Source organism: Astyanax mexicanus, chromosome 2 (genome assembly GCF_023375975.1).
Source record: "Astyanax mexicanus isolate ESR-SI-001 chromosome 2, AstMex3_surface, whole genome shotgun sequence".
Taxonomy (NCBI): domain Eukaryota; kingdom Metazoa; phylum Chordata; class Actinopteri; order Characiformes; family Acestrorhamphidae; genus Astyanax; species Astyanax mexicanus.
Genome location: NC_064409.1, coordinates 59,941,679 through 60,048,943, shown reverse-complemented (window position 1 = coordinate 60,048,943; position 107,265 = coordinate 59,941,679). Strand labels below are relative to the sequence as shown.

Genomic DNA, 107,265 nt, shown 5'->3' with positions numbered 1-107,265 from the left:
GGAATAAGAGACCACTTAAAAATGATAAGTTTCTTTGATTTTACCAAATTTAAAAACCTCTGGAATATAACCAAGAGAAAGATGGGTGATCACAAGCCATCAAACCAAGTTAAACTACCAGGAGTGGCATACAGTTATCCAAAAGCAGTGTGTAAGACTGGTGGAGGAGAATTAAAACTGTGATTAAAAACCAGGGTTATTCCACCAAATATTTATTTCGGAACTCTCTCTCTCTCTGTATATATATATATATATATATATATATATATATATATATATATATATATATATATATATATATATATAAAACAAAAATCAACTAAACTCAACTGAGGTGGTGATTTGGGATGAGCTGGAGCACAGTGTGAAGGAAAAGCAGAAAAAAAAACGAAAGACCAGAATTAGTTATGAATCAACATTTATTAGTTATCATAGTTGTATGTACACCAATGGTACAACACTTATTGATATGTATGAACATACTTTTATTCCACAGGTATTTACTTATTCATTTTTCTTCATTTCTTTGCTTATTTTTTTTACTCCCTCCTTTTTTTTTTACATCAAAAGAAAAGAAACATCATACAGGATGAGAGGAATTTAGGAACAGAACAGATGGGTCCAGAAGTGAGAGGTGATCGAGGTTATTCAATCTACTAATGATGTTTTAAACTTAATAAAATAAAAAATAAAAAAATAAATCACTAATGCTGAATAAAATAAATTGGATAATTGTGTAGCTAGTACTTACGAGACTGTTTGGATGTACAGTTGTGGTCAAAAGTTTACATACACTTGTAAAAAAACATAATGTTATGGCTGTCTTGAGTTTTCAATAAGTTCTACAACTCTTATTTTTCTGTGATAGAGTGATCGGAACACATACATGTTTGTCACAAAAAACAGTCATAAAATTTGGTTCTTTCATAAATTTATTATGGGTCTGCTGAAAATGTCACCAAATCTGCTGGGTCAAAAATATACATACAGCAACAAAATTTGTCAATTTTGGTGATGTAGCGAGTTGTGTCAATCAAATTAGCTTCATGTCATGGCCTCTTCACTTCTTGTAAGTGATTCTGATTGACTACAGCTGTTGACTTCTCATGAGCCCATTTAAATAGGGCTCATTTGCCCCAGTGATTAGACTCAGCTACAAAAGCTACAATGGGAAAGTCAAAGGAACTCAGTGTGGATCTGAAAAAGCGAATTATTGACTTGAACAAGTCAGGGAAGTCACTTGGAGCCATTTCAAAGCAGCTACAGGTCCCAAGAGCAACTGTGCAGACAATTATACGCAAGTATAAAGTGCATGGAACAGTTGTGTCACTGCCACGATCAGGAAGAAAACGCAAGCTATCACATGCTGCCGAGAGGAGATTGGTCAGGATGGTCAAGAGTCAACCAAGAATCACCAAGAAGCAGGTCTGCAAGGATTTGGAAGCTGATGGAACACAGGTGTCAGTCTCCACAGTCAAGCGTGTTTTACATCGCCATGGACTGAGAGGCTGCCGTGCAAGAAAGAAGCCCTTGCTCCAGAAAAGGCACCTTAAGACTCGGCTGAAGTTTGCTGCTGATCACATGGACAAAGATAAAACCTTCTGGAGGAAAGTTCTCTGGTCAGACGAAACAAAAATTGAGCTGTTTGGCCACAACACCCAGCAATATGTTTGGAGGAGAAAAGGTGAGGCCTTTAATCCCAGGAACACCATGCCTACTGTCAAGCATGGTGGTGGTAGTATTATGCTCTGGGGATGTTTTGCTGCCAGTGGAACTGGTTCTTTGCAGAAAGTAAATGGGATAATGAAGAAGGAGGATTACCTCCAAATTCTGCAGGAAAACTTAAAACCATCAGCCCGAAGGTTGGGTCTTGGGCGCAGTTGGGTGTTCCAACAAGACAATGACCCAAAACACACATCAAAAGTGGTAAAGGAATGGCTAAACCTGGCTAGAATTAAGGTTTTAGAATGGCCTTCCCAAAGTCCTGACTTAAACCCCATTGAGAACATGTGGACAGTGCTAAAGAAACGGGTTCATGCAAGAAAACCATCACATTTAGCTGAATTGCACCAATTCTGTCAAGAAGAGTGGTCAAACATTCGACCTGAAGCTTGCCAGGAGCTTGTGGATGGCTACCAAAAGCGCCTAGTTTCCGTGAAAATGGCCAAGGGACATGTAACCAAATACTAATGTTGCTGTATGTATATTTTTGACCCAGCAGATTTGGTGACATTTTCAGCAGACCCATAATAAATTTATGAAAGAACCAAATTTTATGACTGTTTTTTGTGACAAACATGTATGTGTTCCGATCACTCTATCACAGAAAAATAAGAGTTGTAGAACTTATTGAAAACTCAAGACAGCCATAACATTATGTTTTTTTACAAGTGTATGTAAACTTTTGACCACAACTGTACATATCTCTGAACTTGTACAAGAAACAAATGTAGAAAGGGGCCAGTTTGTCTATGTGCCTATGTCTATATCTGCATGAGAAAACAAGAGAGCAGAGAACTGAGGTTTGAGAAGTTTGGCTACATTTCGTTCATGGTTTCTGGAAGAAAAACAGTGTGTGGACTTATAGTACAGAATGTATTACGAGCAGCTCTCTAATGGATATGTGAGTTGCAGCTAATGCAGCAGAAATCACACAGAAAAGGAGAAAGTAGTAGAGCACATGACAGGGACACAGTCAGCTTGCTCAAAATGGCCATACTTAATACTTAATACTTAATTTGTTGATCAATTTTACACATGTAAGCAGATTTAGATCAAATTTCATACGAACATTTAATTTTATAACAATATCCACATATAGATCAGGGGCACTCCCAACCAAAAGCACGTTCCTACAGCATTAAAACTGCTCCCTGCCTCTGTCCCTTTCCACCCTTCCGTTTTAATTCCCCAAGTAAGAGTCGATGAAACATCTGGAACATTCCGCATTGCAATTTCACAGAGTAAATCATATATATATTTATATTTATGTACAATGAAAACGAATGCACACATGACTGACATGATTTTTTTTTTCTGTAGGGAATAAACATTCAAAAACTTGCATTAGATACAAAAAGGATATATATCAGATATGAAACATTTATGTGAGACAGCTAAATGCAGCTATTTAAGCTTAAAACCAAGCAATTTATTACACTCGTCTCTATACATTACCTACGCTACTTCCTTTTGTTTACGCATTACATAGAAGATACATTTCTATATGATTACAAAAGAGAAATGGTCACGCAATTAAACACTACATGTTTCCCCACTGAAAAATAAAAGAAAACAAGAAAAATCTGTTACCTACAATATGTACACAAAGTGCAGGGAGGCACTTTTTCAATTCATGCTGTTTAAGAAAAACTGGTGAAAAACAATGAAACATCCATGGTTCTGTAACAGTGAGCTCAAATCTGGCTTGTCAGTCCATTTGCAAACAGGGTGTCTGCTTCTGGATTAATATCCATCTCCATTCATAGCTGGTCACATTAGATACTTATAAAATTTTAATGTTTGGGGAATGTGGAAATATCCATTTTAAAGAAAAAAAAAAGAAAATAAAAATACAGTGCTGGGGTGCAGTGATGATTCCCAAGCAATACAGTGAAATATCAATACATAAATGAACTGTGCGTTTATGCTGGTGGTCTTCACAAAGCGGCTTTATATTTCATAAAAAATAAATTGTCGTAAAATAAAATGCCATACATTTTGGGGATTTAAAAATTAAAATAAAATAAAAATTATACATAAAAAGCAATAAACTATGAACTTTGTGCTATGAATGTGAGTGATACGCTTTCTAAGAACACATTAATGAGCTTTTGAGAATGGACACACTCACAATCAGATGTATGTATTTATGTATGTCTACTGGTTAATGCTTTAGAGGCAAGGCAGTGTTTAAAGGAGGTCAACAAGAAAATTCATAAGATCCATCCATCTATTCATCTGTCTATTCATCCATTCTTGCATCTTAAACAGGAATACACATGGCTATGGAATGTGCTTATGTATTATTTGTGTGTATGTTTTGTGTGTGTTTTCATTGCCGTAACTTTTGTCCACTAATTGAGCAATAGGTTCCATGCCAGCTCCTGTGATTCCTGGTGATGGTGACTATAACTCGTAGAGGTATATCCTGCCATTGGTCAGTCTTTGACAATATAGGTCAATATAGGTATAAGTATTGCAGCATATTTGGGCTGCCAGAACAGTCATGTGCTAGTAGTGTAGATATGGTGAGCAGCAGGTGGCACTAATACGCTAATACACACTGGGCTCTGGGACATTTCTTTTTTTTTTTTTAATCACTAGAGCAACTCACTTTTGCACTCCTGTCTGTTCTCTTCTGGGTTCACTTTCCTCCTTTCTGTCCTCATAAACAGATACGTTATATTACTTTTTATGATTGTTCTGTATTGTTTTGGATGTGTGCTTTTGAAAAAGGATACAAGCCAAGGTAATCTGAACTGGAATGTATTAAAAGCCTTAACCTTGTCCCTTAACATGTGTGCTTTTTCTTTTTCAAATGATTCAAATGTTTTGGGAAGATACGCTTGCTTTCTTAGGTAACAGGAAAAAAAAAAGTTTTATTTTTTTATGTGGATAAATGATAAACAGTGCGAGAAAGCCAATATAAAACAGTGCAAGCTTTTATACATAGAAAGGCAATAGGCATTTGGCAATCTGTAAACCCACTGTGAATTTGTAAACAGGTAAACAATTACTCTCCAGCATGTTCTGAGGGCTTCATATATAAAATACTTCAAACCGCCTGCATTAGGAATGTCTTCCCTGACGATAATGAGTGCATTTTTATTTATTTGCCTGAGTATCTAACATTCTACAGTCCACAGATTAGAGAAAAATGTGCTGATTCTGATTGAGAATTTCTCATGTGAGTATTTAGAGTAGTGAATTTTGGGCACATGAAATTGGAGATGTATCCTCATGCCAGAATAGTTGCAGTGTTTTCACCAAGGAAGCCAAATCCATAACTTAAAATGTGAATAATTAACCTTCAAACTAAGCAAATTGATTAAAATATGATCATCGCCTTTAAAAAATACTGAGATAATCACCATCGTTTTTCAGAATTATGCTCTAATTGTCAGTATTGAGTGGTCCTTCATTAGGCTCTGCTCTTGTGCTTTGAATTGGCTCAAAATAGAGTCGGCTAATCAACCAACAGGCTAATTTCAGTGAATGTCAATGAAGCTGTAGGCTGAGCTGCTGCTGCTTGTTTGGTCCGTACTCTGATGTGCATTTATGCCTTAGTCTCACCTACGCTACACTAAAACAATCCTAAACCCTGCCCATTAGTTCTCTTATTTATCAATAAAAATCAAAGAAGCCCACTAGGCCCCTTAGAGAAAAGGGAAAAAGTGGTTGAACGATTTCCGATTCAGAAGGGAGGGGGGAGGTCTTCAGTCTTTTAACATGGCTTGTGCTTTTACGACCTTTGATCATGTGCAGTTGCCTATATTACTGCCCTACGTGTGTAGCCAGATCCCCCAGCAGGTCACTGGGGACTGTAGATGCTCTCTGAGAGGACATGTGTTGTTAGCAGGCTGTGTCAGGTAGGTCAGAGGTCATGGAGAGTAAACCGTACAGTAAATTGCTAGACTATTGCTATAAAGAGGAGAATATGAACCGTAAGGGTATTGGCTTCTGCACAGACTTAGCATTTAGCATTCAGTTCACACTGAACTAACTGCTGGGTTATTTGTCTTCTCTCCCTACCTTCTCAAAGCTCTGCTCCTACGCCATTAAACGCATTCATCGTCCCCCCCAACCCCCCAAAACTCCAAAACTACATACCATAGTTTTGAAATAAACAGCATGCATATAGTATATATTACCATCAGAATAATTTAAGTTGCATTGTATATCATCTCTCCTTTTACCCTCCAAAGCCTTGCAATCCGCTGCGCAAGTGTTAGCTCATAGGCACATGTTAGTGCTCTATCAGACAGTGTGATTCTAACCCTTTTTTAGCATTAGTACAAGTTATTTCAGACAGTCAAACAGGTTGTTAAACAAACTGTAATGGGAATAATAGAAGACTAAACTACAAAACCCATCATTTGTTCTGTGTGCATGATTTTAGTGTTTTTTTTTCTTTCTCTCCCTCTCTTTTTCTTCCGCAAAATAAGAAAGCTTGGGGGCTTGAACACAGGGTGTCTGTGTGGTCACATTAATCACTTTTCCGTGGTTCCTCTTCAACAAGTGTGTACTCCGCAGTTGAGCCATTCGTGGCCGCCGAGGTTACCTGAAAGCAATTACCATCAATATCTGAACAAACAGGTTTTCACGACAGAAAAAAACAAGGTAATACATCCTGAGAGATACCTTGTTATTAAGCTAAGAAAGGATGACCAATACAATGCTATTAATACTAATACAGTCCAGTTTTCATCATCATTTTTGTATTATAGATGATTTATACACTGATATGCCAAAAGTCATGGGACATCTAAGATCCTTCTTTTACCATAACCATTTTCTAATTCTAGAGTGTGGGCTCTGTTTTAGTGATCTACAGGTTAGCCATCAACCGGACACTGCACAGCTTGATTTAGGGTGTGACAGTGTGTCTTTTGTATTGTGAGTGCGCTAATTCTCTTAATTAATCATTGGGTGTAACGTTAACAAACAAATGAGTATAAATAAACTAATCAGTGTGTCACTTGTCATTCCCTTTAAGAGCCAGGTGTGCTTTGACTTTGGCAAATTGCGTTTTTTTTTTACATTACATTACATTGTATTTAGCGGACACTTTTATTCAAACCAACTTACAAATAATGATGTGCATTAGCAACAGCGGACATAGAAGTCCAAAGCAAAAACATTTTTGACACGGCCAAAAGGAGGCCAAAGGGGAATTGTGGGCAGCACTGTTGCACTTCTCAGCTGAGGACACTGACCTGCACGTTCATCCAGTGAAGCTGCACGAGCAGATAATTTACAGGAACAGCAGTGGCATTTGATTTAGTGTTCTGTTTATTGTTGATGTAAAATTGTTGATGTATTGTTGTTGGTTTGTACATTGCTGCATGTCTATGTGTGTGTGTGTATAATGGGTTGAGCATGCATGGCATGCCTGTGTTGCCAAGATAGCAATGAATGTCTGACAGGTGACTGTTGTCAGGGTTTAAATCAGTCAGTCAACCTGTGGTTTCTGTCGCCCAGATAACAATACGCCAGCAATTAACCTGAAAATACCTCATTTCCAGACCACCATGCATATCAGTGGCGCAAGCACAAGGGGTGAAAATAGACTGTTGGTGGAGTGTAAGATAGCAATGAGCATCGTGATGTGCCTTGTGCAGAGTGTAAAATAATTGTAATTCTGTATGAACACCTGTATACTGGATGGAACTTCAGTATACAACATTATACAACATTATACAGTATACAACATTCCATCACTAATGGAACATCAGTATGTAAATTGGTCATGAAGTGTTACCTCAGAGGGTGGTACTGGGAATATGTCACAGGAGGCATTAACACCATGAGGGTACAGTGCAGTGAGTGGTAATGATCATGACCTGCAGCATCTGGCTAGAATTGTCCGTGTGAAATCACATCCACATGCAATGCAAGAGGCCACACTTACTTATCCCACAGGTCAGTGCAGCACTTCCATGGGACACAATACTAGTTCCTGTTCCATGACATGTGGCATGTCAGTGTATGATGTAGGACCACTGTTAAGTTTAAATTTATAAATATTTGTGACAGATTTGTCATTTTAATAAGAAAGATTCTGGAATGCACTGAGAGGATAAAGACACACTAAGCCTGTTTGTTGTTTGTGTGCACTCAATTTAGCCATAAATGGCAAATCTCTAATATCTGAGTTTATTTGAGTGCAAATATATAGGTGTTCAAACTATGTAACTAAGTTCATTTCATTTAAGACATTCGGAATATTTTAAAGAGTTTTTAAATGCATGCACACATAATATAAAGCCATGCACAGGCATAAATCAACATTTACAATTTGGTATACTTCATCATATACAGAATAAAATACAAAATAAAACAGCAAATATAAAACAATTCATACAAAAACATCAAAAAACATATTTTAAATAATTGTGAGTGGCAGGATTAGGCCTATACAATGTTATTTTGCAAAGCAGCTACAATGGTTTGCAAATTTGGTTAGTTTCAGTTAGTCATACATTATAATTTAACATAAAATTCATGCAAGCACAAAAGACAGCAGAACAGCAGTTTTTCTGTCATCCATGTAAGACTTCAGACCCTCAAAATGAGAGATAAAACCTATTTGTAATTGAAATTAAATATATATGTGCATTTATATATATATATATATATATATATATACATACTTTATATACAAACTAGAAATACTTGCTAAATAAAATAATATATTTAAAAATAAATATTACTTTAACTTGCTGTTCTCAAACAACAACTTTTTAAATGGCAAAGAAGTATACTAATGCCTAATGTGTGCTAAGGAACTATACAGTGATAACTAAGTGTGTTGGCACTGCATCTGAACAAAACTTGAATTACTAATAAGTCATTTTCAGCAAACCTATCATGTGTATCCCTTAAGGGAGAAGCATACAATTAAAATGAATTCAAAACTAACGCCTTATCCACTCAGGAGTGAAGTATCTTATTTATATAATTACCTTTTAGTTTTTTTTTTTTGCAATTTCTGTCCTTTATTCTGAATCTTTCAGGATGACATAAATGCTGCCTGAAGAAAATGCCCACTGAAATATATACACCATTATTTAAGCAGTTGTGTATGTATTTACATTGGCATACAGAGAATAAACATGCAGAAAATGAAAAAGAAAGAAATGCAGGGTGAGCATGCAGCAGGGATGCGCTATATACAAGTCTCTATGTCCGTAAGCGTGAGTTGTACCTTGCATTCATCTACCAAGACTGAATTGTGAGCGGCATAGACGCACTGGTTGGAGTTGTTTTCATGGTGGTTCTTGAGGTCATCGTAATAGGACTGCGTCTTGGTCATCATCTCAATGTCATCGGATTTCCCGTGCTGGGCATCCAGGGCTTCCAGCTCTGCCTTCGACAGGTGATAAACGATTCCAGCACCGTATGAATCGCCCACCACATTGACTGAGGTACGGAAACGATCCCTAAATACCAAAACAAGAAAACATATGCAGTCTGAATTCATGTGTACTTTGTGTAAGGAAAGAAACTTAAAGGTCCACAGGGACATATCCCAGCACTAAAAAACATGTATTTCTCTACAATGCTGACATATAGGTCTGGAAAAAATAAGAGACCACTTAAAAATTATACGTTTCTTTGATTTTACCAAATTGAAAACCGCTGAAGTATAATCAAGAGGAAGATGGATGACCAAAAGTCATCAAACCAAGCTGAACTGCTTGAATTTTTGCACCGGGAGTGGCATAAAGTTATCCAAAAGCAGTGTGTAAGACTGGTGGAGGAGCCAAGATGCATGGAAACTGTGATTAAAAACAAGCTTTATTCCACTAAATATTGATTTCTGAACTCTTAAAACTTTATGAATATCAACTTGTTTTCTTTGCATTATTTGAGGTCTAAAATCTCTGCATCTTTTTAGTTATTTCAGCCATTTCTCATTTTCTGCAAATAAATGACGTAAATGACAATATTTTTATTTGGAATTTGGGAGAAATGTTGTCTGTAGTTTATAGACTAAAAAGCAATGTTTATTTTACTCAAACATATACCTATAAATAGCAAAATTCAAGGATTCAAGGAGCTTTTATTGTCATTCGCATCACATGTGGTACAGGAGGTGGACCGAAATTGTGATCTCACAATCCAGTTTACACCCAAGAGCTGTTGTTAAAATAGATAATATAGATAAAGAGAAGATAAAGAGATAATATAGATCAGGGAAACTGATTCAGAAACTGAGGTGGTCTCTTAATTTTTTCCAGAGCTGTATACAGTAAAACTATGAACAAAGCACTTACAGAAGCCAGTCAACAGCTACCAGCAGACTGATGTCCTGAGTGGGCAGTCCCACTGCCGTCAGAATGAGCAACATGGTTACCAGTCCTGCACTGGGGATACTGGCTGCTCCAACACTGGCCAGTGTGGCTGTAAGACTAGAAAAGAGTAAACAGATTGATAAAACATGGTTTACCACAGATTTATTTATGCTTGTTTTATACAATAATATACATGCTAAAGTGCCTTTCTGCCCTACTGTAGATTTGGCCATTTTGCCATTGTAAAATTAAAAGTTACTTTTATCAAGTCAATGTGATTATAAAAATGCACTGATTGACATAATGTGACGTGAACAAAGCTCAGCAACATAAAGATGGCTATAATAACAGCAGTACAACTGCTAAACACAAGCAACAAAAATCACTTTGTCAATACAGCAGCATAACAGCACTGTAAAATGTCTTTATCACCCCATGTTTAAAGTAATTTCTGTACAGCTGCTCTTCTGGTTATGTAATGACGCTCTGTGCATCAACTAGCATTGTTATACAGCCATTTTATTATTTCTGTTTACTTTAATGACAGTGTACAAGTAAGCAGTGAGTAGCTTAAACAGCCAATTGCTACATCCTATAAATTGTTTTATACTGTATTTTCTTTGCGCTACAATGATGCTAAAATCATTTTACACCAGTAATAAAATAATTCCATGTTATAACTAAGTCCAGTATTTAAATAATAATAAGGATAAGGATACTTATTTTATGTTTCAGGTGCTACGGCATAAAACAGGGATAACCTTTTTACAAAGGTCATATTTTAATGCAGAATAATGCATGCTGTGTTTTTGTTTAATGCAAGGAAAATAAAATAATAAAAGGAAATAAAAGGACTTTTATTTTAATTATTTTAATTAAAAAAAAAACATTTTTTAAATAATTGATTAATTAGCAATCGCAAAATGAATCAACTGATTAAAAAGTAATTGTTACGTTAATTAATGAAAGTTTATTATTATTATTATTAGCTTTATTGTATATTTTTGCAATTTGTCGTTGATAGCGAATATATAGAACTAAAATAAATAAAAATATAAATGAAACTATTAGCATGCCTGTTAAATAAAACATTCATTGCAAGCACAATTACTAACACAAACATACCTGACTGTAACAATCTGGCCAGGGTCCAGCACAACTCCGTTCATCTGGGCAATGAAGATGGCAGCTACAGCTTCATAAAGAGCAGTTCCATCCATGTTGATTGTTGCACCGACAGGGAGTACAAAGCGAGTTACTCTTTTGTCAATGCCCAGGTTCTCCTCCAGACAACGGAAGGTGACAGGCAGAGTTCCAGCACTACAGGAAGAAAGGAATTAAAGTGAATTTTAATTGTTAAAATTATTTTAACAATAAGTCATGTCAGTTTTGGAAGTTAATGAGATCGGTGTTAATGAGACACCGATGAGCACAAAAGCTCATACACAGAGTCTAACACTGCATCTGATTTTATAAATCAATATCCATTGAAATATTTATAATCCACAGAAATATATTTCTCTTTCTTGTCTTAAAGGTGAGAATTATAACAATCAGACATCAGTTTTATAAACAAACAGAAATTTCAGAGATGTATTACATATTTATATATTTCACACCTTGAAGCTGTTCCCAGGGCAGTAATCCAGGCTTGGAAGATCCCCATGAAGAAGGTGAAGGGATTTTTCCTCACAATGGCAAAATATATGCAAGGTAGGAATATAGCCCCGTGAATGATGAGTCCGACAATGACTGTGATCATGTACATCCCCAGCTGTCTGGCCACCACCTCCAGATCTTTGATGGAGATAATCTTGCCACAGATGAGGCAGGCAATACCGAAGGGAGAATACCTATAAGCAGAGACATAGCTTGTTTAATTCACTTGACTGGGTACTCTCTAGTCTCTTGAGATCAATTATGCCTATAACAATTCTATCAGACACCAGACTGTAAAAATAATTGTTGTTGAGAAAACAGATTTCAAGGACAGTGAGCAGAGCCAACTGTAATATCATCACTTACCACATAATCATAATGACGAGCTTCATCACAATCTCGTTCAGGATGTTGAAGAACTCAATCATGAGCCTTGCCTTCTCTCCCATCTTCCCCATGCAGATACCGAAGGCAATAAAGAATCCAATCAGACCTGAAAGAGATTGCAAAGGCGTAGAGATTGAAATTTCAGAGACAAATAATTTACAATTTTACACGGCCTAAGAGATGTTTGAGATCCTACCCAGCACATTCATTCCACTCTTGAACTGCAGGGATTTCTTTTGCTTGAATATGGGAGGAGGCTTAGTGGCTCCAGAGAGGAACTCATCCATGGTGCTGTTGCTGTCATCAAAATCAGGCTGGACCTCAACCTTCTTCACAACAGTCTGGATCTATAAACACAGACAGCAGCCAAATCTGTTTAACTAATCATAACTGTAAGTGTAAAAGAAATTAAGAATAAAAACTTTAGTCCTGAAAAGAAATGGCTCACAAATTATTAAATATAAAATGCTAACCTGCTGGAAGCAAGCCTGCACCAGATTCTCAGGGAAGAGATTCCTGATGAGATCAAAGAAGGCATCAAGACTGGAGACGTCATCGTTTTGGAGTCCCTCGCCAAGGTTTTCCTTTAGTTTCGGGTTGCCAGGGTGAATGATCAACACCAGTATTACTCCCAGAATGGCAGCAATTATAGTAGTGGTCATGTAGTAAACCATTGCTCTTGTACCCAGACGGCCACTAGACTTGGCATCCAGACCCGCAAGACCTGGTTTGAGGAGGTACAGGGGATTAGTGTGTTTTATCTTTTATTAGATGTAAGGTGTGAAACTTCATTAACATGCACATCATAGGAATGATCTAGAGAGTTGCAAGCACACAGTGTGAACATATGCACATGTGACTTAATACATGCACGAAATTTATATAATCCTATAGTCCTCTTAAATTAGTCTACAGACTGAGATCTCAATAGAAAACTGGAAAGATATTTGTTCTGAATAACATTTAATGCTTGTTCTAAGAACTGGAGAGAATACAAATGGCGGGTAACTGCTAGATATTTTAGAATGCTACATATTACTATGCAGATCAGCTCATTTTTAGCTAGTAAAGAAGTACTGGGAAGATATCAGTGATGCCCTTCAGTCATTTGTTGGTGTTCCTTTTACTAAAGAGCCTTTGGTGTTGCTGTTAGGAACTTTTCCCCAGGGTTTTGGACCAGTGAACTCCCTCAAAACCACTGTCCCAACATAGAAATCCTGGATACAGCACATATGGGTGATACAAAATATGGAAGAAATAAAATATAGACTGAGACTACAGATGAAAAACATTGTTTGTCCAGTAATGTTATTTTTTATGCAATGTTCATCAATGTTGTATATTTAAATTAAATTTAATTGAAGTGTATGTGACTGTCAATGAGAATGTGAACTTAATCATACGTAAACCTCTATAAGGACTGTAAATTGGTGAATATTACTTGATCATCAATAAACAATATGGTAAAAAGGTGTCAATTGCTGTTGTAAAATAATAGTTAATTAAAATTACAAAGGTTTGATTCCAGAGTTTTAAATTCATCACCAGCACAAGATTTAAATCGCCTAATTAACAACTAGCTAAAATTTATTTTGGGTTTTGAATAGTTAACTAAGGCTTGGAAAGGTTAAAACATACACTGAAAACATGCATTGAAAAACTATTTACACTAATACTATATGCTTACTCTTACTCTGAATGTTAAGTTACATATAATTCAGATGCCTATTCTATTTCACAGTAGTTCAAAATACTGAGACATGTCTTTTTGTCTCTCTAGCTGTTGCTAAGGATTTGGGCTTTTATTGAATAGCTGAACCTAGTAAGCCACGTGAGATCATTCTTACCCACAGCAATAAGGCTCTACAATGATCTCCTGCTGACTGAACTGTGCTGAATTACACTGTACAGCTCAGTGTAAACAGATCCCTGACTGTGCTGGACTCCATAACCTTACTGTTATCACACTTTCACTGTTATGTGCTACATGCTGTTATGCAAATGTGATGTAACATATAATTATATCTTATTTACTTTTTAACCAAGTAACTGAGTATTGCCAAGAGAATAGGACTCATCTGTAGCAGATCAATGTAACATTATTAGTACCATGCCTAATATTAAACAAAAAAATTATACTAATTTGTGTAATGTAATCTATTTTCCTAATGGTGTGACATGTATTTAAAATATGTTTAAAATGAAAAAAACTCTAAATGAATTTTTTTGACAAAAGCTGTATTATACAATTTTTTTTGTATAAAATAAATTGTCAATGTTTTCCAACATTACAGCAGCAGCTATAAAGCAGTTTATGTGAGCGAAACATGGATTTTCCATGTTTTTTTTTCCCCAGACTGGATCAGTGGTTACCTGTGATTAAACTGGAGATGATGAGAGGAAGGATGAGCATCTTTAGCATCCGCATCAGAATGTCTCCAGGGAATGCAATAACCATGACAATGTTGTCATCAATAGGAGATGCTACACGCAGGAGCATACCAGACACTGCTCCTAATATCACACCTGTGAGAGATCGAGAGAGGTGGAGGTTGACAAAGCAGGATGAAGAGAGTCAAAAAAAGGGGAGAAGAAATTGATGCATTAATTTTCCTGAATAATTAATACATTATTCATTTTCATTAGCATTTAATTAGCCTAAATATTCCAGAAAGACAGAGAATGTAAAGCAGTTTTGTCTAAATCCAAAAATACAGGGTGTCTCAAAAATTAGGAAGTGCCCTAATTAAGAGAATTTTTTTGCAGAGAGTGATGCAACTTTATTTTTAACTGAGTTTAATATGTCATTGGGTTTCTTTGTGCGTTTGTTTACATATGAGTCAATTTTATCAATATTTTAGTCAGTCACACGACCACAGCATCAGTAACTGTGTCCGCAAAAGAGTGGACTGCTGCAGGTGAGAAAAGTAAACATTTACAAAAATATCATTAATTAAAATTCCTGAATTACTTCAATTGCATTATTATGCTATTATATTATCATTATAGCACTGCAATAAAATGGTTTAAAATGACAATATTATAATTTATCACAATTATTGCTAGGAAAATATATCATCTAAACAGAAATAGTTTTGTGACAGGCCTTCCCACAGAACAGAACTTGCTGTCTGTCCGTAAAATATATGCTTAGCCTCACCTTAATTTAGCATTATTCTTAACCTATTGAAATTCAGATCCTTTAACTCCTGAGAAGAAACAACCAAGATTGATCCAAGTTGGTGGCGTCATAACAGGCTAAGCCATGATGGCCCATAGCTTTTGTCTGAAATTGGATCACTCTCTGCCAAAACAGTCACCTTCATTTTATATGAGTGTTTGTTTTTGAGACATACTGCACATTTCCAGACTTTGGTAGTGCGTGTTTATGTGAGTTGCAGTGTTGCGTAGGCACTGAATCATGTGCGTGAAAAAAACAAAAAGAAGTGTGAAGCAAGAGAGAGAAAAAAGAAGAGGATAGAAAAAAGTGTCATCTCACCAGTGTTAGGGACAGACACTTGGAATGCATGAACAGATAACCATCTGTATTCCCCAGGGGAAGCAGGTTTTTTTTTAACAATCACTTTGATAGTGGGCAGGAATAAGGAATAAAGCCTGGTGCTGCAGGGCTCTGGTGCTAAATCAAAAGCCATGCTGAGAGCTTTGGCCTTCAAGAATAATTTCCCCAGAGAGAACTGACCACTTCTCTGTACGGATGGCCTCTCCGTTGTCCAGTGAACGGGCAGCCTGGAGCCCTTCGCAGCCAGACAATATAAGCCAGACAGTGACTTAGAACAGCGGAGCAGCCTCCTAGAAAAGATGTCTCCTATGTACTTGTGCCAAAGATTTACAATCCAAAGAATCTGTTAATAAAACAAAAAAAAAGAACTATGCCCCTCATCAATAAAGCCCTCTTCCAATCAGAAACACTGGCTCCTGAAGCCCAGGGAACAACCAATCAGGATCGCTGGCTTCTAAAGTCACAGAAAAAACATACTAGAAAGGCTTTTTTTTGTTGTTTTTGATTCATAAAAAACATATCTTCACTGCATTATAGAGCTCTGATGCACTCAAGCAGATTATCTGCTGGGGCGATAATCTCACATCAATGCGAGCAAACAGCTGAGTACCACATGCCTTTTATATATGCTCTAAAACACCCCAAACACACACACACACACACATAGAGCTGCATGTGTTAACAGTGTGTACTGAAGGCATAACTTCTTTATGTAATGTACACACCACACATGACTAGATCGTTTTTTTCTATAGTATTAACTTCACTGCACTCGCTCACCCTGTGTAACCCTGAGAGACAGCTGATTGCTTGTTCAGGGTCAGTAATAAAACTCCCACAGATGCTCCACAGGACAACAGGATAACATCAGTACTTCCTTTCTGACACAATGAAACTGTGTTTTATTATTATTGCCAAGATTTAACAGGTCAGAATGATTAATCAGTAACAATATCATGTGCTATAGACTTTTTTGTCAAGGATAGGACCTTGCATACTATTTGTATGTGTGTACAGACCAGGGAATCAGGGAAAAATCAGGCAAAATCCTATCCACATTCTAGTTGTTCAGTCAATTAACGTTCCTTGACCAACTGTGTCACGTCATAGAAGGCATTACCCCTCACAACGGACTGTGCAGTTGGTGGTAATGAGCGTAACTGGCAGCATCTGGCTAGAATTGTCCATGAAAACAAACAAGTGTTTTTTACACCCACATTCAGTGTGGGAAGCCCTGGGTGCATGTCTGGCAGCCTTACGATTTTTAGGCATGTCAGTGTAAATTAATTACAAAGCTTACTCTGCAATACATTTAAAAAACTGCAATAAATACATATTTAAACGTATTTAACAATGTTAAAATTTCTGTCCAAAAATATCACAATAATATGCTATTAATCAAAATAATACAATTCCAGTGTGAAGAAATGTGTCAGCATCAAGCCTGGATCTGGCAGTTACAGTGAACCATAAAAATAGGTGTGGTGCTGGAAGAGGAAAGCTAATACTCACCCAGAACAGTGAGTGTGAGGAGCAGGTTCTTGCGCATCTTCTGGCAGATGAGGGCACATTTTGAGCGTGGGGCAGCCTCGATGGGCTCCAGGTGGCTCTCGTGCATTCGCACCTCCACTTGCTTAGGCATGCTGTTGGCTCTGTAGGAACAGAAGGAGAGAGAGTGGGAAAGAGAGAAAGAGAGAGAGGAAATGAATAGGAGAAATCAGCAGGAAAAACAATAAAATGTGCAGGACAGGGTGCTTCCAGTAAAAGGTTTGAGATTCACTTTTCTCTAGAACACCCATGCCAAGAACAGTTGAGGAATCTCTGAATCTGAGAATGTTCTGCCCACACATGCTTTAAGTGGGAACATGAAATCTGACGTCATCAAAATATGCATGAGTAGAGACTGACATGCTGAAACACGCCGGTAAAAAAATTAGTAACCCCTTAAATGCACTAAACTATCCCGTCTCGACCTTTAAAGCACATAGCTTTAAGTTATTTATGATGCTTTTGGACACTGGAGTTAACATCCTCTTGATAGCTACGTCCAGGATAGAACAGATGGGAGACAACTGGAGAGTCACTGTCATCTGCTCATGATTAAAAGCAAAAATAGAAGGCAGATTTTGTCAGTAGCAGTCTCTGAAACAGACTACACTATTAAGGAGGAACAGATGTTGTGTTTTTGCTTAGCGCTGCTGTTGATGAGCTCCTGTCACAAAGACTAACACTTCAAAACTGAACTTGGGTGATTCCGCTTGTAGCTTTACAACTACGGTGTTTATTATTCGATCAACGAGTGAATAGGCAGAAGAATGTGTTCTCACAAATGGAAGCGAACAAGATGTTTCTGATGTGCAAACTTTGTGGAACACTGAAATCACAAAGATCACTCATACAGAACACAGAACACAGGGATCAGTGAGTCAAGGAATTTCAATGGTACATTTGTTCTAGATTAATTTGTAACTGCCAAATAACAAGTGGATGTCAAATTGTGGAAAAATGTTCAGGTGTGGTGGTTTTACAAGCCTATTTACAACCCTGTTATTTTATCTCAAATCGAATCACTAATTTAGTAGGGTGGGCACAGTAGCCACAGTAACATAGCATAGCTTAGCTTTGTTTTTGGCAGTGTAGTCTTACTGGATAGTGTTCTTGGCCTCTTTAGGTCTTTTTGATTGTAGACAGTTGGTTAGGTTAGCTTTAAGCCTAGCACCAGCTTTGTTTTCTCCAGTCACCCAGTCAGCAAGCATTAGCCTTTAGCCACTTTAGCTTTGGCTCCATTTTCTCTAGTTAGCCTCAAAAGTCTTCCGCTAAGGAACTTGATTCAGGTGAATATTTAGGGGCATGGCAAGATTGTTACATAAGAGTTTTGTTTTTTAAGTCATCCCAGAATGTACCGAATAAGAAGTATACAACTATATAAAACAACCCTACACTTTGACATTCTATGACTCCTTTTAATAATGGTTTTATGGTAAAACTTCAAGCAATAAAATCACTGTTTTGTGATAATGTGAAGACATAAAAAGTAAACAGCAAAAATAGATCCTCAAAGGCAAAATACACTGCATGTCCACATGTTTGTGGATATCCTTTCTATTAAATAAATTCAATAGAAAGCCTTCCATGCAGAATAGAGTAGTAGGGAAATTGGAAATATTCTTACAAAAACTCCTTTTTATTAGCCTTGATTTTAGAATACTCATATTGTATTTGTATTTTTAGGTCTCAAAATAAATAAACTTTTTTCTTTCATACATTTACCTGTAAACTTGAACACACAAATGAAGACCAAACGACAGAACATACACTGATTTTAGGAGTTGAACTGATTTTAGCAAGCAGCCGAAAAAGGCAGGTTAGGTAAGCTTTTACGCTTCTAACGTTACTCTCTTAATTTACACTAAATTAAGCATTCAGCATCACTTATAATGTTTAGTATGAGTTTGAGTACTGCTTGTTACTAATCTGGCTGTTTTCCTGCTGAAAGACACAAGCTTTAGCTAAAGCGCTAGCTAAGCTACCTTAGCCTTAGTGTTTGTTTGACTGGCTGACCTGCTTTGTGTAAATTTCAGTCACATGAAATTTAAGTAGCAAAGTAAGCAAAATGTAATTATATATTTTCAAAGTCTTTACTTATTTATTTTATTTAAGTAATCTAAGCTTTTGTTTATTTGCAGTTTACCTACATTTCTGATGTATTGCGTTAGTATGACGATAGAGAGGTGTGTTATGCGTTATGCTTGCTAGCACTGTTGCTAGCACTGAGGTAGCTGCTAAGGTAGCTAGCTAAGCTAGTATCACTAAAATAGTACTGCTTAAAAAAAGTGTTTATAATTAGAATAGCAGTACGGAGGTAGGTAGCAATAGGCAAGACAAAATACATTTAGGATATAAAATGTATTCAATGGTAAAACAAAAAAAATTCGGCCACACAACACTAATTTTGGTGCATCCCTGCATCCTATCCAAATCCTATCAAGAAACAGCTGCTCTCCACCCAAACCCATACAGCTCTAATAAAAATCTTTATTTAATATAGGGATTCTACTGAGATTTCCCTTGCATGCTGATTTACTCACACGTTTTCAGCAGCTCTGACAGCTGAGAAGTAGCTCTATTTCAGACTAGCTGTTAGGTTTGTTAATTAGCGACATGAGAGGCAGCTATGCTCTGTGCTCATGCCTGTGTGTGTGTGTGTGTGTGTTGTAGACAGGTGTGAAAGCAGAACAAGAGAACTTACTAGCTTCATCTCTCAGACAGATGACAGTATGCAGAAAACTCACGGGTGGGTTCTTGTTACAGCTACCATATGGATATCAAACTAGAAGGCATTTGTCCAGCGTATACTGAGTGAATGCAACGGGGGGAAAGAAAACAAGCTAATCACGACTCTCTCTGTGGCTATTCTTTATGTTCTAGGTACATTTCCAACCCTGATTTAATCCTAAATTGAACTAAGCCTCTGTGAATGGAGATTCTGGAGATAGCTTAATCTGACCTCCATCTCAATACCTGACACTTACTTCTAGGGAGATTGCAAGGAAATGGGTGTGTCAATCCAGTGTGCATAATGTGTTCATTGGGTTGGCTGGACAGGAGCCACTGTCTACCCAAAGCTTCTACTGCAAATTTAGCCCTTTTTTTTTATCATGTGTTTTTTTTTTACCTCAATTACTGTACTTGGGTAATATGTAAGGTGTTCTAATAAAACCAGGATAAACACAAGATAAGCATATGTTTCTGTCCTAATGAGCTACTCATATGGTCTTTATAGGTGAAGCAGCTGGTCAGTAATAGGGCACACAGATGGAGACTTTTACTTTTCTGTATATGAAAAGGTAATATTTGCATCTTATAGCATAAAACTGCCAGAAATTTTACCCAGATATCAGATCTCCATAATACTCTAATGTATATAACTCTAGACGTGGGAAAGAAATTAACAGCCCTTAATTAACATTAGGTTCAGATGCTGTATTATCAGTACATGGCCTAGTTAGTTCAGTTACAATGCAATACAAATGTTTTCACAGATATGAGACATCTGTAAATCAAACGTGAATAATAATAAGCACTAGTTAGCAGGAACTTGTCTTGTCTATGTTGTGGTGTTTAGCAAAGTTACCTGTGCTTAGCTGGTTAGCTAAGTGAAAAAAAAATCTGATCTCATTTAACCTGTCACTCTAAAAACCTGTCACTCCTGTTACTCAACTTCCTTCTTTCAATGTAGTTTTTCTTGTCAATACTTGTGTCAGTTAGTCTACAGCAGTTGCTCTGAGCTGTCTGAAAGTTGGTAGAACCAACATGCCACGAAAAAGATCTGTAATTTCAGCTTTCTGTCTACCCAAAAGCAGTCATTCATTTGTCAAGCAGTCATTCATAAGTGAAGTGTGTTCTGTGGTGAACAATTATCATGCTGCTAACTAAGCTAAAGCTAATGCTAATCTAACTAGCTCTTTTCTAGCCTGATCTGCAGCTTTTTATTATTTGAAATTGTGACACTGACAGTTTTAAACTCTATAAAAAAAATTACTTTTTTTTTTTTTTAAATAAAGCAGGGAAGTTTTTATGATGAGCCATGTAAGTGCAGGATTATCTATGCTACCAGCTCATGCTGCTCCTCATTTCTGGTAATACCCTGCATGTCTTGCAGTGATATTTTTCAGATGGTTAAAAGACGAATGTTCCCCAGCCCTAGCTTCTGCACTATGTAACTTTGATGGAGCTGCACAAAATCTTTCACATCAACTATGTAAAGCTTTACGATAAATACCAACAATTATGGGTTATCGCATTCAGTTGTAATAATAACAAAACACTAGCTCAGTGTTCTCAATATGAATATCATATTAAAATCGTTCAAGCGCTAAAATAACTAAATATAAACAATCAAAGACAAATCTCTTTTGCTCAGTATCTTGAGGTGATTTTTAAAAACTTGCTGGAAAGCATACTTGGAAATCAATACATGTATTGAGTATTGATAATCTAGTTCACTGGCTGTTATTTGTACATTAGTAACCCCTGACATGTTATAGTCAGGTGTTAGCACTATGTTGAACCTGGTTCCGGCTTTGTAAGCTTACACATGCTACTCTACCTTGTGCCGTATTTTTCAAACAATAAAGCGCAATTCAAATCTTTAATTTTTTTAAATTCCCAGAAATATGCCTTTTAATGCAGTGCATCTTATTTATGAATTTTACCAGTCAGGTTGTAAGGAGCAGTAAAGGCACTCCGCTAAAGTGCAGCATTATAAGAGAGTTTCAGATTAGTTTCTTCAGCACCAGGGCTGAAGTAGCATTAGCATTACCTGCTTACCGCGCTCTATATTTCCCTGTTGAGAGGGGTGTATTATCGGCCTGTAGCCTGCTGCTAACCCCGGCTAGCATTGCTGGAGCAGCATTAGCATTAGCTGCTAACCACACTAGCTCTTTCTTCATTCACAGGGGAGTATTATCAGCCTGTAGTCTGCTCCTAACCCTTGCTAGCACTGCTGGAGCAGTTAGTTGCTAAGGCTAATTCTCCAGCCTTAGTGCTGGAGAAAAATGTGGTAATCTAAGCTTACTGTAAATAAACGAAAGCACTTTACTTACCCAAATAAAATGTTTTCAGGAGAGAAATATGTTGCTGCTAATGAGGGGGCAAATTAATTTAGAAGAGTGGTGTCAAGGTAAACTTCAGTCTACTACTGTGCAACTTACTGTGCCTTGTTATAATAAGAGCACAGTTTGTCCTGTTTTATTGGATACAGTGCAGTGGGTAAAATACTTAACATTTATCATTGCAGACTACTTGGCACTGCTTATTATATTTATAAAAAAGCTAAATACTGTGACTTTTTTAACAGAACCTTCAAGCATGGTTATCCGTCATATCGCCTGCCTCTTGTGTACACATAATGTGGATTAGGGGTGCAATAACTAATCGACTTAAGAAACACATCTCTCCTTCTTTAATGTGACCTTCTTTATCCTTCGTAAGGGAGCTAAGACTATCCCCAGCCACAAAAGTAATTAAACTGTCCAGCAGTAGAGACTGACAACTCAAAAGCGGAAAATGAAAAACTAAGGCAGAGCTGTGGGACGTGAGCTTTCAGGGCTGTCTGGTGAAAAGGTTAACAAGTTTTACTCAAGGTGCCGATCATCTTGATGTTTCTACACCATCTGCTTTCATCAGGGGTTTAAATGTCAAACATCAAGGCCTAAAGCCTTTTTTTCTATCCCTTTCACTCTGACAGTCCTCTCCCAGTCCTTCATTCATCATTATCTGAGGCTAGGCTTAAATGAAGCGACTAAATAATACAGCGTTTTCATTTTTATACCATAATGATAAGGTCAGTGAAGTGTCAACCTCCCAAGAACTCTTAGTCATACTGACAACAATATGACTGGCTTTCTTAGTCCATTGCCACTGGACAGAAGGTTACGTAAGTTCAATGGACATAATGAGTCTTTGACAGTGTGTGGTAGCTTATTAGAGTGTTGGTGCATGTGCGTGTGGGGGGGGGGTTTGGTCATTGGCTATTCCAACCGCATATGGTGACCTTCCACCCAGCAGAAAAAAAGGTCAGACAAACAACAAGCCGGATTTGTCACCTGCAGTCTCAGTAACATTGGGCTAATGTGCAGCGAGGACAGCTCCAGGCCCTGTCTCACCCCAGCCAATAATAAGCAACATAGAGAACACACTGATTCATGATAATAAATATTCTGAGGCTGTTCCTCGCTCCCTCATTACATTCAGTCCAGCACATGGACCCACAAAAACAGGGCATGATCTCTAGACGACAAGCGCCTCCAGCGCTGAGCTTCTGAGGTCACGCTTCAGAACCACGGACAATGCAATGTAGTGACAGTTGCACTTTGTTTCAGCAACTGAGGAACACTTAATTGGGTCATAGAAACAGAGATGAAAGATGATTAAATCCCATAAAAATCCACAGACCTGACAAAGAATCTACATATTCCACATTTTTAAAGAAATTAATCATAGAAAATATAATTTTGCTTTGTTTTGCATCTAGATACTTAAGTATAAGCCTGATGTTGAGAATTAAATCTCCTCTATATATCTCTATATACCTCTATATACCTCTATAAATGAAAAATATACTTCCTAAAAAGTTATCACAATGTTAAAGCATTCTATTCAAAGGATAATGAGGTTACAAAATCTGACAGCGACAATCTAAATTACAAAGATCTTAAGAAACTTGTACTTGTAATAGTCATAAATGGACATGAACTTACGTCATCTCTGGCTAGTTGCTTGAATGATATACAGGCTGGCTTCAGTCTTCAGCCATGAGCATGAGCTGATTCAGCAAGACAGCAAAGAGCCTCCAAACACAGGACAGTCCTGCTGCTTTAAGTCCAGACTCACTTGCCCGAGATTACTTGATTGAGCCCACAGCCAAAGTGACTTCTTCTCGCTTTGAAGGCCGACAGCAAAGCCCTAAGTCCCGTTCCTCAGCAGCAAGTGCGAGTCAGTCCCGACGAGACAGAGCCAAGCTGAGATGGTCTGAAGCACTGAAGCAGCAACAGTGGAGGTAGCAGAGGGAGGAGTCTCTAACCCAGATTAAATGTAAGCACTGAAAATCCCCTGGGGACCCCTTTTCTCTCGCGCTCTCACTCTCTTCTTTCCTTAATCCCCCCCAGAAAGCATGTTCACCCGCTCAGGAAATCAGTCAGTCTCTATGCAAGGCGCAGCACTGCGATTTCAGATCAAACGGACTATCAGCAAAAAAAAATTCCACGGCCAGGCAGAGGCATGTTTCTGTTCTTGGCAACTTCCTGACATAGTCTATACATCTATTTACCTATCAAACAGGCTGCTGTCAAGTGGTTCAAACTTGCTGATAAAAGGTTGTCAGTGAAAGAAGACAAGGAGGAATGCAGTGTTGTAACAGTTTCCCACATTATTAGAGTTTTTAACACCTGAAGATCCAGACCAATTTAAGTTTTGTGTCTTTATTGTATACTTGTATAACTGTATACAATTGGTGTGGTTAAGGTTGGTTTCGCAGCTTTAAGGATATATTATTTCCTTACATTAATGGTTCGGGTTTGTAAATTAATTGCTAATTTGGCAAAATATCTTTCCAGGATTGTGTCATCTCATTGTCAGTAAAGGGGCAACAGAGCTCTGTATGTACTGTATCTACTGTGACTGTAGATTAAACCCATACAAAAATAAATAAAAGGAATCCAAGGTTAATGTCTTACGCTAATTCTGCTGTGACTGCACACAAACAAGAGTGGACTTTGCCACAGTCTTAATTATTTTTTCTTTTTCTAACATTTAATAGGTTACAATAGCCTGCCTGGACTTCCTGTAATTAGTCTAAACTAAACGTATAATTAGTCTAAACTACGTATAAAAGTGTTTTCACACTGCAGAGGAACCGGACCACATTTCAGTTGATCTCGATAGAGACCATCTCTTTTATTCTGACTATATTTTTGTACTTTGGCTAGGGCCATGATTTGTGGCACCTTTCACCTTAGCTAATTTTTTTTTGGACCAAACTGATAGGTCTGAAAAATCTAGTCCCAACAAGGTAGGTGTGGAGCGGCACCTTTTTCATTTTCACATGTATACTGTTTTTTTTTGTTTTTTTTTTTACAATTTGTTAAGCCAGGTGTGAATACAGAAATTGCACTTGGATTGAGACAGGAAAGCAACCTCACCTAGACCCTTGAGAAGATCTGATGTTGGTCTGATCCCAAAGGAACTTGGTCTGGTTTGTTTGGGGTGCAGGTGTGATATGACCTCAGTCCAACCTAACTACAGGTGTAATGTATAAGGTCAGGTAATTACTGTAAACTGTGAGCTATGAACAAATGCCATCTCTGCTGTTGCTCCATGTAAACTGGACAGAAATATACACTAATCCACAACACACAATCTTCTTCCTGTATTTACTTTCTTGCTTCCACCCCAGGCACCTCTGACCAATACGCAAAGAGAATGCCCTCACGTGGTTTACTTTGATGCATTTTTTGCATTTGTTTTTTTCCTTGTGCAAAACAAAGCAAACCAGGAGGAAAATGCTCCAAGTTCACAAAAGCATATTAACTGGTTCAGACCAGGGCCAACAAACTATAGGTGTGAAAAGAATTGGCTTGCTGCCATTGCTGCCATACTGATGTACAATATAAAAGAATGAGAAAAATGCCCACTGTAATAGCGATCCCAGGTTTTACGCTAAGCGCATGTTAACTCATTATTTTACAAGTGAGACATTTGGCAGTGAGCCTGTTATGCAACACTTCATAACAATGGCGAGTGTGTTCACACTGGGAAAGGAATGAATCTTGAAAGGCTTTTTTAACACTGTCGAGGAGCTACTAAAGCAAAAGGCCTGACAGAAACGGAGTGGAGGTACTGAACGTTTTCTCCTTTCGATCTGGATAAAAGGAAGAAAGTAACGGGTCTATTAAAAGTCTAGATGAAGAATGAACATTAAAAGCAGCAGTCACATTACAGCAAAGTGAAAGACAGCTCCACGGTAACAGCCATGGGAATCCCATCAGTCCCTACACAATTTGTCATGAGATCCTCTCTCTCTCTCTCTCTCTCTCTCTCTCCTGTTGAAATCGGACTGAGGCGCCCCGTCCTTTCAGCATGTGAAGGGAAGGTGGATGTATGGAGAATGTATAGGGAATGCAGAGATTTGTGTGGGTATGTGTGCATGTGTGAGCTTCACATTAGCAGGCCAAAAGGGGCCAGTGAAAGGCACCTTAAATCTCTCTCTCTCTCTTTTTCTCTCTCTCTCTCTCTTTCCCCCTCTCTCGCACTCTTGGCTAAGGCCATGTGAAGTTCCCCTGCAACCCCTCTCCTCATCTGAGGGCTCTTTGTCCCACACGCAAACAGTGGCAGTGGCCCCTTCTACCCCATAACCCCCACCAACCCCACAACCCCCCCCCACGCTGCCTCAGCTTCAGTGGCCAAGACCGGGCACCACATTTGCATGGGAGAGGGAAGGAGGGTGGGCATGAGTCGAATGCCAGCTCCATTCAGGCGGCTGATGTCATGCCTGTGCCCACCGTGGGAGAGCTGTGAAGGGGCTTGGAGTCCGATGGATAGCTCTTTCTCCCCGCCCCCCCTCCCCTCTCTCCAGCTCCCTCTTTTCCGGGATGAATGAATCTTTCAGAAACCGCAGCCCATTGTGCGGCATAATCGACAGCGATTATCCCGATTTTATGCTGCCTTCGTGGAGCGAGGGGTCACTCTCTTTCCCTCTTTCTCCCTCTCCCTCTACTTGTGCTTTCACAGAGGATGCAAGGCAATGACGGCCCTCACAGGTTGTCTTAGCAACCCGGGCACAGCTCAGAGAAAAGAAAAGGAAAGAAGAGAGAGAAGCAGAGGGAGAGAGAAAGAGGGAGTGCAAGAGAGAGACCTCCCTCCAATTCAGCTCAAATGAGTTTAACACCATTTCTAAAAAAGCCAGGCTTTTTACACTGTATTAACATGTACAGTTATGGTCCTCAGTGTAGATTTAAGTAGGATAATTTACAGGAATGTCAGGAAGTCAGGAATGTGTCTTGGGCCCATTTTTGAACTATTTTAGACTACAAGATCATTAGTTCAATAGTACAAGTTATTGGGAGATGAAGACACTTTGCCATGGTTTGTAAAAATACCAAAAACTGTCACCTACATCTACCTGAGAGGTCAATAAATACCCAGGTGCACCAAAACGCAGAGCTTCTGGAACAATAGTGCCACTGTTAACAACCAAGTTTTAAATCTCCATGAACTAACAGGCTTACATTTAAGAAACTCTGGAGAAGTAATAATCTAAGAATCTTATTTTATCTTATGTTAAGCATGGTGGAGGCAGCATCATGTTCTAGGATAATGTGGATGAAGAAGGGAACTACTTTGGTTTCATTTACTTTAATATCAAACCCATCTTTCAGATGGTTAACACTTAGACACAGGTGAATGCACTAAATGAGCAATGACCCCAAACATATGGATAAGCAGGCTAACATCATGTTTTTAGATAGATGAGATAAGATAATCCTTTATTAGTCCCACAGTGGGGAATTTCACAGTGTTACAATAGCAAAGGGATAGCAAGGCACTCATAAAGTACATAAAGTAGATACAATAAACAGTACAGTATATAAATAATAAAGAGTCAATAATACAGAACTAACTCTGCCATGAAAAGTGGTCAAGTATTTATCTAGTAGTATGTTGCTGGCTAGTGTTGCAACTGGTGACATTTAAGCAAATATTAGATGAGTCGTGTGTGTATATACTGTGTTAAATTGTTCTGCCACTACGCCTCAACAATGATATTTTTAGTTTTATATATATATATATGTTTTATATACAGATCTAGGTTATAAATCATTAAACAAAATGGTACTTTATATTATATATTATAACATGTTTTTATTCTATAAAACATGTGCTTAAATTATATTTTACCTCACATGTTTGACATGTTCTCCTCAATGAACCATCAAAGAACTTTACACTTAGTTGAGATCTTCCCAGTGCTATGTATAGGGGCTCATCCTTTTGGCCTGGGCATTGCCATGCAGATAGAGGACCAGCATGCTGGCTGCTCTCCAGCACTCCGGATACAGAGTGTCCCTCTGGGCCTCACACTCACAAATCCAAGGTTTTGGAGCTAGGCCAACAAATGTGATGAAAAGACACTCAACTATAGCAAATAGAGTACTTTAATAAACATTCCTATACCTCACGCTGTTGGATTACACTGCCTGAATGAATCTAGATTAGGTTATAGAGAGTAGAGATTAAACATTTTGATTAATATTGATTTTCAAGAATTCCCAGAAAAGAAAATAATCATAATGTGCTTGTCAACAATAACATAGAAAAATAACACATGAAACAATGTGACTTTATATTTTAACATCATATTTTTGCCCTGACCTAATGTTTCATGAAACATTAATTTCTTTTAAAAAGGGATGCCTAAAATAGTTCAGAGTATTCAAATCCCTGTGCACACCCCTAATCTGCATTTATGAGGGTCTTTTAGATAGTTGAGTCAACCCAGGGGCAATTATTCACAAGTAAAAAATCTAGTACAAAATTTGGCTATTACTGCTGTATAGTGCACTGCTCTCACAATTTCTTAAAGTGATTCAACACACTGATCTATATGACTGTGATGCTGTGAGACTCTTACTCAGACGAATAAAGGCAGTGACCTAAAGTCTGAATTAACATTTCCAACTACAGAAATGAGAAACAAAAAATTTGACTCTTTTACCAACACTGACTCTTTTTGGGCTCAACAGTGGCAGCTTGCCAAACCTCGCTATTAAACCCACAACCCTGTTATCAATAATCCAGTGCTCTAACCAGTGAGTCACTACTGCCCCCTTAGGTTGTGAAACTGGTTGTAGAAGGACTAACTGACATCAACAAATCTGAAAAAAAAATAAATAAATAAATAAATAAATAAATTACTTGTTCCACTGTAACCCACTGGACACACATACACACACAGTCTGACATCAGAGCCAGAGGAAAATCAGAATGTGTATATCCAGACAAAGGTCAAATTACTGCTGCAGGACAGACAACACACACATACTTAACAAAGCACCCACCCTCTACCACACACAAACCCAAAGCTCCTTTGTAGTGTAGCAAATTATATATCAAAATCATATAAATTGGCTTTGCTAAAAACATCTTCTCTTGTCCCCACTATCCCATTTAATCCCATAATCTGTTCATTGATCATTTGACACTTTAGGCTCTGAATCAAACATTTTATAACTAATAAAAGTAAACTACACCAATATATTAAAAGTCATGAGACTTGTATAAGTTGTGAGGTGAAATTGGAACAGCGGACAATACAATAGAGGTGTGCCATATCGTATCGTTCACAATAATATCGCCAACATTTTTAATTATCATGAACAATATTATTATAAAATATCTGTTAAATAGCCCTGAAATATCTTGCCATATCATCCACCCCTAATTATCACATCAGGGTACTACTTTTTTGCTGTTTTTAGCAAAAGAAAAAATCACAATGTTTTCATTTCTCATTTTATCTGATTATATCTGTCCAGAATCATTCGTTTTAATTTAATCCTGGATATATGGAGATATATGGAGTGAATTATTAGTATCATGGCAATCTGGATTATTGACTTCTGGTACAAATCTGATAAAATTCTTGTATTTTTTTTATGTTTCAGTTAGGGGTGTGCCATGTCATATCTAATTTTCATTTTGTTGCAGTAGTGTATTCTTGAAATATTTTTATGTTGTGTTTTGTCATATCACCAAGAGTATTGTTATAGCAAAAATACCATAAAAAATGTTGATATTATTTTAGGGCCATAACGCCCACCCCTACAGTACAGTATGTGGTAATAATTGTGACAAGTGGCATCTGCCAAAAATGTCCATGCAAACAAAAAATCAATGCAGAAGCATCCACACACATATTTCACAGGTCAGTGCTACATTGGCAAAAGTCCTGCGACATGATTAATTTCTATTCCATAACATGTGGAATGCCAGTGTATATCTGTAGGCAAGTACAAGCCTACAAGTTTGGTTTGGCTAATGCTGAATTCAGTGCAGTAAAGCCTAATTTTCCATTCTAGTACAAAATGATTACTGATAGGATATCGAGATACTTCCAAGAGCTCAATTTCTACCAGTGGCCTCCTGCCATCACTGGATAAAAAGTAAATAAAAAGCCTGTTTTTCCACACAATATTTCTGTACTCTTTCATCCGTGATCACTGTCGGTCTACCCGTTTTCACTGGGAGCAGCAGGGTCCACACAAAACGCATGACTGGCTCCTCCATGCAACTCCATCAGCCTGAGCGGAGCGATTTGCTTTGTTTGTGGCGACCTCATTCTTGCTGTAATGAGGTGGTGATTAGGGAATTATGGGAAATCGTGATGCCACTGTGTGCACAGGGCTCTCAGGTGTGACCAGATCCACTCCAATGATGTGCTAACAGAGCCATTATGCCAGCCGTGGTACTCAGGCCACACTGGATGATACTCATTCATCTGGTAAATAGTAGATGAGTGGGCTAGCATAAGAGTGGACCCTGGGGATGGAGGAGGGGAACACTTCAGTGTTGTGAATGATATTCTTTTTCGAATTATATTATTTTCTATTGATACAGCAATTGAGCTTTTCATTAATTTTGCCATTCAATTTTGACAAACGAATGTATGTCTTAGTTTACAAAGAGAAGGCAATTACAAAACGACAATTATTACTACAAATATTATTTAACACTTAACATTTTTACCAGATAACATTTCCCAGACATACCACAAAAAATTACATCAGCACTGCTATTTTAATCATTCATTTACCTCAGAACTGCTATTCGTATCATAACTGCACCTATTCAAGTCAATTGTAACTGAAATTTACAAATAGAAAGTCAGTATTTTGGTAAACAAACAACTGGTAAGGCGTGTAATTATTCTAGGCATGTAAAGCTTGTATTTATTGATAAAAACAGCTAGTTACAGATGCAGTACAAAACAGTTTCTGAAGAGACAATAAACTGATATCAATACTTTTGGGATTTGACTGAGTTGGGGAGTTGAGGTGGGGTGGTTAACATCTAACATCCTCTGTTGTTGCTGAATGCAATTAATGCCCCACAGCAATGCTCCAGGATCTAGTAAACAGCCATTCCTGGACAGTGCAGACAGTAATTTTAACAAAAGCAGGATGAACTGTTTTCGATACCCTCACCAGTGTATGGTTATGTAGCTAAACAGAAAACTTATTTTAATTATATTTGATACATTTGGCTAAACTCAACCAGATAAATTAACTCTCGTCTGTCTTTCAGGGATTTTCTATTTAACCTTTTTGATTAACGCACATTAAAGAAGAACTGGAATCTCCCCCTCACCTCTGGTCTTCTCCTGGTGTGTGAGATCAGACTTACGCTAAAAGAGAAATATGACTTCCTTATGTACAACAGCCTTGCTAGACCAGGCTTTATCATTAGTGTCAGTGTTTCTGTTTAAAGACTGCTTGTGGTGGTGCGCTGCGTTTGATCGGCTCAGCTAACCCCCCCGAGGATCTCATTAAATCAGCCTGGACCAAACCCACCCCCCCACCACCTGCTCCACTGCTCACCCATACGGAGAAAAGAGCACAGAGACACCAGGAGGAAGAATGAGGGTGAGAGAGAAGAGGACAGTGGATGTGTCAAGATAGCTGACTGCAGTGAAAATGGAATATGACAAGAATGGTAGAACATATGATAACACTTCCCACTCGCACATACACACACACACACCTGAAATCACTTCTCCACATGTGTGTATATATATATATATATATATATATATATATATATATATATAAAACAGGGCTAAAAGATATAAAGCAATGCAATTCTCATACACAGTGAAAACCTGCAGAAGAGAAATAGCAGGGCTGAATAACATTTTTCACTATGACAATATGAGTCCAATGCGTCACAGTTAGCCCACTGCTTCTGTCCTCAGTGTGTGCTTTACTAAAGACAACAGATTACACAGAACAAAGCTTGACCAACCAGGTGGAAAACGTTCCACTAAGCATGTCAATTTAGATCCGATTCATCTGTAATCTGAAAAACACTCAGTCAGATATAAACACTGTTGTGTTAAATCATTAAACAATACATTATTGCACCAAAATATTACTAGATTATTATTTATTTCCACCTGCATGATCAGACTAATTACAATTAATTAACTACAAATACTACATATTCATTACAACTGTTTTCGTTTTTTGTTTAGCTGATATTTAATGTTTTTATTGCATTACAGAGCAGAACTGATGCATGAGAATCTTTTAGACACCATATTAATTGCCTCTGACACTGTATTAATTGTCCTGATGACTCTATTAATTGTCCTAATGACTCTATTAAGTGTCACAGAAATTATGTATAACTGTCTCAACAACTGGACCAACTGTCTCAGTGACAGTATTAATAGACACAGAGCCTGTATTAATTGTACTACTAATTGCATTGTTATTGACTGCTATAGAGACTGTATTGTCCCAGAGACTGTAATAAAGTTTCCAATTCATGTAGTAATTGTCTCAAGCACTGCAGTTACTGTAATAATTATCCTATATACTTTTTTTTGTCCAAGCAATTGCATTTATGGTCAGAATTAATGTATTATTTGTCCAAATTACTGTATTAATTGTCCCTACAACTGTATTACTTATGCTGGAGACTGAATTAATTGGTCAAACAACTGCCTTACTTGTGCCAAAGGTTGTTTTTACTGTCCCAGAGATCGATTCTGGAGAGTTGCAATTAACCACTAGAAACTACTGAATCTTAGATATTATCACACAATGGCGTCCCCCAAGAATGTAATTGGCTAAACTCTCAAGGGAGGAAGAGAATTGCCCTTTCTCTCACTATCAGTCTTGGCCATAACTGGGTCTCAACATGACCACTGCCAGACCAGACCAAGTTCAGCCAATATTCACTTCAAAATGCCCTAGAGAAATAGCATAGCTGTAACTGGCCTAACCTTGCTCCACTCACAAATGAGCTCTTTCGCAGTTGCTGTTGCTAGGCTCTTATAGTTTAACACAAAAATCCCATTCAAGCCACTGAGAAACTGAAGTGATCTTTGTTTAACACTGAGTTTCTGTTTTATGCTAAAACTAACTATGATTTTTGCCAGTGTTCTGAAAAGCCTGCCCACCCAACCTTTCTGCTACCACTGCTATAAAAGAGGCGATTGTGGGCAGAACATGGAAAGGTCTATGCACTGGACAATAAAGGACAGTGTATATAAGCTCTCCTGCTGGGAACTGCTTAAGCTCTTCTGGGGGAAGAATGAAGCAAATCATGTTCAGTGTGTTTGTGACGGGTTTTAACTGAGCTCTGCTCTTCACTTTTCCCGGATTAGTGTCGATTCCATAATATACAATAGTCAAAAGAGCTATTACACTGGGAAATAAATGCTATTCAAGTTTACAAGTATTCATTGTGTCAGTCTATCTATTAAACCAAACTTTTGATGTATTCATGTAATCCTTTAAACCACTACTTCAGAATATATCATAAAATTGCAGTTGAGACATTCTTCAGAGACTTTTAATTTAAACGACAGATACCATCGCTGGCACAGATCAGAAATTTCCACAAAGAAAGGCAGCCAGCCATTGGACAAACAAAACATGCTTTGGCTAATTTATCTCAGCTATTGTTACTTTCCTAGCATTGTACAGCTTGTAGCTTTCAGCTCGAAAACAGCTAGATAGAGGTAAACTGGTACCAAGTGTGATAATGATGCTAAATTTCCTCCAATCCCTGCTGAGGCCGACTGCTGTGTCTGTTAGTACTGCTGCTCTGACCATGCTAATCTGCTCCAACACTGATGAGGCCAGCTGAGGCCAGCTGTTAGCATTGTGGCTTTAACCCTATCGAGCATTGATGTTAGTATCATGGAAAACTTGCTCCAAAACTATTGAAAAAATTCCTAGAGGAAATATTGATATGTACATTGAAATTGCAATTTATTTTATACACATAGCTGAAATTGATGACAAATATAGTTTTATCAATCTGATGACAAATACAACAAGAAATAATTGAAGAAGTGTATATTTAGTACAGAAAAGTGGAAAATAAAGATCTAATGTAGTCCATCATTTTTTTTTATACACTGATGAAATGAAAAGTCTGTGTATAGAATCTTGAGTGTTGCTGTATGTGGGAGGTGTTTTGTTCTGAGGGGATTTATGTACATGTGTAATGAGAAGGTCCCTTGCATGCTCTTTTGTATGTTTGCATGTCTAATGTGGATGGGAGGAACGCAATGGTACTTATAATTACATTACTGTGTGTGTATGTGTGTACATATACTTAAAAGAGGTGTAAAAATAGCGACATTCATTTGTAAAAATGAAGCTCCAAATGTTTAATTAACACAGAAATCACAGAAATGACGAAAAACCTTCCAGGGCAATGGGAAAGAAATATGGTTGACCCAAAATTCTATCAGAAAGAAATTATTCATGCTTTTTACATTATGCATAAATATTCCACAGCTATCCTTTCAGAATCACACAGCCCAACTCTAAATGCTACAGAGAGCTCTGTAACACACAGCTAATAAGTCTCAGCATAATCTCAGCACCTAATTAAACTGCAAAGACTTGGTCAAACATAAAATCAGTCATCTTTAGTAGTGCACAAAAGCAGGGATGATATCAAAAGGGAAAGATCATGACAGTAAAGATTTTCTTATATACGCTATCTGAGACAACTAAAGGAGTCTTTGTGGAATGGTGTGAATTCTCCTGGTCTGAGCCCTCTTGGGGGTGGCGTTTTCTTCCACATCATTATTTGATGTGCACTCTCTGAAACTATGCAAATATTTTGTCAGTAAATTAATTGGAATGCTATAGAGCGAGGCGCTATGAGGGCACATTTTATCTGTTTAATTAGGCAGCCATGCATTTCTTAATATTTATGAAGATTATGGCATTAATTTCTTGCAGATTTATTTAAGCAGTAATGTGCACACAGACATGATAATGCTCAGCTTTCCAAACTCTCAAGATCTTCATGGTGTACAGCAGTGTCAACAGTACAGATTAACTCTACAAATAAAGCACTTATTCTAAAGAAATTTATATAAAACCAATGTTTCCTCCAGGATTTTTCAGCCCTTCTTTTAATGGGCAAATGAACATCCATACCATAGCCCTGCAAATAAAAGTGCTGCTATATACAGTAGAATGTTGGTATAGAGGGCAGATAAAGACCAGATTCGCATTACTTTTCACACTGTACTTGCATATATTTAAAGAAATAAAGTGTACGTCATCATTTATCATGCTTAGTAGTAGTTTACTCAGTTTACAGCCTCTGTACTGACTGTTGTTGAGCTGAGAGATACGAGCTGTACAGGGTCATAGCTAGTTAGCCATAGCATTTGTTTGTTTTCCAATAGACTGGCTGCATTTTTCTTTGTAAATTTTAAGTCACATGTGGTTTTCTGTCCCTTTATATTCCTGGTACACACTTCGTTCTGTGCCCACACAACTTCAGCAATGGAATCCTGAATCTATCGGGCACACACTCAAACTTGATTTCTGTTAGTTCATGTTGCCTTGCCATAATAGTCAGGGTTCAGCTACACTTATAAGAAACCAAAAGTTCAAGGATCTATGTTTTTAATATTAATTGTTTGGCTGTAATCTAACAACCGTGGACTAAGGTGTCATGGCAAAAATCACAGATGTATCCTCAAATGTAAACACATGATCCCTGCCTCTTCTGCCACCACATACCGTGTGGTGAATGCCACGCTAAAGCAAATAATGTGGGGTAGCTATGGAACCCACTAGAGAGGCCATAGGTAGGTGGACAGACAGATGGGTGGATAGATAGATAAATGAATGCAATTCCTAATTAACCAGTGCATGGTGTGGTGAGCCAAGTCCCCCACAAAAAGCCCACTGTGCTGGGACGTCCATTGAGGCGAGCCGCTCTTGGAACACGCCAAGTGCAGTGGAATAATGGGGCAGTTTAGAGGGCTCAGCGCCCGTTCACAGGCTCCCTGCGCTGGGAAACTGTTAGCGCAAAGGTTCAGGAGGGGTTTTTAATTGTTTCCTCGTCTTTCTCTATGCCCTGCCTTTCAAAAGCGGGCCTGACAAACAGGCAGTGAAGGGGATTGTTTGGTGTTCCGCTGGCCGCGGCCGGAGGTAAACAGAGACGGTCCTGTGTGTGCGCCTCCACAGCTCAGGCAGGGGTTGCTGGGAAGGGGTGGGCGAAGCGCAAGCAGAGGAGGAGGAATAGGGGCCCTCCGGAAGAAGAAGGCGGTGGGCATAGGGTGCCGTGGTGCCCCCCTTGGGGAGCTACCATTGTGCGTGTGGCCCTGGGCTTCTCATGCGTTCCCGTTAAGAGCGCGTAAAAGTGATGAAGCGCTCTGAGATTAAGTGAGCAAGTGGCAGCTCGGCTCTCCGCTCCCACAGCTCCGGCTATTTACATACTCAAGAGTGGAATTAATGTCCCGCGATCACCCGGCCCTGGCACAAAGACGCACACAACGCTTCCTCAAAAGCCCATTAGAGACTTTAGCTGAAAATTAGGAGGAGTAGGGAAAGGATAGAGGAAAGAAAAGAGGAGAGTAATGCAGAGACAAAGTTTAAGGAGAAGCTGCTTCATCATTAAGACTTTTAGAAACTCACAAGTACTTCTCAGAGGCTTACAAATGTGCAGAAGATGAGCGTCAGATGAGCTTTAATGAATTACATACTTAACTAATTATTGGTTGTTTTTACACCTGCCTTACTTGGTCCTGAACTTCGGACACTGCAGTTTGGTTTAAACCAAAATAGCAGGTGTGAAAGGCGCCTGGACCAACTAAAGGAGCTGGTCTCAGTCCAGTTAAGGGGCTTTGAGTGGTCCAGTGGAGTAAGTGCTGCCACTATGATCAGTAGATTGCCGTTTATGGAGGAGATATCCTGTTTATGTATCTTGCCATTGGCTACCAGAGCCCTGAGAGAGCACAATTGGCCTTGCTCTCTCTGGGTGGGAAGATGGCGCTCTCTCCCCAGCACGAGGTGTCTGTGAGCTGATGTATCGGAACCGAGACGCTGCACTTTCCTCCGAGCTTGCTGGCTACTCGGCAATGCTGCATCAGCAGCAGTTAGGGGGACTCCTAATTAGTGGGTTGGATAATTGACCGTGTAAATTGGGGAGAAAATGGGGAAAATTGATAAGGCTATTGCCATCCATTTCACATCAGAGGAAAAAATAGAAAAGAAGAAAAATAAATGGCAGGTGCACATGGGGGTGATTATATCTGACAACTAGTCTCAATATGCACTTCTGTGCAGCCTTGGCAATGTTAACATATAATTTCGAATAAAATGCCCAGCGTGCTCATGGCAAGGCCTGATACTGGGTGCCAGATGGATGTGATGGTCCATTTCAAAAGATGTGCAAGCATTCCACATTGAACATTCCTCAATTCACAGTGTTGTGTGTGTAGCAGAAATACATAATTGAAGACCCACAGCGGACAGTGCAGTGGATGACATTAATCGTGACTGGTGGTATCTGTCAAGAATTGTCCATGAGAACAGGCAAGCAACTCTGGAAGAACCACAATCACATAATTGAGAGAGGCCTCACATGCATATTCCGCAGTCAGCGCAGTGTCCTTTAGTTTCCATGGGACCAGTCAATCAAAATCCCAGGACACAATAGCTCAGTGTTTATATAACTTGTATTAACACAGAACATTTTCTCACTTGTACAAAATATGGTTGTCTCTCTGAGCAAATATGGCTGTGATATATGCACACATTTCAGCATAACTTTCTAAATATGATTTTGAACTCTTAAAGAAGGTGTTTACAGCACTAATAGGTAGTCATACTGACCACAGTAATGTGCAAACACATGAAGCCGGGTATAATGTTTTATCATTATTTGTTATGCACTGGTGTCTGTGTTTGTGAGAGTGACAAAGGTCATTGTAGGTGACACTTGTTGTGGCCTCGTGTCTATCTCCCTAAATCGGACATATTGCGTATTAGGTTGGATTGTTCAGGTTTGCTCTTCCATTTTGTTTTAATTATTTCTTAATTCACTTTAATTATCATTACTTTCGCTTACAACAATGAGAGACTGTTAGCAGACTGCATCCTTTCTAGTGCCAACAAAGAGAACAAAAAGAAACTCCCCTCCTCATCCGATGTCCCATTGGAGAGCCTGTTCGTGCCTCCCCGATGCTGACCTTAATTTGGGACAGGCCACTGCCAAAGCAACCCTGGGTGGTTTGGAAGATCAGGCCTGTAGAACTGTCTCCAGCATGCACGATAACTGGAATTCTTATCATATCTAATTCTAACTGCATCTATAGAAAAGAGGATTTTTTACAGCTACCGAACAGCATGTACTTGCAATGAGTTTCTGGAAACCTCTATTATAACAGCCAGCCAACCAAATCATCACAGCACATTACAGGTTTATTATGGGTAAATCAGAACTACGGAACAAGAACACAAAAGCAAACACGTGATGATAAGATCAGATAATCCAAAACTTTGGCTTGAACCTGAACTAAAGCATTGCCTCAGTAATGTAACCTGAAACTCACAATGTATTTTACATTACATATACTTTTATTTTAGTAATATATCAAATTAGAACTCAAAAAAGTCACTACGTGTGAAAAAACTAGTTCGAAATACACTGTTTTAGGGGGAAGATGGGTATACTCTAAACCAAGAAGTCACTAGTCTTGATCCATATTTGCTGAGAGAAAGTTTGCTGTAGGCATTTAACTCAAATCTGATACTGGAATTTATAAACCAGTACAGACAGTATTGGAGCAGGAATAGCCTCAGCCTTTGCCTCAGCTTTTCATTCCAACATGCACTTGTTTCTTCTATTTTCTTGAAATAAAAAAAGCTTGCACCAACAGAGGCCCTCTGAGAATACTCATCTGCTCCACAGAATCTTATCATAGCCCAAAGGGACCTCCAACCAGTCTCCAATACACATAAGCCAGGTAAGCAAGGGCAGGACACTGATTACTTGGCTGGTTATCAGCTAGGAGCTAGAGAAGGATAAAAATAATGTGAATCTGACTTTGTGTTCCGATTTGTTTCATCCACATTTCCAAAAAAACAAGCTGTTCTTTCATTTTTTTAGCTATTTACAACCAAACTTGCTGTCTGATATAAAGTGTTTAGCATCACTTATTGCATTTGGTATAAGTTGGTATAGGTTTACTAACTACCTCTTCATAAAACTACTTTCTGATTTTCAGCCAAAAGATATGAACTGAAAGCCTAAGATTACGTAACAGTAGCCGAGCAAATGTAGCTTTAGCATTTTTTTTAAATAAACATCTCACTGCCTTACTCTGTGTGCATTTCACTCATGTGACTAGACTACCAGTGCTGTGGTAAAGTTATGATTAGAATAGCACCACTGACATAAATAGATGATTATCATTGCACTACTGAGGTAAATTTGCGATAAAAACAGAACTACTGCTGTAGAATTGTGATTAAAATAGTCCTACTAAGGTAAATGTATGACTAAAATAGCATTCCTAAAGTAAACCTATAATTAATTAAAAATACCACTGCTAAAGTAAGTGTACGATTAGAATATCATTCCTGAGGTAAATGTACCTAGTACATTTAGTAGTTGTTTTTTCTCTGAATAGGTTATTTATTTTACTTAATGGTGGAAAAAGTGGCAAAATGTACGAAAAACGTTCTGTTTCTGCTTTCAGTCCATCTTCTAGTTACAAAGTCATTTGGTATGACACTGGTACAAATGAATACAAACTGACTAATCTTCATACAGCTCTTGGTCTAACGCAGTTTCTTAGACTGACTGAAAAAAAAACTGTCTGACAATTATGTACTTGTAAATTTAATTAGTGCGCTGACTCTCTAACTACAAATATCACTACTAAAAATAACACTTGAACTCATTTCCTGATTTTTTTCCCTTTAGCAGTTCTGTGCTGGGATATTTTCTGGTGAATTTACCATTTAATAGCTGATCGCTCAACATTTCACAAAAACAGCTAGCAGAAGTGTCTGAATGAGTTTTATCTTGGCACAAGATACAATACAATACAATGGTCAAACGAGTATTACAGCAAACACTCCCTCACTGTACTAAAAATGGGATTTTGTTGGGATGTTTACATACACACCATTGGTTTAATGCTTGTCTGACTAAAATGATGAAGCTCTGCTTGAAACTGAGCCCTATTCAATATTCCTTATATGCCAATAAGCCTGTGGTCCCCTAAAGCATTTAGCCACAAAGAGGATTCTTAAATCATCGTGAGAGCATCACATTGAATGCTTTCTCTTTCTACCAGTTAAGGTTATATTAACCTTCCAATGCTTTTGAGAAACTAACCATGGTCCTACCCTAACCATTTACAATTTTCATACCTGATTTTACTAATTAGTTTAGTAACAAGCCCATTTTAAACTATATTACAAATAAAGCACACAAATGTGCAGGCCAGGTGGTACCAGGACACTGGCTGGAAAACCGCTTAATAAAAATGCTAATTCACTAATACTATAGAATGTTCTAGGTTTTAAAGTGTGTCTAAAGTTAACATGCTTTTTTTGACATTACAAAACTTTGCTTTTTTCACAAACTAATACTATGTAACAGAATAAAAGTATGTTTTACATTCAATTAAGTATTAGCATGGTTGGACATCTCCAAACTGCCCAAAAGTGTACTTCCACTTTGTGCATCTCATAGTGGTCTAGAGTAACACGTGGGCTAAACTAAACAGGCCTGAAGCCACAGATCTATCAGAGAGCAGCCCTGAACCTGTCTCTCACAGCTGAGTGTGTATGTTCTGCACACTGACTTCCTTTGTTAGCGCTGCTCATGGGAATACACTCGCTCGCAACTCGATTTTAGCACTTCAGACAGCGAGGGAGATGACAGCGGAAAGAGCAAGTGACTAACCCCTCCGCTGCCTTCCAATTCATTTGAAGTCTACACAGGCAGCCGAGGAGCCTGGACGAGGGAGAAGAGAGAGAAAAAGAAAGAGAGAGAGAGAGAGAAAGAGAGAGAGATATGGACCAAAACAGATGGACAGAGACAGAGACGTGATGAAGAGGAAAGAGAGTGAGGGGGAAAAGGGAGTTGGATGGCACTTTGGCAGTGCCCGCATGTTCCCAGGAGGATTACTCAAGCGCTACAGTAGATGCCGCCCAATGCCAGCCTGTCCACGATTCTGAATAGGTTGAATGGACATGAACACACACACACACATTCACACACAAACCTCTCATTCTTTCCTAATTTGATGCTCTCTATTCCATTTTCATTAGTTTATTCCCATTCTGTTTCTACTTCTTTTGCGTGTTCAGATGTATGGGTAATCCATTTTTTTTAAAGGGCTGCATGATTATATCATATTCACTTTTATAGTAGAATTACAGATCAAATTTCTGATAAATTAAGTCTGGTTATTTTTTTTTAAAGAAGGTTTAGGAAAATTCGGCCACACTAAATGATGTTTAAGCCACAGTAAAGGTTAAATAGGCCACACTAAGGGAATTAATCTAAAGCGTCTACATCTTTTTCATTATACATTTCTTCATATACATTTCTACTCCATACTCCAATCAGAAATAGGCATCAGCCAAGAATTCCCATATCGCTCCATCCTAATCCTCTCCATTCAAATGTTTTTACATCTTCAGCCCCTTAATTACTGATCCACACTTGAGCCTTCATAAGAAGTACTTTGCCAGGTTCAGATGCCCCGAGCACTGGGCACTGCCACAATCTATCGCCTGTCCACCCTCTCCCCTCGTTCTTCATCACCCCATCCACTAACCCCCACAGCTCCCTTCACAAACAGAGACCCACTGTCTCTCTCTCATCTTCCCCCTCCTCTTCCTCCATCCCCTTTCTCCCATAAAGACAGACCTAATGGGTAGACCACTGTTCCTTGCATCTCAAACGCTCTCTCCTCTACACTTCTGCCAGCACACCAGCAGGGTCTTTTGCCTCCACTTCATGCCGGTTTTTGTTGCTCTGTGAAAAGGCAAGCCTGCAATGACATCTGATCTCAGACAGCAGCAATAAGCCAACAAACTGCTGGATATGAAATAATAAATTAATCTGTTACAGCTCATTTTATGACACTGGATAGCTCCACACTGCCATGCATATTATCAAAGCACATCATTAAATGCCATCGTTGCTTGTGTTCTGTCAGTTTAGATAAGATTGTCCATTTTAAAGTCTTTTTTATCCTTTGTAATCCTTTATTTTAATTTCAATTGATTTCGCTAAAACTGTTAATTGTGTGGGGGCTCACACTCCTGGTCTAGGATTCTACAGCAATTAGGCAACAATAAATCACCACAGATCTACATTGCCTCCCCTCCACCTCCCCACCTCTCCCCCCCATCACACAAGGGAGATATTTTTCTTCACATGTTATCTATCAATCAGTGACTCAGAACGTGTTAACACCCCCTAATGAACAGGCTGCCTTACCCTCTTATCTTAACCCGTTCTTTGTTGTCTCGTGTTGTATGTACAGCATCTCTTTTTGTCTTCGCTGAATAGTCCACTCCCTGATGGTCAAAAATGGAAAAAAAATGGCAATCCAAAATTACGTAAAATGTGAGCTAAACTCCTCCCCCCTTTTCTGCAATCCTGGGTGACTGACATATACCCTAATTAAAGTAACAGACCTCCACTTATGTTAAAATGATGTTTTTAGCATGCTCCACTTCCATTAGAGAAGGAAAAACGACATGTGCATATGTATGTACATATTGCTGCTGTAACATAAAAAAAAACATTTTGCATAATTGTTTACATTTTTCGGTAGTTTAGTTTTGACGGTAGTTTATATTCTTTACAATTTCAGAATGAATGTATCAATAGAAAGGCTACAAAATTGGAAATAGAGTAAATTTATACTAAATTCCAAGGAAATATATGCATGACAGTGATGATATACAAAGACAAAGACAGAAAGATTATACTTCTTTTTCATTTGCTCAAGATAAAATATGCTCCTACTCTTACTGAAAATAGAACACCTTTACACCGTCACTCTAATTGCTTTATATAACCATAATCATCAACAGAAAAATATATAGAGCTGATAATGGCTTACATTTATGGAGGAGGACAAAACACTGTACTGCGATTAGGACTGCATTAAACTGTAAAAGATTGCCATTGATATATTTTGCTGTTCTGCAATATATACTGCAATATTAAAAAAATACTATGCTATTAATAATACCCTGGGCAGACATAGTATCTCTCTAGAAAATGTAAAGAAAAATGAGAACAGTGTGAATTTTTCTTTTGTATTGAGTTGCAGAATAACGTGTTTAATTTTATATGCTTTATCTGATATCGCAGGTCTTGCTATGTAAATACTGAGCATGTGCACATTGTGATGATGATGCTGAAAATATTAACCTTATACTGCCTAATACTAAATCTGAAATGAAAGGCTTGTGAATTAAAATGATTTATGAATGATGCTTGGTTAGATTATTTTAGACTAAAGTGATTGATAGTAGATGGATCATTTCAATGTCTTTATTCCCTCTCATACAATCACTAGTTCTAATCTGTGACTGGTTAAAACTGGTTTACAGAACAGAAAATATGTTTAATTGGATGAAATGCATCATATTTTGAATACAAATCAGTTTAGCCAAGTAAAAATGCAAACTTGTATGCAAGTAAAAATAACACAATAAATATTGTATATGTGAACATTTTCAATATAATTATTTTATATTTTTCCCATATCATCCACCCCTAGAGATTATTATTATGATCATTTTTTTGTCATGAAGTCTTCTAGGTTAATTACTCTGCAAATGTATTTAAGAACGTAATAATGATAAACAAATTTATATGTAACTAAATACTGTGCGGCTCTATTTACAGCACACATGCTTACCAGGCACCAATACACAAAGGACAGTGCATGACGGGGAAACATGCATGCATCCCTGCGTAATAATGCAGATTTGATCATTCACACAAACCCATAAATAACCACAGCTCATTCTGTGGTGTGAGGAGTGTAATTCATGTCTAGGAGAGGGGCCTCTGGGCACAGGGCAGAATCGATTATCTGCATGGATACTCCCCCTCTTTCAGATTTCCCCCACAATCACACACAGCAGGCATTCCATCAGTTATGAGCCAGAGGGCAGAATTTACCCTGGAATCACACCTCCCGCAGGGATTACCAGAACAAAACAGACCTGGCTCTCTTGAGCTATTTGGTGAGAAAAGCTTTCGCTTTGTGGACCGCAAGAAAATTGTTTATAATATACATATGCATTTTGGAATAATTATACAAATATGTATAAATGGTTAGTTATGTGCAGGTCATAAATGCAGCTTATTATCCAAATATTTGCCTGCATACACAATGCCCATACACAGTCTAGACATAATGCAACAAACAGACTGCTCTTTTTTTGGACACTCACATCACCTGCAGGTCAGGTGTCCTTTATTATGTATCAGTGCCTGTGTCAGAATGTGTGCTTGCTGTAAACAGGGCTGCACTGAATTTGTTAAAAATAGATTAGTTCATTGTTTTTACATATTTTAATACATTTGCAGTATAACAATTATCACAGAAGGCTGCAAAATAAAAATGGCAATCTAGGTGTGGGTGATATAGTAAAAATGATGTATCATGATAATGAAATATATATATTTTTACACAAAATATATGTATATACCATACACAACCCTGCTAAAAATCCACTGGTCATCCTAGTTAACAAGCTAGCATAGGCTAACCAGCATAGGCTATGTTTTCTTCGGTGGACCAGCTGGTATCGCGTTTTATTTTTTGGCAGGAAACATTGATTGTGATATTTTAGGCTTAGGATAAACAAGACTAATTAGACTCTCTGTGATGAGATGTGCAGTTGGTCAGTGTTCTCAAGACCAGCTGGTCATCCAGAGAAAACATACCCTATACTGGTCAAGAGCTAGTTAGTTAATGAGCTAGCCTACCAGCACAGGGTATGTTTTCTCTGGTTGACCAGCTGGTCTTGAGCTGGATTTTTAGCAGGGAATGTATATATAAGCTATACACACTGCCTGGCCAAAAAAACAAAAAAGTCGCCACCTGGATTTAACTAAGCAAACTATCTGGGGTTGCTGCAGCTGGTCAGATCTAGGTTCAGCAACAGTATGTGCTCAAAAAATGATGTCAGCTGACTACCTGAATATAATGAATATAGACCAGGTTATTCCATCAATGGATTTTTTCTTTATTGGATTTTTCTCTATTATTCCAAGATGACAATGTCAGGATTCATGGGGCTGGAATTGTGAAAGAGTGGTTCAGGGAGCATGAGATCATCATTTTCACACATGGATTGTTCAGATCTTAACCTCATTTAAAATCTTTGGGATGTGCTGGAGAAGACTTTGAGTAGTGGTCAGACTCTACTATCATCAATGTAAGATCTTGGTGAAAAATGAATGCAACACTGAAATGATATAAATCTTGTGACATTGCAGAAGCTTATCCAAACAAGTGAATGGGTGCTGCAATCAAAGCCTAAAGGCGGTCCAACCAAATATTAAATTGTGACCTTTTTTTTGGCCAGGCAGTGTATATATGTTTGTGTGTCTGTATAATTGCGTTTAGTTTTACCCAAGGAAAATAAACATGGACAGTCGCACAGGTGATAATAAAAACACACATGTGAGAAGTTTGGCTCAAAGGACTCCCTGCTCCCCAAACAGTGCACTCAACCGCGGATAAATTAGTAAATTAAGTTTGTTATTGTGTGTACCCTGTAGCCTCAGCTAAACTCTTGGTGTGTTTCAGACCACAGAAATATTCACCTACCGAATAAAACCGCTGCTGGAGTTTGGAGACGCTCTCGCTGCTGGTGACTGACAGTCTGGACTCAAAATAGACTCAGAATACACACACCCTGGCTGGTGTATCTAAGGTTTAAACTAACGCCACGTTCTGTCTGTGCTGTGTTTTGTGTTTCTGAAGTCTCGCGCTGAGGACGGAGCTCGTTAACGGCCGCTTCTCCCTCTCTCTCTCTCGCGCGCGCGTGGTCACCGTTCACTTGTTCACAGCTTCTTCACGCTCGCGGTCATTTACAGCCTCTCTCTCTCTCTCTCTCTCTCTCTCTCTCTCTCTCTCTCTCTCTCTCTCTCTCTCCCACACACACAAACCGTGTATAGTTAAATGCCAAGTACAAGGATTTACCTCAGACATAGGCAATACAATCCAATGGTTAGCTTAGTTAGCTAATAAGCTAGTAAGGTAATAGAACTTGGCACAGATGCTTACATATAATATTATTAGTGTATTTTTATACTAACTAACCCTGGTAGGCTACCTAACATCCCAGCTAACAATAATTCGGTCAGTAGAATGTTTTCTAAATGTTACAGTTGGTCATGGTTACTTGATATTTTTCTAATGTTTCAATTTTGTTTGTTTTTAAACGTTCTGGTACCATTGCTGCAATGTCACCTGTGCCAATGGTTTCTGTTTGTTTGTTGTTTTATTTTTGTTTTGGGAAAGAAAGCTACTTTAATGTTTTCATAATGTTAGCTGGTTGTGCAAGAAACATTCAAATAAGATTGTGATGTCAAACCCTTATTTTTTACATGTTTTCAGAATGTTTCTAGAACATTATTTCAGTAATGTTACAGGCTAACATTCCTGGAACTTTTTAAAAACGTTGATAGACATTCTTATAGCTTACGTTCTCTGTTCGCTAACGTTTTTTGTCTATCTAGATAACTGCACTCTAAAAGTGGCATAGTAGCATACCTGTGGCAAAAAGTTAGCTAGCTAGGTAACCTATATAGTTAGCTAAATAAACCTACTGTTGTAAACCAAAGGTGTATTGCTGTGTGAAGACAAACAAAAAGAGAGATTTATATAGCTGGAACTCAAGTTTGTGGGGCAGAATCTTGTGCAATATTGCAAGTTAGAAAGCATACAAATGTAAAGTATAATTGCTGTCATGCAGAATCGTGGATATTCTAATCTGGCAGGTTAGTTGTGTCAAAATTTCATTATGAACTGTCCAATAGAGATGCTCTAAAATGACCTGGAAAGAATAAAAAATGAACAGTCCAATAGAGATTCTCTATAATGACTTAATTAAAAAAAAGTACTTTCCAATAGAGATTATCTAAAATTACTTTGCAGAGCTGGACATTTGGAACATTGTCAGAAAATTAACATTTCTAAAATGTTAAATTGTTGGAACCGACGTGAATATTTTAAACATTCTCAGAACATTATAAATTACATTGCAAGCATCTTGCAAACTGCAAATTTTTACACTAACTTACATTGAAAGTTAATATGGTTTTGTTAAAATGGCAGATTTAAAGATAAAAGCTAGTGTTTTTGCGTAACAGCTATGATGTATTGAACGTATGCTAACTAGATAGTAATTCTCGTGTGCATTCCCACAGATTCTTCTTGTGTGCGCGCGCATATAAACAGACAGAGAGACTCACCTCGGTTATACACCTGTTAGGAGGAAAACCGGAGGAGTCAAGTTTGGTGTTGTTTGGTGGTCGGTGGTCGGTGGTGGTCTGGGCTCTCGCATCCACTACAGTAGAGGCAGGACTGAAGATGTGCAGGAGGCGCTCAGAGCACGCGGGCCCCTGTCTCTCTCTCTCTCTGTCTGTCTTTCTCTCTGAGGTAAAAATCCGCGGAGCTCCGCTCACTCAGCAGTCCCACACTGCACGGAGTACTACTGCACCGAGGAAGTCACTCCCTCCTCTACTCCTCTCTCTCTCTCAGTGAAGACCAGCCCTCAGCGCGCGCTCCAGATCACTTTTACACACACACCCACACTCTCTCTCTTCCCCCCTCACCCTTAATCTCTCTCTCTCTCTCCTGGTAGGTCAAGCAGGGGCAGCTCACTGAAGGTTGGTCTTCATCCCGGAGACCGTATGTTTAATGGATCTGTTAGGGACAGCTATGTAAATCATCCATTTCTTTACACACGTTGCACTGCAATTTATGCAGGTTTTTAGGGGTGGGTTTATGGTTGATACCATTGTCATTAAAAGCAAGACTAGTAGCAATATAGTACTGTGCAGAGGTTTCAGGCACCTAATTGTAATATTAATAAATGAATATTAATCTCAGCAATAAGAGTAAACTAGTAACAAGTAAAATAAAATACTGATTTTATAGCAAGTAGTTGAAATCTTGTGAGAACAAAGAATGGTTCCAGATTTCTCCATCGCCACATCTTCACCTGATTTTACATCTGAAAGCACATATTTACTAAACAATGTGAAACCATATGAAAGCTATAAATGATACTAGATTTCCACGAGGAGAGCTTTGGAGATGTTCTAATGGACACAGAAGTGTAAAACCTCTACTTTGTATATGGATGTTACTTGTAATTTAAATATTAGTGTTAATATTATAAAATCGAGCAGTTCAGCTTGGTTTGATGGCTGATTCCTTGTGACCATTCACCTCAATGTGATCATCAACTTCATCCATTTCAATTTTTAAGTGATCTCTTATTTTTTCCAGAGCTGTATTTACCAAACCATGTAAAACCATATGAAAACTATAAATGATACTAGACTTCTATTATGAGAGCTTTAGTGATGTTCAAATGGACACAGTAATGTAAAACCTCTATTTTGTATATTAGTGTTACTTGTCATTTTTATTTTAGTGTTTATATTCTGGGTACTCATACTGGGTATAACATTTGCTGCCCAAAAAGGGAGATTTAAAAAGCTGATTCTCACAGATGTGCAGATAATATACACAGTAATGTATGTTCAGTAGTTGTTCATTTGACTGAATATTTTGAATGTTTTGCAATATAAATATTTTTTTCAGTAGTTAATAAACCTAATGAACGGTGTAGTTGTTTAATTTAAAAAAGCATAAGATGTTTTTACAGGAGCTTGCCGGTATGCTTGCCGGTATATGTCTAACCCAAAGCCACGACAACCCTTATTTTTGTGTAAACAGAAGCTGCTGGTCAGCACCATATCTGGACAGCTCCATTTTTAGATTGTGCAGTGATAAGCAGTGATGAAATACCTCCTGCTTTATTTGAAACAAACCTGAACAGGTAGCCAGAGATTCATTTTTTTATAATTATTTTTCCCCTTAGGCTAGGAAATAAAAGAGTGAAAGAACAAAGCAAAAACAGAGAGTGGCCATTTGCCATTAAAAGCAGAAGCATTCAGCCTGCATGACAGCTCTCGCTCTAACATCACAGCACTGGATTCAGTTAGAGAATCTCTCACCAAAAACAAATCAGCCATTTCACTGGCTTGCTGGCAGATCACAGATCATAGCGGTGGTGACGGGTAGCGTGGGATGCCTGGATATAAAGCTATGAATGCAGAGTTCATTTAGACAGTGAGATCTCTCTTTATTACATATTATTTATTACATATTATCTTTTCCTTGAGGTTTAAAGGTGCAGATTTTTTCCTTTTGATTTAAAATTATTTGATAGAACAGTTTTCCCAGGGGACTTTCAATCCCAGTGTGCATTAGAAGCTGTATATGAGTGTTGTTTGGTAAGTGCTATGCTTAGCAACTTGACTTAGCCTAGGATCCCATACAAGAGGCCCATAATATTGCAATATATTTTATACTGATACACAACAATATCAGAATCTTAGCATTAATAAGCATTAAAAGGTAAAGAATATGAAGAGTTCATTTGCAAAACAGATAAAGGTAGGTTTAAAGAATAGCATTATCTGTTGTTTGCAAGTATATATATATATATATATATATATATATATATATATATATATATATATATTTAATTATTGCCATGGGACCCAAGAATTGTTTTGACTAATAATAATCATTATCTGTTATATTATTACTATATTGTTCTATATTGTTTTACATATGGTGCAAAAAAGTTGAAACTTTAAATAAAACAATGATACCTTAGTAAAACCCAACAAACCACACAGGGTACCACAACAACCATTTGGCATTATCTGGAGATACCATAATAACTGCTTAGCAACCGCCTAGCAGCAGCAGCCTAGCAAATATTAGGAAACCTCATGGCAACCTTCCCAAAACACCATTGCAATCATTACACCACTCTAGCATCTACTCTTACCAACACCATAACAACCGCCTTGCAGCATCATTGTAACCACTGGGCATACCATTGCAAACAGCTAACAACATCATCAAAACCACATAGCAACCATCTTGCAGGAAGTAAGAAAGAATTAAGCTGCTCAACCCATTACTTTTCTAGTTTTATCTGATATGTGATGACACATTTGTTGCATTCTTTGAGAGCAGAATTAAGGTGGTGCTGTGCTAAAAACTGTGCTAAAATGTGCAATCTGCATCTTATTTCCTGTACTACATTTGTAATCAAATAAACCTTCGCAATATTCTAAATAGGTTTAAATCATCAGCAGCAACAGCATATACAGAAATGTAATTAAACAATATTGACTATCAGTGTCAGTCCAGATTTCTCAAATCCCTGACCTTAATATTTTATTAATATTTTGGAATATATTGACGCACATGTCAATATATTTCCTTTTCACATGGGATTACTTCTTTATTTATTCTACACAGTGCATTGAAGGTTGTTATTTAGAGACCCAGGAGCTCCCATGAGATATATGCAGATTTCTCTGATGGCTCAGCTGTTGGATTTGCAGGTATAGCTTGTTGTCATAACCAGGAATCAGTGTATAAGGGGATAAGGGAGTCCTCCAGTTGTACTGTATATAAAGTGGTTAGAGCTGCAGAACAATTCTTCAATTTACACAGAATTTGTGTTTTCAGCCTGAGCTCAAACACCAGCTTACATACTGTCTTAGGTAAAGGTTTAACTGCCCCAGCATTTTTTTCTAAATGTAAAATTTTAGAGCACATTTCCTTATGCTATAAATAAAAAACATAGTATTGTTAATGTTCAATTGCTTCCACATACGTACATTATATTTACTATATATTTGTTGCATGTTCAATTAAGCAAACAAACAATTTCACAAAATACAAAAACACATGTATTATATTAAAATACATGAATTTGCAAACAAATTTAAAAGTTTTTTAGCATGTCAAAACTTAGCAATTTATTGCCTGTGAAGGAAAACTGTACGATTGTTTTTTCTTGTGTACCATGCACTTGCCTAGATTCTAGGAAGTGTGCTGTACTTGACTGCTCCATCATTTTGCTTGTTAGCCTTCTGAGCTTGAAGGACTACTCATTTAGATTGCAGTTTAGCTCATGGTTATCTAAGACTAGATTCTTAGCTTGTGCAAATGTCAAGTATAGGTTTGAAGTGTTTACAGATGTTACTATGCTCAAGCAGTTCTGCTAATGAATGGTTGTTGATATTTATTATTTCTGAGTCACACCGCATCATGTTGCTCTGAAGCTCCTCCTCCAGCTGTTGCTATGCTGTTTCTTTCTGCTACACAATCATTTTGTGTGTTATGATGTTAACAGGGTTGTACGTACATGCACATGTTGCTAAAGTCTTATTGGAGTACAATCTAAATACTAGGTACAAGATGTGACCAGATGTATCTGTGAATTAAATTTCAGAAGAACTTTTTAATAGCAATTTAATTGATTGAATTGAATTTATTTGAATAAAAGCTTAGATGCTGAGATTATCTTGATTCCACCAAGCTAGTAAAGCTGGGTGACATGAAAATGAAGGCCAATCACGCCTGTTTGACGACCTGATGAGGCTCGGCATGCACTCCCTTTGACTTATTGACCAATGTTTTCCTTGCTTATCACCCCTAGCATACAATTCCCCAGAGTGTGAGAGAAAGCAGGAGATTTGGTGGTAATAAATGGCGTCTTGGCTGTGGCGTAATGAGATGGGGGTCAGTCCTCTGTTGCTGCCCTTTGAGGGGTAATCAAGAAAGCAGCAGCTTCACTCCAAACGTGTTAAAGCCTAATAAAGTAACAGTGCCCATGACCTCTCCAGGGAGTAACACTGCAGCTACGGGGGGGAGGGCAACAGGCACTGAGATTGAGCCATCACCTCAAGCCTTAGATTACAGGAGAGGGGAAAATAACTGTTTGCCATAATGGTTGGTCCTGGTCCCTCATAAATGCCTGGAAGATATATCCATTTTGAGTCTAGAGTACAGCAGTTTGTAATTACATCTTACATTAAGGCACATTTATTGATTTTACATTCACTGAAAATTACTAATGCAGTGTAAATAAAAAGGTGTAAAGAAATAGACACTAAGTAGCATATGCGTTTGATTCCATGTTAAAACCTCTGGGGTTCAGCATGTCAGTCATGGGTCCTAAAGCATGGCATTTTTCTTGGAAATCAGATTCAGCTGTGGTTGCTAACCTCGCAATCCATAACATGCTGCCGTGAACTGTAGCAGGGAAATATAAGGGGCTCTATAAATCATGTCGCTCTGCTCGCCCATTAAGTCCCCATCAGCAAGCTGTGTGTAAGGTAGAAAATTTACACTCACACTCGAACATGCACACCTATACATGTACATACACTGTGCTAAAAATAAAGCAGAGATGAATGTTTATGAAAAAGCCCTTTTTAGAGCCCTAAAAAAGAACCTTCTTTTAATGTAAAGCTTTTTAACAGTTAGCATATTCAAGATTAAAAGGTAAAAAAAAATATATATATATAATACAAAAAAAATTATTGTTTTTATGCAAGCAAATGTGCTTCTTTTGCAGAGGTCTTTAAATCAGCACTTTAAACCTGTATAAACTTGACATTAGCATACATTTTGATGGTGATCCGATCACAGTAGTATTTCACTGCATTAAAAAAAAGGTATAAACTCCCCCAATAAATATTAGAATTATGTTTTGATAAATCATTCAAACCACATTTAGAGACCTTACCATTTCTGTGATTAGATTCCGTCAGGCAAGCAGAATTGCATGTGTTCAAATGAAATGTTAAAATGAGTATTTATCACTGTGGACCTTGGCTTCTTATGTGTGCATGCATGAGTGATTGAGCTTGTTTACTTGTAGATGAGCATTACAGCATTACAGAAGGCATATTCTTTGCAGATTAAAAAGTCTCTCTCATTTTTTGATAGACCCACTACTGAAATGTGAGAGTTATAGAATGATAAGGTTATAGAACCTCCTCCACTGTTACTCTAAATTGTTCACAGTCTCCTGAAGCAGGACAGTTTGGGTGAGACACCATTGTTTACGTGAAGTAAAACAGAAAGAATGCATGCACTGGAGTCCTTTTTTTGTAGAAAAGTAAAATCAGGTTTTATCTGGTCATGATAAAATTATGGTGTTAATGCCAGATGCTAAAAGGCTACTTAAAAACAGTTATAAACGGTGTAATCCTTGATATATGACAATTAATTCCATTATCTGTTCTCTTATGATCCAACAAGCACAAAGTGATGGACTGGAAAATATTTTCAAGGTAAAAATTTTAAGACCGTTGCTCTATAACATTGATCAAAGAATCGATGCCATTGTAAACAGTGGATGCAATGGATGTGAAAATGCATGTTTTGGTTTCAGAATACAGCATTAAATTCATAACCTTTGAAGTTTGCTGTGTGGAAAACACAACGTCCGAAGGATGTTTTTTTTTACTGGTTATAGTAATATATATGCTAACATTTTTGTGAATAAAACATATTTCCATATATGGTCACTTGCTACGATTAAAATGAGGCCGTTCTCAGAGTGCCCCTAAGCCATCCATTGGCATGTGATTGCATAATGAAAGGAAGTGAGCACAAGACAGGCTGGAAGGTAAAAAAAAATGCTAATGAGGTTTCCCTGGAAACAGCAGACTGGCGAGTATAGACCCTCCCCCTCTCACAGTGACACTGTAAAGCTTTCCGTCCCTTCGGCTCCTTTCTGCTTGAGACTGACTGGTTTTATTGTGAAGAATTTGGGTGTTAATATGCAAATACATTCCTTAAAGCAACTTAGTGGCCTTTTCCCTTTATCTGCTGGCATGTGCGCGTATGCTGTTTGTGACATCGTCGGGTTCACCGGCTCCCATAAGAGGATCAGCTTGGACAGTGCGGGTTTATGTTGCACCCAGGTGAAGAGAATGTCTCTTGTTTCTCCTGTGAGAATCCTACAGTCCGTACGCTTCCTATTCTCAGTGCGCTTGCTTTCAGCAAATGACAAGGTCAACTGCTAGCTCTCAACCAATCAAGTGTTTGAGAAGTTAGGTTCTGACCAATCGCCGACCATGCCCTATGAGCTAAAGGAGCATGAGAAGAAGCCGTGTTCCAACTGCACTGGAAAATCCCTCTCTGTTTCTCACTTCCTCTGGGAAGTTGAACAATTCTGTAGAATTTCTAGTAAAATAAAGAGGTAGCACAACAACAGCCCTTTCATAAACACGGTTCTTGCTGGAGGGGGGCGACGGCTCCCAAGTGAAATTACCTTCAAGAGCACATCTTTCGCACAAGCTGAAGTCTTTTATTGTAGACGGATGGGAAAATCTCTCTAACCAAATGCCCATGAGGACTTTGCCTGCATATTAACTAGAGCATGGACATGCTCGGACAAATGCTAGATGCCGAGAATCATACATCACTATGTGTGTGTTTGTGTGTGTGTGTGCGTTCTATGGATGGGGGAAGGGTGTGTGCCCCAGAGAAGTGAACTGACAAGGGGCCCCATCCCAGGCTCACATATACACACAAAGCGTCATCCCATGGTGAGAGCTTTTCATCTCTGTGAGCATCTTTCCGGAGCAGGGTTCACTACAGTTGAAGCTAATCCTTCACCACCTGAGGTTGAGGTTCTCATTTATGTATACAGTATCTCACAAGTGTGAGTACACCCCTGACATTTTGGTAAATATTTTATTATAGCTTTTAAAATGGCATAACACTGAAGATATGACATGTTGGTACAATAAAAAAATACTTAATAAACAGCTTTTATAATTTGCTGTGCCCTTAAAATAACTCAACACACAAAAATGAGAACAACCTTAATTAAAAATGGCCAAATTGTGCCCAATTAGCCATTTTCCCATCTTTGTGTCACGTGACTCGTTAGTATTAGAAGGTCTCAGGTGTAAATGAGGAGCAGGTGTGTTAAATTACACATTTTGGATACAGTTCCCTCATACTGGCCACTGGATATTCAACACTGTACTTCATAGCAACAAGATGTGTGAAACAGAATTGTTGATCTCCACAAAGATGCTAGTTTGGGAAGATAGCTAACACCCTAAAACTGAAACACAGCATGATGGCCAAGGTCTCACAGCAGTTTTCCATGACGGGTTCCACAGAGTCGACCAAAGCAGTTGAGTTCACGTGTTCAATGTAATATCCACAGGTCCTAGAAAAAAGCCTCTTCTGAAGCTGTTGCACAAGAAAGCCTGCAAACAGGTTGCTGAAAACAAGCAGTCCAAGAGCATGGATTACTGAAACCATGTCTTTTGGTCTGATAGGACCAAGATATACTTGTTTGGCGATGATAACGACCCCAACACACCCCAACCTCCAAGATGACAACTGCATTCTTAAGGAAACTAAAGATAAATGTGATGGACTGGACAAGTATGTCTCTAGATCTAAAGCCAATTGAGCACTTCTGGGGCATCCAGCTGCGTGATGTTGAAAGAGGATTCCCGAAATATTGAGACTTAGGGCACAATTTGGCCATTTTCACTGGGATGTACTCATAACTAAATATAAGTGTTACATCTATTACAGCTCGTAATGTTGAGGATCCAGTGTTTCCATTTATTTCTGCTATTAATGCTATTAACAGTGTAGACCCAGAATTCCAAATTTGGGAATAACAACATTCTGTTGAATAACAAATGGTAACACAATTCTGTAATCTTTGCTGTAAAATATGTACTGTATGACTGCATTTCTGTAACAGCTGCTCAATTCTGTGGAGAATAGTAACAATACAAAAAGATATTTCATCAAACTGCATTATTATCTTGAATGTAATTCTTAAAACTTTTTACTTTCATTATTATTTTACAATACTTCAAATATCTGTTGGAGTGCAAGATCATGTCACAACACTCCTGGAACATAGAGGGTTAAAGGCTTTGCTTAAAGGTCAATCAGTGGCAGCTTAGCAGATGCAGATTCAAACACAGCCCTGTGATCAATAAACTGCACGGCTAAATGTTCATTGCAGGACAATCATCTTGGAAATGTGAGTTTACCTCATTTTAGTAGCTAGTACTAGTATTTATCATTGAATTCAAGAATAAGATAGTAAGTTAACAGCCTTTTTTAACATTATGATTATCTTATTATAAAAGGCAGCTTTTTATTATGTATTAAATGCATTGTGATGAAGGAGTTGTGTGGTATGGCGCTGGTGTGGCAGTTGTTGATGGAAATTCCGCATAATTAATTTATTAATTCAACACAAATCAGAGTTTCTCGGTTTTGGTTTTCTCTCAGTCAGCAAAGAGATAGTGTTAAAACATGTCGAACACTGTCAAGTCCTGATTTGCTCCCAGAGTGTTAGGTGATTATCTCTACTCTTCACATGCTGTGTAGCCCTGGAGGGGTGTGTTTAAGTGGTCTGTAGCAGCAAAGGACTCTGGGATAGACTTAAAAATGTGTGCTGCATGAAAGTATATATGTAGATGCCACAGTTAACCACTTTCTTCCCCCACAGTAACCATTTGTAAGATACAGCTCAGGAAAAAAAAGAGAGCACTTAAAAATAATGAGTTTTTGTTTTATTTTACAAAATTGAAAACCTCTGGAATATAATCAGAAGGAAGATGGATGATCCCAAGCTATCAAACCAAGCTGAACTGCTTGATTTTTTGCACCAGGAGTGGCATAAAGTGACATAAAAGCAGTGTGTAAGACTGGTGGAGGAGAACATGCCAAGATGCATGAAAACTGTGATTAAAACCAGGGTTATTCCACCAAATATTGATTTCTGAACTCTTAAAACTTGAATGAATATGAACTTGTTTTCTTTGCATTATTTGAGGTCTAAAAGCTCTGATTTTTTCAGTTTAGCCATTTTTCATTTTCTACAAATAAATGCTTTAAATGACAATATGTTTATTTGGGAGAAACGTTGTCCATAGTTTATAGAATAAAATAACAATGTTCATTTTACTTAAACATATACCTTTAAAAAATTAATTCCTAGGAAATGTCTTCAATATAACCACACATTTTGTCAAATGTTACTGTCATATAAACACATGTGGCACACCCTGCTGCCATTTCTTAGCCTTTTTACAGATCATTTTTGACAGTGTTCTTAATTTTGGCTGTCTGCAAAAAACCTTAAATAAAAAAAGGCAAAAAAAAATGTGAGGTGCAGTTTGGAAAGGGCACTGGGTGATGTATGGGTTTAGAGGCAGGAGGAAGAGCTGATTGGCTGAGCTGCTGTGCCTCTGATAGCAGTGAGACCCATATGGTTGGACATCAGCAGGGGGGTGGTATTATTAATTGACTGATCTGCATATTGTGATGTGTCTCTTTACCAACGTATGCGGAAACCTCATCCACACCTATAGCACAGTGAACCCTAAGAGGGCGCTACAGAGGCAAAAAAACAAACAAAAAAAATACCACAATTTATTTTTTTTAAAGTTAGGAAGTGTTTATAATAAATTATAAGCACTGGTATGTTTCTTTACTTCAAATGGAAACATTTCAGATATTAATGAAAAAAATTTGGTTTAGGGTTAAGATGGTTAAGATACTCCTGAATATGTCTTTTGTGCATTAATAAGTTAAAAAAAAATGTTAATATTAAATGTAAACAGTCTATAAGCTGTTCAAATTCAATCACACAAACTCAAGTTGAATTTGATTTAAGAATCATAAAACATGAAGAGTTGTCTGCAAATATATGTCATATCAAAGATCATTTCAAAATCAGTAAATATGCCTTGTCTAATAATATTCTTGCAATAATCTTAATTGAGAAAGTTTAGATCTTATATTAATCTTTATTTTTGCATTAAAAGCGATGATCAATAAAAATCTAATCAATAAAATAAAAGTGTGTCTAATTGTCTTTGGAAAAAGACGTCTTTTTTACAGTATTGTTTTAAAGACACTACACTGCACTGCTATCTGTCTACAGTGCAGCAGTATAGATATCCATTTGAGCCGCTCCTCAGCCCCTGACCTGACTGATACAACGTTACAACTGTAAGTCCTTACTGCCATCTACTGGAAGTTTAAATAATTGCAGCTCCCAGATGAAGATATTTAAAATACACAAAAAATCCAAATGTTTGTGAACACCGCCTCTAATTAGAGCCTTCAGGTACTTAGAATTGCAACCATTGCTGGCACACATACACACACAGCTTGTCTAGTCCCTGTAGAGAAGTGGTGTTAAGAGAACAGGACTCTGGAACAGATAAACATGCAGCTATTGGCACCATGACTAATGGCAGGCATGGTGCTAGAGAGTAAAAAGCCCCTCAGCATTGAGTTTTGTGGTGCTGTGTCTGGATCTGTAGTGCTCTATCCAATACTTTTGGGTTTTTTTTTGGGTGTGAGATTGGGTAAGTTGGGGTGAGGTGGGGTGGTTATCATCTAACATTCAGGTCTTACTTAAGCTCTTGTCACTTAATTTGCACAAATTCTCACAACAGTTCTCCAAAATTTAGAAGAAAGTCTTTCCTGGAGAGTAAAGACAGTTTCTCCAGGAAAAAAAAAACAGGGTAAAGTATATTTTAATACCCTTATTTTTAGAAGAAAAACATATTTAGTGGGTGTCTTTATATTTTTGTGCATATAGTGTAAGGGGCTGAATTGATCTCTACACAGTGCAGTGGTTCCAACACCGTATCATATGGTGTAAATATTGATATTTGCAAAAATTAATATTAATATGTGAACAAATAAAAAAAAATAAAAAAAACTGTAGAACACAACCACCACGTCATTTTATTTAAAAGATCATAAGCTCACAGTAATTTACACAATATATACATCCATTCAGTCATGTTTACAATTGTAGAATAATACATTACAATATATGTACATTAAAAACATTCAGAAGACCAAACGTCGCTGATATCAAATATCACAGAATGTTTGGTTTTCTGGTCAATTCTACAGCACCGATTACCTGAGGACCCGCACGTCGTTAAAGGAGGGGTCAGTGTTGGTAGAAGTTTCCCTTTCATGCTATTCTAGGGTCAGTTTTGTGGTCTCTGTATTACATATTTAAGCCAAAGATATAGCTGGGAGAAGCTGGTCCTAGCTCAGCACAGAGTAAGTTCTACCTGGATTAGGGTTCATGCCCTTTCTAACTACTGCCGTCTTCTCGTAGCAGGGCACTGCACAGTCCAGTGTTAGTTTAGCCTTAACGTAAGCAACATACTTAGCTTCTAAGTATTATGAAGGCAGAAAGGAGGAGCATACGTGAGGTATGGGAGTGGAGGAGGAAGTAAACCGCACAGACCTCTCTTTATTTCATATTCCCGTCTAAAAAGTCGATGAAGTTGGCGATGTGCGTGTAGACGGTATAGAGTTCTGGGTTGCAGTCCAGTGAGTCGTACCCAAAACTGACCAGTCCCAGAAGCTTCCACTCTTGTGTGGGGTTTGGTTTGAGTGAGGAGGTGGGGTCAGGAATTGTAGAGGGTGGAAGGATAAGGACCCCTCCTGTCTCAGCTGGGCAAATGTTGGAAGAACTGGCGCCGGCACCCTGGCGCCCGCAGAGCATGTTCTCCGTCACGCTGATGGGAACGCCATATTGGGCGTACTGCTGCTCACAGTGAACTACATCACCCAGCATCACTGTGCCCACGCGGGCCCGCTCACTGTCCCTAGCCCTGGGGTCTGGGATCAGGGACCAGCCTGTCACCATGCCCCGAATAGAAAGAGAGTTCTCTCCAGCATCCTGTGCATCTGGGAGGCAAATGGGCAGCACATGTTCACCGATACGAGCTTTGTCCAGCAGCTTTAGTATCGCCAGGTCAGAGTCCAGAACCAGTGGGTCGTAGTTAGGGTGCACTGTGATGGAAGATATCTGGTCAATCAAGAGAAGAAATACAGAGTTAGAAAAGAACACATTGGGGAAAAGAACTGAATAAATATGTGATATTGATGTTTGTATAGTTTAGTATGTCTACTCTCTATTATTTCAATAAAGTCTAACAAGCAAATAGGCAATAGAGCGGATTGGGCAGATTCAAACCTGCAATTTTTTGTTCTGTTTAAATAGACTCTGGTTTATTTTCACCCTTGGTGCGATTTGTTTGGGCAGGTGTGATTACAGTAGTTTCAACCACCAAGACCCTTGAAATAAGGTGGAGAACACGCGAACAGTTGTGCGATCAATGTGATCTGACCTCCATCTGAACCAAATATCAGGTATACTAAATGCCAAAACATGTGTAGTTTACCATGGTATGTTACCCAAATAATAATTACTACAGCTATTAAAAAAGGCTGTGTCTGCTTTATGTACAAATTCTGTGTCTGCTTTATTTAGTCTGGAATACAAAACAATCTTCCTGTATTTACTTTTTTGGCCCCACTCAAGACAGGTCTGACCAATGTGCTGGGCGGCGCGGTGGCTTAGTGGTTAGCACGTTCGCCTCCTAGCACTGAGGTCTTGGGTTCAAGTCCCTATCTGGGTGGAGTTTCCACGTTCTCGCTGTGTCTGTGTGGGTCTCCTCCAGGGGACACTGGTCTCCTCCCACAGTCCAGAAACATGGAGATCTGGTAAATCGAATACTCTAAATTGCCCAGAAAAATTTAATAATGGTGTGTATGTGTGGTATGTATGTAATCAGTTTGTGTGTGTAAATGTATTGGCGTAAATTGGGTACATGCTGTAGTGCCCAATGCAGTCCACCAGGTGGACGGTTGTTTCCGGTTAAGAGTACGCTGTGTGCTGTTGGCTGCCGCTTCTCACCGGTGTGTGGATGAGTGCTGAGTATAACTAAGTATAGTTGTGTGTAAAATGTGTAAATTCTAAAGCGTCTTTTGGGTTTCTAGAAAGGCGCTATATAAGTGTACATTCATTCAATCATTTATTTTTATGCTGTCTGTCAGATTTCCAATTTGCATTTTTTTTAAAGCAAATTAGTGTTGATTGAAAATGAAATTGTAAGTGAATGCAAAAATAATGGATGAGTTACTTTTAGACTGTAGGAAATGACCATGTATATTGATATTGGGTGAATATTAATTCTGGTGATACATTTTTTGGAAGGGATCAAGTTAAATATTTTCCACATTTTATATTTTATGATAATGGCTTATTAAATTAGCTATTGTCTGTCTGTAGAAAAAAACACTCTTTAATCATGTGAATATGAGTGAGTGTGCTACTGTATATTACTGTACAATAAATGATGGTCATAATGATATTTGGTTGTGATTTGGTTTTAGAAATTTAGAAACCTTTAGGAAATTTAGATCATTCTTCATAAAGCCTTTTTAACTCCCTAAGCACTAGTATTTCCAGTTGTCTGACCCAACAAATGCCTCAGCTATTCATAACACAGATGCTCATCGACTGCTACTGGCCCCTTATCTCTAACGTGGTCCTCACCCTGAGTCGCTGAAGGCCCTTGGTCTCTCGCGAGTCACTGCGGTACTGCTTTCCCAGCACCACTCGGACTTTGGCAGTGTCTAGCGGGTAGAGTTTCCCCAACTCGGTCACACAGTGGGCAGCGACCACCACGCTGCGTTGGTTGACCAGAGCTCCGCTACACACCAGCTGCCAGGTGTCTGCAGCCATGCTCCCATCATCCTCCAGCAGTGCCGAACCTTTGCCTTTCCCTTCAGCCAAGGTAGCAGCCTTCCCCAGCTTTCCCCCGCCGTTCTGCCCAGACAGGCGGTAGATGGCGGCGAGCCACGGCCAATGAGAGTCCACCGGATGCTGTGGGTCAAAGTTTGGCAGCTTGCCACACACTGGCATACAAAGAACGAGAGAAAGAGAGACAGAGAAAAGGAAAAAGACATATGGTGAGGACAAGGGGAGGTAGAACTTGGCACAGACTGATAATGCTAAGCACAACAGTGAATGTGCCAATTTGCTTTATGCGTGCCTCTAAGTTAAAGTGCCTCTGTTTGTTTGTCTTTTCTCTTGTGCTTTCCCAAAAGTGTGGGCTGCACTGAATGGAATGTGATAGATGGGTGTGTGTCAAGCTTTGATTTCACATAACATTCTCACATGGATACAAAATCCCACTCATCATTAGTTTTTCCGTTCCACAAACAAAACCCTTCTTCTTTGGTATGTAGGTGTGTTGTCTCACCTCTACTGAGCCACATATGAAATATGTTTAAATTACAATCAAAGTACAAGTTCAGTCACAGACATGTTTCATTTCATTATAGAAATCTCTGGTGCCCTCACCTGGTGAGCAGGAGACATGACGGCCGCTCCACTTGCCCGTTTTGAGGCATGTTCTGCGGGCGCTTCCAGTGTGGTGATAGTAGGGTGATGTGCACTCGTATTCGATGTGTGTATAGAGATGGTGGAAGCCCTGGGGGAGAGGAGCTAGAGTTGGGGGGCCTTTTGTGGGGCTCACTGGACTGAAGAACTTTGTAAAGCCAGAGGAGGAATAGAATTTGTGCACTGGAGTTTTTCTGTAAGTAAAAAGAAACATGAAGTATTTATTTATAAAACATAAACTGCAGAGGTTAATATTCGGTTAATACAGCTCTGGAAAAGAGGCCACTTCAGTTTCTGAATCAGATTTTGCTATTTATAGGTTTATGTTTGAGTAAAATGAACATTGTTGTTTTATTCTATAAACTACGGACAACATTTCTCCCAAACATTTATTTGCAGAAAATGAGAAATGGCTGAAATAACAAAAAAGCAAAATTGTCTAACAATGCAAAGAGAACAAGTTCATTTTCATAAAGATTTAAGAGTTTAGAAATCAATATTTGATGGAATAACCATGTTTTTTAATCTTGGCACATTCTCCTCCACCAGTCTTACACACTGCTTTTGGACAACTTTATGCCACTCCTGGTACAAACATTTAAGCAGTTCAGCTTGGTTTGATGGCTTGTGATCATGCATCTTCCTCTTGATTATATTCCAGAGGTTTTCCATTTGGTGAAATTTTTTCTCAAATTTAATTTAAACAAATTCAACATTTTGCCTTGCTTACAGCATTGTAATATATCGCACTGTATTGAATCATAAGCCCTGTATAATAATACATATCCTATTGACAAGTTCTTGTCAATACATAGCCAAAGATTTTACAGGACATAACTACATTTAAGTAATGATTATGATCATGTTCTAAGGCCAGTGTAAAATTAAATGGTTTAATACATATAAAATGGATTCATTTAACATTATTGTCTGCAATAACAATACATTTAAATTTGTATTTTAAAAATAAGTATTACACATTCATAGCATTAAAGCTGCAGTGTCGGTGTTGAAATTAAAGGCAAGTTGTAAGTGTGTGGAAAACCCAAGAGCAATAAATAAACCCCAGATATTCAGTAGTCAGATAAATTCCATCTATTCAGAAGTGAAAACTTTGAAGAAAACCAACTTTTCCATAATAAAACATGACATAATGTCTGCACTATTGCACTATTACAAGGCGCCTGTGAGTTTCAAAATCACTACCAGGTGAGGGGCGGAGCTTGCAGGGGGCCTGGCAGTGACTTGCCAGTCCAAACAAACAAAAGAGCACATGGCCAGTCTAAACAAACAAAGGAGTACTGACAGTTCCAGCCATGTGACAGAAGCAGAAACATACTGTTTTGGTTGTGTGTTAAAACCTAAATAGATACCTGAATTGGGTTTGAAAAAAAAAAAAAGAATAGCAGGTCATTTATTATGAGCTGAATTTGACAATAAGTCTAGATTAGGTGCACAGGCCTGTTTCTGCTATAAAAAACACAGCCATTCTGAGAAAGCTTTTTTATTTGTTGACATTGGAAAAAAATAGAAGTCAAAATACCAGGCTTGACTCCACCATTACTGACTTTAAATTAAATATTATAAATAATATCTGACTTGACCTTCACTTGAGTAATTACATTTACAGCCCCGCATCAGAAAAGGCTGGGATGGAATGAAAAATGCAATAAATAATTTTGTTTGGCTTTTATTTCAGTGTAGACAGTATGAGCCCAATATATCTTATGCATTGTGTGATCAACTTCATATTATTTGTTGATATATACATTTATTTTTGCATTTCAGTCCTGCAACACTTTTTTACACAGATGACTTCAGCCATGTCTTTGTAATGTGTGCAGCATATGATTTTTTCCCTTATATTTAAAAAAAAAAAAGCACAAGTATCTCTAGAAAATATGTCATCTTGAAGGTTCTAAATCCAGTGTCCAGTGTGCTTTTCTGCATTAAATCATGCCATTACAAAAATGTATTGATAGAATGCCATTTGTTTGTGACTGATAAGCCCTTTTTTAGGGGAGCTCAGGCAGCCCTAAAGCAAGTCCAAACCCCCCTAAAAGTGAAAACATAAAGTTGTCTTTTTTTTGTTTTATAAATGGAAGATTGGGTCTGACAAGCTAAAACATTTTAAATCTAAGAAAGTAGATAATTAGACATCATTTAAAGACAGTTTTAAATACTAGTAACAGTAGTAAGCAAATGATGCAGGCTGACAATCAACCACTGGCCACTGTTTAAACTGGATTGAGCTGTGGTGCCATTGGTGTGTGTGTTGATATTGATATAAGTCAATATGCTAGATTAGTACTGTCTGTATGTGTATCAGCTAGTTAATGTTACAGAATAATAGAATATATGATGAGACAAGTGATTTCTCACTCCTAATCTGTGTTATGTGTCCTGTGTCATGTGTGTGTGTTGGCAGCCAATCAGCCATGGATATTGGATTGTTTTTTTCCAAAGAAAAGAGGCAGGTTCAGGTTCAGGTAAGAGAATAAAGTAAAAATAAATGATGGGACTTCATGGGTTCATTAAAAACCCTAAAACTCTGATCCTAGATTCACCTCTGGGCAGGAGCACACAACCTTTGACTTGTTTCTTGACTTTTATACACTGTAGTCTCTCTTTGAGGAACACTGTTTCAAACATTTGAATAATTTCCATGCATTTGTTGACAAACTAAATATCTTCTGCTTATCTTTGCTTTTCCCATTTCTTGAAACCTGCTTTTATTATCTGTTTAAAATTGCGTCATTAATTTATTTTACCTCTTTTTTTTTAAAGAGTTGCATGCCTGAAATGCAAGAATAGATTTAAAATAAAAATTAAATTAAGTTAACTAGAAAAAAAAACATGAAATATCTTCATAGAGTAAGCAATCAAATAAAAGTTAAAGTAAATGTAAGAAACACTGTGTTTTATTATTATAGCGTTTTATTAGTTTGTATTTTATTATTATTTTCCATGCTGACCCAACTTTTCCTTATTCGGGGTTGTAAATAGTGTTTAATATCACAGTAATAACTTTAAGTTTATAAGAACTGGATGTACCTGAATGGGACTTGTGGCGGCAGAGCCTTCTGCTTTACAAGCACTGAGACCTTGGGCTCTCGACAAGCTGCAAATACAAACAAAGGCACTCGTGTTATATAATCCTACCTAAGTCAACTTGAAAGACACACACACACACACACATACAAAAAGTGCTCTCAATTTGCATCTTTCTATAAGAGAGACAGTGGATCCATTTGAGTTTTCTGTTATCTCCTTAAAATCTAGATGCACTAGGTACTTGGGTAAGAGACAATGGAGGCAGCTCATACCCCTCACACAGAAAGGCTGTGTGCCACTCCAGGTGCCATTAGGCTGACATGTTCTGCGGGCGTTGCCACTCAGAGCGTATGAGTGGTTGCAGGAGAACTCCACAGTCTCTGGATTTAGACCAGGCACATACTCATAGAAGCCTTGGAACAGCCGTGGGGGTGGAGGACACTTTCTCCCTTCAGCTTCTGAAAGAAAGAAAAAATAAAGAAACAATAGTTAGGAGCAGACTTTCTGTGGTTTATGCATGGTGGAAAAGTGATAGCTAGGGTTTAATCAACATAATTGTTTTACTGAGATATGTGAGACTTTAGATTTCTGTATTATATGGAAAATGCAAATTTAGTAGTAATTTTGTTTACTATCCTTTCTTTCTGAAACTACTATGGGCAGATCACTCTGCATGTTTATACAGCTCCACTTCAGTAGAGGCCACTTCAGCTTCTGAATCAGTTTCTCTGATATTGCAATTTATAGCTATATGTTTTAGTAAAAGGAACATTTATGTTTTATTCTATAAACTAAAGACAACATTTCTCCCAAATTCCAAATAAAAAGAATGTCATTTAGAGCATTTATTTGCAGAAAATGAGAAATGGCTGAAATAACAAAAAAGATGCAGAGCTTTCAGACCTCAAATAATGCAAAGAAAACAAGTTCATATTCATAAAGTTTTAAGAGTTCAGTAATCAATATTTGGTGGAATAACCCTGGTTTTTAATCACAGTTTTCATGCATCTTGGCATGTTCTCCTCCACCAGTCTTACACACTGCTTTTGGATAAGTTTATGCCACTCCTGGTGTGAAAATTCAAGCTTTTCAGCTTGGTTTGATGGCTTGTGATCATCTATCTTCCTCCTGATTATATTTTCATTTTGGTAAAAACAAAAAACTCAATTTTTAAGTGGTCTCTTTTTTTCCAGATCTGTATCTTAACCAGTCAACTATACAACAAATAATCCCTCATCTTTATTATTCCACTTTCCTTAAATAGATCTGCTAATGTGGTTCCTGACACTGTAAGACAAAATGTAGTCTAAGGAAATTTACACAGTAGTTTGTTTGAGACAGAAACAGCTCAGTAAATACAGGAAGAAGGTCCTGTGATTTGGATTAGTGCATATTTCTTTTCCGTTTAACATGAAGCAGAAGCTCCACAGCTTTTTTGGGATTGGACAGAGACCACCTCCTTTCAGGGGTCCTGAAAGGTCCTGGTGTGCCTGTTTAGGTTCATACTTAAGTGTGAGTACTATATTATACTATATTATATCTGAACCGGAGTATGAATTAACCGGAATACAAATTGCTTCAGGATAATTACTACTATAGTATTTTGTGATTATGTGTTACTAGTTAGGTACATTTGCCTCCTAGTTCTGGGGCAACACTGCAGTTGTGTATTTTGGCTAATTATAACATTAACAGGGTTAAGTTTGAATAGTGCTGATTACCAACGATGCTGAGGTTCTCTGCTCCTCTCTCCTTCTCTGTGTGTCGTCTCTCATCTTCAGCTCCTGAATTAACAGGGGGCTCCTCTCTAGACTGGGTTTCTGAGACAGACTCTGTGGTCTCCTCTTTGGCCCCACCTTGCTGTGTCACTTCAGTGACTGAATGTTTCTTAGTCACTGGACTCATAGTTGGCACAATGGCTTTGACTGTGCTGTTATCTTCAGTGGCTTTGGGTTGGATCTTTACGGTTTCTTTTGGCAGCAGCGTCTCCAGGTCTCCCTCTATGTCATTACTATCTACAGGCTCTGTGTTATTGCCAGGGCCGGAGGTGTTTATTGTATAAAGCACATTGTCTTTCTCATCTTGTTTTAGACTGACTATCGTGAACTGTGGTACATCGGTTGCGGTTTCTTTTTTGTCCTTTTCGGGAGCTTTGGGTATGATTGGTATAGTTTCCTTAATGTCCCCATCAATGAAAAGATTCTTTGTGTCATCAATTAGTACAATATCCACAGTGTTTATGTCCAGATCCTTTGTTGGGTCTTTTACGGCATTGTCTTCGCCTTCTAGATCATTGTCTTTGCCTAGGTATTTCTGACCGTGTTTCCCATTGTCTGAATCTTTCTTTCTGACTGTGTTCATGCTGTCATCAGGATCTTTGCCGGTAGTTTTATCTTTGCTAGCAATAGTGGATATGTCCTTTCCAATGTCTTTCCCTGGGTCTTTTCCAATGTCTTTCCCTGGGTCCTTGCCAATGTCTTTCCCTGCGTCCTTGCCAATGTCTTTCCCTGGGTCCTTCCCAATGTCTTTGCCTGGGTCCTTATCAATGTCTTTGCCTGGGTCCTTATCAGTGTCTTTGCCCGGGTCCTTCCCAATGTCTTTGCCTGGGTCCTTATCAATGTCTTTGCTTGGGTCCTTGTCAATGTCTTTGCCTGGGTCCTTCCCAATGTCTTTGCCTGGGTCCTTTCCAACATCTTTCCCAATTTCTTGTCCTTTGTCTTCACCAAGTTTTTCAACTTGTCCAGTCTTGTCCTTTTCACTTGTTGGAGTCTCTATATAAATATTAGTTATATCCGGAATTTTTTCTTTATCTTGACCAGTCTTATCAATAAAGTCTTTTCCGATTTCTTCAACTTTCTTGTCTTTGTCCTTATCTGGAAATGGAATGATCTCCTCTTCTGTAAAACAAATCAGAAATCAGAAAAAGTTGGGACAGTATGGATAATGCAGATGATAAAGAAATGCTTTTTTTATTTTTTTTTTACATTGACTTTATTTCCTTGCAGACAGTATGAATCAAGATATTTCATGTTTCACCTGGTAATTTTCATTTCATTTGTTTATATGAATAAATTTCAGATCATAAAGTGCTGAAGTGTTGCAGGTGATAATTTGTCCCAATTCTTCCTGCAAAAAAAACGGTCAAATATTTTCTTTTGGGCTCTGGTCAGGATTGCAGACAGGCCATGCTAGGTATAGGGCTATGCACTTTTTTGACCGTGTTGCAGGCCTAAAATTCAGGAATGGGTGCATACTAACAAATAAAATGAAATGTTGCGCAGACAAAAAAAAATGAAATATCTTGGGTTCATACAGTCTGCAATAAATGTACAAAACAGAGCATCCATCCATTCCCAACTATTTGGTTTAGAATGTGAATCTGGACCTTAAGCTTAAGCCAGGCATAACTAAGATGACACAATGATTGATGAGAAGCAATAAAGTTCAGTTAAAATTTTAGGGCATTAAAGTCCAAAGTCAAACTTTATAAATTGGTTTCCCAGACAAGGATTCAGTCCTAGTCTTAGAAAACAATGTCTTTTCAATAGGAAATATCCATTCACAGTGCTGTATAGTCCAGGACTAGACTTAATCCCTATTTAAGAACTGACTCTCTATGTTGCTGTACTCTTTAAATTGTTTTATTAGCTTACAAGCATACATTTAACTAACTTACATTTGTTGTAAATGTAATGCTTATAAAAGTGCTCACTGCACTCTAATGAAGTAAATCATGTAGGATAAGTTTGCGTTATCTTGATATCATAATGAAAGTCTACCTTTGACACAGATGGGCGCTGTTCCACTCCACGTGTTGTTGCCCAGACAAGTCCTTTGAGGAGTTCCAATCAGTGCATATGGCCTATAGCACAAGTACTGCAGGGCAATGAGCACATCATTGGGACCATAGACCAGGAAATGGTCTCCATATGCCGGCTTAGGAGGTATGCCACAGTTCTTTTCTGGCACTGAAGAGAAAAGAAGACATGGTGTAATTATCTGAGCTGTACGTGCCATCCTAAGGGAAATTCTTGGTTGGAAAGTTTTCAGTATGGAATTACAGAGCATGTCAAACACATGCATGCTGCTTGCTCTAAGTCCATCATTGCACTGTGGTCATGTAAAGGAATGCAAACATTTACAGTGACAAACACGATTTTGTCTTTCCATTATCATTACGCTAAGTTTCCAACACAGTCTAGATCAGTAACTACTGCTTTAATTACAGGCATATTAAATGCAGTCTTTGCGTCTACCCCTTCACCATTCGCTCACCACACAGAGGAGTCGGCGTGGTCCACGAGCCATCCAGCCGACATGTGGACATGCGGAAGCCCTTGAGGGAGAAACCTGCATCACAGCGGAACAAAGCCTGACCTCCAACCCTGACATCCAGACTCTCCATCGAGCCGTGTTCTGGCATTGGAGGCCTCTTGCACTCCAGCACTGTTGGTTAAAATAGACATTTTCAGTGAACAGCAAAATAAGATAAAGAGACACATTTGTACAATGAGACAAAATAATTGAGATTCCTGTTCATTCTGCCTATTGTTTCTTCTGAAATCAAAAGTACGCTGCTTTTGTTGAAGCAATTGCCTCTACTGTCCAGGGATGGCTTTCTACTAGATTTTGAAGCATTATTGTGAGCATTTGTTTGAATTCATTAAGAGCAGTGTTTGTAAGGTCAGAACATTGATTATAATCACCACCCCACCGAAAGCCCAGCTAGTCAGCTCATTGTTTTATAGAACCCAGTTCCTCTGCTCCACAGTAGGGCTGCAACTAATGACTATTTTATTAGTCGATTAACCTGCTGATTATTTTTACGATTAGTGAGTCACAATTAGTCACAATTATTTTTGTCATGCCTTTGTCATGACATTGACAGCTAAAAATGTAGGGCCCTAGACTAATTTTGCTGGACATTTTTATAGTTGACATACTTTACATACATATTAACCTAAAAGCAAAATAAATTATAGGAGAAATGTACACAGGCTGGATAATTAATGGATGGATTTCCCAAAGGAAATTGAATGTTATTTTCAGGAAAATTCAAGAACACATATATGTCTTCAATGTAAATTGAAGCTGCCAAAAAATGTTGTGTTGTAAACATATGTGGCAAACTTTAGATATTGCACTAGTTTAAGCGTCTGAAGAATGGATTTTAGGCAAACTTTGGGCTGGAATTTTTTTTTACCAGACCTGGCAACCCTGCCCTTAGTAAACTTCTCTGGTGAAGCTGCAGCTCATGGTAAATGAGCTATCTGGTGTGTTAGACATCACTCCTACCTGCAATTTTTTTCCACAGCACCTCCTGTACTGTGCTCCATCACATTTCATCACACTTTAAAAACACCTCAAGAATAGGATACCATGTTGACAAAGTTTTATAGTCGACGTCGTTGATTATGTCGACTATTATGTCGACTATAGCCCTACTCCACATCTCAGTCCCAAAGGGGCTTTATACTCCTCTAACAGACAGCTGGCATTAGGCACAGTGTTAGCAGGTTAATTTGTTTTTTCAGCTTCAGAAAGTACTATTTCATTAGCAGTACTTCTCCACAGAAATAAGTCAGGCTGTGGGAGTGTGTGCATTTGCACATCTGGCTCAGCAACATTCAGTAGGTGCAACCTAAAGTATCTGAATGCATTCATTAGATTAGACATATTTGGACATACAGTGTAATTTCAAAGTCTGAAACTTGCCTCTAAATCTGACCTTTATTTCAGAAACTTCAAGTTGTGCCAACTTGTTTTACGTATGAAAAACTCTAAAAATAGAAATATCACTGCACATTTGAAAGTGTGAATTCACAAGCGTTTTCATTAAGTACTATTATGCACAGCTTTCTGGAGATGACATCACACTCACTTGTCAACAGGCTCACTCAATGTAAGTGGTGTGAACAATGATGGAGGGGTGTAAACCTGTATTTATATCCTCAGTAGAGCACTTTTAAGTCTCAGTAGAACATGCAGTTCCCCTAACATTAGATAAGAGCTGAGTGGGTGGTGGCTTGTTTAATGAGGACTGTAGTTGCTGGCTGCTTTCCAAACCGCATACTGCAACACTAAATGGTATGTAAAAGCCATTATTAGAAGTGCCTTCATTAGTCTCATATGTAAAGTACCGGTATAGAAGTGTGTGGTTTGGGACGCAGCCAATATGACGTCGCCCACCGAACCCCTGACAGGGTGTAGAGCTAAATATGTTATTTTCTTTTTTTTCTGGTATGTCATCACTTAATTAAATAAACATCTGGTTTTAAACACAGTTTAGTTGCGTTTTTACATTTCTACTGAAGTTGATATCATATTTAACCACTTGATTACCACATTCAGGTGAAAAAAAATGTCTTGCGATATTTAGCCATTTTCTGCCTTTTACATCTGTTTTATTTTAATATATAAAAAAAATATGTGAACATACAGGGGTTGGACAATGAAACTGAAACACCTGGTTTTAGACTACAATAATTTATTGTCCCGATGGACAGTTCTGGTAGAAACAGGAGAGTTGAGGTGCACATTGAATTTTGCCGTGATTTGGGCAGCCGTGGTTTTATGTTTTTTGGGATACAATCCGAGTTAGCACCCGAACATCCCTTTCAGACAGCTTCCTCTTACAGCGTCCACAGTTAATCCTGTTGGATGTGGTTCGTCCTTCTTGGTGGTATGCTAACATTACCCTTGATACTGTGGCTCTTGATACATCATAAAGACTTGCTGTCTTGGTCACAGATGCGCCAGCAAGACGTGCACCAACAATTTGTCCTCTTTTGAACTCTGGTATGTCACCCATAATGTTGTGTGCATTGCAATATTTTGAGCAAAACTGTGCTCTTACCCTGATAATTGAACCTTTACACCTTTACTGCTCTTACTGGTGCAATGTGCAATTAATGAAGATTGGCCACCAGGCTGCTCCAATTTAGCCATGAAACCTCCCACACTAAAATGTCAGGCGTTTCAGTTTTATTGTCCAACCCCTGTACTTTAGTAGGAGACATAATAGAGACATAAATATTACATTAATTTCAATTAATTAAAAAATGTCCATTAAGAAGTTAATTCACAACTAAAATGAATATTTTTACTTTGTTTTTTTTTCATATATTTTAAATGTATAATAAATTGTTGTAATTATTATTGTTTTAATTGGTCCAATAATTTATACTGTAATTGCTTTCTTGATGAACACAGTTCTGTCCAGCAGACAGAAGACGTGCTGAAGATACTGTGGGTTGAAGTGTACCATATGCCCACATTACCCCATCTTGCATAACCGTTTCCGGTTATTAATGAGCGATTCTAATAAGCAGCCCAGCGCAGCAGTTCAGTGTCATCCTCAGCTCCGACAGCAGCTTGGCTGCGTCTGTGGCCTGAGCCGGCCTCCACACTCTGACCTGCATGTGCTGGGAGCACGCCACACGCTGTGTTTCCTGTCATCTTCTCAGCCTGATCGGAATGCTCTCTGCTGAGATTTCCTCCGTCAACTCCGACGAGACATTCATTACACCGCCTTTCTCCCATCAGCGATCCTCCTGCGCTACTTACATAACTGTTTGTGCGTGTGTGTGTTGTGTCGTGGGGGTTGTATGAGCGAAAGTATATAAATCACACCTCCCAAACTTTAAAAGCTTAAAGCCCCGGGCTCCTATAATTCCCTTCGCAGCTCACAAAATCACACAACCACAATTAGGTTACAGCAACATTCAATTACAACATCCAATTAAAGTGAGTCATTAGCCAGCAGTCACTTGATGAAGGCTCGGATTGGAAAAGTCGTTTAACTTGGAAAGGAAGGAGAAGTCACTACCGAAAGAGCTTTCGGAGAAACAGCTGTATACAGTAGGGATAAAGCAGACTTTTCTATGAGGGTATTATGTGGCTGTTGTGGGGATTAGGTCTGAAGGATGGAATGGAGTTAAGTAATCTCTGAAATAATGCCCAGCAGACGCAGATTTGGAGACCAAGATGATGTTATGTCTTATGTCAAGAGAGAACATGCAGGACAAGCATGATAGATGACTGTAGGCTCCTGATCAAGGCACTTATTTTTTCATGCTGTTGAGCAACTTTAAAGAATGAACCTGACGATTGTTCCAGCAGTAATATTCAAAGCTCAAAACAACAAACTAGACCTCTCTTAGCCATTTTCCACCAATGTGGAACCTGTTTTGTTCCGGTTCACACACCTGGGAAGTTAGTTCCCAGCTGGAACCAAACAATAGTATGTTTTTTTTGTTTGTTTTTTTGTTTTTTTTTTTTCGCAAACCATGACAACATCTGTGGGTGTTTCTAGTTGTACAGGAGCAAGAAGCAATCAGAGGACAAAACTACCAAGTGTTAAGACTTTAAAATTTAACTCTCCAGTGTTGCAGATACTGTGTATAACCTTGCAGAGCCAGAGCTTTAAGTCCTGCTGATGGAGATTTGAATAAGCAGTGTTTGTGTTGGTCAATATGTATGAGTATTTATTGTATTTGTAGTTTCATTGCTTGCAATTTATTTTTAGGTACTGTAATTACTTTTTTTTCTGGTTCTTGTGTCATATCATACAATGCACAAAACACATATACAATACAAACATAATAACATAAAATATATATTTTTTGTAATTATTGATATTTAAGGTATTTTACTTAAGATCAGGTTGGAATAAACCCTGTAATACAATTGATATGTTTCTCTGGATTTCACACATTTCACCCAGTAACTTGGTTTTATCTCTTTCACTTGTAACAATCTGGCAACCCTGATGGCTCGCTGCTCTGTTTGTTCATCGGTCTCTTAGCTTAGTAGCGAGACTCATAATGCATTTTGGGACACTCAGCTTGTGTAATAAGCAGCGATGTTTACTATAAATCATGATGCATTATGGGAGTTTATAGTGCCCTCAAAATTACGTTCATAATCCACTTCACAATTCGGACACACAAAAATGGAGCCATTTTGGTCACAACCTAAATGTTTTATACTTTTTATCCTGAACATTGTATTCCTTTTTTCTAAAAAGAACAGCATCCGATGTTTTAGAACTGCATATATCATTTTTAAAGCTTTAAAACTCAAGTTTTAAGCCTTTTAAATGTGTTCTTGGTGTAACTTCAACATCAGTAGCAGTAATGCAAGCGAATTAACTGACATATTTCTACAACCGTTTGTTGTAGAAAAAATATTTTTAGTGAAATACATCATTCTGCTTTCCAAAATTATAGGGATGTCCAGGCTAAGTGGATAAGTACTATTTTAATGTTTTGAGGACTTACTCCTAATATAATGGTGGAATGGTGAAATGGAAGTGACATATCCTTGGTCCCATTAAAACTGTTGCAAAAACGGTCCAAGGTTGTTATCAGCCTGAAAAGAACTAGTTCCAGAACCAGTGGAAAAGAGCTTACTTAGTTCCCTTTATGATTCTTTGTTTTTCTTTTCTCAAACCTCAAATTTGGGAGAATTTGAATTGAATATCCAGCATGGAAAGAGCATGACCCCGACACGCCAGGCGAAGAATAACCCACCCAGTTTAAACTCCCAGAAAAGCCAGTCTTGTGGTGAAGTGATAAAATGAAAGCTATCCTAACCACAAACCAACACCCTGCTCCTCCAAACCCAAACCCGGCCTCAACCCTAACCCTGGCTTGGCTAACCCCGTGCTGCTTGCACGTGGCTCCAGAGAGTGCTGGACCATCACACTGAAGAAGAAAAGAGCTTTTACTGATTTGCTACAAGTAATTATTCATTGTGTTTGTCTATCAAATCCTGTTAAAATGGTCTTTATTGTGAAGTGTTTTTGGCTGCAATCAGAAGTGAACATGAGTAATGAGTAAATTATGCTGTGCTACAGTGAGCGCACAGTAAAAGAGTTAAAGTCCACATCTTTTCCAAAATGCAGGGAAGCTTTAAACCTGACAGCCTATAGTATACCTCACGGGAATGAAGGATATATGCACTCAGAATATGGTATGAAATTCCTCCTGCAGATTTTATGTGCATGGAAAAAGCTAGCTCATATAAAAAGGGAGGGTTTGTTTTACCATGAGATTTATAGAGTCAAATTTAGCCGCGAAAATGAGACCACCAGTCCCAAAATATAAATGTGCCAGACTGTGTTCACAGGAGTCGGGGGTATTGTAACTGGTTTAGAAACACGTGTCAGGGTCCAAGCACACAAAAATATAAGGGAGAAAAAGAGAGAGAGAGGGAGAAGGAGTCTGGACCAGTGGATGGTGGTCCAGGCATAATCACAGTGGCTTTTCCACTGGCATCACAAAACACACAAATACATAGTCTGCCAGTTTTAATTTACTAGAGGAAATAGAACTGTTTTGCTGCTAGGACTGGACTTCCCAACCTTTTGCAAACTTGTAAAAAAGTAATCCACCACAAAACGTTCCACAGCTCTTAAGAAATTTGAATCGAGCATTTCAGATACAAACATATGCAGCGCATCAATCAGCATAGTGTATTGATTTGATGGGTAGACTTTTTGTTGTGAAAGATCATGTTTTTAATCTGCTTTAAATCTATGTTTATCCTTGGTGGGAAAACTCGTACAATAAGATGTCGATTCACTCTTCATCTACTTCATCTTATACCTTATACTAATATTAATGGAATTATCTAGATAATCCACCATCTAGCATATCACTGTTTTGCAAATAATTTTAATGATATCTGTCACATATTAAATTACATTTAATTCCACGTCTTTATATATTGGAAGAAATTTTACTGTGCAAAACAGAAAAAGAATGAAACTTTACTGTTTGTAAACCACTGCACTAGAAGATCAGCCTTGTGCAGACCTGATCTGATTCTAATAATAATTTCAGTGTTTGGAGGAGGTGTAAGATGATATGATGATATTAGTGTGAACAGCGGTAATGGATCACTTACCATGCTCACATCTCCTGCCAGTGTATCCAGCTAAACATGCGCAATGGTAGGAGTGAGAGGAGTCCAATATACAGGTACCATCATGCAGACAGGGAGAGGAGGTACATGCTAGATAAACAAACACAAACAAACAAAAGCATTATCACAATTAGAATTTTGATTTTGCATATTCAGGATTTATTTAAATGAAATCACAATCTGCTAATGGACTACATATGTTTGTTTTTTTATCCCCTTGATCCCAATCTAAATCATTGAGTGTGTTTACATTACCTCAGTACACTGAGATACAAAAATTCATGGGATAGCAGTTTGCAAATTAATTATGAAGTGTTACTTCAGAGGAGGGCTTGGGAACACTTATACCTGCATAAGTTGTGAGGTGTTATTTTGGGAGTTTAAGTGAGGCCTAATCTTTGGTGGCACATAAAAGAGACATTCCATTTCCTAAGTTTCCTAAGAATTCATCATAGAAGGCATTATTACCCACAGTGGAAAGCTTAGGTAATGATTGTGACTGGCTTTGTCTGTGTGATGGACCAGCAAAACAATGTGGGAGGATGCTTTGGGTCAGATGCAAAAGGGTGATGTTTTTTAAAGTGCAGTTCTTAAAGTGCAAAAAAACCCCTAAATATTTAAGCCATTTTCACTATCAAACATATTAACATTACTTTACTGTTTGTAAGTTGCTTAACAAAAACTAATCACATAGTAATAATTCAAATAGGCTTAAACAGCTTTCAAACAAAACCCATCCAAACAGCTTGCACAGCCTTAAATAGCACCAATCAGGAAGTGTTGTGATGTCACTTCCTGCCATTTTGGAGGGAAACCAGTCAATAAAAGTCCACCCAAATTAACACAATAATTTCCCCACTGAATAAAAACATGGATATTACCTATCACAGCAAATATCCACAGATCCACAGTTTGGTTCCCTTCATTTTTAGATTAAATATTTAAAATAGTTTGCTAAAGCACACCTGAACAAAGTTGTGGCCAATATCAATACCAAATATTAAACATTAAACATTATATTAATTCTTATTACTAGTTTTATTTTGATGCAATGTTGACTTTTCTCATGTTAGTGATTAACTTTAAAGCAACAAACCAGTTTATTAATGAATTAATAAAGATTATTTGAACAAACATGTGTCTGTGTATCTGAAATGTCCATTTTTAAATATAATGGCAGAAATTAGCTCTGTAACAGTCATGGCTAGAATTGTCCAGATTTTGTAATGGATTTCTAGGCTTAAAGATAAGTCTAAGATATTGGAGGATCCTATGCATCCAGCATTTTGATTAAACTGGTTGTGCAGCTTTTCTGCAATTTTAGATGGATGGATGGATGGATACTTTATTTATCTTGAAGGACATTTAGGAACTTTTTTCACTTACTGGACCTGGCATTATCGCCTTCTGTGTTGTTTACATAACCACTTAAAGACTGAGAGAATTATGATTGGATTATTGAGTGCATTTTTCTGCCATTAAAATTCTGCTCCTTACTCTAAACTCCTCATTTGCTTCATATTGTCTTACCTGAGTTCTCCTGAAAGATGGCAAACAATCCATCGAAGGTCTTGTAGCCATCTGAGACAAACAATATATGCAGTGAATTGCCAGTGCTTTGGATGGGAGGAGGGCGTTCGTTTCCACAGAAGCGGCCAATCACCCGAGAGTTTATACTGTCTCCGTCTCTAACCTCCACAAAGTCATAGCGACAGCTGTGGTCAAACTCCAGGCTTAGCATCATGAACCTGTCTCGGAGAGAGAAGGAGATACAGAGGAAGAGACATCAAGCGGTTAAATGGGAGGCAGAGACAGCAAGAGCACGACATCTGCTCTCAGGCCATTCAGAGTCTCATCATTATTCCAGTCCTTTAATAGGACTGCTCCCACAAAGCATCCGCTATTTAGCAGCTTTTTAAAATTCCGTGACAAATTGGAACTTTATTCCATCGTTTAAGTTGAGTCACAGAGTATAAAACCAGGCTCTGCGTATCATTGGCTTATATTACCTCATTACAGTTCCTTGGAGATGAATAGTGTGTCCTGTTTCCTAAAAATGAGGGGGGTTCATGCAATGTTTTCCTGGCTCTGCCATGCTGGCACAGTCCTGCTCTTCTTTTCTATGCCTTCTCTTCCTCTCTGTTTTACTGCAGCAGAAGGGCTAGTAACCAGCTAGCATCCCAAACACGCAATGTGTTAAATGGCACAGAGAAGCCATTGCTCCTTTTTCCACGAATGGCTTGTTTTAATGAAGGTGAGAATTGGGCATTTTATTTTCTGTGTTGCAGGAAATTAAGTAACCGTTTCATAAGCATTGTTCCCTTCTGAAATCGAACCAACATTCCTAAGGCGATGTGTTTTTCTACTTGTACCTTGTCTGCAAGACACATTAAGGTAGAAAACGAGCTATTAGCCCATAATTTGAAGTTGACATCATGGCTGTGCAGAGAGCTTGCTGGGAACAGGGCTGCAATTCCTTTTGGATGGTGCTAAATGGGGCAATTGTTCACGAGTAAAGCAAAAGTAAAGCAAGATCAATTTAGCAATGATTAACACATTAGCTTCTATTACAGTGATATCAGGCACAATTAGCCCAGGTCTGAACCTGCTGTGGAATACCTGACTCAGTATGTTTTTAAGGTTCTCTATTTAAAAAAATGCCTTTGATGCCTATAGGTTTTCCAAATCAAAGATATTTTTTGGGGAAGCCTCATCAGAGTGTTGTGTGCAAATACGCCACACCAAATAAAAAATGACTCTTGCCACGCCATGATATAAACTGTATGTATTTCATGAATGTTATGCAGATGCTGTAAGGTTGAAAGGGATGATGTCTATTATTGAAGTCAGCTAAGAGTGGCGTGCCCTTTTCAACCCGCTTCAGCAGACAGCTGTTCCCTTCTAATTGGGCTTTTCGATGTGAGCAGCGTTTTATTGGGAGCGGTCACACGCTTTCACTCAAGCCATCACCACACACATTTAGAGGACCACAGAATTGGATTAGAATAACATTATGGATGCTGTTTGAAAGCCACAGGGTCAATAGCCTTTTGCTGTTTTTAAGGATTTTTTTTGCTTTTAGTTTGGCAAGCATTTTTAATATCAGCCTTATTGACATTTTTCCTAGACTTTTTGTCTCACTGAAGGGTGAATTCTGCAGAAAATAAGTCTTTTGTGAGTGTTAAAAGGATGTGAAAACCTTTATTACAGTATTATTACAGTCTTTTTATATAGTGTTTTTTGAGCTAAGAAATCTACTTATACAGATTTCCAGTTTCAACATTTACAAGAAACAGAAGGTGATATTTATTTTAAACATTAGCTGAACTTTTGCATTAGAAAAGAAGCGGAGGTTCAATACAAAAATCGGTTGATATAAGTTTCTGTAAGTTTCTCAGACAGAAAATGAGTTTTCTCTTTCTCTTACACATGGCCACAAAACTATTTGCCTTAATGATAGTAGCTATTTAATTTAGTCATTTTTTACTGGCCTCTTTGAGCTTCTGTTCATTTTAGTCCACTGTCCCACAAACTTTGGGCTTCATGTCCAACAGAACATGAGACATGAGGGAACACTGGCACACTTTGACTGATCAGCAAAAACATCAGACATAAAGGACCCTATTTTAGTGATCTATAGCGCACCGGTCAATTGTGTATTGCACAGCTTGATTTAGGACGTGTCGGTGTGTCTTTGGTATCGTGAGGGCGCAAAAAACTTTCCTTGCGCAGCTCAAAACGAGGAAAAGGCATGTACTTCTTTTCTCTTCATTAATTACTGGTGTGTTTTGGGCAGAACATAAAATAAACCAATCAGTGTGCCAGTTGTCATTCCCTTTAAGAGCCAGGGGAGCTCTGACTTTGGCGCGTTTAAATTTTAACAATGCAGTGCTTTGTGCATCTCAGCAGAGGGACTGACCTGCATGTTCATACTGTGAAGATGCACCAGCAGCTCATTTAAGGGAACAGCAATGTTATTTTATTCTTTATTCTGTTTGTTGTTGAGTAAAAAGAAGAGTTTGTGCTCTGAAGCACGTGTGTATTTAACGAGTTTGGGTGCGTGGCGCACCTATCGGAACGGACTGTTGTCTAGATGATTGACAGTTGTCTAGGTTCACTTTAGCCAGTGATGCATCTGTGTTTTTCGCCTCCAAAATAGAAACATACAAGAAATTAAACTGAACACACCTCACCACACAGACAACCACGCCCATCAGTGTAGATTTATTCCTAAAGTCCAACACTATTTTAACAGCACAGGCACAAAGCGTGAAAATAGACTGTTGAAGGGCTGTAAGGTAGCTAAGGGCATGGTGACGCACTTTGCACAGGGTGTACGATAGGGCTCAAAGTGTCATAAAATGATGTTAAAGTCTAATTTTTTGTAAAATACTTGTTTTATTTGTTTCAAATTCATATGTGAGAACAATGAAAGAGGAAGGAGGGGGGGGGTGCAAACAAGATTTATTCTCCTTGCAAGTGTAGCTCCATACTGTGATGGTTCTATACAAATACACATATCCTAACACCCTTTGCACCCAGTTTTTGAAACTAAAAAGGACAGTACATCCCTGAAGCTGGTAGTAATGCATCATGCAACACATTATTCATCCACATTTTAAAACTGTGGTAAAAGGCCTTTTGTTGTACAGTATTTTAAATAATAGTGTACAATCCAATGCAAAACCACTATGTAATTAGGTGAAAATGTGTAAAAGTGTATTTAAGAGTAATTGAATTGTGGAATTCCACTTTTTTCCATTCATGTGGAAGTGCTGGAGTTTCAAAGGTATTACTGTAAATAGAAAAGACTGTAGTACATTAGGGTTAACCAGACTTGGCCGAGGGTCTGGAGCTTTCACTGTAACGCACGTGCTGGCACACTGCCATGCCCTAACTCTGCATTACATGCAGAACTGTCTGTATGGTTAAGGAGGTACAGCTGGAACACAAGTGGTCCACATGGGTCAGAACATGCGTCTGCTTCTGCAGAGTGGGCAGAACTGTTACTAGTTAATCATTATAGTATTAAGAAATCAGACCCTGCCAACAGTAGTAAATGCACAAAGCTCCCTGCCAGCACGGCTCTGTCTGAGCACGCCAGGAGTCATAACTTTCCATTAATCCATCATCATTTGTAGAATGAAGTAATATGGATAAGAAAGGGCTCTTATTTCATTTACAGCTGAGACTGATTTTGAAGTCTGTCACATTTATTTGCGGTGTGTTATTGAGGTGCTTCATTAGGGAGAGTGGCTCTTTTTGTCTGCACACTACTTTCAAAGGCTTTTTTGGAGTGTTGTGTGGAAATGATGCATGTACGCCCTCTCCACCCAACACACGCACATTCACACGCTTAAGCCTGTAAACCGTTTTGGCCTGCATTTCAAAGAACGTCACAGTAGTGGGTTTTAATACAGTTGCATATATATATATATATATATATATATATATATATATATATATATATATATATATAAATATATATATATATATATATATATATATATATATATATATATATATATGAGTGGAAAATGATCATCATTGAAGTGTAGGAGAAGCTAAGTAGAGACTAATAGTAGGTGGAAGTTGCAAGGCTTATTTAACGTTCCTTGATTTCCAGTGTGTCACATGTGTACCGAAAGTACATACGAAGTGGGTGGTAATGATTGTGATCGACAGCATGTGCCTAAAAAATTATACATAATCATCTGTGCGAACAGATGACAGATGTCTGGGAGAAATCACATCCACATTCAGTTCAGCAGGCCTGAGTTGGACATTGTCAAAATCATGAGACTTGATGCAATTTCCTGTCCCGTGACTTTTGGATCATTTCATGTTACTGTACTTCCAATGTGAGAATTTAGAAAAAAAAAACAGTTGATTAAAAAATATGTAATTAATCACATACTTTGAGTTGAATTCATCTATATTAATCACATTTAATCACATTCATCATTAACGTATTTCAAACTGTAGAGTACAATTGAATTGAAAAGCTAAGAAGCAAATGAATGAATAAATAACTGACATAGACATGGCAAAAGCTCCCTGTAATGAACATCAGTCAGTAACAGATGCTGTAAACACTGTATATCCCTTACAACCCTAGACTAATTTTATAGTTTAATGCACCTTTATTCATCTAAAATTTGCAAAAGAAAACTGCAATTTGCCATTATTAAGCATTTATTATTTCACACATATATATTTTTTATTAATTAATGTTGAACAAGTTTATGTAGATTCACTTATCATCAGTTTTATGTCAAAACTAAACCAAACCATTTGAAAAAAAATATGAAACATGTTGCGTAGAAGGGAGGTAAACAGATCAAAATGGCAGGAGATGGACCTACTTGAGTTCTATAGTGAAAGGCCGGTCCACCTGCAGGGTCCACTCACAGCGGGCATTAGTTGGGTAGCTTTCCAAAACCAGATGACCTTGCCTCTTCCTGATCACACCACCACATGCTAAAAAAGTGAGGCATTCATACATCCATTCAACATATACTGTATCCATGCATGTGTGCCTCATCTGCATTCACTGATCAACGTATTCCCCCCATCTGTTCATCAGGAATTAGTTAAAACATAAAAACAATAAATCACATCATGTTTAACAAAAGATTTGTTAGAAAAAAAAGTAAATTGTTGAATTAACTGCCACAGAGTTGATTTCGACTCTTTCCCAGGGTTTATATATTTCCACAGTTAAATCAATACTTTCAAAATATTTAACAATTAATATTTAACAGCTTGCCAGAGTTCCCTTTTAACTCACATTTGTATTTGTTTAACTACCTAAATTGTTACACTAACACTGAAAAGAGTTACAAGAAATTAGAAGAAGATTAACTAACTGATATGACTATTTATTGTTGAATTATTACTATTCAGGAGAGGTTATAAGATAAAACATCCCTGCTTACGTCCTGCCAGTGTATTTTTTCCATTGCATGGAAACTTTAATACTGCATTGCAGTTCTCAGTGCATTACCAACACTTTATCACAATTTACAGAACAGATGATAACTTGCTCTTATAGCCTACAACACGTTGGCTAAGTAAACAACCATTATATAAAAAGTAATGGAATACCCAATGGCAGGTAGCCCCGATGGGCAAGACTGTGCCCATTATGCAAATAATGATTTTATATGGGCAGAGTTGAATTAAATCTCTGTTTATTTATTGGGTTTATTTGGGTTAACACTGACATATTCAAATACAATGTCAAATAACATTTAAATCTGAATGAGTTAAAATCACATTTTGAGAGTGAAAATCAACCTTTCAGCTTTTTAACTGTAAAATTCCAACTCTCCTGTTTAAAAAAAAAAGAAAATGTATGCGTTCTTTTCTTTATCTTTTCCTATTGCCTGCCAGGCCTGAATTTGCATTGAGACAATAAACATGTTTTGTCTAGACACAGTGTATCTGATAGTCACTCACAAATATTTCATGTAAATCCTGAAGTGCCACAGGCAGTCTCGTCAGAAATGTCATCACTGTGTGTAGAATGTCGATATGAAAAATGATGCAATGCCACGAAGGAATGTAAGTGAAAATAGAGCAGGTAACTTACTCATACAGTCTCCACCGGACCACCCAGGACGGCACTCCGAACAGTACTGGCCCTTAATGAAGAAGTTGTCTCTAGGACCCCACGTCCCGTTGTTGCAGCGCTTACAGTTTTCAAATATACTGCACCCTTTTGTTCAGGGGGGAAAAAAAGAAGGAAAGGTTTTGGAATCAGGGGTGTTAATATCACTTATCGTAAATCACTTATCAAAGTGGTGAGCTAATGGTGAGGAGATATAAAAAGTATGACCCTTAGAACTTTCTTTGGATTCTGATAACTTCTTCCAGATCTTTCAAGTCTTCCACAATTTCCAAGCTCCACAGGCTTTCCCCTTTTGTGCCCATGACCATCTAAGCTGCTAAAGACATTAGCTTCCATCTAACTAAGCAGAGAACATTCAAGTAAGTGCATACTGACTTCCTGAAGTATACATGTTCACAGAACCCCGAAAAGAGCTCTGGAAATTGGCAATGGGTTTTACATGTGGATTGAGGCTGAAGACAAAGCGAAACATGGAAACTCTAGCAGGACCTGAACACTTAAAATGCCGTGCACTCGTATCAGATGTAGTGACTGCGTTGCTGCGTGAAGCACCGTGCACTAGTCTTGAATTTATGAGGCTGATTGTAAAACTATATATATATTTTTTTTTTCAGAAATCTCAGTAAAACAGTTGCCCAGGTATGAATTTAACTAAGAACATCTGGTATTCATGCACATACAGCCAGACAGAGACAGAGAAAGAGAGAGACAGCCCCCACACGCCCTACCTACACACACACACACACACAAACACACACCACACACTCACACACACAAATTGTAAAACAAAAATTGCAGAAAACAAGCTAAACAAACAAAAAAAAAACAACAACAACATGAGACAGTAATAGAGTAGGTCCATCCATACAGCCTGTATCACATAGGCCTTTAAGCTGAGCTATCATAATCAATTTTCCTTCACCTAATGACCTCAGTGTTTTCCCTCCCTTCAAGTCTTCATGGACTTGACAGTTACAAGTGAGGCCTAATTGCCAAATCAAACACGTGTGGAAACAGTGCAGACATTGTCAGAGGGGGACAAATGAAACCCGGGTCCACAGAGGAGCACAATTTATCCAGTTAGAGATGTGAAAGCAGACAGCAGATGAGACAGACTATAACAGTTTGGAGTAAGACAGCGTAACAGATGTAACAGATATCTTCATCTCATCCACCGAGAAAAAGAGTGAGAGAGAGGAAGAGTTATGAGATGAACACAAGTGAGAGTATGAGTATGTTTTCATCCCATCAGCAGAGAGTTATGAGATGAAAGCAAGGGCATGAGTGAGTATCACTGGCAATAACAAAAGCATGGTGTAATCTGGAACTATGCACTGCTGGTAGCTCACTGAAACAAGCCTTTACATTATGTTTTTTTTCTCTCCTTTATGAAAGCTGAAACCTTGACTGCAAAAGGGAAAGGAAAAAAGGAAGTGTAATCTTTCCTATGCCGGCCATGCAGGTACTTTACCTTTTGGCTATTATATATATATTTCAAGTTGCAAAAATTAATTATATATATATAAAATCATATTAACCTAAACATGCCTTTTACTATCACTTAGTCCCCCAAGCAATGCTAAAATCACTATGACAAACTGTACAGAGGGCGAGACTTTCATTGTTTTTTACTTTTACCAGTTATGGATATACTTTAGAGTAGTCAGAGGTAAAATGAGTTTTGATGGGAGCCATGATGCTGCCCTCCCACACTAAAAACTGTTTGACTCACAGACTCTTTGCAGAGAACAGGCCAATCAGAACCCTCTCCGTTTCGAATGCGCTTCATGAATATGCACACGAGAGTAGCGCCCTTATTCTACCTCTCCTTCTCTTTCTCTCGAGTGATTGGGTAAAATAGTCTGCTAGATTCCTCGAGATTTCATCTGATCTGCAGGCATCAGGGAGCAGTCATTTATGTGCGGAAACTCCCGCACCTTTGCAGTAAACTCCTGAGACTTCTGACTGTTGCACTTAACAATGTAATCAGGGCATCATTTTGTTTCTTGGGAAATGTATCTGTTTCTTTCTGGGTCTTGGTTTAAGGTAAACTGCCACAGAAAATTATTACCTATTACCTTCAATTACCTTCACACTTATAGGTAGGAGTACTGTACATATGATGAGCAACAAAAAAGGGGGGCTCATCATTAAGACTGAATTTGCATTCCATATTCAGAGTTGGAAGAGTTAAGGCTTACCTGGGTGAATGATGCAGGGGTCACATTCGTTGCGAGCGTTCCTGCAGCAGGGAACAGCATAGCCCACTGGTGTGCCCTGAAGTGGGCATTTACACCGGATCACATCATACTCGCAGCATCCTCTACACATCACATTCCACTCCGGCCCGGGGCAGTAGTTATACAGATGTCTGTAGTCTGAAAATGAGAAAGAGAAAAGCTTATTTAAACATGTCTAAATATTACACCCCACTAACAGTCTATTTACATAGCGTCTTTAAATAGCAAAGACGCTTATGAATAAATCATAAGCGGAAGTGAGGTGTGTTCAGGCGAATATCTGGTGTATTGCTATCTTGGCAACAGAAAACACAGGTGCACAACTGACTCATTAGAACCTAGACTACATTTAACCGTCAGATGTTCATTGATATGTTGGCCAACCCTCGCTCGTTACACACACACACGCACACACACACAAAGATGTGCCGTAGTGCAATAACCTAACTACGGCAATAAACAGAATACAAAAATAAAATAACACTGCTGTTCTCGTCATTTTATCCAACCCACTCATTACATTAGCTCACTGTTATTAGCTCCAACAGTATGCAGTGTACACTGTGTCAAGATCTGATTAACCAATTCACTTTTCAACACCTTTTCAAACCCATTAAAGACCAGCTTAGACCATCTGAACCCAGCAAAACCAACAAAAGCTATCCTTAGTCTACTTTTTAAAGCAGAGTCTATATTTTACTCTAGCTCCTAAACTATATTTTATTGACACCAGGTGTTCTTTACATTTTACAAGCATTTCCTATTGGACATACAATGTTTTGTCCATTCTGGCAGTAAAAAAATACTGTTTTTGTAATAATTCCACTGTCTGTGGCTGACTTTGTGCTGAGGACAGATTGTCCTCCTGGCTCTTCACAATATTCATTCCTTATATTTTTAGGACTCGGATCGTGCCACTCTCAGCCTTGACTCGCTTGTTAAGGGTCTGGAACCAGATCTCTGTAAAGCTGTTTTGTAGATCATATTTATTGTAAAAAAAAAATAAAAATCGCTATTAAAATAAAATTGCATTGAAATTTTTTATTGAATTTTCCATTGAGAAGAAGTCAGTTCAGGCATTCCGCCTATTCCGCCTGTCATGCAAAGACCTCATAAGGAGCAAACCATCATCTCCCAGGGACTCAAACATCCTCTCCTCTGTTGATGAACGAATCATTAAACTGAACCCTGGCAGCGAGTCTTGGGCAAGAGCTGTTGGTAGGCATGTTTTTGCTGTTCTGCTGTTTTGTCTTCCCAACACGGGACAAGGGATGGTGAAATTCCTGCTGCAGCAGTCAGAGCATCGTAGGCCGAGGCACGGCATGGCCTGCGTTATGTAACCGGGAGTTTAATGTCCTCTGAGAGGTGGAAACTCAGCTGAGCAGATGAGGAATGAGAAAACACTGAGAGAAACCTCGAGCAGCCTCTGTCCTGATTCGGCTCCATTAGAGAGCGAGAAAGAGAGAGAGAGAGAGAGAGAGAGAGAGAAAGAGAGAGAGAGCGTGTGCTCACAGTGTTCTGTCCATAGTAACGTCTGTGCGCGTGTTGTTGTTGTTTTGGTAGCTACGAGCCGTTTTAGCTGTTCTTCTGGTGAAGCGATGAATTAGTGCGATACATGTGGTGATGAATCACAGTGTGACAGCCTTTATTTGTGCCGTCTGGACGTTCAGCTGAAAGGAAGGTGAGGGAGGGAAGCTTTTTTTGGACTGTGTTGGTCTGTTGTTGTCTGCAGGAGCTAACGACGTAACGAAACGAAGAATTACAGGCCAGAGAGAGAGAGAGAAAAAAAAAAAAACTCTTGGCATGTTTTATGGCTTTGTGAAGACAAAATGACAGGCAGACTGTAATGTTTAAGACTGCACCAAGAAGCTGTAAAAACTCAAAGACTGAACAGGTTGTACTGTTTTGCCTACTTTAATCTACTGTTTTTTTTAACAGACAATAATGAAAAGGTTGACTAAAACAAGTCTACTTCCAGACCAAGCTTATCCCAGTACACCGAGCTGAGGTAAAAACCAGCAGAATTACAAGTTATACTGGTTCTGTTTGTGTTTTTTAACTTCTGGTCAAATGTCCTAGATTTTAGCATCCAGACAGACAAACGGACTCAGTGTTAGCAGAACTTCTCTGTATTCTCAATGTGTGACGCAGCTATTTAGAACGATGTGTTTCAGAGATTTATGACAGCACAGCTCTAAACATGTGCTGTGTGCGCTGCGTTCAGTCAGTCAGTCATTTTTCACCCCAAAATGAGACACATTTAGCATTTTTGTGGTTTCCCTTGACAAACTGCAAAAGCCACAAGCATACTTGGCATGGTTATGTATGAAAGGGGAAGAGAAAAATGGGCGGCTGTTTGTTTATAAACTGAAAGGACTCGTGACATTGAAAGGGAGCGACACACATCTGACAACACTGAGAATAAGCTCTGAGAAGTTTAGCCAGAAACAATTATGCACATTTGTATTCTGCAGTTTTTCTCAGAATTACATTCTTTTATATTCTTTCATTAGAATTTTTATTTTCCCCTTTTCTGGGTTATGGTCTCCCACTGCAGTTCAGCAGATACCAGAGGTTCTGGCGGTTTGGTATGAAGCTGCAGAGATAAGATGCTTCATTTTTGTGTTGATTTGGTCTGGCAGTGTGATGAGCTGGACTCGGGTTGGTTGGTTGGGTGGGTCACTGTTAAAGGGGAACAACACGCATTTTCTGATTGAGATGTGATCACATTCATTTAAAGTGGTTTGATGTGAATTGATCAAAACCAGAATTGTTTGCAATTTGGAGTCAGTGACAAAACATGGGGTTTTATGTCAGCCCAAAGAAAAAATAACTAATCTTTTTATTCTTTTAATTTTAAATTGCCGACATCACAAACCAGGTTTTCTGTCCCCATGGTAAAGAAATAAACCCCGAATAAAAAAAGTAAATAAATAAATATATCATCGCTGTCCTATGAAAAACATTGTTTTGTTGATTTTTAGTTTACTACATAATTTGAACAGACAAAGTGTCCCTTACACTGCGACAAAATTTCTTGATGAACAGACCAATAAAAACTCTTAAAAATTACCTGAAATAAACTCTTTCTATTGAAAGTTTACAAGGTTTTTACTCTCTTCTGTAAAGTTGCTGTTTGGAGATGAGGGTTTTTCATTGGACAGCGACGATATGCACTGTTCTTTACACGTACTCTGACATTAACTTGATTGCAGACATTATAAACTCAATTTATTTGTGTGATCGTCTGGTCAACATTGGTAATAAAGCTTTATTGTAAAGCAGTGGAAAAGTATTTACCATTTTTACTCTTACTGTTCTTATAACACTTAAAATATGTTTTAGCACCAATTATATCAGGTGTTGTGTTACTAATACGAGTTGAGGTGATATTTTACCAATTCTTCCTGCAAACCTGTCTTAATATGCGCAACATTTCAAAATTGCAGAAATTGTCTACATATTTCGTATTAGGGACTGGTCAGGAATTCAGGCAGGCAGTCCAGTGCCAGTATGCTCAAAAAAGCCATACCTTTTTAGTGTGTGCTGCATGTGTTTTTTGCATTTCCTTGTTTAAAAATGCATGAAAAAAACAGCATGTGTTTGTCTTCGATCTCTGTGTATATTTCTGCATTAATTCTGCATCACAGAAATGTACTGTCACGACCCCATACAATTACAGATCCTGGACAGTGTTTGGACTTGTTGCTGATAACAGTCTGGATGGTCTGTTTCATGTTTCATCCAGAGAATATAAAGTTTATTTCTTCTAGAACAAATATCTGCAATACTGATTAGTCTGACATCATTACAAACTTTTCTTTGTAATGTTCTGTTCCCGATGTGTCTGAGCCCAGAGAAGTCAACGCCACTTCTAAACATGGTTAACTTAAATATTAGCAGATGTACTAAAATGTACTATGCACTATGTATTAAAAACCGAATTGAAGTTTCTATGACAAAACATGAAATATATGTCTGTAATGACTGTATCTATATAAAAGTCTAAGCGAATGTGAGAATGTGAGTCTGAAAAAAATAAAATAAAATAAATCAGCATGTTCAACACTGTCCCAACTTTTTTGGGTTGGGGTTGTACTAGTCAGTAATTTCCTGTGCAGTTCTGAACATACTGATGTGATCAAGAACACTGTAGTAAAGCGTCTTGTTCTTTAACATAATTTAAGAGCTGTTCACAGAAAAAAACTGCAAATGTCAGTGGGAACAATTTATTGTTGGCTTGGTGTTCACGCTGTAATTATCTTTGGACCTACTATACAGGCCATGATTGATAGGCTGCTGACAGCTTGGAAGCCAAAAAATATATACATCCTCATAATAACAATACAGTAATTATAGTCCTTGTGTTTTCATTGTTTTTGCAAAGAATGTGGTCCTATAAACTTCTATTAAACCGGTTTTTAGACCTCATAATTCAAGTTTTTACATGATCTCCAAAATCACACATTTCTTTATTTCAAATATTTTAAGCAAGATGATTTTTTAAGGTTCAAAATATAAATAAGGGCAGTACTTGGTAATACTCATTTTGGCAAATATCACAGCTTGTAAACATGGCCAGCTAAGAGATTTAATTTTTCTTCGGGGGATTTTCGCCCATTTATTATTGCGAAAGTCTTTTTGTTCTGTTGGATTTATGTATTGTCTTGCATGCGCTGCTCTTTTGAAGTCTGTGCACAGATTTTTGATGATGTTTTGGTTGGGGACTGTGAGAGCTGTAGTGAAACCTTCAGCTTGCGCCTCTTGAGGAAGTTCATTGTGGATTTTGAGGTGTGTCAAAGATCGATCATTGTTTTGCTGTAGAACTCATGATCTAATCATTTTTACTTGTTTTGTTTTCGGACGTGATGATGTTTATTCATTCAATGCAAGCCCAAAACGTAATTTACCCACCCCCATGTTTAACAGTTGGATAAGTGTTCTTTTCATGAAAAGCAGCTTTTTTCATACAAACAAACCTTTGCTCATAGCAAATCAAAAACTTTTTTTTTAACGTTTAGATGTTCTTTTAAACACTTCTAGTGCTGGATTTCCTTTGGTGTCTCTTTTATGGAAGTCATATTTGCGAAGGTGTTGCTGCAGAGTAGAATAGTGCACCACCACTCCAGAGCCTGCAAAATTTCCTGTAGGTCTTTTGCAGTCAACTGTGGGTTTGAGTAGCCTTTCTAGCAATCCTACAAGCTTTTTTTTCATGGAAACTGTTTTTGTTGTGCTCAACTTGACCTTCACTTATCCTGTGAAGTCTATTTTTTTAAAACATTATGAGAAATCTTTGAGAAAATATGCTATTGTTAATATTTGAATTGTCTGACTGCTAGGCAGCTGCTTGGAGGAGCCAATTGCTCCAATATAGTTTAAGAAGTAAGAGTATTTACCAGTATATATCTTTAAAATATGCATCACCTGACCTTTTTAAATGATGACCTTGAACATACCATAGCTCTATTAAGTAAAGGGAGTTTAAATCTGAGATGTTGATTGTAGTTATCCATGTGATACCAAATGATACAAGTTGTACAAATAATACAATGATTTTGTTTAAAGTGTTTTAGAATATTTCATTTCACAACTTTTGAAGATTAATACATCTTATTCTCACATAACATCTTTTTACAATAACAAAAGGGTGTCCAGACGCTTGCATGCCACTGTACCTAAAGCAGTGTGTGCATATCTGAGATATGTTTGGGCAATCTCTACAGATCCTTTAAAGCCCTGGGAGAAGATCTGCACGCTGTCTGTGTTCGTGGGAATCCTTTATGGCCCGTTTTGCCTGTGCTGTATCTCAGTTTTACAAGGTGCCCAGAAAGCTGATACAGGGAGGGGAAATCAAACAGACTGCAATGCAAGTACAGTCATCAAATTTGTGAGAAGACATCGGTCATCCTCTGGACGTTTTTGGTCATCATATTGATTTGTCGCTGCGGCAGAACACAGACAGTGCTGAAAAACAGATGTTATGAAGACTCAGATGTCTCTGAAAGACTCAAATATTGGAGCACCCAGTGTGCGCAGAATATCAGGCATAGCTGCACTGCCACTTAACCACTTTACACTTATTTATGATTTATGTCTGTGTATCATTAAAGACTATACATTCGTATTGTGTGGGTTATGTTTTAAAGATGTCTTCATGAAGTATTCATGCATTCAGAAGAATGTGTGCATAACTTTTCATTGATTTATAGACACTTTATACACGTCACATTAAGTGGTCTAGCATTTCTGAAGACTGATCTTTCTGGGCATGTGTTTGGAATGACATGTATAAGATGTTTATTTTTGCTTTAATGAAAGAAATTGCTTTTCTTACAAACAAAATAACAATTGCACCAAAGGAAATTGGCATAATCAATAGCAAAACTGCTTTTTGATCTGCTGCAGACAAGGATTTAAAGAAGGAAAGGATTTAAACTTAGATTTTGTCCTCTAGTTATGGAAACGTCCTGTTTAAAATTCTTTCATTCTAACTAGGGCTTTCCTATCATGCAATGCTACTAACACTGTGAAGATGAATTCTTGCTCTTGCTTCCTACGAGTACAAGATGCACCGTGATGCTCATTGCTATCCTACTCCCCATCAACAGTCTATTTTTATGCCTTGCACCTGCTTAATTTAAATAGCAAAGGAGCATGTTAATATATCTACGGCAATGGCTGTGGTGATCTTGAAGTGAAGTGTGTTTCTTGCATTTTGCTGTCTTGTCATCTCCGAAAACACAGGTGCACCACTGAATGAATACAACCTAGACAGACATCAACAGTCAGATGTTCATTGCTATCTTGGCAGTGAATTGTTACAGGTGCATCCCCAACGTGTGTACACTCCCGCATGTTTTGCACACATAGACATGCCACAGTGCACAAACTCATAGCACGAGCCTGTTGGCAGCTGAGCAAACTTTTGCATCAATTATAAACAGAATGAACAAGCAGGTAAGTTTCCTCTGGTGAAAAGGATTGGACACATTTAGATAGCTGCACCACATAAATAGCAATGCTTCATTGTCAGAGCACAGCTGGCTCTTAAAAAGAATGACAAGTGAAATGCTAATTTATAATTTTAAGTTACGTCCAAAAACACACATAATTAATCAAGGGAATTAGTACATGCCTTTTGTGCACTTCAAGCCTTTAAACACAGTGTACTTTTCCTGTCGTTATGATAGCAAAGACACACTGACACACCCTAAATCATACTGCATGGTTGATGGCTCGCCTTAAGAGCTCTAAAATAAAGCCAAGAATCTTTTAAATGTACTTTTGTGGTGAGTATACAGTAAGACGTCACTAATGCTCTTGATGCTGAATGGAATTAACTTCCTGTACTGCCTGAGACAAAAAAGCACGCAGCACGCATTCACTGTGGCATTGTTTTGATAAGCTTCTGGAATGTCACAAGATTTATTTCAATCCAGTGTTGCTGTATTAATTTTTCAGCATTGCATATGTATAGCATTGCAGCATTGATGATGGTAGAGTCTGACCACTGCACAAAGTCTTCTCCAGCACATCCCAAAGATTCTCAATGAGGTTAAGGTCTGGACTCTGTGGTGAACTCTCAATACATGTGTGAAAATGATGATCTCATGCTCCCTGAATCACTCTTTCACAATTCCAGACCCATGAATCCTGACATTGTCATCTTGGAATATGATCGTGTCATCAGGGAAGAAGAAAATCCATTGATGAAATAACCTGGTCTATATTCAGTATATTCAGGTAGTCAGCTGACCTCATTCTTTCAGCACATAATATGACAGAACCTAGACCTGACCAACTGCAGCAATTAACCCCAGATCATTACTTACTCAAATCCAGGTGGCTACTTATTTGTTTATTTATTTATTTATTTTGGCCAGGCAGTTTAATAAGTGCCCTTTCCACTTTGCTACTTCTAACAGTAGCAACACTGGCATTGTAGGTCTAGTGCAAATGAAAGGAAACAAACTTTCAAAACCCTGCTTACGCACAGTAAAACTTAAGAGTATGTTATATTTCCCTAATGAGAAATTCAGCTTTGTCTTTAAATAAAGCAGAATAGAATAGTATAATAACAGTTTACTATTGGATTTTGGTCTTTTCCTTATCCTGGTGAAAATTCTCTTTTCTGCAGAGAGAAGAAATTCTCCACCGGACCCAACCCTTCATCCAGGCATCCACTCAACACCTGCAAAACGCATACAGATTGCAGAGCTAAGGTCTGCTGGCAGCTTTACAAGCAGAGAGGAGCTTCTAAATCCCAGAGTGAGACGCAGGCAGGAGCATATATGTATGTGTGTGAATATGTGGGTGTTTAAAAGTGCATATGTGGATGTTTAAGTGCATATGTGTCTCTCTGTGCACATTGTGTGTAGCCGTTTTTTTCTCTCTTAATTATCCTCAAATTATGTTTTTTTGACCAAAGCGTAGCTTGACAGCGTAAGTGGAAAAGTGTTGAAGTGAAAATGCTTTAAGTGGAAGTTTGGGGAAACATTCCTGATAATAATTTAACATATAGGGAATGATGAACAGCTGACCCACATACTGCTCAAATAGGAGCCAAACCACAAGTACTGGCTCTTTTTTTTGTTTGTTTGTGCATTTGTCATGGGTCGTTTTATGGATTTTTTTTTTTTTTTTTACAGTGCTCAACCACACCAGCTATTACAGTGGATTTTGGGGGCTGTCATACATACTTTAAGGATTATGACATGATTACGAGTGCGCTGCAGCCACTCAGTCCTTTCTCTTCTGCTATTTCTTTCTTATAGTTTACTAGCCATGCTCAATAGATTTCCTGGAGCTTGGCCATGATAACACAAATATTTCTGGACAGCACCACCGCATTAAAAAAATCCAGCTCTTTTTCCAGATATTTGGATCCCAATGCAGCAGTTCAGACCATGTTTTTTTCTTCTTCTTCTTCTTTTGGAGTTATGTAATTGGTATCTGCTTTTTCCATCCAGATGTGCGCAGCGCTTTGCTGTGACACGACTCTGAAGAAGTACTGGGGAGCAGAAAGAGCTGACGAATACACAAATACACAAATGCGCAAATACACCCTACTGGTGATGACCTTCTTCCACTCTGTTTGCAACCAACTCAAACTTCTTTTCCAACCACTGTCCTGTGAGGATACATGAGTTACAGGATACAACTCTAACCCACGTACAAGAGGAAGAAACAGGAAAAAGAAACAACCTACACTCTACAAGTCTAAGATCCGGGACAACAGTCAATGTCTTCCAGCACTCCTGTTCTGTATGCATGCCAAGGTCTCCACTGCCACCATAAGCGATCTGACGACAGATTTTACCAGTTAAAGCTCGCAGGTTTGTGGTAGTGACTCAGCTTTGATGTGCGTCCAGACTCTGACATTGTCTCTGGGAACTTTGCCCTGGGAAAACTCCTCCAGCTCTCTCCAAGAGTTGCTGCTAGTCATCAGTGACCTCAGCTAAACCATATGACCTCTAACCTCACGGCAGACCAAAGCATTGAACCCTGACACCTGTGTCTGGTGACCGCATGCTTCAGGAGTTTGAACTTGCTTGCTCATCACAAAACCAAAAAAACTCACCAAATTCTTCTCCCATTTGCACTGTATTAAAACGCTGGAAAATGTCATTTTCTCCTCATTATGACAGCCCGTCTCTCTCTAATGCGTAATGCAGATACACACAGATACAGAACATAAACATAATTGAACATCATTTCTCCAGCTGCGTCACCTCCAGTGGCTTCTTGGTCAGAAGTCAACTTATTTGTCATCGCCATAACGTCACTGTTCGAACTGTTCCGTGTAATGTAGATTCACATCTGTTAATCCGCACACACTGCTGTGCGTGACCCTGTGAACAAATGCCTTTGTTTAACTGAACCCTGATAAAACACCGAAACCATCCCGTCAGTGCAGCTGCCCGTCCTCGTCTCCCCACACTCTTCTCATCTCATTCTCTTTAGTCTCACTCGCTGCTTTCCACTTAAGCTCATCCAGGATGAGTCGGTCTTCCTCCCAGAACTGTGCGAAAAGCCACAGCTGAGGAGGGCTCCCTTTGCCAAGAAGACAAGCGCAAGAAAGCAGATGGTGCTGAAATGTGGCCGTGTGGTTTGAAGCTGAAGGAAGGTTCGATTTAATAATTGTAGACGCAGATCAGTGTTTACAGTAGATCATAGATAATGATCTTTCTGTGATGTTGATGCTTCGCTGCTGTTATGCACCAAAGTTTGCCGCAGTTGGCATGCAATGATTTTTGTAATTGTTCGTATTTTCCTTCTGCTCAAAAAAAAATCCTATTTTACAGTTGCTGTTTATTTTTTTGTGAGAGTAGGGCATCTCAACAGGCTGTATACTTATTGTAGTTTGTGATCCATTGTGTTGTCAGATCTAGCTTTTTTAATAGTCTTTGCGACTGCACTTGAAGATACCTTCAAAGTTGTTGAAGGTACAAGAATAGTTCTTACAAAAGGTGCCCGCTTTGATTAATCAAACATTTCGTCCAAATGTTTGTAGACACCACTTCTAGGGAATGTATTCAGCTATTTTAAAGTGTCTATAGTCCCTAAAGAGAAGTAGTATCAAAGTAGAGTGTCATATTTTTAAGGTGTGATTTGGCAAATATAAAAATGACAGTTATGATTAATTAAGTCACTTATGTTTGTCCTTCTTTTAAAATCTGCCTTGGATAAGTAGCAGAAAAGGTCTTTCTTAACTTCTTGATGTACAAAAATGGTTTTGTCACTTTCAAGCTTTGTAGGTCACAGTCCACATACTTCTGTGCATCATATGCATTGGCATGGATATTAAAAATACACGCACTAGAGGGCAGTGCAGAGTCAAAAGTTTCTGACAGCAACAAACATGGCAACAGAGTAGGAGGTCATAATAAAGAGCTTTGCTGTTTCTTGATACAGATTGAACAAGTTTGGACTCCCGTACTTGGGCAGGGCGGACTTGGTAAGTGCAGCTCACGAGTGCATACTCCCGTGGACGGGAGGACGTGGGACTTTCATTCTGATACTTGATGACTTCACCTTGTCAGGGTAGCAGAAAGAATTGTTTAGAAAACGTACATGTACATGTTCACATAGTCACTTTCTTAACAAATAAACCAAATATCTGAAGTGTAAACCACTACATTCTCACCTAAAAATAACTTTAAACTTAATTTTATCACACAGCAGCAGTACTGTTTTAAAAAAACTATAACCTCCTCTGCCGATACTGCTGCAAAGTGCATTCTGGGACTTTAAGAAGTCCACACAAGTCACCTATCATGCATCCTCGATAAAGTGGGAGGAGCTACAAGAAATCCGGATATTTGTAGTGAACTTGGCTAACTGCTAACTTCTAAATGAAAAAGTACCTGGACTTCGACTGATATATACAGACAGATTGAGAACACAGATTGAGAAATGGCCCAGTAAAAAAGGCAAAGGAAGCAGAGGTAAACGGCTGTAAATTACATAAATAAGTACGTTTTCTGCCCATCATTTTCTAGTGGAACTTCTCTATTCAGTCTGTATTTGTCATTTTTCTGCAAACACCTACAAATACAGGTTAAATTAATTCAAAATACAGACAGAGGACTCCATCTTTTTTCTAAATTGTATTAAATAAGCATAGACAAAATTCTCATGTTCTGTACCACCCTGTATTGATATAAAAACAAAATTGAATTAATTATTACATGAAGAATATGTTTTTAATTGTCAGCAAGCAAGAAAATTATAGACCACTGGTGGGCTGTGTCTGTAATGTTTGTCAGGCACAGGCCTAGATGCACATCTGCCTTCCTTTTGGGTGTGTTGATAGTGTCTTTTGTCTCTGGTATAGCATTGGGTGGGTCTGGGTCTGAATGGAAATGGTGGTCTGCTGTGTGTGTGTGTGTGTATGGGTGTGACTGAGTTTTTCTCTAGAATACTGGGTTTTGGTGACCCCTGACTGTAAAAGTGTTTTTGTGTGGTACTTTCAGTCACTGAAGCACCCTTTACACTCAGGAGAACAAGCTGACCTCTGATTGTAACTGTGTAATTAACAAGGCTGGTACTGAATATCGATGTTTTATTTATTTTAGTATGACTGTATTTCTGTGTGATTACCTGATACTAATTAAGGGCAAACCTACATAGTGCAGGGCTTCTTTTAAAACCTTATGCTCCAGCTTGGAGAGCCTGTAAATTCCTTTTTAGAACTGTATTGTGGAGCTCAATGTGTTGTTAGTGGTCTGTGCTAACTCTGCTGTGCTCTGATGCTCACTGTGCTAGCCTAAGTGAGGGACTCTTAAGAGAGGTGTCTGGTTAGCGAAGTTAAGAATCTTTGATCTGCTTTCTTTAAGAGAAAGGGAACTTTTTTTTATTGTTATCGCAAAGTGAGTTTTCACAATAAACACACAAATTAACAGCAGACTAAATGTGTATTACCAGCATGCAGCAACAGAGGGAGACATCTTTTTCTAAACTGCTACCAATGCAGCATCAATAAGCAGTCATTGCACTCAGCAGGATAACAGCGTAAAAAATAGTGCCGCCATCTACCCATCTACCCATCCGAGCCTTCACTACTAGACTCTGCAACAGCTTCATCCACCAGGCAGTCAGACTTCTCAACGCACAGAGACAGCGCTGAACCCCACCCCACCCACCACACACCCAACACACTCACACAAAACTGAACTGAACTCACCCCCCCCTTTTACACACACAAAGACTGAACTTCACCCACACACACACACTCACTCACTCAACAAATGAAGACTTGTCTTCAATGTCTTTATTCCTATTAGCAATATTTGCTGCCACTCTCAAAAACTATAAACTCTCTACCTCAGTAACTGCTGTGATTATATATGTTCTATATGTTACAGTATGTCACACATCTCTGCACCTTATCCTCACTATACACTTTATTATACCGTATCGGTACTGCACTGTCCTGTCTTTAAATTGTCTCGTCTTTTGTATTTATTGTATTTATTGTTATTTAGTGTTTTAGTTTTATGTTGCACTGTCATCAATCTTGCACTTTATGTTGTCTATTGCTTGTTGTTCCATGTTGCACCATGATTCCGGAGGAACGTAATTTCACTACACTGTGTACCTGTGCTCAGATGAAATGACAATTAAAGCCTCTTGACCTGACTTGACAGTTTATTAAGCTCAAATTGGACTCATTTTATTAGCTTTAGTGCTTTTTGAAGTGAACGTTTTGAGTGTTTTATCTGTAAAGATCTAAATAATATATTGGGTTCTGGTTTTGACAGTACACAATATCATGTTCCAAAAGCCTTTTTAGAGATTTTCCAAGTTTTGGCAGTTAAAACGAGAAAGTCTCTGGACATTGTCTCATCCAGGCCAGTAAAGTGCTATGTTTGCTGTGATGTGGATTGTTGTGAAAAGACTCTCCACTGCAGCTGTCTGCTCTCTGAGAGGTCTGAGCGATTTAGCAGTCATGGAACAGGAAACTCCTCTGGGTTTCTGTGGGCATTGCCTTGGTCACGGCACACACACAGACACTCACAGATACACACACACACACACACACATACTGCGTGTCCATCCAAACTTAGATATCTTTGGGCAACCCCCACAATGATCTAAATATAACACACCACATCTCCATTCCTGAAGCAAACCACAAACCTGGTGAGATACAGTATCTCTGTCAGCATGATATCAGCGCATGTTCATTCTCCTCTTAAATGTAGGTCAAACAGCAGTCTGAAATATGTCCATACCATGTCCCTCTGCAGGAACTGAACACATTAGTGTGTGAGGCACCCCATAACTTTCAGATGAACTAATATTGCGTTCTCGAATGTAGCTTTTTTTTTTTTTTTTCCTCACTTCTCCTCGCTTGACCCTGTCCCACTGTTCACCACCCATTGGCAGTGTTCACTCCAGGGGGATCCAGAGCAAATAAAATAAATTATGCAGCACCGCCTCAACACTTAGTGGAATCTCGGAAATTAGACGAACGTCCAAAGGGACTGTGGCGCGGGGAGATCCCTGAAATCAACAGAAAAGAATGTTTGGACAGCTTGTTGAACTCTTGGTAAAAGTTCTCCTCTGAGAATTGAGAGAGTTAGACCAACACCAGCACACCATAAGCTTTTCTTTAACCTGAACCTTTATTAGATCAGTCAACATCAACAGCAAGCACATCAACAGCAGATACACATGATTACTACGATTCTACAACAAGGAACCAGCTCAGTGCTGACTAAGTGCCTCAGTTCTTCCTCTGTATTTATCTACACACAGACCCCTTCCCTACATGCTGCCTCAGCCAAGTTGCTTAACAACTTGACCGTGTTACTGCAACGAGTTTATCAGCCTTGCTTTCACAAGCACTGACACACTAATTGTTATTGTTTCTTTCTCACCCATGTAATTGCTTAGAGATGTTCTATTCAAGAATCTATACTAAGAGTTTTTTTTTTTATTGTCTTCCCTGAGGGCAGCTTTCCGTAATAGATCCAGACCTCATCGAGATTCCGATAGCACATTTTTGTGTTTTTCCCAACATCGCCACCACAAGAGGTACTGTATCTACACGAAGAGGAAAATGCCTTGCATTTTTGCATCCGATACATTAATTATCCAAAACTCTGGTAACAGCATGTCTGTGCATGTTTTCGCCGGTTCTGTATTTTTCCTTTGTTTACAGAGCCCACTACAAAACAGAAAAAGAAGTGACTATGACTACTACTAATAATAATAACAGCTAACACAAGGCAGCAGGGAAGAGGTTCCTCTGAAACATCGTCATTATGGAGAGTTGCCAGCCACTACCGGAGAAGAGCTCATGATGCCTCAGCCCCATTTTCCTTTTTTTTTTTTTTTTTTTTTGCTTTGTTTGGTTTTTGTAAGGAACGTCCAGAAACAGGCTTGCATAAATATTTTCCATGTGCTCTCTAATGTGCCCGGACTGTTAAAGTGTGACTTGGGGGAATGCGGAGCAGTGAACCAGCTTCAAACTGTCAAACAATCTCCAGAGCTCCTCCTCATCAACACCAGAGCACGAAGCACGCTGGAGCTCAAAACAAAGAGAGGAGCTTTAACTCGACATCAACACAGTCTGTCCACGAGCTTGCTGTGAGTCATAGTGATCTCTCAGGTTCGATTTGTGAAAAACATGTGAAATACCTCTTTAAATCATGAGTCATTTGGTTTAAAATGTGTATTTAGGTAGTAAGAAGTAGGTTAACTTGGGCTATTTAAGTTATTTAAGCCAGATAGAATCTGAAGCAACTCAACAAAACTGAAAGCAGAGCCTTCAAATGAACCCATGCCAAGATTGTACAGTATAGTTCAGACACTCTGAGACTTCATACTGAATTAAAAAACAAAGGGAACAAAGACAAAAAAAGGAAAAGAAAGTGAAAGAAACAGATGAACAGCAGGGAGTGAGACAGACTGAAAGAGATAAAGGCAGAAAGTCTGCTGATGCTGAGTTTGCGAGAACAAAAGGCTTGGACAGGGAGCCTCTGTGAAAGAAAGAGACTTTAAAGACTTTAGGCACAGTGGCAGACGTGATTCATACTCTTACCGTATGGCCAGGCCCTGCCTGGGGGCAGCAGGAGGATGAGGATGAGGAGGCTGAGGAAGAGCGGGGAGCCGGGAGGGAGCGTGCCGCATGGCCGCTGGCTCTGCCTCTGCAGCCGTGCCGCTGAAGGCATGCTGCTCTCTGGAGCGCTGTTTACTTTCTGAGCTCAGCTGGTTTGACATCACCCCTCTCTCGCTCTCTCTCTGTTTCTCTCTTTCCCTCCCTCTTACACACTCACACACACACACACACACACACACACACACACTCATCACGCTCATCACGCTCACTTTACATCTCTCTCCCTCTCCCTCTGTTACCTACAAACACTACTTACTGTTCTACTACTACTTTTGTTTCTTTTCCTCAGCAACTTCATTCCCTCTCCCCTTCAATCTTTATTCTAAGTCTTAGTCTTTTTCTTCTTTTCCTTGCTTTCCTTTTGTCTTCATTTCTTTTGTTTTGACTCTCTTTCTCTCCCTCTCTCTCTCTCTCTCTCTCTCCTTCTCTCCGGGCTTCAGGTTACAGCATAAGGCACTGTACTCTTAGGTAGGATGGACTTTTAAAAGCGCTTTTAGTTCCTTTAGCTCTCTGGGCAATGCCCCTGCCGCGGAGTGAGTCCAAGCTCTATATGCAAACCCCCATTTGAACACACTGGGATCACACAACCTCTGCCAAATAGCCTTCCCTATCAGATCTTCCATTTTCTTCAACACGGCTAAGGTATCTTGAATGAATCCCACCGTAATCCCACCTTAGACACAGACAAAACATATCTAAAGGCTTTGAATGTGTCCGGAGTTCAAGACAAGGTCACCAATTAACACATTGTCACATGGCATTAGCTCTTAAATGATGTAAGATTTTAATATTCCAAAAGAATTTGTCCCTTCCCCATCTCAAAAGACATCTGAGGAAAACTTGAGTCATGTCCCTAGGAAACAATGGCGTAACAGTGGGAAAACTGGCCAGATAAACCAATGGACTTTGTCTGGAATTATGAGGTCAGCTACGGTTCCAGGTCTCTTACGTGTTTGGAATGATACAGAATCTGTTTTGTACAGTAAATATACACTATCTTCCATCAGGAAGCCTCCGGTAGATGCAGAATATAGAGTATACAGCATAAGAGACTCTAAATCAAACACTCCGGTGATCATATATCATTGAGCTTGTCCAAAAATAACAGGGTTTAGCACTGACCCCACCCTCTCCTCATGCCTCCACCTTTCATCGGCTTTGCAGTGTTTGCTCAGATGCGTAAGTGTTTATTATGAGGCGCTGGGTGGGTTTGGGGCTGACTCTGGCCTTCCTGATATCCATGACTTACGTAGAACACATGTAGAGCCTTTTTGATGCGGAGAGGCAGTTAGCTAGCCTTTATAATAGTGAACCTGGTTCTGAGACGCCTGCTGTTTCTAGAAAAACAATTGATAGAAACTTCAATATCATGGTATTTGGAAAACACACCAATGGATAAATGTTGAAATGTTGTATTATAGGCTCTTTTTAGAACAAATTTAGGTTTTAAGTGATATACAACAGAGACTTTTATTGGATAATCACTAGAGATATGGAAGAACCTGCTTGCTCAGAGGGGGAACTGGTGCTACTCTTAAACCAAACATTCCCCACAACCCTATACTCCATATACTACCCTATACTCGCAATAGTACCCTATACTGCCCTACACTACCTATAGCAGCATATACCTCCCATACTATCATACACTCCCTATACTACCCTATACTATCCAATAGTATCTATTTTTCTTTACATTTCCTTACCCTATACTACCATGTGTTCCATATACTACCCTACCTTCCCTATACTAACCTATACTTCCTATAATACCCTATATTATATATTTTTTTCTTACCATGCATTCCCTATATGTTTCTATACTTCGTACACTACCATATTCTTCCTACATGCCCTATACTACACTATGCTTTCTATGCTACCCTATACCAACTATTGTGTACAACCCTATATTGCCCTATATTTCATTTACTTTCCTGTACTCCCTGTACTACCATACACTACTTATACTACCCCATATACTACCCAACACTATCTCTTTCCCTACAGTACCTATACTACTCTATATTCCTATAATATCCTATATTATATTATATTTTGTTTACTACCATGCATTGCCTATATGTTCCTATAATTCGTATACTACCATCTTCTTCCTACATGCCCTATAACACACTATGCTTTCTATACTACCATATACCAGTTATACTATTGTTTACTCCCTACGCAACTCTACATTACCCTATGCTTAATTTACTACCCTGTACTCCCTCTACTACCTTATACTCCATATATATATAGCTGCCTTTACCCCCTTACTATCGTACACTCTTTATACTACTCCATACTCCCTATACTACCTCTTTCCCTACAGTACCTGTAGTACCCCATACTACCCAATATTCCCTATACTACCCTACACTCCCTATTCTACACTATACTTCCTATACTACCCTATGTTGCATTATAATTTGTTTACTACCATGTACTTCCCATACTATGCTATAATGCTATAATTGTTTCTACACTTTGCTTTCTATGCTAGCCTATACCGAATAAACTGCTCCCTATTCGACCCTATATTGCCTTATATTTCATATACTACCCTGTTCTCCCTCTACTACCCTATGCTACCCTATACTCCCTGTACTTCCCAATACATCCTATACTACCATATACTTTCTGTACCTATACTTCCTATTCTATCATATACCTCTTATACTATCTTATAGTATACTATAGCACTTCGCAATTTTTGAAGGGTGACTGGTGACTGGAAACAACTGGCCCTATGGAAGGTCCTATCATGACTCATAGCTTTTCAATGTTTCTTAAGATATTCTGAAATGTAAAATCTAAAGCTCACTAGGAAAGTGGCTTTGCATCCAGAACTCTCAGCTTTGCCACCCATGTGGTTGCTGGGGCGGCACAGATTTTAGCCCTCATTAGGTGAGCCACTGCTCGTTCTGCCTGGCATCTGTCAACTTCATAAAATGCAGCCATAAAAAAAGCTGCAATTGTCTGTAATAATGCCAGATCCACTCATAATCCCTGTGCCTTATGTAACCTAAAGTTTCTTTGCATTACTGTAGTAGATTAAATCTACACTTATAAACTTATTTCGCTTTATTTTTTTGCCATAATTTAGTAATTGCACATAACAATTGTCATCATTAGCATCTTAATGTCATCTTAATTCTGCATAAAATTGACACTACTCAACTCTACTATGCTATTTGGTACCTAGTACCTATTTGTTTTAGCTCCCCATTAAATGTAGCTGGTGATTTTCTGAATTCTTTCATCAGAAAACAATCCAGTGAACGTTTGCACCTCTTCAAAAGACCACAAAGACCACAGGATAATTTTACAAGCTGGCAACTCATATGAAAACAATTGTGATTTTAGGAATAGCTAATCTATTCCCTATTTAGCTTTATTGCAATCTCAAGTGAGCTGGTGCTAGAAATGTCTAATGGAAATACAAAAAGCAAAAAAGAGTTAAAAAGTAGTGTAGGTAACAAAAGGTGGAAAATCTTCATTACTCTGCTCCCCGAGTGAGAATTTATTTATCCCCTTTATCTGTCTGGTCTTTGGGAAGATAGTTTTAAATCATGGCTGCAGGCATCCATTCAGCCATGAGTCACGATCATCAGTGAGGTCAAGTATTGATGTTGGGCGATAAGACCTGGCTTATGGTCAGCGTACTGATTTATCCCAAAACTGTTGGCTGGGGTTGAGGTCAGGGTACTGGTCTTTGTTGTGTTAGGAGTAGGTTTTGGGTCAGTCATTGTATTACTATATGATGAAGTTCCTTTTTGGAGCAGACTGGATGCGTTTATATCAACAGTACATATTATAGAGGCAGTTCTATAAACAGCCAAGCGAGCAGAAGTCATGACACTACCTCCGCTGGGCTTGACTGATAAGCTTGTTTTGGGTCACAAGCAGATCCTTTCTTTCTTAAAACATTATATATTACGTTTATAGAGGTTAATCTTGGGCTCATCAATCCACTATAACACTTCTGTAAGTGCTAAATCTTATAGTGTTTTTTGTGTATTTTATTTTTGCAGATTCAAATCTGACCTTCTCATCATTGCTGCCTGATGATGCTGCCTGATAAGGCAACTTGTGATTTTTTTTAAACTGCTGTTGTTTGCTTAAAACGCAGTTTTTTTTTTAGAACAAACCGTTTGTATTGGCTCTATCTATTGCTTGTGCAATTGCTTGTTTAATAAGCAAACTCTATTATCCCTAATTAAGAGGTAAACGTCTCTTATATAGATATATTTCATATACAACTCGAGCAACATTTTCTTGATTAACCTGTAAAAGGTACACAGTTGGTAATACTTCTGTCTGACTTTATGGAAAACCTCACAAGAGCCTAATCACTTAGAACATGCACATCTTCTTCAGCACACGTGTTGGCCACATGACCTTCTGGCGAGCCTGACTAACTAGTCACAGATGACTTAAGTCATTTTACACAGGTGCTAAAAATACACTGTAAAATTGTAGCCTAAAAATACTTACTCTGGTAACGAGCAGTGAAATCGGTTCCATGCATCTCAAATCCAGACTTTGAATGAACCTTTGGAATATAGCCAATGGCACGTAATTGATAGTTTTTCATCAGACTGAATGTGATCATTTAAATTATCTGCTGGCTTTCTGTCATGTGCTGCTGCCATGCAGGCACTTGCGATTTTTTCTCAGCATAGAGTCAACATTAAAAATCAATTATTAGCCATGAAAATATGCTTATATTTTAGGGAGCCCAAACAGGGGTTTCAGGCATATTTAAATTAATTCAGGTTAGAATTTTTTTTAGTTATTTAATCCCAATTCAGTTCTGAGTTTTTGGACTTCAGAAAACCATTTGCATCCAGTATTGTCCTAAGAAGAGTTCTCAGAAGGTACCATATTGTTCATACATAAGGCGCACTGGATTATAAGGCGCATTTTAAGCAACAATAGTAAGGAACAAGGGTGTCGCCACATTTCCCTTCTAATTCAGCAGGTCTTGCCAGCTGGGGGCGCCTAAGTAAACAAAACTGTAATTCTTTAAAAATATATATTTTCTTTCAAAAGTCAAACGAGCACTAGATGTTAATCCACACAGATTTCCCTTTTTAAAACTGTTTATTTGGGTAAGTAAAGCCCTTCCATTTGATTAAAGTAAACTTAGATTTCCAGTATTTTAGCACTGTTAGCAGTAGTGCTAGCACACAGGCTACTGTCCGATATATTCACCTCTGAACGGCGAAAGAGCTAGCT

At 38.4% G+C, this 107,265-nt stretch overlaps 2 protein-coding genes across 4 annotated transcripts; both read right to left on the bottom strand.

The window, feature by feature from the left end:
• Positions 1 to 2,579: 2,579 nt before the first annotated feature.
• Positions 2,580 to 47,977, bottom strand: slc1a2b (solute carrier family 1 member 2b). Of its 3 annotated transcripts, none has more exons than XM_007228155.4 (11): positions 47,671 to 47,977; positions 17,098 to 17,237; positions 14,439 to 14,591; positions 12,539 to 12,789; positions 12,262 to 12,412; positions 12,045 to 12,171; positions 11,639 to 11,872; positions 11,145 to 11,339; positions 10,002 to 10,136; positions 8,930 to 9,164; positions 2,580 to 6,283 (listed from the first exon to the last, which is right to left on the bottom strand). In XM_007228155.4, the coding sequence occupies exons 2-11, from the start codon at positions 17,225 to 17,227 to the stop codon at positions 6,209 to 6,211; spliced, it is 1,686 nt and encodes a 561-aa protein (XP_007228217.2). In that variant the 5' UTR covers positions 17,228 to 17,237; positions 47,671 to 47,977; the 3' UTR covers positions 2,580 to 6,208. The 3 variants fall into 3 exon arrangements, with proteins under 3 accessions (XP_007228217.2, XP_007228216.2, XP_007228218.2); XM_007228154.4 differs by lacking the exon at positions 47,671 to 47,977 and adding an exon at positions 23,847 to 24,156; XM_007228156.4 differs by lacking the exon at positions 47,671 to 47,977 and adding an exon at positions 23,847 to 24,153 and having other exon boundaries at positions 6,193 to 6,283; positions 8,976 to 9,164.
• Positions 47,978 to 59,045: 11,068 nt separating this feature from the next.
• pamr1b (peptidase domain containing associated with muscle regeneration 1b) lies at positions 59,046 to 102,096 on the bottom strand. Its single transcript, XM_015601131.3, has 14 exons — positions 101,944 to 102,096; positions 86,355 to 86,531; positions 84,115 to 84,240; positions 82,886 to 83,000; positions 78,051 to 78,268; positions 76,503 to 76,610; positions 69,867 to 70,037; positions 69,371 to 69,559; positions 67,313 to 68,488; positions 65,864 to 66,049; positions 65,592 to 65,658; positions 62,499 to 62,731; positions 61,689 to 62,050; positions 59,046 to 60,155 (listed from the first exon to the last, which is right to left on the bottom strand). Exons 1-14 carry the CDS (start codon positions 102,071 to 102,073, stop codon positions 59,595 to 59,597), a joined length of 3,819 nt encoding a protein of 1,272 aa, XP_015456617.3. The 5' UTR covers positions 102,074 to 102,096; the 3' UTR covers positions 59,046 to 59,594.
• Positions 102,097 to 107,265: the final 5,169 nt, after the last annotated feature.

Excerpts from the sequence above, each read along its gene's own strand:
- slc1a2b (XM_007228154.4), bottom strand. Across the intron at positions 12,413-12,538 it reads TGCAGGCTTGCTTCCAGCAG|ATCCAGACTGTTGTGAAGAA; the intron begins GTTAGCATTTTA and ends CTGTGTTTATAG. Across the intron at positions 6,284-8,929 it reads TCTTGGTAGATGAATGCAAG|GTAACCTCGGCGGCCACGAA; the intron begins GTACAACTCACG and ends AATTGCTTTCAG.
- pamr1b (XM_015601131.3), bottom strand. The coding sequence starts at position 102,073 with ATGCCTTCAGCGGCACGGCTGCAGAGGCAGAGCCAGCGGCCATGCGGC. Across the intron at positions 83,001-84,114 it reads GTCCGGTGGAGACTGTATGA|CATGTGGTGGTGTGATCAGG; the intron begins GTAAGTTACCTG and ends TCACTTTTTTAG. Across the intron at positions 60,156-61,688 it reads AGGGCCTTCAGCGACTCAGG|ATATCTTCCATCACAGTGCA; the intron begins GTGAGGACCACG and ends TTGATTGACCAG.